The 144,179-nt window shown below is 36.8% G+C and overlaps 5 protein-coding genes and 2 long non-coding RNA genes across 10 annotated transcripts; 5 read left to right on the top strand and 2 right to left on the bottom strand.

Annotated features, from left to right (window-relative positions):
• The first annotated feature begins 26,491 nt into the window (after nucleotides 1–26,491).
• LOC113332812 lies at nucleotides 26,492–31,514 on the top strand. The gene is made up of 5 exons (XM_026579319.1): nucleotides 26,492–26,739; nucleotides 27,043–27,470; nucleotides 27,647–27,843; nucleotides 31,119–31,265; nucleotides 31,404–31,514. The coding sequence occupies exons 1-5, from the start codon at nucleotides 26,492–26,494 to the stop codon at nucleotides 31,512–31,514; spliced, it is 1,131 nt and encodes a 376-aa protein (XP_026435104.1).
• Nucleotides 31,515–71,542: 40,028 nt separating this feature from the next.
• On the bottom strand, nucleotides 71,543–73,564 carry LOC113332603. 2 transcript variants are annotated; one of them, XR_003351613.1, is made up of 4 exons: nucleotides 73,190–73,564; nucleotides 72,974–73,053; nucleotides 72,413–72,870; nucleotides 71,543–71,630 (listed from the first exon to the last, which is right to left on the bottom strand). It is a non-coding gene; the product is annotated as an uncharacterized LOC113332603 (long non-coding RNA). The 2 variants fall into 2 exon arrangements; XR_003351612.1 differs by having other exon boundaries at nucleotides 72,413–73,053.
• A 5,889-nt stretch (nucleotides 73,565–79,453) lies between these two features.
• Nucleotides 79,454–82,313, top strand: LOC113333328 (nitronate monooxygenase-like). The gene is made up of 5 exons (XM_026579836.1): nucleotides 79,454–79,653; nucleotides 79,753–79,965; nucleotides 80,282–80,377; nucleotides 80,570–80,941; nucleotides 81,165–82,313. The coding sequence occupies exons 1-5, from the start codon at nucleotides 79,522–79,524 to the stop codon at nucleotides 81,444–81,446; spliced, it is 1,095 nt and encodes a 364-aa protein (XP_026435621.1). The 5' UTR covers nucleotides 79,454–79,521; the 3' UTR covers nucleotides 81,447–82,313.
• A 5,815-nt stretch (nucleotides 82,314–88,128) lies between these two features.
• Nucleotides 88,129–95,867, top strand: LOC113332960 (nitronate monooxygenase-like). 2 transcript variants are annotated; one of them, XM_026579453.1, is made up of 6 exons: nucleotides 88,129–88,446; nucleotides 88,553–88,765; nucleotides 90,237–90,332; nucleotides 91,800–91,945; nucleotides 92,037–92,262; nucleotides 95,324–95,867. In XM_026579453.1, exons 1-6 carry the CDS (start codon nucleotides 88,315–88,317, stop codon nucleotides 95,639–95,641), a joined length of 1,131 nt encoding a protein of 376 aa, XP_026435238.1. In that variant the 5' UTR covers nucleotides 88,129–88,314; the 3' UTR covers nucleotides 95,642–95,867. The 2 variants fall into 2 exon arrangements, with proteins under 2 accessions (XP_026435238.1, XP_026435239.1); XM_026579454.1 differs by lacking the exon at nucleotides 90,237–90,332.
• A 309-nt stretch (nucleotides 95,868–96,176) lies between these two features.
• Nucleotides 96,177–101,152, bottom strand: LOC113333380. Of its 2 annotated transcripts, none has more exons than XM_026579892.1 (9): nucleotides 100,905–101,152; nucleotides 100,537–100,684; nucleotides 100,025–100,126; nucleotides 99,877–99,939; nucleotides 99,558–99,723; nucleotides 99,349–99,476; nucleotides 98,648–98,891; nucleotides 97,265–97,358; nucleotides 96,177–96,418 (listed from the first exon to the last, which is right to left on the bottom strand). In XM_026579892.1, the coding sequence occupies exons 6-9, from the start codon at nucleotides 99,374–99,376 to the stop codon at nucleotides 96,305–96,307; spliced, it is 480 nt and encodes a 159-aa protein (XP_026435677.1). In that variant the 5' UTR covers nucleotides 99,377–99,476; nucleotides 99,558–99,723; nucleotides 99,877–99,939; nucleotides 100,025–100,126; nucleotides 100,537–100,684; nucleotides 100,905–101,152; the 3' UTR covers nucleotides 96,177–96,304. The 2 variants fall into 2 exon arrangements, with proteins under 2 accessions (XP_026435677.1, XP_026435678.1); XM_026579893.1 differs by having other exon boundaries at nucleotides 100,079–100,126.
• A 9,350-nt stretch (nucleotides 101,153–110,502) lies between these two features.
• On the top strand, nucleotides 110,503–112,520 carry LOC113332962. Its single transcript, XR_003351734.1, has 2 exons — nucleotides 110,503–111,483; nucleotides 112,196–112,520. It is a non-coding gene; the product is annotated as an uncharacterized LOC113332962 (long non-coding RNA).
• A 5,396-nt stretch (nucleotides 112,521–117,916) lies between these two features.
• LOC113332811 (nitronate monooxygenase-like) lies at nucleotides 117,917–122,277 on the top strand. Its single transcript, XM_026579318.1, has 5 exons — nucleotides 117,917–118,048; nucleotides 120,742–121,054; nucleotides 121,213–121,357; nucleotides 121,741–121,966; nucleotides 122,050–122,277. The coding sequence occupies exons 1-5, from the start codon at nucleotides 117,917–117,919 to the stop codon at nucleotides 122,275–122,277; spliced, it is 1,044 nt and encodes a 347-aa protein (XP_026435103.1).
• The last annotated feature ends 21,902 nt before the right edge of the window (nucleotides 122,278–144,179 follow it).

Here is a 144,179-nt window from a genome sequence, read left to right as displayed (position 1 = left end):
TTTGATGCTCTCATGATCAGTTTTGATGGTGAAATGATGTCCTTGAAGATAGTTTCTCCATTTGGTAACAACTGATCCTACTACCATTAGCTCCTTCTCATAGGTAGATAGTCCCATAGCCTTTGGGCCTAATGGTTTGCTATGAAAAGCAATTGGTCTTCCTTCTTGCATAAGTACTGCACCTATACCAGCATCACTAGCATCTGTCTCCAAGATGAACTTTTTTGAGAAATCTGGGAGTGCTAAGACATGTGTAGTAGTCATTTCCACCCTGAGTTGATTGAAAGCATTAGTAGCAGCTTCAGACCATAAGAAAGCATTTTTCTTCAATAACTCAGTCAATGGTTTACTGATACTCCAATATCCTTTAACAAATTTTCTATAATAGCCCGTGAGGCTTAGAAATCCTCTCAGCTCCTTAATAGACTTAGGAATTGTCCAAGAAGTCATACTATGTATATTGTTTGGATCATCTACCACTCCTTAAGCTGTGATGATGTGTCCCAGATACTCTAGTTCAGATTGAGCAAAGTAGCACTTAGAGAGTTTAACATGTAACTGATGTTGTTGCAAGATAGAAAAGACTTGCTGAAGGTGTTGCAGATGAGTTTCCATGTCGGGACTATAAACAAGAATGTCATCAAAGAAGACCAACACAAATTTCCTCAAAAATGGCTTGAAAATATCATTCATCAGGGCTTGAAAAGTGGCAGGTGCATCGGTGAGGCCAAATGGCATGACCAGAAATTCATAGTGACCTTGATGAGACCTAAATGTTGTCATGTGAATGTCAGGAGGAAATAGTCTGATTTGATGGTATCCAGACCTGAGATCAATCTTAGTAAAAACTGCAGCACCATGTATCTCATCCAAGAGTTCATCAATGATGGGAATGAGAAATTTGTCCTTGATTGTGATATCATTTAATCTTCTATAGTCTACACAAAATCTCCAGTTGTTATCTTTTTTCTTGACCAGTCTAATGGGAGAGGAAAATGGGCTATGACTTGGCTGGATTATGCCTTGAGAGAGCATCTGTTGAATCAAATCTTCAATGACATACTTTTGAACATAAGGGCACTTATAATGTCTTTGGTTAACTGGAGTGGAATTGGGTTTGAGTGGCATAGTATGGTCTAGGATTCTATAAGGTGGCAGGGTGGAGGGTTCCTAAAAAACCTCATGAAAATCCTGCAACAAGGTAGTAATTTCTGGAGAGGGTGGAATAGGTGGTTGTGTGGCAGAGATGGAGCATAATTGGGCACACAAACCATGTGGGTTTTTCTGAAAGAATTTCTGTGCCTCTTTGTTACTGATTGGTTTAAGAAAATTAGAGTTTGACATGCAAGTAAGACTAATTTCAATGCCCTGGTATATGAAGGAGATTGTTAAAGTAGTAAAGTTGAAAAGCACATTACTCAGCTATCTGATCCAATCAACACTCTGCACCATATCACAACCACCAAGAGGGAGCAGTCTAAGATCTGCAGAGAATGAATGACCCTGCATAGACCAACTTAAGGATTTGCAAATGCCAGAACTAGTTGTTTTCTCACCATTTGCTACTGTTACAGGCAACTGAGGAGTAGGCTGTACATTGCAATGCAGCTGGTGAGCTAGAGATGAATCAATAAAACTGTTGGTACTGCTTGTGTCAATGAGTGTAGAAATAGATTGATTGTTAAGAAGCCCAGGTATTCTAATTGTTTCCCCACAATGAGTACCAGTTAAGGCATGAACAGAAATTTCAACATCACTATCTTATGGAGAATCATTCTTAGTTTCCTATACCAATTCCTCTTCAATAGGAAACTCAGTAGTTCCCTCATCTACAACTATCCAGAATAACTGTTGTTTTTTTACATATATGACCCTGTCTATAGACTTCATCACAGTTGTAGCACAACCCTTTTGCTTTTCTGAGTTTGAGTTGTTCAGGAGTGAGCCTTTTAATGGGAGGGTGGGTGGGTGTTGTTTTAGGAAGTAGTGGTGGTGGTGGAAGTCCCAATGGCTTTTGTTGGAAATTAGACTGGTAGGTTGGTTTTCCCATGGAAAAGGAGTTGGAAAAAAAAATTGTGGTGGGTTTTGAAAGCTTATGTTGGTGAAGTAATGATTGTTCTTACAACCTTACTAGAGTAAAGGCTCTCATGAGGGTGGTAGGGCGAAACATTAGAACATTATGTTGAATTTCCTCCTTGAGAGCTCCAATGAAACTCATAGTATAATAACTCTCAGGAAACTCAGGATGAATGCTCATCATTAAGGATCTAGCAACCTCAAATTCATAAAAAAACTCATCTACTGTAGTTGTGTGAGCTAATTTATTAAACATACCCACAATATTATCATTTGATGGGTTTTCAAAACGAAAACAAGCTTATTCAGCTAATTCAAACCAGCACATAATAGATCTATAAGTTTGTAAGTTAGAAATCCACCTCTCAGCTTTGCCATCCATGTGCATCGCTGCCATCTGCACTTTTTGAGTTTCCTCTCTGATATTGTGGAGAAGAAAGAATCTGTCGCACTTATGAATCCACCCTCTTGGGTTAGTTCCATCGAATCTAGGAAAATCTAGCTTTGGAAATCGATTGTAGTGATTGAAACCCCGATTATCATTGAGCTGATTAACCATTGGTTGATACTTCCTTCCTCCGGAACAACGCTCGATTCTCTATTCCCACTTTCCTTGTTGTTGAGATTCTTTAATTGAAGAAGCACTTGATTGAGTTGCTCTTTCATTTCTGATACATCTTGATTTACTTTATCCAACTGAGATTGTTGCTTCCTCTGTGTATCATGTAAATCTTTAGTAGCTTGAGCTCCATGTCCTCCCATGGTGGCAGAATCGAACGACTCTGATGCCAATTGTTCTATAATGAACAAATTGAAATAAAAAAAGACCGGAAATAATAACTCTGATTCGAAAATCAGCCTGAGAACCTAAGTTCTTTTGAATAATAATCTCTGGATAAACAAAACGGCCGCCTTCTTACACCATTAATAGGCTAACCTCTAATCAGGAAGGGGCAATCCAAACTCAACACGTGGTTGGATCCTAGCGGCTAAAATAAAGAGAAGATAGAAATTATAAAGGCACCCAAAGTTTAACTAAATACACCCCTTCTACAAGGCAACCACATGAAAATATTTTGTGAAATAACCTTTCTCCAATTTGGAACATCAGATCTTGTCTTCGTATTTGCAAAGTTATCTCTTTATCTATAGTAGGGTCTTTTATGAGATGTCCTTGACGAGCGATGGGCAAAACTTGAACTATCATTATAATAATTCTTTTGCCTAAACTTTGGACAATAACGATCCGAGTTCCTTTGGGGAGCAATCTTAGACAATTCGTTTGATACAAAAGAAAGTGCATCTTGCATCTTACAAACTTTGCATACCCATTGCAAATGCCCTTTATTACCACAATAATAACAATGTTTAGTAACATACGAAGACTGAGTTTTAATGTTACCTTTTTGTGGATCCTTTTGTATTGGAGCTCGATGAGTTTTGTTCTTCTTCTCTTTGTTCAACGTTGTTGCTTTCTTGACATTAACAGAAATACCTTCTTTGATTACTGTTGGTTGAACACTATTCTTAGGCTTGACAGGCTTTTCTTCTCTACAAGAAATAAGAGCATCTTTGTCATCAGTGGAATCCTCTGGTTGAGAAGAATTTGTAGCTTTAACAAATTTTATCTCATTGTTATCGTTGGAAGCATGTGTTCTTTATATCCTAATCCTCGTGTATCACCATGATATCTTCATGCTTCTAACAATGAGGATAAATTGTTTGTGCTATCATTGGATTTTTTCAAGTACAAATTTTCTTCTTCCAACATCTTGATTTTATCAAGAGCACCAGCTAGATCAGCCTCAAGATGTTTTTCTCGTGAGAGATATACACCTTCTTTCTCTTCAAAATTCTTTTGTTGAGAGTTAATCCTTGCATCAAATTCAACAAGTTTCTCTTCCAACAAGTGGATTTTTTCAAGAGAAACATCACACTCTTTCTCTAACAATTTTGTTTGAGAGAGACTAGCACTGGCTTTTTCTTCAAGACCCTGTATTTGTCGAGAATTAAACATTGCTTCCGATTCAACACGTTTCTTTTCCGAAAAAAATAGAGTTCTTCGAAGATTTTCACATTCTAATTTCTTAGAATTTAGATTGTTTGTACGATCTTTAAGAAGATATTCAGCGGTGCGAGAACCACAATATTGTCCTTGAAAAACTTTTCTCAACTTCTTGTTTAGTCGACATAGAGGAGTTAAGAGATCAATGACATCAGAAGTTTTGAGTTTACTCTTTCCCAAAGGCTTCAGTATCTTAGAGTATTTTGAGATATCATCATCCACATCTCGATCAATATCTGAGTCACCATCATCGGATATTTCATCCAACTGATTTTCTAGGCATGATTCCCAGTTATCACTAGTTTCTACATCATTAGCAAGATGAACTTGTCTAGTAGTTTCCCTTTCATGTAGGTATTCATATATTGAATCGTATATTCCATCATCAAGTGTTAATTCAAAACTCTTGATGTCTTGCTTTTCGTTAACTGAATCATTATCAGGTTCTATAAAAACCATTTCTAGATTCCAGTCTTATAGGTTGGATCGCACCAAACACAGATTGTTAGATCTTTTCGTGTTTCCCTGCTCTGATACCAATTGAAAAGACGATGGTACCCAAAAATACCTCAATCTAAAACTTTTCCACCTATAAGTCCTTTCTCCAAAAGTGATTGTCTATGGACTGAGTCGAGACAGTACAACTAATCGGTTCACACTTCGTGTGATCACTATTCATACGAGATCGAGACAATACGACAACAAGATAACTTGTGTGATTGACTATGGATTCAAGATCGAGACAATACAACAACGAAGTATGGTTACTTGATAATAGGTTCGGACTTAACCAAACACAATAGGATTGCTATCAAGTAAATAGGAATTAACGTTTGTGTATTTTACTTCTAATTATAATAAAACAATTATAATTGCGGAAATAGAAAAGTAAAAGACACAGCAAGATTTTGTTAACGAGGAAACCACAAATGCAAAAAAAACCTGGGACCTTGTCCAGAATTGAATACTCTCAACATTAAGCCGCTATACAAAATCTAAACCAACTTCATATATTTGAGACCAAGCAACTAAACCTATAGTTCACCTAGTTCCGTCTATATCCCTGCGCCTCCAACTTGTAATAAGTCACGCACTTGGAACAATTTCTTTGGTTCGTATTCCAAACAGTAAAGGAACAACAAATATGTTCGGTAACAACTCTTTTCAAACAAGTGATATGAGTTTGACAAAAGGCTCTTCTGTTTATCCCAATAAACTCCTTTGTCAGGTTCTTGGACTATCTCAATACAACTACCAAAGTAATTGTCTGGATTTTGTAATCAATACTTCTTAGTCACAAAGACAATATATTGATGCCGATCTACTCAAATAATCAATCAAGATTATCACAAAGATAAACCGATTATACTTGGTCCCCAGCGATCAAGTTTTGTGCACACCAAAGATTATGAACTCAAACAAGCAATCTTCTTTGTCTTCAAATATTCTTAGATCTTCAATAAACACCTGCACACAATCAAAGTGAATCTCTTGTGATCAATCACACACAAACGGAGTCTGTTAACAATGGATTATCACAAGACGTCTTTTAGATCTATAAACAGTCTAAAGATCCCCGTCGAAACTTCGATCTAGTTTGAGTGAATCTTATATCATAAGAGAAGATTCTCAAGCATAAACAAACTAGGTGCAGTCAAAGTTCAACCACCATTAGTCAATCAAATCAATCGAAAACTAATAATAAACTGCAATTATCTCGTTTCCCACCAACGATACTCTTAGAGATTCCCAATCCCAAAGAAGTCTTTAAAACGAGCGGTCATAAGAGATTTCGCCTTATTAGGGTACTTTCCTCTCCGAATAGACGGCTCCAACAGTAAATGCACAACTAGGTAGCTTTGCTGGCTCTGAGGATTAGTTTGATTAAAATGCAAACTTCAATATTTATAGACCAAGGAAGTTTGGACGCCAAGGAATTTCCAAAACCGAAAATATTCTCAAGATATGCAATATATTTCCAAATTCGGTTTTCAGAATTCCTGGAAATGCTCTGTCCAAATATTGACCGAGATCTCAGTAGAAAATCTCCAATTAGTAAATGCACATTACCAATTTTTATTTTCTAAAGATATGCATTTTAATTGCTGGAAATTAAAAACATATAAAACTAAAAACCTTAATTAAAAGATTCTCAATTTATTTCGATCCGGGATTATTTCCTTTAGCTATTAAGTAATATCTTTGAACAATAAAAGATAAGAGTTACTGCACATGTTCAAAGTATGTCGACATCTTTACTTTGTAAATTCTTTTTCATATTTACAATCTTGGAACCGATTTTCCACACTTACAAACGAGTTTAGAATTGGTTCATTTGATTTCTAAGAACTATGTGCTTGATCAAAAACATTCAATCACCATTCATGGGTTTAACGGTTCTACCAAAACAAGTTTCGGTTCTACCTCCATGTGCGTACTAGGATCGGTCACACTAGTTACCAAAAGTTGGTTGACTAGGTACTAGGATCGGTTACCACATATATATGGTATAAACTTGTATTCGGTTGCACAATTTATAGGATTGGTCACACCAATTACTAAAACTTGTTAACCTACTACAAGGATCGATTACACATCTTGTGATTAGTCCCAACCAAGTTCTAGGATCGGTCACCCAATGACTAGGAATGGTCACACCAATTACAAATATTGATCATACCATTTCAGGTGATTACTTAAGATCGGTTTCACTAATAAAAGTCATACCAATACAAAAGTCAGGCATTGTGAATAGTTTTACCAAGATACATAAACAAGTTATGATCGGTTATACTAAACACACATATTGGTAATCCAAAGATTTGGAATTAATAACAATACCAATAAGCCTAGCGATTTCTCTTTCGATTCATAAAACAAGTTTATGAATTGTACTTCCTTTAAGCGAATGTAAAACATTGTTTCCTAGGACGAAATCTTCACCCATACCCATACACATAATCACAATAGCATTCATACGATTATGTCGATGTCTTATTTACGAAGTTCAAAAGATAGACGTTATACTTCGTATTGTAACTCCTTAATACCATGTCTAACTAGAGTAGAATCATTCACAGCTTCGCAGTTATGTTTTCAATATGCACGACTTGAAAGATACGTTAGGAATGAAACAGTTCAAGTCAAATATTACTAACCTCAAGTGGAAGGATGATGTCGTCGTTGTAGCTCTTTACTTCTTCACATTCTTCAAGTCTCACGTAATACTTGTAAGTCTCATATCCTAGTAAATTTCTAGCTAACCTATACGAGGTTGACTCTAGTAATTAATCAAGCGACTCTTTTGTGAGGGTAAATTACCCGATGGGCACGTGTCAACATCTCAAGGGATGGTTCCATGATAAGATGATAAGATAAAAGCATCGAATCATATTCTAAAAAGGTGATTTCATCTGAATCGAGACGCCTGATACAACTTTACATGAATGACGCGTGTAAGGAGTGGTTTAATCGACTCAGAAGGTCAAGTCTAAAAAGAAGGAACGTATTTAATGAAGGATCAGAAGAGGCGTGGACGACTCTACATCGTATTAGAAGACTCGGGTGATCTGTACTATAACCCAAGGATGATGCAGCACGAGGTTCCCCAAGGAAGAGCAACACGATGACGTTTGGAACTAGATGACTCGGAAGGAGAACCAGGAAGGCCATCACGAGGGATAGTATAGAGTTCGTCCGAAGTAATGAGTAGATGTACGATAACTCCAACATCTCGGCGAGACCAGGCCTTCACGAGTATAATTTGCCTATAAATACCAGTCCATGTAGAAGGAAATGGACATGTAATTTTAGATGGTCTTTCTACAGAGAATTCCTGAGATAAATCTAGATAAAGATAGAGTGAGAAATCTAAGCGATATTTGCAGCTCTTTCAAGGGTAAGACCTTAATCAATAAAGAAAACATCTTTTTTCCCGTAGACGTAGGTCTTCATGGACGAACCACGTTATATGCTTGTGTCAATCTTTACTTTTCATGTTCTTTACATCTTATTTATCTTTAAATCTTGAATGTTAAGTAGTTTATAGTCTTTAGATCTACTTGTATGTAGTTATCAGAAAAGATGCAACTACATTTTGGCGCTAGAAACAGGGAGGTATGAAGATCTAATCTACCTCCCTAGTAACAACTCTATATTGTTTTCATAATCTCTTTGAGAGAAGTGGATTTCACATCACTATGTAGAATTCTGTCAATGTTCATGAGTAGATCTCGGACACAGCACGATCCACAAGATTAGTGAAGTCCTGAAGAGCCTCAGAATCATCAGATCTACATGTTTTTTGCTGATTTTCTTTAAGATTTTTGTTCTTTTAAGATTTCTTGTATATTCCTCAAGACGCTCAGGAGAGTTGAGGATCAGAGTGAAAATGAAGTTTCAAACACTTCAAAACAACACTCAAACGATCTCCTCCATGAAAGAGCTGGGAAGAAGTGTAAGTCAGTAAACTTCATAAGAGAAAATATCATCCTATGAAAGTTGAAAAGACAAATTACTCATGATGTTCTTCATCTTTTAAGAAACTCAAAATAATCCATAGTCTTCTTCTTAGAAATCTAACTCTAAGTCAAGGGGAAGGGTTAATGAGTACATAATCATTCATCAAACTCAAAGTTTGTTCAAAATCAAGAGTTTAAAGATGATGAGAAATATTACCTAAAATGGGAAAATATGCTCAATCGTCATAACTTGGTTTTTCCCAGTAAACGTATGACGTGTAGAAGGAGTTATTTTTCTCGAAAAAAGAGACAAACAAAATGTCTTTTTCCTATCACTAAAACTTTATGAAAGTAGGGAATGTTTTGACATCTTCACATGTCTCCAAAATTTATTGCAAAGTCTTCCTGTACTAAACTGTCCAGTCTGAATTATGACTTAGTAATTGCACGTGACCTACAAATTTAGGGTCCCACTTTTCTAGAAGAAAAAACAAATTAAGTATTATTGCATATATCGCAGGTAAGGCGATGGTGATGAGACGATCCGCTCGCACGAGTCAAGGTGAAATTGGTGGAGCCCAACCCGAAGGACTAGACGAGATGGAGCTCGGCGTATTGATAGCTAAGGAATTAAACCTAAAACTATGGTTATATTTACACCTGCAAGTGCACAGGATCTAAAGTAGAAAGTGAATAAGCAGGGGTTTGTCCACAGGGACTTGGAGGGAGCTATTGTTGTTTTCTAAGTAAAATCTACCTAAACAGGGAATTGGGGAAAACTAGGATATTGAATCCACCTAAATCCTCAGCTATATCATGTCCAGTGCAAGTCTTGTTTTTGGCCTTAGTAAACAAGGTGAAGGTTCAGGCCTTCCTTGTGTTCTGGGCTTTCACCTAGGATAAGCTATTCACCTAGTTCACTAATGCATCCCTAGCATTGATGGTCTTCTTACAGCACCATCAATCACAGATGGACTTGATCACTAATTGACTAACTATCCTATATCTAAAGATAATTGCTCACCTAGTTAATCCTGTTCACCCCTAGTATTGGTGGTCTTCTTACAGCACCACCAATCACAGGTTACTATCATCACTGAGTAATCAATTCTCCATGGTTCTAATTCAAGCTCATCAAGAACAAAACTAAATCATTTACTTCACTGTGGCATAGAGGCTTCATCTGCTTCCTAGTGATGAACTAAAACATGGTAAACAGAAAGAGTAATTGAAATTGAAATAGAAATTGAAATTGAAATTAAAATTAAATCTACTCAGACCCAAATTGGGGGTTAACTTGGATAGCCGAAGAACACCTTTTACATTCCCTGCAACTTGCCTTTTATAGCTTTTCAAAAAGCCCTAATTTTGTGAAACCCTAAAATTCGAAAACCTAAATTTTTAATTGAAAAAATTCCTTACTGTTCTCGCGATTTTGATGTCGACCCATGCTTTATCTTCTCTTCCTCCTGCTCCTGCTACGTTTCTAGCTTCATAGCCATCAACCTAGTTCGTCACTTTCACACGCCAACAGTGAGAAGAGGGGCGTGAAATCGACGAACTCGACTGATAGCTAGTAGGGGAGGTCAGTGGTGATGATGGGTTTTAGTTGTTAGGGTTGTAGGGTGGCTGTGGTGGCTGGTAAGGGCGGAGAAGGTGGTGGCAGGGAGTAGGTGGATCTGTTGCAGAGGGATGGGGGAGAAGATGGAGAAGAAGGTGGTCGATGGAAAATTGGGTAAGGTCTGTTTGGCTGACGGGTATAGGTGTTAGGTGCTCGGGTGTTGGGCGGCTGTAGCAAATTGGATGAACAGCGAGGATGAGCCGTGGGATGTGGAGATGATGGATCGATCTAACGACGAGATGGAAGGAAGCGAGGAGCGACCGTTGGATGCGGAAGTACAACGAAACTGACGGCTCAAGATGGAGTTAGGTGCTATAGTGTTTTTCAGGATCTTCAGATTTTGATGCACTATGATGAAGCGACCGTACGATGATGAGATGATCCAATCCGACGGCTGAATATGAAGGCGGGTATGGATATTGGAAATGGGTTTGGGTGAGGGTTTTGGGCCTTGGGTATGCCAAGCTCATATCTTCTTTAAGAACAATTCTTCCTCTTCAAGCCCATTTCTAGCCTTTTGGTCTTGCGCACAACATTCTTCGCGGCTTCCTTGTGTGATTCCTCTTGGCTTCCACCACTTTTCTGCTCTTTTTGCTCCGCTATTCATCCAAACTTTATTTATTACCTAAAAATGCAAAATTAGTTAATAAAAATATTTATTCTTGAAAACAAAGAAAATACAGAATATGGGATAAAATGTAGAATTAATGCACAAAAGATGAGTTAAATGCCAACAAAAAGATATAGAAATATGCACTTTTTAGGACTCATCAAATACCCCCAAACCTGAATTTTACTTGTCCTCAAGTAAAACAAAACTAAGGAAATCCTACCTATACCACTGTCGCTGGTCTCTCGAATGCATTTAGCATATGCACTAAGCCTTTTAAACCACTAAGTGTCCCTAGTGGACGAGTGAAGTCTCGTGAAGGTTTGCTTAGAACGTACCTACAAAGTTCTAGGTCAAAATATAAGCTCATATTCCATCAAATGTGACATGTGGAAGACAGTTTAAGCTCACAGCAAAATGGAGATGTCAATCTAGCTATCAAAGGCACAATCCTAGCACTGATAACAAAAAAAAGACATGTGATAAGAGTGTAAAGTGTATCTACACATGTGTAAAGAAAGATCTGAAGTTATGACTACTAATCACCATGAGATAGTTTCTCAGGCTAAGAACCAAGGTCGAAATCTAGCTAGCTGTCCGGACTTTACGAGAATTGTGAATGAGTTGGAGGTATTTCACAATTACTCGCGTTGTACATCAATGGCATACACCCTTCCTTGCTTATTACAATAAAACAAAAGATGACTCTTTACATGACTCTTATTTACATTGATTACTCTCTTTTATTTTTGGATAAGAGAGAACTATTTTCTTTACATGACATAAATGGAATTTGAATACTTGATATTTTTTTTTTTTTTTTGTACTTTTTTTTGATTTTTTTTTTTTTTTTTTTTTTTTTTTTTGAACAGTTAACACTTTTGATACAAATACAAAAGGAAACAAAAGATTACATGACACTTTGCAAGAGGTAGCCCTTTTTGATGCACCCAGTTAAATTCGATGGTTGTCTTTCTTAATGTAACCTCCACCTTCTATCCCAACCAACCAAAGAACAAGCTAGTCAAGTTTCGTTCAGTATTCTAAAGTGATTGGAAATCGTGACTTCCTATCAAACACCTTGAAGATCGAGGCTATACATGTATTGGTAGATCGTGCGCGTGCAAATTTCTTATCACTATGTGAATTGTGCTAGAATCAGGGTGCCTAAATATCTAGACTAAGACTCCTAATAATTACATATTTGCACAAGAGTCAACATTTCAAGGTAAATGAGCTCCATTTTTATGTTTTTTTTTATTTTCATTTTTTTCATTTTTCATTTTTTTCAAAAAGAAGGAGTTCTTGTTTTCAATTATGGCATATTATCAAAGTATCTACTTTTCACCCCAAACCTAAACTAAACATTGTCCTCAATGTTTCAAAATATGAACAAAATTATAATACAACATATGAAGAGGATCATGTTGAGTAGAGAAAAAGGAAAGAGAATACCCGATTTCGGCGAAAGCAAGATTAGAACTCCGTTATTCAAGGAAAAAAAAATCCAACATATTTCAGCCGAGCAAAATATACAAAAGGAACAAAAAGGTTTTTAAGAAATTTTATCTACTGGATTATATACAAAAAATTCACCATACACTAACAATCTAAAGAGTTGAGGATCAACCCAAAAGACAAAGTGTAGAAACATAGAAAGTTTCAAAACACTAAAATTGGACTTAAATGGGAGTGAGAGTGAAAAACCGAATGAATCACCCCTAAACCTAAATTGTTCAACAGATTTACTTTTAAGCACAAAATCTTTTAATTTTAGGGGTTCAGGATTCAAAAGGTCTAACTCATAATGGACTGTTTTCGGGATGGACAAAGAAATGCATTCCAACTGTGGCTCTTTAAAAGTGTTATATTTTGAAGCAAAATAGTCCAAGAGGACTTGGGAGGCACACAGTTCCAATCCTAGATTGGGAATTTTCAGAAAAGTTGGTTTAAAATTTTTGTTGCAAACCAAATCTAGGTTGGGTGGAATAATCTCGATTTGAGATTTAGGTAAGAAAGTGGGTACATCTAAATTATTTTCATGGGTACGATCAATAGTACCAACACATACTTTTCCTAAATCAGAAACAGGTAAAACATGCTCACATTCATCGAACAAAACATCAAGACCTAAATCAGTATCATGATTGTTCGAAGTACTCAAATCATCACCGGAAGAAATAACATTTTGTGACTTAGGCAAGGAATCAGACACATCAAATTCGTCCTCATGCATAATAAAATTAGTGTCTACAGAAGATTCAACTATTCCTATGTCATGTTCATCTTCACAGAAGAATTGTACAAGCCCCATATTAGAATCAAAATCATATGAATTACAATGAGTATCAGAAGAAACAACATTCATGAAGGTTGAGGCTGAGAAGCCATATGTTATTGAACCAAAAGGTTCCACAATATTTTCAGCAAAAACATGTTCTTCTAACATATCATTATCATCATAATCATCATCATGGTAACATGCATATTGATCCTCATTAAAAGTGGTGGTGTCCTTAGTCGATTCATGTTCTCTAAATCAGGTTCATATTCAATATCATTTAGATGAATGGGACTGGACACTTCATTAGGGACAACATGCATTTCCTCATGAATTTCCTCCTTTTGTAGTTGAAGCAAAATCTGATCTAACTTCGCCTGAATGCGTGACATAGTTCTATCAGAATTTTGCTCACCGAGTCTGAGAGCTTCTACGGTGGAGTCTAAATTCATGGGAGTACAAAATTCTTCATGTTCAAATTGTGGTGAATGGTACATGTGTGCATGGTCATTAGGGTTTACAAAATATTGATCACAACCTTCGAAAGGTTGATTATGGTCCCAATGACTACCAGCCTCACAATTTGTGGGCATTTCATAATTTGGATTTTCATGGTATCCCCTAGATTTCCTAAATTCATGCAAAACATAGCAATATTCATCAGGGTGGTCTAAACCACCACAAAAGGTACAAACATGCATATTAGGTTGGCTAGGTTGATACATGGGTGAATAGTTATACGGGTTTGCATATTGAGGCTCATGACCTTGAAAAGGTCCATAATTATAATCCCTATAACTATTGACATCATGGTCTGTGGGAGGCTCATAAGGTGAATCTTGCCCGTAAGCATCTCTAAGATTTATTCCCAGAGGCAGACCAAAATCCAGACATGTCTTTGTTTTATGAAATAATCACACAAATCACAAAAAAGTAAGGCCCAAGGGAGATGATAAAAATTTGGTTTAATTTGGGAGCAATTTTGGTTTTTGAAATTAGGAGCAAGCCCACATTGGTGGGAGAAATTGCTTTGTCAAGGGAAGGTGAACTAAGCCTACAATGTGTATGCAAACTGAAGCCCAATGTAGCTTTTGAAATAGCCTAACTGTTGCTTGTTTGGTCGGAGGCCCAGTTGGGCTTTCAAAAGTTCAGTTTTTCTAATTTAAAACTACAGGCCCAAATCAGTCTAACATCACAAGCCCACAAGCAATTAAACAAACAAGCCCACAAGTAATTAAGATTACAAGCCCAACAGAAAAATGGAAAAAATTATTACAAGCCCACAAATGAAAAATGGAAGCCCACAGGTTGGGTTCTCTTAATGGGTTTAGGCTTACTTGCTTAAGCACAGCCCAGCTGTTCAGTTTGGTTGCAAAAGCCCAGTTGGGCTTTGGATCATCCTAAGCTTTGGCTTCAACACTCAAGGCCCAGTTGGGCTTGGTTCAATTTCCTCTCCTTCTGCAGCTTACAGCCCAGTTGGGCTTGGTTCAATTTCCTCTTCTTCTGCAGCTTACAGCCCAGTTGGGCTTTATCTTACACCAGCTTCAGCAGGCAGCAACAGCAGGGAACAGCAACAGGAGCACAGCACAGCAGCTCAACAGCAACAGCAACAGGAGCACAGCAGCAATAGCAGCAGCACCACAGGTACCTGGTGACTCAAAGAAGAGAATGAGTTCTCAAAAATTTGGAATTGAGACAGTTTCAAACAATATTGATACCAGTAAGCAACTAAGAGTAATTTACTGCATGGCAATGAGTTATTTGGACTGACAAAGGGGTTGACACAATATGCAGTTATGGATAAAGTGCAAAAGAGAAGTGACCTAGCAAAACAAGACACACAACAAAATACTTACAACTACTAGAACAGAAAAAGGGAAATGATGGATATGAACTTCAGTTACACTACAATAAAAAAAAAAAAAAAAAAAAAACAGGACAAGATGTATGAATTGATGCAGCTACTATAAGATACAGCTACAGGATGGCAGTCAAGACAGTAAGAGAACAATGGCTTCACAACTTTTAACACTACTAAGAAAACAATGTGTTACAGGACATGGAAACTCAGGGTTACAACATGAGATATCTTACAGGATATGTTACAGGACAATGGCTTCATTAAAATCTACAGCATGAGATGCAAGATGAAAGAAAACACAAGAAAAATTAACAGATATGCTAAAGATACTCACATGACTTATGATGCAGGTGACTTAAACTAAATGTGAGATAAAACAATGATGCAATTGACTGAAAAGCTAAAACTACAACTAACAGTACAGCTAACACATATATACAAGTAGTATGAAAATGATGCAGAACTACACAGTTGCAGTAGTATGCTACAAAATAAATTAAACAATGAAAACTATGTGATATGGCAGGTGGTACTAATATGCAAATGGCAGAAGTTACACTAAGTCACAAAGTGCAGAAACTACAAATCAAAAATTACAGCTAAAGATACAAAAGTAAGTTACACTAAGTTACACTAGCAATGACTGAAAAGAAAAAACTAAATAAAATATGTACAGGGTAAAGTAAAGAAAAAGAAAGCAACAATGGAACCGCTACCGAGTCCCCGGCAGCGGCGCCAAAAACTTGATAGCTAAGGAATTAAACCTAAAACTATGGTTATATTTACACCTGCAAGTGCACAGGATCTAAAGTAGAAAGTGAATAAGCAGGGGTTTGTCCACAGGGACTTGGAGGGAGCTATTGTTGTTTTCTAAGTAAAATCTACCTAAACAGGGAATTGGGGAAAACTAGGATATTGAATCCACCTAAATCCTCAGCTATATCATGTCCAGTGCAAGTCTTGTTTTTGGCCTTAGTAAACAAGGTGAAGGTTCAGGCCTGCCTTGTGTTCTGGGCTTTCATCTAGGATAAGCTATTCACCTAGTTCACTAATGCATCCCTAGCATTGATGGTCTTCTTACAGCACCATCAATCACAGATGGACTTGATCACTAATTGACTAACTATCCTATATCTAAAGAAAATTGCTCACCTAGTTAATCCTGTTCACCCCTAGTATTGGTGGTCTTCTTACAGCACCACCAATCACAGGTTACTATCATCACTGAGTAATCAATTCTCCATGGTTCTAATTCAAGCTCATCAAGAACAAAACTAAATCATTTACTTCACTGTGGCATAGAGGCTTCATCTGCTTCCTAGTGATGAACTAAAACATGGTAAACAGAAAGAGTAATTGAAATTGAAATAGAAATTGAAATTGAAATTAAAATTAAATCTACTCAGACCCAAATTGGGGGTTAACTTGGCTAGCCCAAGAACACCTTTTACATTCCCTGCAACTTGCCTTTTATAGCTTTTCAAAAAGCCCTAAGTTTGTGAAACCCTAAAATTTGAAAACCTAAATTTTTAATTGAAAAAATTCCTTACTGTTCTCGCGATTTTGATGTCGACCCATGCTTTATCTTCTCTTCCTCCTGCTCCTGCTACGTTTCTAGCTTCATAGCCATCAACCTAGTTCGTCACTTTCACACGCCAACAGTGAGAAGAGGGGCGTGAAATCGACGAACTCGATTGATAGCTAGTAGGGGAGGTCAGTGGTGATGATGGGTTTTAGTTGTTAGGGTTGTAGGGTGGCTGTGGTGGCTGGTAAGGGCGGAGAAGGTGGTGGCAGGGAGTAGGTGGATCTGTTGCAGAGGGATGGGGGAGAAGATGGAGAAGAAGGTGGTCGACGGAAAATTGGGTAAGGTCTGTTTGGCTGACGGGTATAGGTGTTAGGTGCTCGGGTGTTGGGCGGTTGTAGCAAATTGGATGAACAGCGAGGATGAGCCGTGGGATGTGGAGATGATGGATCGATCTAACGACGAGATGGAAGGAAGCGAGGAGCGACCGTTGGATGCGGAAGTACAACGAAACTGACGGCTCAAGATGGAGTTAGGTGCTATAGTGTTTTTCAGGATCTTCAGATTTTGATGCACTATGATGAAGCGACCGTACGATGCTGAGATGATCCAATCCGACGGCTGAATATGAAGCGGGTATGGATATTGGAAATGGGTTTGGGTGAGGGTTTTGGGCCTTGGGTATGCCAAGCTCATATCTTCTTTAAGAACAATTCTTCCTCTTCAAGCCCATTTCTAGCCTTTTGGTCTTGCGCACAACATTCTTCGCGGCTTCCTTGTGTGATTCCTCTTGGCTTCCACCACTTTTCTGCTCTTTTTGCTCCGCTATTCATCCAAACTTTATTTATTACCTAAAAATGCAAAATTAGTTAATAAAAATATTTATTCTTGAAAACAAAGAAAATACAGAATATGGGATAAAATGTAGAATTAATGCACAAAAGATGAGTTAAATGCCAACAAAAAGATATAGAAATATGCACTTTTTAGGACTCATCATGTATGCACAACCGTGTACTCCTAGGAGAGGGACAGCCCGATAACCAATATCAGGAGGGATTAACAGATAACTCTAGCTCTGACGAAGAGGGGAACCCCTTCGAAGGCCAGTGCGATATCTATCTAACTTACCTAGGAGGGTTGAATCGCTTGCCGAGACAAATAGTAAACAATGAGGCAAAGAAGGATGACCCTTCTACCCTCGGTGACACCACTGCTACTATCGCATCCATCCTGAAAGCACAAGATGCGCATGATGAGAGAATGAAAAAGTTGGAAAGACGTATGATAAGCACGAAAATGCGACGCATTTTCACCCATAAATATATTAGCTGGGACTCATTTTATCACTAATAAACTTGTTTTAAGTCTTTTCAAGGAAATAAGCTCTTTTGGAAAAATAGATCGAAAAAAGTGTTAAAAGCAGCCATAAGAACTAATAAAGGCACCCATCATTTCAGATACGGTCACCCAACTTGTTAAAGACACCCAACAAATGAACAAATGGATAGAAGCACCCTCTTCTTCTTCATTTGAAACAGATTCACATAATTTATGGGAGATCTCAAAGATTTAAGGCAAAAATATCTTGTTGCCTATTATACAAGAAGTTTTCATATCTTGAAGTTAAATGAGATAATATATTGATGAGTTTGTTTTTATTGAAAAGGAGAAAGAAAATATGTGGTTTTATTTATAAATAAAAAAAATAATAATATCCCCAGGATTTTATTCTAGCAAATAGAGGAAGATGTGTGATAATGGAGAAAGAAATTATTCCTGAGATATCTTTCATCAAAGAGAATATCTGGTGGAGTTATGGAAGAATATTTTGAAAAGATGTTTGAGTAATGGGTTGTTGTGTAAAATAAGGTGCTAATAGGACCAAACAGGAGGAAAAGAGGGGGGAGTTTTGGTAGAGCAAAATTGTTGCGTTTAATTTTTCTTCATTTTCACCATTGTAAACACCATTTGAGCTATTAATTATATTTTTTGAGTGTGTTTTCATCATGAGAAGCTAAACCCCAACATTGGGTCGACGGAGGAAGCCGAACTTCACACATGAGTGAATTTGTATTATTTTCTGTATGACTTTTGCACTTATTTTAAATTGATATATGATTCGAATTAATTAGTTATCATTTTATTAGATGGGTCATGCTTGCTTAGATGTTTGATGTCCCATGCTTACGATTTATAACTAATGTTTTGAGGATCTACTTTGGCAAAAGAAGAGTCGATGTTTTACTAATTTATTGAACTTTAATTGTTGAGAATAAATAAATTGAACCATGTGTTATGAATTCGGTGGAATCCTAGTCCCAATAGATCTCTCTTTTATTTATTATTTTACTTAAACCTTTAAATTTAGTCTTCACAAGTCTTAGAGTTTGAATCCTTAAAAAACATTATCATTTTGGCGCCGCTGACACAGATTTGTTTTTAGATTAATTTTTTAAGTTTATTTATTTTTATTTTGTACAGTATTTTCATTTCATTTTAGATTTTTTTTTCTTTTTTATGCGTTTCTTTTTGTATTTCTTTTCAGGGACTTTTTGAGAATGATGACTTCTTCTGAGGAGACGTCACCTACGAGGACGCTGGCGGAATATATGCGTAGAAAGTCAAATTATCAGGAAACCTCATCTGAGATGACGCTTGCTGAATATATGCGTAGGAAATGGTATGGAGTTTCTATTCTACATGAGGTAAGTGAAGAATCTCCTCTAAAGATATATGAGAAGTATTACAAACACACACCGCCTAGTTTGGAACAAAGATTAAGAGTTCTTGAATGTCAAAGATTATTTGATGATGATGATGAATCTGGTAGTGACTCTCTGTTCCAAACATAACATATAGATGACCCTGTGGATGATTATGTGGATGATTTGCCTAATTCTATAGATGAATCTACCTCACAAGATCATTCACCCGACTTAGAGGTTGTTTCTAGACCCCTAGACTTCCAAAAGTTTCCTAATTTAGGGTTAGAATTGTGTGCTTCTAAAGTATTGTTGGATTACTTTGCATCTAAGTACCCATAGGACTTGCCTATTCCTGATATCGTGCATGAATCAATTGATATTTCCCCAGTCTCAATAGAATCCCCATATTTTGTTCTTTACGCACTTTCTTGTGCAGTAAAAACTTGATTTAGGGGTAAATCTTGGTTTTTGACAGTTTCAATGTCACCATATTTTCATAGCATAATTTTGAAGTTGTCGTTTCTAAATACTGTATTTTGGGTTGATCCCCAAATTTTCAGACTGTTAATTTTTGGGGATCCTTTTTGTATATTCCAGTAGGTGTACTTTTATCTTATTTATTTTTATATTTTGTTTACTTTTCCATTATGAATTTCCCATCTTAAGTTTTGCGTTGGATGACTCAATTACGTTGAGGACAATGTAATATTTAAGTATGGGGGAGTGGTTAACTTTTTACTTTAGTGTTTCAGGAGTTTCATTGCAAATCATGATCAGCTGTTGAGAAGGTCTATTGAAGGTTTGTAGGTAGTTTATGACCAGCTGTTGAGCGGGTATAAAAATAAAAAATAATAAAAAAAAAAATTGTAGTTGTTAGGGTTATGACCAGCTGTGTAGCGGGTCTTTTCTTTTTTCTTGCACATTATGACCAGCTGTGTAGCGGGCCTCTTTCTCTCTATCTTATTATATGACCAGTCTTGTAGCGGGTCTTTCCATTTTTTCTTACATGTTATGGCCAGCTGTGTAGCGGGTCTTTAAAATATATATATATATATATATATATATATGACCAGCTGTGTAGCGGGTCTCTCTCTCTATCTTATTATATGACCAGCTGTGTAGCGGGTCAATTTTTCTGTTTTGCTCGAGGACTAGCAAAATGGAAGTGTGGGGGAATTTGATAAGCATGAAAGTGCGACGCATTTTCACCCATAAATACATTAGCTGGGACTCATTTTATCACTAATAAACTTGTTTTAAGTCTATTCAAGAAAATAAGCTCTTTTGGAAAAATAGATCGAAAATAGTGTTAAAAGCAGCCAGAGGAACTGATAAAGGCACCCATCATTTCAGATACGGTCACCCAACTTGTTAAAGATACCCAACAAATGAACAAATGGATAGAGGCACCCTCTTCTTCTTCATTTGAAACAGATTAACATAATTTACGGGAGATCTCAAAGATTTAAGGCAAAGATATCTTGTTGCCTATTATACAAGAAGTTTTCATATCTTGAAGTTAAAAGAGATAATATATTGATGAGTTTGTTTTTATTGAAAAGGAGAAAGAAAATCTGTGGTTTTATTTATAAATAAAAAAAAATATTCGCAGGATTTTATTCTAGCAAATAGAGGAAGATGTGTGATAATGGAGAAAGAAATTATTCCTGAGATATCTTTCGTCAAAGAGAAGATCTGGTGGAGTTATGGAAGAATATTTTGAAAAGATGTTTGAGTAATGGGTTGTTGTGTATAAATAGGGTACTAATAAGACCAAATAGGAGGAAAAGAGGGGGGAGTTTTGGTAGAGCAAAATTTTTGCGTTTAATTTTTCTTCATTTTTTCACCATTGTAAACACCATTTGAGCTATTAATTATATTTTTTGAGTGTGTTTTCATCATGAGAAGCTAAACCCCAACATTGGGTCGATGGAGGAAGCCTAACTTCACACATGGGTGAATTTGTATTATTTTCTGTATGACTTTTGCACTTATTTTAAATTGATTTACGATTCGAATTAATTGGTTATCATTTTATTAGATGGGTCATGCTTGCTTAGATGTTTGATGTCCCATGCTTACGATTTATAACTAATGTTTTGAGGATCTACTTTGGCAAAAGAAGAGTTGATGTTTTACTAATTTATTGAACTTTAATTGTTGAGAATAAATAAATTGAACCATGTGTTATGAATTCGGTGGAATCCTAGTCCCAATAGATCTCTCTTTTATTTCTTATTTTATTTAAACCTTTAAATTTAGTCTTCACAAGTCTTGGAGTTTGAATCCTTATTACAACAACGACAATCAAAAACATTATCATTTTGGCGCCGCTGACACAGATTTGTTTTTAGATTAATTTTTTAGGTTTATTTATTTTTATTTTGTACAGTATTTTCATTTCATTTTAGATTTTTTTTCCTTTTTATGCGTTTCTTTTTGTATTTCTTTTCAGGGACTTTTTGAGAATGATGACTTCTTCTGAGGAAACGTCACCTACGATGACGCTGGCGGAATATATGCGTAGAAAGTCAAATTATCAGGAAACCTCATCTGAGATGACGCTTGCTGAATATATGCGTAGGCAATGGTATGGAGTTTCTACTCTACATGAGGTAAGTGAAGAATCTACTCTAGAGATATATGAGAAGTATTACAAACACACACCGCCTAGTTTGGAAAATAGAAAATTACCCACCCATGGAACAGAGGACAACAGCTCGAGCACGCTAAGAACAAAACAAATTTCTGTGAATTCCACCAGTTCCATAGCCACGCGACAAACTCGTGCAGAGATATGAAGAAAATGGTGCAAGACATGATTGATGAAGTAAAACTCTAGGAGTACATTGATAGGTGTCTAAAACACCTTGATATTTATCTATTGTTTATACTTTCTTTGCGAATTTTCATGTAAATTATGTATCTTATGTTTACTTTTGAGTTTTTAGGTACTTTGGAGTCATTCCGAGCAAAAGAAGAAGAAATGGCGGCTTATGGCATCAATTGGCAACATTGGATATTTGCGGACTCGAAGCTAGCAAGCACACAACTCTCCAAGGCGTCAAGAACAAGAATTATGCAGGAAATTGTATTGTCAGTCTTCTAAGACTGACAGTTGGAAGTAGAATCAGACAGCAGAGGTGGCCCTTATCCACTGTGGGTGTCAATGACCATCACATGTTATTACAGGCAGTCAAGCCCTAAAATTAAGAGAAATTGAATTCTCTCAATCATTTGTTCGAACTCAGACTCAGAGGAGTAGGAAAACGGCTGTTGCTATTGCCGAGAGAGTTCGAGAAGGAATCTGCGATGGGTTATGAGAGAATTAGGCGAAGTTGCTTCCAATTGGAGTAATGGAGGATTTGTTACTGAACTTAAGATAGTGAAGAACATATTCAGGCCCAGGGGTTGATGGATGATGATTCTGAAGCTGAGAAAAGAACAGAAGACGCTGAACAATTGGTAGTCTGATCTTGGGTACGATGGTGGTTTGAGATCGATTAGGGTTTGAAAAGAAGAGAGTCTCTACTTCTTTTGGGGATCTGAGATTTGAAATCGAGTTAGGGTTTTCTGAGATGCAGATAAAGAAAACAGATGTTCATGGGTTTTGAGATGAATTAGAAACATGGGCATGTCTCAGATTCAAGTTTACATCAAGGTAAAAGTGTTGTTGCTGTCGACTGAAGCTAAGAATGAAGGATTTGCTGTTGATCGAGAATTGGCCAGGGTTTTGGTTTGATTACAGAAGGTACTGGATGATTTGGTAAAGTAGATAAATCTGTTGCTGCTGGTGACGAGATGAAGGAGGATATGAAGAACTTGTTGTTAAGAAGATGTTAATGGAATTGTTGGCAGTGTTGATGGAGTCTGGTTTGATTCAGTGGTGGTAGTTTGTTTGAGAAATTAAGCGACAGGGATTGTGAATGAGAGTTAAAGTGCAGTAATGGATTGCAGGTTGGCTTGAGTTGTGAACTGGTTGGCATTGCAGCTGCAGGAAATGGGTTTGCTGTCATGTTGGCATTATAAGGAAGAAGTTGCAGCTGAAGTTGCATTGATGAGTAACTGCATGAAGGTTCAGTGTGTTGCCATGGATGAGATTGAAGTGATTTTAGTGGTGCTGCTGAAGTGCCTAGATGTATGTTAGGGTCAAAAAGCTACAGATGATTTTATTGAGTTGCTGCTGAAGGTTGATGTTGTTATTGCAGTGTTGCTGAAATGGTCAGCTGAGAGACGATGGTAAACTGGATTGTGGTGTGTTATGAGGACTCAATGGAAGCAACTGCAGTCGAGGGCTGAAGCTGTTGGTGGTGCTTGCTGCTATGGAGGTTATCATGAAGTTATGAATTATTGCAGAATGCAGTGGATGGGTTGTTTGTATGAATGGTTGAGCTTAGATGGATGTTAGTATTGCAGCTGCTACAGGATTGAGCTTGGGATACTGATTTACCATCATGGCTGGAGGTTTGATATTTGATTGAAACTACAACAGGGATTTGGTAGGATGGTGATGCTGCAATGGACTGGTAAATGAAGAACACATAATTGAGATTACAGCTGGGTTAGAAGGCTGTGAATATTTTGCAGCTGAAATGGCTAGGAGATTGCAGGTCTTGGTGCTTTGTGTTGGTGGTTTGCAAGAAGTAGCAAATGGGAGTATGTTGTTGTCGTGTTTGGCCAGGAGCTACTGAGAATGCAGTTGAAGAATGGGCTTGACTGAGAAGAAGTTGATTGAAATGCCCTGTGGTAGAATAATGAGCAGCTGCTGTAAAAGGTTATGCAAGAGTTGCAGTTCAAGCTGGTTTGTGGTTGCAATGGACCGATGATGTTGAGTGCAGCTGTATGAATGTGTTATAGAATGGAGTTGAAGCTGCAATGAGGGAGAATTGAGTGGTCTGAGCTGTTATTGCAGGTGAATGTAACATGGGAACTGATGGATTTCATCTGAGATATGAGTTGGTCATACTAGCAAGAGAAAGAATGTAGCTGGAGGGAAATGTCTGTGACAGAACTGCAGGTTGAGCTGGTGTTAGAATTACAGACAAGGCATTGGCAGTTTTGGCTGGTTGCAGCTTTGTGGATGGCCAAGTGATGCTTGGATGAAGCGCCATCCTGGTGCTAATTTGATTATGGCCTGTGCAAAATGAGCTACAGCCGTGCGCTGGCTTTGGCCTAGACCAAATCAGCTGAGTTAGCTTCTGACTCAAATCTGACTAGATTCAGCTGACATCACTGAGTTGACTCGATGACTCATCCTGACTCGGTCTGGCATTGACTGAGTTGACCGTCGTTGTCCGGTGACCGTGCGGACTTTGCCGTTCACCTGAGCTACTTGCCGGCGACTTCTCCGGCCAATTTCCGACAATTTTACCAGTTTTCCGGCAACCACTTTTGGAGCATATTTTCTACATGGGTATTTTCACATATGGGCTTGGTGGACCACATTGACTTTGAAGACTTGACCTAGTTTTGGAAAGCAAAGGAACTACAAAAGGAAAGATTTTTACAACTTTGGATCACGTATTTTCTACTTGGAGTTTTGGAGAGCGGCGATTAGGGTTTGCTTTTGTTTATTTTTCATCTTCTTCATTTCATTTTTGATTATGATGAACTCAAAAGCTATGAGTAGCTAAATACTATTATTGGTTATTGGATAAAGTGGATTTCACAAATGATATTTGATTCAATGAATTAGTTTTGTCTCAACTTTATTGCTTATGATTCATTGCTTATAATGTTTTATGATTTGAATGCTAGTTTGGTTGAGTCTGGAATCAATTAGATTAGTCTTCATCTCTGTTGCTAGATTAGGGTTATTATACGAAAAAGTGATAAATTCCTGATTACAAGTAGCATAAATGTGAGTAGTGCTTGTAGTGATATATTCTACTAGTCGCATATGAATCATAACCTTGGTTAAATCGAATTAGTGCTTTTACACGTTTGGTTGCCTTGTTTAGTCTTATTTCATAGAACTTATTGCTCTTAGGGAGTTAAACTTAATTGTGCTTTTACACTTTAGGTTGCTTTCTAGGTAGATTTCACAATAACATCTTTTAATGTTGTTTGTGATAAAATCGGAAAATAAACGGTATACTCTTGCGATCAAGATATCCTAGGACTTTTAATAAATGAGAGATTAAAATATCAATTCTAGTCATTGATGAAAATACATGTTTGTGAATGATATTATCCCGTGACCAATATCTTCTTCTATTGATTATTTAAATTATTTTATCGCTTTCAACTACTTTTATTGCTTTCCTAAAACAAAAATCCCCCTTGGTTACTAAGAAACTGAAATTTCATAACAATAAAAGCCTCTCTATGGGAACAATCCTTTCTTACCCTTGCTATATTATATATTGTAAGTTGTGAGAAAGTAATATTATTTTTGACGCATACGACAACGATCAAATTTTGGCGCGGCTGTCGGGGAGGCATACAGCTTGTTATTAAGTTTTTAGTTTCTTATCATCATTTCTGATTTCATATTTGCTTTTTGTTTCTTGTCTTGTTTCTCACTTGTTTTTGAGAATTGTGTTTCAGGGTACCTTACTGAAATACAAATTGAGAGAAGCAATGGGTGATGCAAATCGCACACTCAAGGAGCTAGCTTCTCAGAAGTTGGATCAACAACAATGGTGTATTGAAGCAACTTCCACTTTTGATATCAAGTCAGGGTTGATCAGTCAAATACCAAAGTTTCATGGATGTGTATGGGAAGATCCGAACAAGCATCTTATGGATTTTCAATGGTTGATGGCAAACATGATACATAATGGAGCTAATGCAGATGAAGAAATGTTGCGTGCTTTTCCTTTCTATTTACTCGATGCAGCTAAAGAATGGTTATATTACTTACCGCCTGGTAGTATTAAAACATGGAATGGGTTGAAGAGACTTTTGTTGCAGAGATATTTTCCTGCGTCGAAAGCGACTCAAATTCTCAAGGAGATTTGTGGGATGAAACAAAGTGTGGGGGAATCGTTGTATGAATGTTGGGAACGGTACAAGAGATTGATAGCAAGATGCCCTCACCACCAATTTAGTGACGCAATGATTATCCAATACTTCTATGAAGGTCTCCAAGCAAGTGATAGGAATCTTATTGACGCTGCAAGTGGTGGTGCACTTATGAACAAGACGATGATCCAAGCTAGAGAGTTGATTGAGAGTATGGAAGCAAATTCTCAACAATTTTCAAGTCGTGGATCAGAACCACCTACCAAGGGAGTTAATCAAGTTGACGAGATTATTGAATTACGTCAACAAATGAGAAATATGATGGCAATGATGCAACAAATTGCAGCAGTGGTTGTAAAACCATCACGCCCAGCTTATGAGAACGTAGAGCATGTCAATGCTATATCCTCAACTCAGCCATACGGTATTTACTCCAACACTTATGAGCAAGTTGCAAGTACAATTTCTGTTTACAACCATCCGAGTGAGTTCCAACAACAAGTGCAACAACCGCAACAAGCCCAAAATCAAGAATTGGCAAAGATGGTTACTTTGGTGGAGGCTCTAATGTCCGTGGTACAACAAAATCAACAACTAGCGAACATAAATCAGCAGAAAACGGATAATGCAATTAAGGAGTTGCAATCACAAGTTGGCCAACCACAACAACAACAACCTCAAAATCAAGGGTCCAATACGGAAGAGTTGCTGAAATCTTTTATGCAAAGAACGGAGGGTGCAGTCAAGGACTTGCAAACACAAGTTGGTTCGATGGTCGAGGAAATTAATCAGTTGCATGCACAAAATGGTGAGAAACTCCCTTCCCAACCTCTTAACCTAATAGAGGGTGTCAATGCTATTACGTTGAGAAGTGGTACACAACTTGTGCAACCTGAAATTACTGATTCGGGTGAAGAAGAAACCCCAAAGGAACCAGTTTTGGAGGAAAAGGATGTTGATTTCCCTCAAATTCCCGAGGTAACTAAATCCAACTCTAAACCTCTTGTTTCTACTTACGTTCCTCCTTTACCTTTTCCTGGCAGGTTCGTTAAATCTAATAGGAAGGTGGAACAAGATAGAGATGTTTGGGATGTTTTTAAGAAGGTCCAAGTCAATATTCCACTCATTGAAGTAATTCAGCAATCTCCTCGCTATGCAAAGTGTGTAAAGGAATTGGGCACTAAAAAGCTAACCGGTAATGCGGTAACGAGTGTGGAGGAAAACGCTTTGGCGTATCTTAAAAAGAAACTCCCACCTAAATTGAAAGATCCCGGTAGTTTCACTATTCCATGCACTATTGGTAAAACAAGGTTTACAAAAGCTATGTTAGATTTAGGAGCTTCTGTTAATGTTATGCCTACTTCTATTTGTGATGCTTTAAACCTTGGTCCTCTTAAGAAAACCGTCATAGTTATTCAACTTGCCGATAGATCTAATATTTACCCGAAAGGGATTGTTGAGGATGTTTTGGAGCAGGTAAAAGGACTATATTTTCAGTGGATTTCTACGTTTTAGACATGAGTGATGTGAATTCATCCTCGTTTACACCTTTACTGTTGGGTAGACCATTTTTGAGTACCGATAGAATGAAGATTGATGTCCACAATGGCACCTTGTCTATGGAGTTTGATGAAGAAGTCATACACTTCAACATCTTTGGGGTGAGGAAACACGTAAGTACCATTCAATCAGATTTCCATAATGTGTTGGAAGCTGGCTAAGGCGCAGAAAGCAAGGAGATAGTCGGGCTGACGACTTTAAACTAAGCGCTAAATGGGAGGCAACCCATCGGATGAGTATTTCTTGTCTCATTTTATTTATTTCTTGTCTTGTTTTGTTTTTATTTTTTCTGATTTCTTGTCACTTGTCATGTTAGAATTTCCCACCTTGACTTACTTTGGATGACTCAATTTACATTGAGGACAATGTAAAGTTTAAGTGTGGGGGAGTGGTTAAGCATTTGCATTTTAAATGTTTCAAATTTTTTCAACTTTTGTGTCAATTAGTGAATGAAAAACTCCAACTTGTAGTTAGTTTAGAGTCACATAGTATACATGTCGCTAAGATTACATCGAGATTCTCATAAGAGTGACTGAAGTTAGAGATGACAGAGAACATGATCGGGTTTCTTACTTGTATGAGAGTTAAAGTTGGATTTAACCATCTCAGTGGAAAATGAGGTGTAGACTGAATTCAGTATTAGATTAGTGGTCCCCTATAGTGGAGACTACCCATGTTACATCATGAGAGGCACCGACCTTCACTTCTTTGTACCTGTCTAAATATGTGCTTTTAGAGTGTGTGTCACCGTACGTAAACTCCGGGTAGAATGGTGAGCTACCCAACCTCCCACCAATAGAAGCACTATTTTGATCTCTTGAGTGCTATTTTATCAATCATGATGGTGACATCGAATTGCTAACTTACATACCACTTGTAATCTTCTTCGCAGTTAGCATCATCCACTTTATCTCTCTCTACACCAACAGATCCATAGAAACATCATCATCATCAACAAGAGGAGCATCACAAATTCGAAGGAAAGTTGAAGACGTTCAAGGTTTACAAGCAACAGTACAGAAATGAGCAGATTTCAGATTCAAGTATAGCAACAAGACAAGGAGCTTAATCTTTACAAGTTGAAGACTATTGTACCAAGAGCGAATATTATCAAGATGAGAATTCAAGAAGTTTATGATATCGAGACATACAAGTTGTAAAAAATCGAGCGGTAAAGTACTTACACCATGGCCTTTGTACTTGCATTTTTATTTTATGTTTATTTTCATTTATTAATTTGTATTTTATTTTCTCTTGTCTCAAAAAAAAAAATGGGACATGGTCATAATTATGCTAGGTCCCTTGTTAAAAAAGAAAAGAAAAGAGAGAGACAAGAGAAAAGTATATTTGGTCCATCATTAGTTTTAATATTTTGTTTGTTTTTGTATTTACTTTATTTATCTTGCATGTTAAAAAAAAAAAATTGGGACATGGTCATCATTATGCTAGGTCTCATGTTAAAAAAGAAAAGAAAAAAATATATTCATCGCATCATATTTGGTTTGTTTAGTTCGTTTTTGGTTTTGTATTCATTCAATAAAGCCAATGGAAAAAGAAATATTTATAATGGAGTTTCAAGCAACAAGGAATTAGAGGAAAGAATCACATTGTCAAGATTCTACGAAGTTCAAGAGTTATCATCACTAGTTGAAGACCGAAGACGAAGACAAGGATTGAAGACCAAAGACGTTTCTATTGATGCTGTGAGAGTGGTGCTAACTGCACGTCGAACGGATAACGAGGTAAGTAATCATATTCCCACCTTCGTTAAGTGGTTGATTTACTTTCTTAGAGATCATCAGAAAAAAGGGTTTTCAAAATGAACAAAAGATGTGGGTTTTCAAAACAATTCGGAGGGTTTTTGCCTTCCTACCATTCGACGTGTCACAAGATTCTCTCTTCATTCCTACCTGGACACATGTGTGACCCATAAAAAGTTGTTTATTATTGAGAGCAATATCATAAAACCCTTTCTTGTGAGGCAGAGTCGAGACTTTTGATCACTCCGAACCCGAATTTCTTTCGATAAGGGATGGTTATTTCTCTCTCATTTTTTAAGGATGAGATTGTGTTCATATATTTGTCTAACTTCTTATGACTAGTGTGCAGAATCTCTATGTCTTCTTAGCGCGTTGGATGTTATCATTACGGAGAACTAGTAAACCCTCATGGGAGTTGTATGTATCTTTTAGAATAAGTTTCGTTTGATTTGCTTGAGGACTAGCAAAGTATAGGTGTGGGGAAATTTGATAGGTGTCTAAAACACCTTGATATTTATCTATTGTTTATACTTTCTTTGCGAATTTTCATGTAAATTATGTATCTTATGTTTACTTTTGAGTTTTTAGGTACTTTGGAGTCATTCCGAGCAAAAGAAGAAGAAATGGCGGCTTATGGCATCAATTGGCAACATTGGATATTTGCGGACTCGAAGCTAGCAAGCACACAACTCTCCAAGGCGTTAAGAACAAGAATTATGCAGGAAATTGTATTGTCAGTCTTCTAAGACTGACAGTTGGAAGTAGAATCAGACAGCAGAGGTGGCCCTTATCCACTGTGGGTGTCAATGACCATCACATGTTATTACAGGCAGTCAAGACCTAAAATTAAGAGAAATTGAATTCTCTCAATCATTTGTTCGAACTCAGACTCAGAGGAGTAGGAAAACGACAGCTGTTAATGCCGAGAGAGTTCGAGAAGGAATCTGCGATGGGTTATGAGAGAATTAGGCGAAGTTGCTTCCAATTGGAGTAATGGAGGATTTGTTACTGAACTCAAGATAGTGAAGAACATATTCAGGCCCAGGGGTTGATGGATGATGATTCTGAAGCTGAGAAAAGAAGAGAAGATGCTGAACAATTGGTAGTCTGATCTTGGGTATGATGGTGGCTTGAGATCGATTAGGGTTTGAAAAGAAGAGAGTCTCTACTTCTATTGGGGATCTGAGATTTGAAATCGAGTTAGGGTTTTCTGAGATGCAGATAAAGAAAATAGATGTTCATGGGTTTTGAGATGAATTAGAAACATGGGGATGTCTTAGATTCAAGTTTACATCAAGGTAAAAGTGTTGTTGTTGTCGACTGAAGCTAAGAATGAAGGATTTGTTGTTGATCGAGAATTGGCCAAGGTTTTGGTTTGATTACAGAAGGTACTGGATGATTTGGTAAAGGAGATAAATCTGTTGCTGCTGGTGACGAGATGAAGGAGGATATGAAGAACTTATTGTTAAGAAGATGCTAATGGAATTTTTGGCAGTGTTGATGGAGTCTGGTTTGATTCAGTGGTGGTAGTTTGTTTGAGAACTGAAGCGACAGGGATTGTGAATGAGAGTTAAAGTGCAGTAATGGATTGCAGGTTGGCTTGAGTTGTGAACTGGTTGGCATTGCAGTTGCAGGAAATGGGTTTGCTGTCATGTTTGCATTATAAGGAAGAAGTTGCAGCTGAAGTTGCATTGATGAGTAACTGCATGAAGGTTCAGTGTGTTTCCATGGATGAGATTGAAGTGATTCTGGTGGTGCTGCTGAAGTGCCTAGATGTATGTTAGGGTCAAAAAGCTACAAATGATTTTATTGAGTTGTTGCTGAAGGTTGATGTTGTTATTGTAGTGTTGCTGAAATGTTCATCTGAAAGACGATGGTAAACTGGATTGTGGTGTGTTATGAGGACTCAATAGAAGCAACTGCAGTCGAGGGCTGAAGCTGTTGGTGGTGCTTGCTGCTATGGAGGTTATCATGAAGTTATGAATTATTGCAGAATGCAGTGGATGGGTTGTTTGTATGAATGATTGAGCTTAGATGGATGTTAGTATTGCAGCTGCTACAAGATTGAGCTTGGGATACTGATTTACCATCATGGCTGGAGGTTTGATATTTGATTGAAACTACAACAGGGATTTGGTAGGATGGTGATGCTGCAATGGACTGGTAAATAAAGAACACAGAATTGAGATTACAGCTGGGTTAGAAGGCTGTGAATATTTTGCAGCTGAAATGGCTAGGAGATTGCAGGTCTTGGTGCTTTGTGTTGGTGGTTTGCAAGAAGTAGCAAATGGGAGTATGTTGTTGTCGTGTTTGGCCAGAAGCTACTGAGAATGCAGTTGAAGAATGTGCTTGACTGAGAAGAAGTTGATTGAAATGCCCCGTGGTTGAATAATGAGCAGCTGTTGTAGAAGGTTATGCAAGAGTTGTAGTTCAAGCTGGTTTGCGGTTGCAATGGACCGATGATGTTGAGTAAAGCTGTATGAATGTGCTATGAAATGGAGTTGAAGCTGCAATGACGGAGAATTGAGTGGTCTGAGCTGATATTGCAGGTGAATGTAACATGGGAACTAGAGCTGGCAAACGGGCGGGCAGAGGCTGGCTTTTTATGGGTTACACGGATTCGGGTTAACACGGTCCAAAACCTGCGGGTTGATATTCTTCACGGGTGGTCATTTCCTCAACCCGCACCCGTAATGGGTTATGCTTGCGGGCTTACGGGTTACCCGACTTGTTTAATTAAAAATAAAATTTAAATTTAATTAACTTGATTTGTGACAAATTACAAGATGTAAAATAATTACAAAGATTAATTTAAAACATATATGGAGAATAAAACCCATTTCTCCACTTGAGTTCTTCAACGTCTCCAGACTCACCACCATGGTCCATGATAAACCAAATGCTATGTCTGCTACCACTCGAAAAACTCAACTGCTTCCATCTTCTTCTATCAAACAATAACCAAGCTCAACCATTTCCTCCTATTTACTGCCATCAACCATCTCTAACCATCAGTGCCATTGATCTCAAAAGCTCCACTTCTCGCCTAGCCATAGGGGGCTATACTTTTCTGATGTGAACTCTTGAAACAACATGTAGAACATGGTAATTCAGGCAATTTGTCAAACACCTGTAGTGTATATTATTGTTATTGCAGACTGGTAATGGATGGAGCTTCCTTGCACCTTGGGTATTTGATTTCTTCCATATTTGTTCTCCTCCCCTGCAGACAATTCACACATAACAAATCATTCAATCATTCATAACCACCATCATCTCTACATTAGATTTTTCATTTTCTAGCTCAATTTACATCCAAAGCGAACAAAAACATCAAATTTCCCTTAGAAACACAACATAACAGATATGAAACCAGCAAAAGTAGAACAAACAAGAGCCCTAGAATTTCATAATTCTGACAACAAACAAATGATAAAAATCCAAACCTGGAAATGAAACCAGCAAAAATTAAATTGGGGGAAAGTGAAAATTACCAGTTACGATCTGAAGAGTCATGAGAACCAAGATCAAAACAGACTTGCAAACATATAATAATTCGTATAAAAGTTGCATGCATATTAACCAATTGAGAAACATCTAACAGATGTTAGTGTTACCAAAACCCCAAATCCAATTCTACCACAGACTCATTATCCCAGATTCAGTATCAACATCTTCTCTTGTTTGAGATCCACGGCAGCATCATCTCTTCCCTAAATCTTAGAATACCCATCTCAGATTCAGCCATAACGTCTTCTCCGACAAATCAAAAACACAAATTGATTTGAGTAAACCCTAAAAAAATCAAAAACATAAATCGATTTTAATGAAAATAAGAAAAAAGAAAAGAAGAACACGAAGAAGAAGAAGTTAATGGTGTGGAGAAGAAAAAAAAAAGAAGAAGAAGAAGAAGAAGAAAGGTTGTTGTTGCTGTGCTGTCGCAACCGAGAGGTGGAGATACTGAAGAAAAAAGAAAAACTAGGGTTAAGAAATCATAAATCTGTATATATATATGATATTTAGACGAGTAACGGGTTGCACCCGCGGTTTTACGGGTCGGGACGGGTTAACCCGTTTACTCACAAGCCGGCATTTCTCCAACCCTAACCCGGCTTGTTTAGACACCAGCCGAGCCGGGTGCGGGTTTTTTACGGGCCGGTCCGGGAAAACCCACGAGTTTTGGCTTGTTTTCCAGCTCTAATGGGAACTGATGGATTTCATCTGAGATGTGAGTTGGTCATACTAGAAAGAGAAAGAATGTAGTTGGAGGGAAATGTCTGTGACAGAACTGCAGGTTGAGCTGGTGTTAGAATTACAGACAAGGCATTGAAAGTGTTGGCTGGTTGCAGCTTTGTGGATGGCTAAATGATGCTTGGATGAAGCGCCATCCTGGTGCTAATTTGATTATGGCCTGTGCAAAATGAGCTACAGCCGTGCGCTGGCTTTGGCCTAGACCAAATCAGCTGAGTTAGCTTTTGACTCAAATCTGACTAGATTCAGCTGACATCACTGAGTTGACTCGACGACTCATCCTGACTCGGTATGGCATTGACTGAGTTGACCGGTGACCGGGTGGAATTTTCCGGTCACCTGAGCTACTTGCCGGTGACTTCTCCGGCCAATTTCCGACCATTTTACCAGTTTTCCGGCAACCACTTTTGGAGCATATTTTCTACATAGGTATTTTCACATATGGGCTTGGTGGACCACATTGACTTTGAAGACTTGACCTAGTTTTGGAAAGCAAAGGAACTACAAAAGGAAAGATTTTTACAACTTTGGATCACGTATTTTCTACTTGGAGTTTTGGAGAGCGACGACTAGGGTTTGCTTTCGTTTATTTTTCATCTTCTTCATTTCATTTTTGATTATGATTATGATGAACTCAAAAGCTATGAGTAGCTAAATACTATTATTGGTTATGGGATAAAGTGGATTTCACAAATTATATTTGATTCAATGAATTAGTTTTGTCTCAACTTTACTGCTTATGATTCATTGCTTATAATGTTTTATGATTTGAATGCTAGTTTGGTGGAGTCCGGAATCAATTAGATTAGTCTTCATCTCTATTGCTAGATTAGGGTTATTATATGAAAAAGTGATAAATTCCTGATTACAAGTAGCATAAATGTGAGTAGTGCTTGTAGTGATATATCCTACTGGTCACATATGAATCATAACCTTGGTTAAATCGAATTAGTGCTTTTACACGTTTGGTTGCCTTGTTTAGTCTTATTTCATAGAACTTATTGCTCTTAGGGAGTTAAACTTAATTGTGCTTTTACACTTTAGGTAGCTTTCTAGGTAGATTTCACAATAGCATCTTTTAATGTTGTTTGTGATAAAATCGGGAAATAAACGGAATACTCTTGCGATCAAGATATCCTAAGACTTTTAATAAATGAGAGATTAAAATATCAATTCTAGTCATTGATGAAAATAGATGTTTGTGAATGATACTATCCCGTGACCAATATCTTCTTCTATTGATTATTTAAATTATTTTATTGCTTTCAATTACTTTTATTGTTTTGCTAAAACAAAAATCCCCCCTTGGTTACTAAGAAACTGTAATTTTATAACAACAAAAGCCTCTTTGTGGGAACGATCCTTTCTTACCCTTGCTATATTATATATTTTAAGTTATGAGAAAGTAATATTATTTTTGACGCATACGACAACTTTCATACATCGTGCAGCCAGCGATCCAACCAACCACGGGGGCACCCGTACATCTTGTGGAAATACCACGCGAGGCACAATACTTAGGATGTAATACGATATCGCACTCATCTATCACTACTCCTACACCTGAAGGAAGTATTACAGGACGAATCCATAAGCGAAACTTCGAAGGCTACGAATTCTTCAGCGTAGCAAAGGAGTCCCCCTTGGAGGGGTGGATGAAAATACCTATCAGTTTTTCAGCCTCTGAGGCACCTGATGGAGGACGAAACCACAACGACCCACTAGTGGTCACGATGGCTATCGCTCCCCCTGAACACGAGGGCGAGGAAGAAAAGCCTAAGGTATTGCGATGGGCCATGCCTAAGATACTGATAGACGGAGGAAGTTCCGTCGAAATATTATTTTACGAAACGTTCAAACAAATGGGTCTTAGAGACGAATTCCTAATACCATCTAACTATAATATATTTGGCTTAAATGGCTCGTCGACCCTCCCAAGGGGCGAGGTTACCCTAGAAATTCGTGTAGGAAAAATCCTCACCCTAACCACTTTCTGCGTAGTAGATGTACTTTCACCCTACACAGCTATTGTCGGGCAATCCTGGGTCCATGGGATCAAAGGAGTTGCCTCTACCTATCATCATAGCCTAAGGTTCCCAACACCCGATGGGATCGCAGAGATCATAGGAGACTCGGGAGAAGCTAAATACTGTTACAACATGGACGTGCAAAATGGCGAGAACAGAGTAAACTCCTCAAAAGCAAAGAAGAAGAGGGCCAAAAACGCAAAAAACCAGGCTGAAATCGACTATTACATAGCAGTAACAAACGAAGCGAGGTGCTCGGACAATGCACCAACCTCTGACTCACCCATGGAGCCCATACAGAACCTCTCCGATGTTGGAGAACTTAAGTCAAATTTCTCGGCCTTGGAACCTACAAAGGAAGTAAATATTAGAACAACCGAAAATCCGGGTATGGTTAAAATTGGAACTCTCCTCGACAAAGAGGAAGAAGAAAAACTAGTACGAGTACTAAGAGAATATTCTGATGTCTTTTCATGGCGCATGGAAGATATGCCTGGGATAGACCCAGAAGTCTGTTGTCACCACTTGAAAATTAATCCAAAGCACAAGCTCGTGAGGCAAAAGATGTGAAAGGTGGCATCGGAGTATCACGAAGCAATTCAAAAAGAATTAAAAAAGATGGAGGCATCAGGAGTCATCCGAGAAGTACAGTATCCAATATGGATATCTAACATGGTGATAATACCGAAGAAAAATGGAGGTGTGCGAATCTGTATTGATTTCATCGATCTTAATAAAGCCTTTCCAAAGGACAACTTTCCACTCCCCAATATCGATCAGCTCGTAGAAGCAACATATGGGTACGGACTATTGTCCCTCATGGATGGATATTCCGGTTATAACCAAATCCCACTCGCCGAGGAAGACCAAGAGCATACTTCCTTCTTCACTCCCCGAGGTCTATAATGTTATACTAAGATGCCATTCAGACTAAAAAGCGCAGGCGCGACTTACCAGAGAATGGTCGAAAAGATGTTTGACAGTTGGATACACAAAACCCTAGAGGTACATGTGGACGACATGCTCTTCAAGAGAAAACTTCCACAAGACCATGCGAACGATCTCAAAGAAATTTTCGAACAAATGAGGAAATTTAGTATGAATATTAACCCGGAAAAATGTGCTTTTGGGGTAACCTCAGGAAAATTCTTGGGATACTTGGTCACCAAACGACGCATCGAGGTCCACCCGGATAAGGTGCAAGCCATACTCGAGATGCCCTCACCTTCCACGGTCAAAGATGTGCAGAGATTAAATGGTCGACTAGCAGCCCTGGGAAGGTTTATAGCTAGATCGTCCGATAAATGTAAAGACTTCTTCAATACCTTGAAGAAAGGGGAAAAGTTCTCATAGAGCGCCGAGTGAGAAGAAGCTTTTCAAAAGATCAAGAGGCCCGACCCAGAAGCCCGACCCACTTTTCCAATCCTCCAGAAGCCCGACCTAGGCGAAAATCTTTACATCTACCTATCGACAACTAACACTTCGATTAGTGCGGTGCTAACCCGTATAGATAAAGAAGTAGAAAAGACTATTTACTTCATAAGTAAAACTCTGACATCTGTAGAGAAGAACTACTCTAAAATTTAAAAGATCGTACTTTCCTTGGTTTACGCGACACAAAAGTTGCGAACGTATTTCCATGCCCACAAAGTGACAGTCATTACAAAAGCTTCAATAGAATCTATTTTAGACCATGCCGACAGGGCAGGAAGAATCTCCAAATCGGGAGTGAAAATGAGGGGGTATAACAACCTCACCCAATATTTCGATTAGAAATATGTATGGACTAACTCTAATATACTTTTAAGAGAATCAACTAGACAGTCAGACTCAATCTTTATAAAAAGTATATCAAGGAGTTAATATCTCTATCTCTCGATTTGATCTATACTCAAACAAATAGAAATTTGTGAGTCTTTATCAAATACATGAGATATAAACTTGGATGGTACCAAAGACCAATATCCAAGGATCAATCAATTTCCAATCAACAACCAAAGGTTGGATTTCACAATTGATAGATACAATGCACAACCTGTGATATTTCAATTATATAACAAAATATAATGCGAAATAGAAATAACACAGACACCAGAAGTTTTGTTAACGAGGAATCCACAAATGCAGAAAGACCCCGGGAACTAGTCCAGATTGAACACCACACTGTATTAAGCCGCTACAGACACTAGCCTACTACAAACTAACTTCGGTCTGGACTGTATTTGAACCCTAATCAATCTCACACTGATTCAAGGTACAGTTGCACTTCTTACATCTATGATCCCAGCAGGATACTATGCACTTGATTCCCTTAGCTGATCTCGCCCACAACTAAGAGTTGTTATGACCCAAAGTCGAAGACTTTAATAAAAAAATCTGTATCACACATAAAAGTCTACGATAATAGATAAATCTGTCTCCCACAGATAAACCTAAGAGTTTGTTCCGTCTTTTGATAGAAATCAAGGTGAACAGGAACTAATTGATAACCCAGACTTATATTCCCGAAGAACAACCTAGTATTATCAATCACCACACAATAATCATAATCGTATGGTAGCGAAACAAGATATTGTGGAATCACAAATGATGAGACGAAGATGTTTATGATTTCTTTTTATCTTGCCCTATCGGAGATATAATCTCAAGTCAATTATTCAATTGAACTCGTACGATAGAAAATGGCAAGATCAGATCGCTCAACTAAAAGAGAAGTAGTTTCGACTGGTTTCACAATCCCAATGAAGTCTTTAAGTCGTTAACCTACAGGGTGTCGAGAAGAAACCTAAGGTTAAAGGAGAATCGACTCTAGCTAAACCAACTAGTATCACACAATAGGTGTGGGGATTAGTTTTTGCAGTTGCTAGAGTTCTCCCTTATATAGTTTTCAAATCAGGGTTTGCAATCTATGTTAGCTTAGTAACAAAGCATTCAATATTCACCGTTAATTAGCTTGTCACACACTTAGCTTGTCACACACAAATGAAATGTATTTCATTTAGGTTTGAGTAACTGTACCTAAACGTGTACACTTAGTTGGTTCACAAATAGTTAACCAATGGTTAGCCATATGAGAACTTCCATATAAACCGTATTCATCTTTCTCATAACTAGTTCAAATGACTCATAAGAACTAGTTGAAGAGTTGTTCAATTGCTTAGCTCTTTATTCATAGACACAATTGAAACAAAATCGGTTTGATTCATTTGAATCAATTCATGAACAATATAGCCATGGTTTGCAAAGATTGCATTCCTTATAATTTATTGTTTTAAGTTCATGAACTACCGATTTGAGAAATAACCAGCTTGGGTACGCGTATGGGTATGCGTACCTTAGCTACCAGATTTGAGTTGGTTTTGGTTTCCAAAGTCAGCAGAATTTTTTTGGTAGAAAGGTTCCGCCAATACGCGTATGGGTACGCGTACCTAAGGTGACTGGTTTATGAGTTCGTAAACTCCAAACTCAGCAGAATTTTCCGGGAGGAAAAGTTCCGCCAGTATGCGTACGGGTAAGCGTACCCAATCTGTCTCCTTTACCAATATCGTATGCACACACTTGGTTTCCGGTACATGGATTTATACACTAATGTGCGAACACACTATATATGCGTATATTCATAGATGGTAATCTCAAATCTACATTTCAATCATTGAAACATTCTTCTATAATTTTATAATAGTCGTTATTCACAACTATTGTCATCAAAGCCGTTCTCAAGATTGAAACGTCATCATGACTTTTGTCATGGGTAAATATGAAAAATGGTTAAATCGAAAGCTTACCAACACATATTTCGAGAAAAAGATAGGCGATTAAACTCGGCTCGAAATAGAAAATGTGTATGTATGAAAACTATCATACTTATATGACTTTTGTCTCAAGAATAGGAGATAGAGTAGATAGACTTTTGAGTGATAGATAAGTTCAAGTCTCCACATACCTTTTAGTCGGATGAAGTTCCACTGGTTCCTTGAGTAGTTCTTCGTGTTCGTAAGATGATCGCCATGGAGTCTGTAGCTCAACTACACTTAACTATCATAGTCCGAGAGTTAGCTAAAAGTAGAATAGAAATCAAGACACATAGTTTTGACAACTAAATTTGACAAATAAGCTTGAGATAGCAACGCTTGCGAGTTCGACCGAGCAATGCTCTAACAATCTCCCCCATTGTCAATTTTAGTCACAAAACTATCAATACATATGGAATACAAAATAGATAAAACTTTGTAGCTTCTCGTCCACATGCTTGATCTCCTTGGTGCTTCAACATTACTCGAAAACTTCGTTTTCCCAAGTACTCCCATGATTCCATAGATGTTCAGTTCAGCATCATATTTGTTGAAGATCCGTAGCCATAACAATGAGAAAACAAAAGCTCTCGATCATTGTTATACAGTGTCATAGTATTATTACACAGTATCAAAGTTCAATTGTATCACAACTTTGACAACAATAATATGGTGATATGTATCACTCCCCTTTAGTCAATACTTTCATATCAACATGAAAACCACTCCCCCTTACACAATGATCCGAAAACCATATGTATTTGTAGTGTGAACTACATATTAATTCTCCCCCTTTTTGTCAATAAAATTGGCAAAGGTACGAAAACGGGATCCTAATGAAATTTTCATGGAGACGCTTCAAGGCCGAAGAAAAGTACATATCAACTTTTTTTAGATGCAATCATAAAGCCGAAGCTAAATGCATTCATCATGAAGTTTATAAAGATACAAGATAACTCCTCAAATATTCCACAACTGCACTCCCCACAAAGATATGGAAATTAAGCACAAGTTCAAAAGAACTCTCCCCCATTTGATGTCATTCCCGAAGGAACAACAAGAGCGACCTTACTTTTATGAGAAAAGAAGGATTTCAAGATGGTACTAAGATACTTAGAGGATACATCTACGTAGAAAAAAAAGTGGAAAATAACCTTACACTTCAAGAAGTTCCAAACTCAATTGCCCAAAGGATCTAGATAAGAGCAGGGACAAGAGTTATGGATGACTAATTAACCAGAACGACACCAATAGATTGTCGTAAGTGTTGAAACGTAGCAGTATCTAGTGGTTTGGTGAGAATATCAGCCAATTGTTGTTCCGAGGGAACAAAATCCATATTAATGATACCATTTTCATAAAGATCTCGGATAAAATGATACCTTATGTCCATGTGCTTAGTCCTAGAGTGCTCAACTGGATTTTCTGTTATGCGAATTGCACAGGTGTTGTCGCATAAAATTCTCATTATTCCAGTGTTGATTCCATAATCATCAAGCATTTGTTTCATCCATAGAAGTTGAGTACAACATGAGCCTGCAGCAATGTATTCTGCTTCACATGTTGAGAGGGATTGTGAATTTTGTTTCTTGATATGCCAAGCTACAAGATTCATTCCTACATAGTAGAAACCCCCTAACGTATTTTTTCTATCCTCCACACATCCTGCGCAATCTGCATCTGAATAGGCAGTACGATCAGTGATAGTATCAAAAGTGTAAGATAGACCATACCCTGCAGTGTGATTAATGTAGCGTATAATTCTTTTTGCAGCTGCAAGATGAGATTCTTTTGGATTTTCCTAAAACCTAGCACATCAACCAATACTAAAAGCAATATCAGGTCGAGTAGTTGTAAGATATAAAAGGCTTCCAATGATGGATCGATAAAGTTTTTGATCCACATTCACACCTTTATTATCTTGATGAAGTTTACCAGTGGTAGGCATCTGAGTTAGTTTAGGAGTGGACTTATCAAGGCCAAATCTTGAGACAAGATCATTAACATGTTTTTCTTGAGATAAGTAGATTACATCCCTGTGTTGTTGAATTTGTAAACCCAAAAAGAATTTTAATTAACCAACATTGCTCATTTCAAACTCCTTTCCAAGAGACACTTGAAAATATTGTGCAAGTTTCTCCGATGTTGATCCATAGATGATATCATCTACATAAACTTGAGCAATCACAACATGTTTTCCACTCCACTTGGTAAACAGTGTTTTATCAGCTCCTCATCTCGGAAAACCTTTCCCAAGAAGAGATGAGGTCAGTTTTCCAAACCAGGCACGAGGTGCTTGTTTCAACCCATATAGCGCCTTATTAAGTTTAAGGACGTGATCTGGGAAGTCAGGGTTTTCAAATCCCTTAGGTTGAGCTACATAGACTTCTTCCTTTAAGGTTCCATTTAAAAAGGCGGATTTGATGTCCATTTGAAATAGCTTTACCTTAAGAAAACAAGCATGAGCTAATAACAATCTAATGGACTCAAGGCGTGCCACAGTATAGATGGTGGATTTTCGACAAGGGCTAAAATCGTAAACTCATAATTATAGGAAGCTCTGATCCAGCAATCAGACGTGAGTATTGAGACACGGGTCTCTCATCAAATTCTCAATGGAGAGTACTTTCTCTCAGAGTACATGTAGATATGTAGTCGTACGACTGGACAACGGCATATCTCCTGAATACTGAATACTTTCAGTGATTATTTCTATATAGTATCACGAGATGGACGGCTCCTAGACAGCTTGCTCTGCTAGTATAGAGCGATAACGTCTTCAGGAACAAACAATGAGTTTACCCTGACTATGTAAAGGATATGACTTACCGACAAGCTCATATCGGGATAATTAATGCTCCTAGACAGCTTGCTCTGCTAGTATAGAGCCACAAAGTTAATTACTCTTAATAACAATTGCTCCTATTCCATGGCCGAATCCACGACTGGTCCCATGGAATAGCAATAACAATTGCTCACATTCCATGGTCGAATCCACGACTGGTCCCATGGAATGGCAATAACAATTGCTCCTATTCCATGGTCGAATCCACGACTGTTCCCATGGAATGGCAATAACAATTGTTCTGATTCTATGATCGAATCCACGACTTGATCTCATAGAATAGCAATAAATATATTATCTCATTACTCCGATTTCATGATCGAATCCACAACTGGTCTCATAAATGGTAATAGATAAATCTTAATTACTCCGATTCTATGGTCGAATGTACGATCTCATGGAATGGTAATGCTCACTTTATTATTCTGAATTCATAGTCGAATCCTCAGTTGATCCTATGAATTAATAATAAACATCTTATTACCCAGTTTTACGAATTATTCTTCATTGAATTCCACAATTAGTAATAAATAATCAACAACCGGGCGTATGAGCTACCTCTAAGTAAGCCCCAATTCAAATGGTGAAAGTGTATTCAACGACGATACACTAATAGTTACCGTACGAACGAGTATTTCAAAATACAACGAAACGATGAACCTATGCAAAATAGGGAAGAAAATAATAAATAATTAAAAATATTGACCAATGTGATGGGAACACGGACACACGACCTACCGACCGTGGCGTGGTCAGTTCCATGCCAGTTTTATATTTTTAATACATTTTTATTATTTTCCGTGATTTGATGAAAATTCTCTCATCTGATCAAATTTCCTTCGTCTCGAGGAAACTCCTCGGTTTCATGGTACTTCCATAAATCCATAAAAAAATAATATAAAATTAAGGAAATGAGTGTGGGGCGTGACCATTGGCCAACCGGCCATGCCTTGGTCCCAGCCGGCCCCACACCTCACGGTTCCTTATTATTATTATTATTATTATTATTATTTCTTTAATTTCCTGAAAAACTCCTTGATTTCATGGTATTTTTTGCACAAATCATCATATAATAATAAAATAAAATAAAATTATGAAAACTTGTGGGACCGGGCCACTAGTCGGCCGGCCATGCCCTAGCCGGTCCCACACATCCTTTGATTTATTATTTTATTATTATTTATCCTATTTTTCCTTGAATTCATCAAATTCCTTGATTTTATGGTATTTCTCTCAAATTAGGAAAAATTCCCTCAAATCATCAAAAATACCTAAAAAATATTAAAAAATTATGAAAAACTCGTGGGACCGGGCCATAGCTGGCCGACCATGCCTCCATGGTCCCACACGCCCGTGTTTTTATTATTTCAATATTTTGCTTCCATGAACTCATGAAAACTCCTTCAATTCATGGAAACTCCCTAAATTCATCAAATTTCTCAAAATTCATGAATTTTTCATAAAATCATCAAAATATTATAAAATTAAGTAAAAGGCACCACGGGACCGTGGTCATGATAGGTCGACCATTCCTTGACCACGGCGGTCCCATGCCTCCTCATTCCTTATTTTATAATTATTTTTCATCATCTCATGGTGTTTTCCTCAGTTTTGTCGAAACCCTAATTTTGGCATATTTTCTCGAATGGATGCTCAATTGCACGCCAGAAAATATCAAAATTCTCAGGACTGAGACGCGGACGCCTTGGGGACACGAGCAAGCTATCTTGACCTACCAAGATTGTCTCTTTGGCTCACGAAAGCCGGTCCCATCAATTTTCACAGTTTTGACCTAATTTGCACAATTGCTCGTATTAGGTCCAAAACTCTTCCAAACACTTTGGATTTTCATGAAGTGATCGTCAGGAGGTCACGTGACTACCCAGGGCCGGTTTCATGACCCCATGGTCGGTCCCTCACTCCGTCATAATTAATTAGGTTTTCTCACCTAAGGCTCAGACGAGCATTTTCGAATAAATGATTAAACCAGCATTTAATCATTCTTTCACCAACAAATCGTCAACTCTTCAGGAGTTCTTTGTATTTGCTCACGTGAGCATATGGACACTACATGGTTGATCCACGGTCCCATGTAGTCGCTCCCTCCTTCGTCCCATGGTTAAAATTCTGACGAACCATGAATTGATCATCAATTGATCAAATTAGGGTTTCTGAATCCAAGGATCATCATTCCAGATTCCAACCTTAATAATTTTACGACGACCTCATGGTCATTAATCGTATTAATTATTCTCGGTTCAACAATCAGTACTTTAATTAATATTTTGGTCACGCTGCCAATAATCCATCAGATGAGCAACACTTGCTCAGACGATTAAATATTCAACAATTCCTCACATGAGAAACACTTGCTCAGATGATGAATATTTGCTCAAACCAAGAAATATTGGTTCAACAATCAATATTCAACGATCCATCAAATGAGCAATACTTGCTCACTTCATCGTAAGAACTATACCTCTGTCTCATGACATGTTCAATTCATGAGTTTCAGAACATCATGTTCAACTCAGCAACTACATGGACTCATCGTCCCATCAAACCACGAAGTCATCAATTGATTAACAAACCACGAGACGTCAATCGTGTCACTTTGGGGGATATCACTTAGGGTTTTGGTCTGGCGGTCTACGACACGTGTGTTCAAATACATGATGGAATGTGAGCAAGTTGTGCAATCAGTTGAAGGAATTCACGAGGTAGTGGGTGGAAAATCGACCAAGTCTCCACACGTTGAGAAACTGGTTTCAAACACGATCTCCACTTCCCCACTCCTTGATTCCATCAACTGTCACACTTCATGGGATCATGGTGTCTACAATTCCAACAATATAAATAAGTCTCTGAATCATGATTGAATCAGCATCATCAGTATCATCAATCTCACGTCAAACTGACAACACGAGATCATCAATTCATCAATTGAGCAACTATTCTCAATTGAGCAATTTCAATCATTCAGAGCTTATCATATTCATAATTCACACACCCACAATCTTTGATTACCATTGATTGCACGCATTTCTCAGCTTCCCTCCTACAGATCAACCCATCCTCTCTTGTGACCGAATTTACTCTGGAACGGTCATTGTCTTGATTTAGGCCGGAGTACTACAGATTGATCTCTCGAATCTAAAGCACCCCCTTTGCAGCGGTGCATCTGTGTGAGGTTTAACATTTCGCTCGGTTTGAGGAGTATCCTCCATACGGTTGTCTCCTCAATTCCTTAAAAACCAGCAAATCGTTTTTTCCCATCTACCCATAGGAGCAAAGGTTTCGTTAAAGTCGATTTCTTCGATTTGTGAGTATCCTTGAGCGACAAGTCTTGCTTTTTTTCTAACAATTGTGCCAAACTCATCAGACTTATTCTTAAATATGCATTTGGTGCCAACTATATTGGCATTTGGAGGACAAGGTACAAGCTTCCATACGTCTTGTCTTTGAAATTGATTTAAATCTTCATGCATTGTATTCACCCATAAGGGATCGCTAAGAGCTTCATCAATATTTCTTGGTTCTACATGTGAAAGATAACAACCAAAATTGAAAAAAATTTGAAGTTGTCCTCTAGTCTTTGCAGTAGAATCTCTTCCTCCAATGATACTGTTGGGATCATGGTTTCTTTGAACCAAGAGATGTTGTTGAGAGACACGTTCTTGTTCAACATTAACATTCTGATCAGTGTTTTTCTCCTTGTCACTAGAAAGATCGGGATCAGTGACCGTAGGTATAACTTCAACTGAATCCGGAACTTCTTTGACTTTCTCAGTTGTCTCGGTTGGAGGCATTTCAACAGGAGAAAAATCATGATGAAAGTCGCTAATATCATCAATGGTAACGTTAGCAGATTCCATCATCACTTGGGTTCTGAGATTAAATACTCGAAAACCACGACTATCATATGCATAGCCCAAAAAGATACCTTCATCACTTTTAGTATCAAATTTTCCTCTCTGTTCTCGATCTTTTAGGATGTAGCACTTACTTCCGAACACTATAAGATAGTGTAAGTTGGGTTTTCTACCATACCATAACTCATATGGAGTGTTTAGGGTTTTAGATCGTAGATAGACACAGTTGATCAAGTAACATGCTGTGAAAACAGTTTCTCCCAAAAATATTAGAGGCAAGTTTTTATTATGGAGCATTACCCTGGCCATTTCCTGAATATTCCTATTATTTCTTTCAACAAATCCATTGGCTTGAGGAGTAATGGGTGGTGAGTATTGTTGAATAATCCCCAGCTTGTCATAGAATTCAAATACTTTGGTGTCCTTGAATTCAGTGCCACAGTCGCTTCTAATTTTCTTTAGTTTGCGACCTTGTTCATTCTGGATCCTATTAACAACAATCTTAAATTCACCAAGGGTTTCATTCTTATGAGCTAGGAAAGCTACCCAAGTGAATCTGGTGTAGTCATCTACCATAACTAAAGCATACTTCTTTCCTCCAACAGTATATTGTTGAATTGGTCCGAAGAGATTCATATGAATTAAATCAAGTGGAGCTTTAGTGAGAATATCTCGGGATGACTTATGGTGAACTTTCGTTTGTTTACCCTTTTGATAGGCACCACATACACCGTCGATCTTTGCATTGATTTTGGAAACGCCTTGATAGACACATTTTTGTGTCTAAATTGTCCTCAATTTTTTCTATGTTGGTACTCGATTTTGTACTTATTTTGGTGTTTTGTGTGTTTGTAGGTATTTTTGGAAAATAAACGTTTTTGGAAGAATCGGCTCGAAAAACTGCTAAAGACACCCCCGGAGGACATTTGCTAAGCGGACCTCAGATTTGGCTAAGGGAACCCGCGGTTATGTGCATCCCAAATTTGTTCTCAACACCCAAATTACGATCGGCACCCCAACAGAAGGATAAGAGGCACCCTTCATCTTCAACATTCAAAAAGAATATTTGCGGGAAATTTGGTTCCACCAGTAAAGGATTTATTATTTTTAAGATAAGAATATCTTCTTGCCTTATAAACAGGAAGAATTTGAAGAAAAAGGAAGTTATCTTGTATTAAACAAGAGAGATATCCTTGGAAGATTTTATCTTGGATTTTATTCTGCGAATTAAAGAAGATATGAGTTTAGTAAAGAAATATGGAGAATAAAGAGAAGGAAAAATTCCTGAAGATATTTTTAACTAAAAAGAAGAAGATTTTGGAGTTATGGAAGAATATATTTGAGTAATGTGTATTTGTGTGTACAAAAAGAAAGCTAGAGAGCACATTTGATGGGGAGAGTTGGGGAGAGAAAATAAAATCATTGCGTTAATAATTTTCTCCCATTTTCATTATTTATAAACACTTTGAGCAATGTCATTATATTTCGAGCGTGTTTCCAACCTAATGAGCTAAACCCAACATTGGGATGACGGAGGAAGCTGGATTTCATCAATGTGGTAATTTGATTAATTCTTTTATTTACTTTTTGCACTGATTTTAAATGATTTATGATTTCTATTAATCAGTTGTCATCTTGTTAGATAGTGTATGCTTAGTCTTAGGTGCTTTAGATACACTATGCTTGTAATTTACAATTGATGTTTTACGAAATCTATCCTTGGCAAAATATTAGAGTTAATATTTCTTTTGTTTGAGCGATAAATGTCTAGGATTAATTTTTGAACCACTTGAATATGAAAGCAGTGAAATCCTGAGTCCCAGTGAATTCTTCATCCCGTGACATATTTTATATATAATTTCTTATTTTTAATATTTTTATATTTAAGCCTGGAATCAATTTCAACAAGTCCGAGTGAACGACAACCTTATTTACCACTATCAAAATTCCAACAAATTTTGGCGCCGCTGCCGGGGATTTGTTTATAAATTTGTTTTTAGGTTTTATTTTATTTGTTCTTTTTTACGCGTTTTGGTATTTTTGTTTGCTTTCAGATTTGGAGCTAAGCTAAAGAAAAGGGTGAGGGGTTCGAACAGAGGCTGAGGATTGGGAGTTGCAGAGCTTGTCTCTGCTGCTGCCATTGAAGAAGAAGAAGAAGAACACGAAACAGCAGTTAAAAGCAGTCGCAGAAAACTGTTACCTATAGTTTCAAATTCAATATCTTTGTAACAGTTTTTGTAACAACTATTTCGAATTCGCAACAGTATGTTAAGTGTTTCTCTGTAACAGTTGGTTCTGTAACAATTATAATTGTTACAAACACACTGCTTTGTACCTTTTCTCCTTGCAAACACCTTTTTGAGCAATGAAAGATTTCTTTGGGCGTATTTTCACCATGAGGAGCTAGAACCCATCACTGGGACGACGGAGGAAGTTGTTTTTCACCCATGTGGTAATTCTATTTAATTCCTTTATGACTATTTGCACTATTATAATTGATTTATGATTTTTCTTGATTATTTGTGATTTTGTTAGATGTCGCATGCTTAGTCTTAGGTACTTTAGATGCGTCATGCTTGTGATTTACATATAATTCTTTATAAAATCTACCTTGACAAAGATTTAGAGTCGATGTTTGTTATTTTATGAGCTTTAATTGTCTGGAATTAATAGTTGAATCGCATGAATGTGAGAATTGGTGGAATCCCGAGTCCCAGTCATTTCTTCATCCCGTCACAAAATTTGTATATATATATCCTTATTTTTGAGTACGTTTTATATTTAAGCCTAAAATCAATCCAACAAATTCCGAGTGAACGAAAACTCTATTTACCACTATCTAAAATTCGATCACGCCTCTAACAAGTTCTTTATTAATGATCTTAGTTAAGAGAAGATAATTGATGTGACCAAAACGCTCATGCCAAAGATGTGTAGATTCCACCTTAGTCAAATTGCAACAATTGCTAAACTGAGTATCAAGAAGATAACAGTTATTTTTACCACGAGTTCCTTGAAAAATTACTTTTCCAGTTTTGTCTACAATGTCACATCCGTTTGCATTGAAGACAACTCTATGGTCTTTGTCACAGATTTGACTGATAGATAGAAGATTTGCAGTCATACCTTTGACATATACTACATCATGGATTTCCGGAACACCGGAAAGCTTGATCGTACCCTTCTTGCTAATGTAGCAACAACTCCCATCTATGAAAGTAACTGGTCCTCCTTCAAAGTCGCTTGTGGAGACAACCCACGAAAGGTCACCAGTCATATGTCAGCTACAACCACTGTCAAGAAACCATTGGAAGGGTGATGTTGATTTTAAGGCAAAAGCTCACATACTAACACTACTTTCCCGTTTAGAATTTCTTGTCAGTATTCTACACCTTTTTAGATAAGCAAACAGTTGTTCATCTTTCTTGTGGAGATTGCTCGCAACTTTTATACTTTTCTGAAAACGTGCACACGTATGTTGATTGTGATTGTGAGACTCACAAAACATACAAGGTCCAACATCAGTAATCTTATTTGAGAATTTCTTCCTTCTATCAAGTTTCTTAAAGCATATACTTTGTTTAATACTTGACTTACTATGATCCTTTAGGGAGGAATCAAATGAGTTATTCATCATCACTGAACACTTTTTGACATACTTCAAATCCTTATGCTTTACAATTACTGCAGCAAGATCATGGCTGATCCGGATTTGTTCATCCAACTTCCTTTGAAGAATAACAAGGTTTTTAGAACATTCTCTAAGATTGTGGTTTATTCCTGGTGAAGCGTTTATAGAGACTTTACTGTCCATCTAGTCAGATCACCACAAACACAGACTTTCGAGGTCTTGAACGTGTTTGCCTGCTTTGATACCAATTGAAAATGCGGGGGTCTAACTACCTCACCCAATATTTCGATTAGAAATCTGTATGGAAAAACTTTAATACCCTATTAAGAGAATCAAATAGACAGTCAGACTCAATCTTAATAAAAAGTATATCAAGGATTTAATATCTCTATCTCTTAATTTGATCTATACTCAAACAAACAGAAATCTGTGAGTCTTTATCAAATACAAGAGATATAAACTTGCATGGTACCAAATACCAATATCCAAGGATCAATCAATTTCCAATCAACAACCAAAGGTTGGATTTTACAATTGATCGATACACCGCACAACCTGTGATATTTCAATTATATAACAAAATATAATGCGGAATAGAAATAACACAGACACCAGAAGTTTTGTTAACGAGGAAACCGCAAATGTAGAAAAACCCTGGGACCTAGTCCAGATTGAACACCACACTGTATTAAGCCGCTACAGACACTAGCCTACTACAAACTAACTTCGGTCTGGATTGTAGTTGAACCCTAATCAATCTCACACTGATTCAAGGTACAGTTGCGCTCCTTACGTCTCTGATCCCAACAGGATACTACACACTTGATTCCCTTAGCTGATCTCGCCCACAACCAAGAGTTGCTATGACCCAAAGTCGAATACTTTATTAAACAAATCTGTATCACACAGAAAAGTCTATGATAATAGATAAATCTGTCTTCCATAGATAAACCTAAGAGTTTGTTCCGTCTTTTGATAGAAATCAAGGTGAAAAGGAACTAATTGATAACCCGGACATATATTCCCGAAGAATAGCCTAGTATTGTCAATCACCTCACAATAATCTTAATTGTATGGTAGCGAAACAAGATATTGTGGAATCACAAACGATGAGACGAAGATGTTTGTGATTTCTTTTTATGTTTCCCTATCGGAGATATAATCTCAAGTCAATTATTCAATTGAACTCGTACGATAGAAAATGGCAAGATCACATCGCTCAACTACAAGAGAAGTAGTTTCGTCTGGTTTCACAATCCCAATGAAGTCTTTAAGTCGTTAACCTACAGGGTGTCGAGAAGAAACCTAAGTTTAAAGGAGAATCGACTCTAGCTAAACCAACTAGTATCACACAAGAGGTGTGGGGATTAGTTTTTCCAGTTGCTACAGTTCTCCCTTATATAGTTTTCAAATCAGGGTTTGCAATCTATGTTAGCTTAGTAACAAAGAATTCAATATTCACCGTTAAATGAAAAACCTGATTCAACCAAGCTAATATCTTTCAACCGTTAGATCGAAACTTAGCTTGTCATACACAAATGAAATGTATTTCATTTAGGTTTGAGTAACTGTACCTAAACGTGTACACTAGTTGAAGAGTTGTTCAATTGCTTAGGTCTTTATTCATAGACACAATTGAAACAAAATCGGTTTGATTCATTTGAATCAATTCATGAACAATATAGCCACGGTTTACAAAGATTGCATTCCTTATAATTTATTGTTTTAAGTTCATGAACTACCGGTTTGAGAAATAACCATCTTGGGTACGCGTACGGGTATGCGTACCTTAGATACCGGATTTGAGTTGGTTTTGGTTTCCAAACTCAGCAGAATTTTTCGGGTAGAAAAGTTCCGCCAGTACGCGTACGGGTATGCGTACCTAAGGTGACTGGTTTATGAGTTCGTAAACTCCAAACTCAGAAGAATTTTCCGGGAGGAAAAGTTCCGCCAGTACGTGTACGGGTACGCGTACCCAACTGTTTCCTTTACCAATATCGTATGCACACACTTGGTTTCCGGTACATGGATTTATACAATAATGTGCGAACACACTATATATGCTTATATCCATAGATGTTGATCTCAACTCTACATTTCAATCATTGAAACATTCTTCTATAATGTTATAATAGTCGTTATTCACAACTATCGTCATTAAACCCATTTTCAAGATTGAAAAGTCATCATGACTTTTGTCACGGCTAAAGATGAAAAATGGTTAAATTGAAAGCTTACCAACACATATTTCGAGAAAAAGATAGGCGAGTAAACTCGGCTTGAAATAGTAAATGTGTCTGTATGAAAACTATCATACTTATACGACGTTTGTCTCAAGAGTAGGAGATAGAGTAGATAGACTTTTGAGTGATAGATAAGCTCAAGTCTCCACATACCTTTTAGTCGGATGAAGTTCCACTGGTCCCTTGAGTAATTCTTCGTCTTCGTAAGATGATCGCCATGGAGTCTGGAGCTCAATTACACTTAACTATCCTAGTCCGAGACTTAGCTATAAGTAGACTAGAAATCAAGACACATAGTTTTGACAACTAAAATTTAACAACAAGCTTGAGATAGAAACGCTTGCGAGTTCGACCGAGCAATGCTCTAACAGGGATCCCAAATCAAATAATTTGGGTTGAAATATCAAGACCAAACAGCAATAAAAACCCAAGTTGTTGCGGATTTCTTAGCTGACTTCTCTCTAGATGTTACCGATGAAATCGAAGAAATCGAGGAATGGAGGACGAGCTAGAAGATCCACCCGAGCTGCTTCGCTCGGAGAATCCCAGACGATGGGAAGTATTCGTAGACGGGTCATGTAATTCAGAAGGATCTGGCATCAGAATGGTCTTTACGACTCCGACAGTACGCAAGATCGTTTATAACCTTAGGCTAGAATTCCCCGCTACTAATAACATAACCGAGTACGAGGCAGTCATACATGCCCTACGAGTGATAATTGCACTTGGCATCAATGAAGTGAGACTCACGAGTGACTCACAGCTTATCGTCTGACAGATAGATGGAATATATCAAGCTTCCGATGCGTGTTTACAAAGATATCTTCAACTCGCCAAAAATTATATCGAACAGATACCTAACATCACTTTCCGACACCTAAACAGGAACAAAAATAGGCACGCCGATGCCTTAGATTTCATTGCCTCCATGACGACAGATCCGGAGGCCACAAATGTAAGAGTCGAGAGAGTACTACTTCCCTCCATGCCCATAGAAGGAGATATGAAAATCCTCAATATGGACACAATAAGCCAAAAGGAGGCTTTGCCCGAGGACGATTGGAGAACCCCAATCATAAAATACCTAGCCAACGGCGATCTCCCAAGCGACCAAAAGATCGCACACAAAGTGATATCCCGATCGGGAAACTATTGATAGACGCATTTATGTGTCTAATATATCTCATTTGTATATACTGTTAGTGCCCATTTTTATACTTATTATGGTGTTTTATTTATTTATAGGTGTTTTTGGAAAAATAATCTTTTGAGGCGAAATTGGTTTAAAATGCGGCGTTTGGAGCTCCATTGATAGCGCACCGGAAGTACCCCAGAAGTGCACCAGAAACATCCCAGAAATGTCCTGGAAGAACCCAGAAAAATTACTATTTCCACCCAAAATTACTATTTCATCCCAAATTGCTAAAGGGACACCCAGACTGGATTAGGGGGACACCATCTTCAACATTTCAAATATTTGAATTTTGGAGGGAAAATGGGTGAATAGTGCTGTCAAATTAGGGTTAGGATTTTGGAGGTCTTATAGTGAGACTAAACAGCTAAAAATCATTGGGTATCTTCCATTGAGCTAAACAGAGGTAGTGGTATGATCGAATTCAGTTAGAATTGGCTGGATAATCACCAATTGATCAAAACATCAAGAACAATTTTGGCGGGAAACAAAAAATTCAAATAATGGTTTTGGCGGGAAAATATATTCTCTCTCTGGCAGATTTTCAAATTGTTTTCGATGGATTTGTGGAGAGACTAAATGGCTGGAATTAATTGGGTCATATCTATTGAGTATAACAAGATTATTCTGAGCGTTGGAATGAGTTAAATTTGGCTAGAATCCGCTAACTTTCAATCGTGAGTTAAACAGGGGAGATACGCTCGAGTTCTCTATGAGAGGAATTTTTGGGAAGTTTTGTGGACTAAATGGGGAAGATATCTGATTTTTTTAAGTGTTTATGCAACTATGGAAGTATTACAACTCATATGCTCAGGCAGAGGGGATGGAGAAGATCATATCTCGGCTGACAGTGAAGAAAATGGAAAAAAATATTTTCCGAGTAATGGAGATGTGGAGTTATTGCGAGTGATTCGTTGCGCCTGTTGGGTATAAAAGGGACCCTTGGGAGCTGATAGAGGGTTATCAAGAGTTTGGGGAAGTTTTGGAGCAGAGAGAAGCGAAGGGGAGAAATCTCTCCTGCTACTGCTGCTGCGCTCGAGGAGGAGGAAGAAGATGAAGAACTGACGCTCCAGAAGCGTCGTTCTTCAACAGTACCCGCAGCAGTTCACTTGTGTCGTTGTTTACAACACTAAGGTTGTATCGTTCTTTACTACACTTCAGTTTTGTTTTATACAGCGCAATTGTAACGCTTATAACTGTTGCGAATCTTTGTTTTAGCATTTTCTCATCTTTTAATCAACTTTTTGAGCTATAAAAATGTATTTTGAGAACATGATTAATATGAGTAGCTAAACCCCAATACTGGGATGATAGAGGAAGCCATATTTCACGCATATGATAATTATATTTAATTCTTTTTGACTATTTGCACTTTTTATTATTCGTTTTATGATTTTTCTTAATTGATTGTCATTTCATTTGATGGTTTATGCTTGGTCATACTGCTTTTGATATGCCATGCTTTCGATTTACAGTTAATCTTCTAAAAATCTACCTTGGCAAGAATGAGAGTCCTTATTATTTGAGCTATAACTATTTGGAATAAATATATGAATCCTGTGAATGATTAATGGTGGAATCCTGAGTCCCAGTGTCTCTTGATCCTGTGACAAATTTTGTATATATTTTTGTTTTAAAAATCTTTTCAAGTCCGAGCAACGAATTCTTATTTACCGCAAAATTAATACTACAACAAAAAATGGCGCCGCCGACGCGGACTTGTATATAGATTTATTTTTATTTTTTTTAGGATTATTTTTATTTTTGTTCTTCTTTACGTTTTTGGGTTTTTGTCTTTTTCTTTCAGATTTTGGAAGTTGGAGCGAAAGAAAATTTTGCCAAAGTTTTTGGTGAATACTTAAAGACTGGAGTAAAAGGCAAAGCGAAAGGGGCGAAAGAAGAAGATTTTTTATTTTTTTTATTTTGATAAAAAAAATAGAGAAAAAAAAGAGAGAGATTTGTATTTTATTTTTTTTAGACTTTTTATTTTTCTTAGACTTTATTTTTTCTTTTGCACTTTTTTTTATGGACTTTGGAATTTAAATTTTGGGACATTATTTTTCATACCCTACGGAAGGGTATTATTAATTAAAAAAAAAATTATATATAAATTGTGTGCAGGGAAGGACGACGATTACTATATCGTCTCGGCCCCTCGGGTTCGTACATGACATAGGAGTCGTGGACCGAGTCGACTTCAACGGTTCATCCCCCTTCTGGTACGGGAGGTAAGTCCATCGAAACACTCGCGAATATCCTGTAAGCGAGTTATTGTATTTCTTAAGGTGATTCATTGATTGAGGACGAATTTGGACTGTTTTTAAATTCCTAGTAAAGGGCAAGGCCTGGCCAATACAAGATAAGGGTTCGGATTTCATCACCGCTCCCTTCTTGCCCGCCTTAGGTAAACGAAACCTAACGCGAACCCGAGCTTAAAATTTGATTATAACGAGACCGATAGGGTAACGATCTTGGTAGGAAAATCTTTCGAAAAATATTGGTTACTCTTTTAAGCATACTTCAAAGTTCTTGATGGTTTCTGTAAGTTGAATGCGTGACTGCGCCGCCATGTAATACCGGTGAGGCTTTGGGTATCAAAGCTCCACTGAGCTTCCCTCGCCTCGATTCAACTTACATTAGCTCGTATTGATTCCAAAGGGGTGTGCTCAAATTGTAACGAATTCCTTTTCGAAGGAATAGAAGCTGGTGTAGAAAACAATCTAAATGGAGCCATCATGCTTTTTGTTTGCTAGATTCTATAGGTTTGATTTGGTCGAGTCAGCCTTGTTTGTGATTGTGTAGAATTCCCTTGCAATTAAGAATGTCGAACTGGTATGATAGAAGCCAATACAATGAGTATCGACCTGAATATGAATATGGACATCATCCTTTTTATGACCATGTTGGGAATAGTGGTTGGGAACGCCATCCTTTGGAAGGATATGGGTCATACCTTGGTGAGCCCAATTACTATCTACACATGCATCAGTCTTACGAGAAAGAAGATTATAGTACTAGTTCTTCGTCTCTAGAGGATACAATCAAACTTTTGAAAAGTGGTCCTTTTTATGATCCCTCTGTTCCTATTCCTCCTTTAGAAGAGTCCCTCAGGAAGTTAGCTGAGTCGACGCGTAAGTTAGCTGAGATGAATAGTATAATTATAGACGAAAGAACTACAATAATGAGTGAACCTTCTTTAGAAGACCACCTCAAGCGGATAGCTGAGACGAACGAACGAATTGCTCGAAATTACTTGAATTGCCAATATAGTGTATCCAATAATACCCTTGAGAATGAAGATAATCATTTACATAATCAATATAACAAGGTTAGAATTGGTAGCACTACTTGTTTTGATGAGGTTCGATCTTTTTCATGTTATTATGATGAGGATAGTGTTGATGGAGAATCATACTTATGTAGGAATAGTGATCAGGAAATGGATACTCCAATTGAGCTTTACAATGATAATATTATTTCTATTTCAAATCCAAATAATTTTAATAATTATTCACCTATTCAAAAGGACGAGGATTTGACTAGAGATACCCTCGACGATGTAGTATTTCCTGTCTACGAAGCCGATGATAGTTTTGAGGAACGAGTTTATTCGGAGAATATTGTTTTAGAGTCTAGAAATTTAGAAACATTAGACTTAGAAAAAGAAGAGTGAGGATGAACCCGACTTAGAAGAATCAATTGACCATTTTCAGGAATCCGATGACCTAGAAATTAGGGAAGTTGTAACCAGTATTTCTAGAGACACAGAAAACTCTAAGTTTGGGGGTGATTATCAGTCTCCAGGTGCTTTAACTCTTAGAAAGTTCCCTCGTGTAGGACTTGACATTTGTGCCTCAACCATCTTACAAGATTATCTTCGTGCACTTTTACCTGAACCTAATGATGTCCAGAGAGAAGCTCAGTTGTTAGTAACCCATCCTCTGGTTGATGTGGTTAACCCAGGCTATGATACCAAGATTGACTTTGTTTTCCCACCAAATACTTTTCTTCCAATTGTGGGAACATATGAGTTTAAAATGTGTCAATTTTTAAGTTTTGAGACTAAACCTAATTATCTTAGGAGATTAGGGTCGACACATCTGTTTAAGGAAGACTATCACTCTCTGGCTTGTGGCAGTCTCCTTTTGTCAGCTCTTTTTGGTTTGAAGACCCACAGTTATTCCGATTATTGTTATACGGTTCGAGTTGACTAAACCTTTCCTAAGTCTGGATAAGGACTTTAAACTTAGCACTTCTTGGGAGGTAACCCAATCTCATGCAACCCGGTAATATCCTTCCTTAACTCTTTTACTTCAAATGGTAACAGTTTCTCCTTGTTCATGTTTTTAATTTTATCTTTAGAACATTGAGGACAATGTTAGATTTAAGTTTGGGGGTATTGGGAGAAACTTTTTAGTTGCATAATAAATAAACTCCAGAGCCTAAAAATTTATGCTTATTTAGGATGGCACTAACCAATCTAAGTGGATGGAAGCATTTTGGTTTTAGGAGTTGAGGGACCAATTTGACTAGATGGAAACATCTAAAGAGTCTATTCATAAAAGCACAAAGCTCAGGTATTAGAAATAACATGATAGTTTCGCCATATTTTGTTGATTCCTTTTCATTTCTGTTTCTATTTTATTTTATTTTTAAACTATGTTTCTCTAGGTGATTAGGTGGGGCTTACGATTCAAGTTGTTACCACTGCTAGGGTAAAATAGAGTGACTGAGAATGAAAAAAAAAATTATAAAAAATAAAAAATAATATTTAGACCAGACCATTTGACCAAACGGAATAAAATTCAACAAAGTCGACCACTGGAACCCTTGTATATGCCAGTTGTGTTGACCTAGAGTTAGGATTATCTTACACTGGTTTCCTTGTATATGCCAGTGATTTGATACTAGTCAGACTATCTCAGTCATTTAGGATAGGATTATTTTGGCAGTGGCCTTCAGACAGATATGAGAAACACCGTTCACTTAGTCAACATCAAAACCATCTATATTTTTCTATATCCATCTCTTAATCTATCCATATGATTAGTCTGACTCCGAGTATGATGTCCATTGTGAAACTATCTTAGTAGAGCTCTGTCACTTATATGAATTTTAGTATGCTTGAGTGAAAACTCGTGTACAACAATTGGAATTTCGCATCAGGGTACTTCCTCCTGTAATTAATAAGTATGCCAACCAAGGAGGTTCTTTAGTGCTTTCTAAGATTTTGCCTAAATATCTAGGGTCTGGAGTAATGATATTGTGGGTGTATCTCTGGTAAGCCCTCCCGAGACTATAACTCGGCCGCTAGGGCCACCTAGGGGTTTAAAGACTTATTGCATATGCTAAATGCAATCGACGATGCCTGCGAAAGTGAGTTAGGATTTTATTTTGTAATTTTGATTTGCTCGGGACTAGCAAATAATAAGTTTGGGGGTATTTGATAGACGCATTTATGTGTCTAGTATATCTCATTTGTATATACTGTTAGTGCCCATTTTTATACTTATTATGGTGTTTTATTTATTTATAGGTGTTTTTGGAAAAATAATCTTGAGGCGAAATTGGTTTAAAATGCGGCGTTTGAAGCTCCGTTGATAGCGCACCGGAAGTACCCCAGAAGTGCACCGGAAACATCCCAGAAATGTCCTGGAAGAACCCAGAAAAATTACTATTTCCACCCAAAATTACTATTTCATCCCAAATTGCTAAAGGGACACCCAGACTGGATTAGGTCCCCCTAATGTTGAAGATGGTGTCCCCTTAATCCAGTCTGGGTGTCCCTTTAGCAATTTCGGCTGAACTAGTAATTTTGGGTAGAAATAGTAATTTTTCTGGGTTCTTCCAGGACATTTCTGGGATGTTTTCGGTGCACTTCTGGGGTACTTTCGGTGCGCTATCAACGGAGCTCCAAACGCCGCATTTTAAACCAATTTCGCCTCAAAAGATTATTTTTCCAAAAACACCTATAAATAAATAAAACACCATAATAAGTATAAAAATGGGCACTAACAGTATATACAAATGAGATATATTAGACACATAAATGCGTCTATCAAATACCCCCAAACTTATTATTTGCTAGTGCCGAGCAAATCAAAACTACAAAATAAAATCCTAACTCACTTTCGCAGGCATCGTCGATTGCATTTAGCATACGCAATAAGTCTTTAAACCCCTAGGTGGCCCTAGCGGCCGAGTTATAGTCTCGGGAGGGCTTACCAGAGATATACCCACAAAATCATTATTCCAGACCCTAGATATTTAGGCAAAATCTTAGAAAGCACTAAAGAACCTCCTTGGTTGGCATACTTATTAATTACAGGAGGAAGTACCCTGATGCGAAATTCCAATTGTTGTACACGAGTTTCCACTCAAGCATACTAAAATTCATATAAGTGACAGAGCTCTACTAAGATAGTTTCACGATGGAAATCATACTCGGAGTCAGACTAATCATATGGATATATTAAGAGATGGATATAGAAAAATATAGATGGTTTTGATGTTGACTAAGTGAACGGTGTTTCTCATATCTGTCTGAAGGCCACTGCCAAAATAATCCTATCCTAAATGACTGAGATAGTCTGACTAGTATCAAATCACTGGCATATACAAGGGAACCAGTGTAAGATAATCCTAACTCTTGGTCAACACAACTAGCATATACAAGGGTTCCAGTAGTCGACTTTATTGAATTTTATTCCGTTTGGTCAAATGGTCTGGTCTAAATATTATTATTTTTTTCAATAACTTTTTTTTTGTCGCTCTATTTTACCCTAACTGTGGTAACAACTTGAATCGTAAGCCCCACCTAATCACCTTGAGAAACATAGTTTAAAAATAAAATAGAAACAAAAATGAAAAGGACTCAACAAAATATGGCGAAACTATCATGTTATTTCTAACACCTGAGCTTTATGCTTTTATGAATAAACTCTTTAGATGTTTCCATCTAGTCAGATTGGTCCCTTAACTCCTAAAACCAAAATGCTTCCATCCACTTAGATTGGTTAGTGCCATCCTAAATAAGCATAAATTTTTTGGCTCTGGAGTTTATTTATTATGCAACTAAAAAGTTTCTCCCAACTATCAACTCAGAGATGGCGTACTATACAGACAGTCATATCTGGGACCCTTGTTTAGATGTCTTTCCTTTCCTGAGGGCCAGGAAATATTGAAAGAAATACATTATGGTTATGCCGGAAACCATACCGGGGGAAGATCCCTAGCTCATAAAGCCAGATTACAAGGATATTTTTGGCCTCGCATGAATGAGGACTCGAAACAAATGGCGACATTATGTTTAGAGTGCCAAAATTTTGTAAAAGAAGACATGCACCATCGATGGATTTAAAATTAGTACTCAGCCCTTAGTCATTCGCCAAATGGGGGGTCGACATCGTTGGACCCCCTACAAGCTGGCACAGGGCAACGAAAATACCTAATCCTAGCTACAGATTACTTTACCAAATGGGTAGAAGCCTCAGCCCTCAGGCACATCCGAGACCACGATGTCTTTAAATTTCTCTTTGAACACATCATATGTCGCTTCGGTATCCCAGCCGCCATCATGTCAAATGGGGCCCAACTCCGAGGGAAAAACATTGATCTCCTCTTTAACTGTTTTAAGATAAGGAAGAACAAATCCACTCCCATCTACCCCAAGAGTAATGGCCAGGCAGAGCCAACTAACAAAACCATCGCCGACATGCTCAAAAAGAAGCTAGATGGACACGGTTCTAGATGGTGTGAGCAATTACACAATTTCTATGGGCCTTTCGGACCACTAGAAGAGAAGCAACATGGATGAATCCCTTCGCTCTCACCTATGGCACAGAAGCGATCATACCAACCGAAGCAATGATCCCGACGACCAAGACCGAGGCTTGGGAAAAGAACCTAACCTCGGACATGATACTCGCTAAGCTAGACGATCTCGAGGAAAACCGAGAAATAGATCTTCAGAGAATAGAAAATTACCACCGGAGGTTGGCCCGAGAATACAACAAACGTGTTCATCAGGGGCAATTTAGCTTGGGCGATAAAGTCTGGCGAGAAATCCCGCCATACCAGCGCGAGTCAGTAAAATTTTCTCCCACATGGGAAAGCCCACTTACAGTCATTTCCAAAGCAGGCGATGGAGCATACATATTGCTAAAACCTAACGAGGAAGAACTACACATCCCCTGGAATATCAAATACCTCAAGCAATACAATGTTTAAACAACTCATCGCTTAGAAGGATAAAATATGAAAATAGGTTTCGAACCTCTACTGGTAAAAGGTCATGAAACCTCACTCTAACATACTAAGGTTTTATAAACCCTCTTTTGAGAATAATAAAATTACTCCTTTTGCACACTTATTTTTCCATTTGTTTTCATTATTTCCTGTATTTGTGTTTATTTATTTGTCTCTTTTACTTGTTTGCTTGCAATTTTTTGCTTTAATTTTTTTCCTTAATTTTCCTTGCATTTGCATATAAAATAATCATGCCATATTTGCATTATAACAAAAGACCATCAAGATTATGGTACAACGCTAGCCACACCTTCTGTTCTACAAGGAATGATGTGGGTACAATACCTAAGCTTCCCGAGACGGACACAGACCTAAGGCAATGCCATCTAGCTAAATGAAGCAAGATGAAGCGGGGAACATCCTAAGCTACCTAAGACGGAAACATACCTAAGGTAATGCCATCACGATCACGAAATCGGATGATGTCCTGCGATAACATGAGATATCCAAAATCAAGGTACTCTCCTTTGGCCAAGGAAAGAATCACTTGACCGAGATATTGCCCTACAAGCAACGGTTAATAAACAAATGACTCAAATAACTGATCACTTAACCCAGGGACAAGTGTAACCTAACCTGGACACTATTAAAGAATCAGGCCCATGAAGGCATAAGACTAAGGAGAGAAGGGAAATGTGTTATACTCGAAGTCCAACACCGTAAGAGATGCCCTATCTGATTAAGGAATTGATCACTCCTGGCTTTGTCACCCATGGTTGGACCAACAGTATACATAAATACCCCTCAAAGCCATTCACATAAAAATATAATGCAGAAATATTTCAGCAAGAAAAAACTATCATATCAACAAGTACTTCAATTACAAGTATTATTTACCTCCAACATTTGAGGACTTTTCGAAACAAAAAAGTCAGCATAATAATGCCTCGGAAGGAGCACGAGGACTTACTTCCGACAATCTTACATCACCTCGGACATAACAGGAGGACATATTAACCAAAAGGACCAAAAGAGTTCTTAAATATAAAAATAGAACAAAAGAGCATCACAATTATGCCTCGCCAGGAGCATCCCACTCGATGTCCACCTTATTCTCGCCCTCGACAGCATCAGGAGTAGTTATATCGCCCGATTGGAGCATCTACGATCCCAATCTCAGATCAGCAGCACCATCACGAGCAGGAGCAGCCTCGTGCAATACCTCATCATCCCCAAAGTCACCAAAACAACGCGGAAACAACAAATCCGAACACATTCAACGGCTTAGAACCATCAGCAACCTTCCCTCACTACACGACACACATGGCATCAGATGCTCAGATATAAAACAGGGGCAAGGTATATATACCTTAAAATATTAAGACAATATTTTATACCTCAGCATCCTCAGCAGCTCGGGCGATCGTCTAGAAAGAACAGTAATAATTTACACAAATCATGGATCTTCGAAGGACACGAATCATCTAGCACCAGCTAAAAACACAAGAACTTCTGTCATCTGATTTAAAGATAATCCACGCAGCAGCAGAAAGTGTTTCTAATCTAAAATAGCATGCAGAAACACACAATAGAAGGTGTTTCCAAGATAAATAGTGTTTAAAACCACATAGTGTGAAGTGTTTCTAAGTTAAGAGATACAACGGCGAATGGAGATCTTCCAGCAAAAAGACCAATCCACTAGCAGACAAATCAATTTCCCTAAACCATAAATGGGTTAAAGACGATATGTGAACAGATAGGTCTTTCCGACAAAACATCGGTGATGATCTAGAGATTAGATCAATAAGAACCGACGAATCAAACAAATGAGAGGGCATACCATCATGTTCAAGAAAACATGAATAAACACCCCGCCGCCATAGAGGACGAGGAGCAAAACGTTCACCAGGCATAAAAAAAACTTTTATGAAAAAGGCTCTGAACTTTACAGAAGGGAAAAAGAGAATGAAAATCAATTCTCCACCCTAGGAGGACCACACTACTTAGTAACTATCCATATAAGTTGTTTAGCGATCTTCCAACTTATTACAAGTTATTTTCCAAGTCTCATATTTGGTCGTTTAAAACATAGCCGACTGCCTACCCTCTACCATATCGAGTGGCTGACTCTTTATCCAACTGATTAATAATAGGTTTCGAACTCTAAGATGGAGTCGGCCATAACCTAAGAAACCACATGTCACATCCAGTTTTTCTCACAAACTTGTAGTATACCAAAGTTTAGGAGATAGATTACAGTGTTGGACAAGGTCTATCGCATGATAGCTTTGCCCAACACTAGCTCTGACTGCTAAATTCACTCATCAAATCCCAGTCGTAGACAAAATCGACTTTAGCCGATGATTTCGGCCTATTCGTCTATTTGAGGTCTTTTTATAGTGTATTCGCGCACCTTTTTTAATTTTTCAGCAGAACGTTAGTTATCTTTAGAAGATGTTCTTGAAAATCTTACAGTTTACACGTTTCGTAACCTAATTGATTCTCCCTCACAAGATTACCTATAAATGATCTAGAGATATGTTGATCCATCAAGTCTAGGATTTATAAAAATCACCTAGATACAGGTTCCATAACTATCAAAGAAGATATCTTGCCTATATTTTACGATCCCAAAGTAAAATATTTAACATATCACTCTTGTTTATGAAGAACAAAGATTTGGAAAACAACCTTTTACAACTCACGCACAATTTTTCAAGGGATGGTTTGTGTAGTTACATGAAACCTCTATTTATAGTGAATGATCAAGGCTAGATTTCTTAACTACAAATATACCTTGTCTAGGAAAGGAAACACCAAGTACTTGAATAAGCCTTTAGTCACGTATTTACGGTTTCAGTTCGCTAAAAGTTCGTGTACAATATCCTATTCTCGAAATCAACCTTTATCCACACATTTTTTCAGTATTAATAAATCACTCATAACTACTTCGTTATAACTCGAAATTGAGTGATTCTTGACTCGTTGATTTCATCTTTGTGTTCACTATAACATGAACACATTTCGAAGGTTAATGGTTATTCTCAATAAAGTATTAGGATCAAAACTCCTCGATTATATTCACAAAAGTATATTTACCATCATATGAATTGTTCCAAAGAGTGACCACTTTGTTTCAATAGATAGAGAGGTAGAACAAACAAGAGAATGAAGTATATGTTACTGACCTTTAATGAAGTTCTCCATTGGTGTTTTCGTGAGTCTTCAATCTTCAGTACTCAAGGATAGCTTTGATTTCGTACTCTACTTTTTAAACCTAATCTAGTTTGAAACTGATTTTAGAAGGCTAATTAAATCAAGAATGCATTTTGGCATATAAATTTGAAAACTGCCTTGACATACCAACCCAACAGGTTCAACCGGGTAATGCTATAAAAATCCTTCCCTATATAAGTCTTACCAACATTTCTAAATTATAAGAATATTGAGCAATATGACATGAAAAATCCCCAAGGCCTCTAACGCCACATAATTGTCAAATTGATGCATCATAACCCAAACAAGCGCATTATAATTCCAAGATGATGCACCATAACCCAAACTGATGCATCATAATGCCTAGATGGTGCCCCAATTTTCCAGAGTATGCATCATATGTTCAAGATGATATATACATTGTGACCAATGACGTATCATAAGGTCCACGCCATTTCCAAATGATGTATTTGCGTCAAAATATATCACCCGTGCTAAGTATGTATCACCAGTTCGAGATTGTGCATTATTGTAGTCAATGGTGCATCCCAAGTTTGCATCACAGATTTGAGATGACGCTTCTATGACTCATCCTAGAGTATGTATAGTAGGAAAAACACAGGGTGCTACAATTATTATTGCAAAATTTCAACCAAGAAAGACTAGAAAGAAAAAAGAACGATTATGAGAAGATTCGCGATAGATCTGAATGATTGAAGTTCCTAAGAACTAATCGAGTATAAAATAAAACCACAAAAGAATCAGTAAATTAGGAATAACTTTGTCGTTCTTTCGAGTAACAAAGTTCCAATTTTCTTTTTTCCCCATTGTATACTCAGAGAAAAGTAAAGGAAATTGATTAAAATTGAAATAACAAGGGTAAACAAAATTAAAGATTCCATTTATAGAGGTATGTTTAAGTAAAACTTATATTACAATTCATTGATCAGTTATGTATAGTTTTGAGATTAAGGATCTTAAGATGTTTCATAATATCTAGAACCTTACAGAAAATATTTTTCTGAAGATTTTTTTTCCAGTTATTTCTTATCCAGAATTGATGGCAGTCACCTTCGTTGGTGATAAATATACAATTCTTCATGATATATTTTAAAATTAATATCCTAAGTTTCTAATTAATTAAAATCCAGCTTGTGTACTTTCTAATTAAAAGTAGTAATCTAAATTTATATTCTCTTTGGTAATTTCTTCAAACATTCCGATTGCATCTTTAAATCTTCTCTATGATCTTAGTTCCCTTATACATCCCAGTATAACCGTCTGAAGGCATAATCAACATTCAAACCATGGGTTCCCTTTCCATATATTCATATAAATTCACAGCAATAAAGCTAATCACTAGATTACTATTTGAACCCACCTCTTGTTTGAACATACTCAGTTTTTCTCTCTTCTTACACTAGAAGAAGCAACATGTATATAGATCACGAAAAATGTCTGACCTTATAATATATTAATCTCTTATCAACCATATAACACCAATATGCATATCACCTTTTAAATAAGTAAAAAGTAATTAAGCAAGGGAAAAATATGTAAATGATGTTATTCTTAACCAAGGGAAAAATAGTCATTTATGACTAGAAGCGAAACGGTCATTCTATAAACCTTCTAGTTAGCCAAAGATAGGTTGGTTGGATGAGGTACACTCAAGCCTTATGGGTGCGGCTCAACCTCCAAGCTAAACGAGCTTCATTTCCTTATTGAGCCTCATTACCTTGTTAAGCGCCTCGCATATTTTCATTACCTTGCAGAGCTTCGTTACCCTTGTTGAGGTTTATTGCGCATACAAATCCACGTTACCTTAGTAAGCCTCACTTGATTTTCGAGCCTCATCTACATAATGATTTTTACTGCATGATGCCATATTGACGGTACTACTACTAGGTATCATTAACCAAGATCAAGGCTCTACACCCTTACACATCCAAAAATCCCAAAACATTAAGTTCATGACATTTGAGATTCCTTCAAACTTTGCAAGCATGTTCCTAGGTATTTCATCCCTCGAAGCTCACCAACTTGACTAGGAGTACATTCATTTGGAATTAGGGTTGCTCTCTTCCAAGATAGATATTCAGTCTTCGTTCATCCATAGAAGAACAACCGTATTATCCAGCCTCTGCTCTTTGCTCGATGAGAGATCATGCTAGGTTGATTCTCTACCTTAGACCCTTACTTGCTCCTATCATTGCACAAGATATTTCCTTGCTCCTATGATTGGACAAGCAATATTAGGCTTTAGCCTCTACACAAATTCGGTCATGCCTCTACTCCTTGTCACTGCTTGAACTCTACTAAGCCTTAGCCTCTCTATAGAATCAGTTATACCTTGCTTTTCTCATAAGAAAACGCCTATATCTAGGTCATACTTGGCCTCATACAAGATTATGCTCTCCTAATGACACACGCGGCTATAAAAAAAACTCATTGAGCTCTTCATATGACTCAGGCTTTCCGGCGCATGCAAACATGAGTACTCCTATATCAAAGTTACGAAAACCTCGGAGAATACTACCACGTCATATGACACATCATACATAAAGCCTGATTACGTTACAAATGGGGTTTGGGGGTAGACTTAGAGTTTTGTTCAAGCGGTATACGAGAAGTGCTAGTATCAACCTACTTGCACAAGAAGAGGATAATTAGTCCCAAGTGATTAGGTACGGAGGATAAACTCAACCCTTGCTCTATCCCTTTATGTTATTAAGAATAAAAGGGAGGTGCTTATATTACTCCTCATCCTTATCTCACCGTCTAGACAAGTTAACAACAACAATAAGAATATAACAAGTTCTTTGCAACTTTCTCTCTCTTAGAGCTTTTTCTCCTGCAACTCTCTTCGATTAAGAACTCTAGTATCACCTCTCTCAGCTTTCTTCCCTAGACCAACCTTACCTCTTCATTATATGACTGAAGCATCCCCTGAATGACCATCTTCTTGGTTTAGAAAAGATATGTTCATTCCACACTAATACAAATCCAAACCGTTTTTACGTCACTTAACCTTTCATGATTTTCATTATCTATATCAACAAAAATTGTACTCTGATAATCTTTAGTCATACCAATTGAGATAAGTTGAAAGACCAAAGATGATACAAATTAATGCTATTTTGGATTAAATTTCATTTGAAAACTTGAGGGAATTGAAAGAGTAAAGTAAAAATGCTTCCATTACACGGTTTTCTCCTAGCCATTTTCCTTTAAAACACGTCTCTCATTCTTTAGTATTTACTTACAGAATCACCCTTGCACCAAACTCTAACGACTTTTATATATCCGAAAGAGGATGCGTCTTTGGAAGTCATGTGGCCTTTTTTTATAACTTTGGACTCGATTCGTCAAAAGGTGTCTCCAACCAAATTATTATTTTGTAATATTTTTTGAATAATTTCAATTTCAACTCTATTTCAATGATGAAATTTCAAACGCCAACAAACACTTCTCCTCGGCATATATATAAGCATCTTTCTCTCTCAAAACCTTCACAAATTCTCTAAATTTCTTTATCAACTAAAACTTTTCATAATGAGTGACTCAAATAAAGAAAGAAACAGAAAGCGAAATCATCAAGTACCCCGTTGAGAGGAAGAAACTGGACTTGGGATTAATGTGAGGAGTTACGAAATGTTAAACAAATAGCTGGCCCTGGTGTACTCCTTCAACATATCTAGCCATCAAGGACGAAATCAATTTACCAAACTAAGAAGTTGGTGGTCTGACGATAAGATTGTTTCTCTCTAATTCCATTTTTGGATTTATCTTTTTATTTTATCTGCAAAATTTACATTACCTTAGGAATATGAAAAATTTAGGATATGCAAACTTTGGATTATGCAAAACTTAGGATGTGCAAACTTTGAATTATGGAAAATTTTACATGTTTCAAATTTAAATTATGCAAAATACAAAATGCAAAATTTTAATTATGAACATATGTTTATAGGAGTTACACCATGAGATATGTATACATTTACGGGAATATATGACGGAGATTTGCTTCCATTTGACCTGTCATGTTCAAGAGTCTTCTCAACACAATGCCATCTCATCATATGAGTGTTTCTAAGATACCAGATGTTATTATAAAAGAAATGGACAAAGCTCAAACGTACTTTTTGGTGGGGTAAAGAGGATGGTAAGGGGTTCTATTTTATCTCTTGGTCGTCTTTTAGTAAAAAAAAAACACAAGGTGGTATGGGTTTTCGAGATTTGTCTTGTTTTAACAAGGCTTTACTTGCCAAAACAGCTTAGAGATTATGTAATCAAAAGGATCAACTTTGGTTAAATGCACTGAAGCTGTGTTGTTTCCAAACACTAATACACTTCATGCAAAAAACAAAAGAAATTCTACTTGGCCCTGGCAGAGTGTCTACAACATGATTGATTTTGTTCAAAAGTTCAGCTTCTGGATCATTGGTGATGGAAGCAAAGTTTGTATCTGAGATGATATCTGGCTACCGGGTAAAGGTGCACCACTAGCCTCAATTGTTTCATTGGAAGAGGCTTCAAACTACATATTTTTGTCAGAGTTAATCGACCAGAATACAAGATCATAAAAAGTACAACTGGTCCAACATCTTTTCAGTCAAGAAGATGCAAATTTAATTCAGAGTATACGTATTCCATGGATAACAGAGGACATGCTGGTTTGGACATTAACCAGAGATGGTCAATTCTCTATTAAATCGACATATTGTAAGCTTATGGACATTAAGCACAACAGTGATGCTCCATATGATGCAGAAACATCTAAATTCTGGAAGCAGTTGTGGGGAATACATACATTGCCTAAAGTGAAACATTACCTTTGGAAATGTGTAATTTGTATTGTACCTTCCAACGAGAGTATGGCTAGAGTAATGAATTATAGAGGAAGTGACTGCAAAATCTGCAATCAAGGGACAAAAACTACACGTTACATCCTTATAAAGTGCAGTTTTTCAAGAGTTGTATGGCTTACAGTTCCAGGTGCTTGTCACAACATACAAAGTAATGGTAGAAGTATCGCAACTTGGATTTTACAGATGAAATAAATGCTTTAGTTGAAGACTGGATAGTTAGAATGGCAAATACAACATGAGAAATTTGGAGAGCTCGTTGCAACCACACTTTTCAAGATATAAGGCCTAATCCAGTTGGTGTTGTTAAGTGTGCACAACTGTTAAATATAGGGACACAAAAAACTATGAGGTTGAAATACAAGAAAGTAGCCATTGCCAACAGGGCATGGGACACATATCTCATTGGAATCTTCCTGCAGCTCCATATTTCTCAATCTGGTGTGATGCTTCATACAAAAAACAGAATAATATTCATAATACAGACATTGGAATGGTGCGTAATTTTGCAGGTCCATACGAACATGAGAGATGCATTTATGCAAATGAATACATAAATGCAGAACAAGCTGAATGTGGGGGTCTGTTGCTAGATATGGAATGGGAAAAAGAGGCAGGCATGCACCATGCGTGTTTTGAACTCGATGCACAGGCAGTAACAGAAGCAGTCAATGAAATCACCACAAAGTTGTGTGGGAAAATCAATCACTTATTTTAGATATCAAATTTATGTTTAGCAGTAACCTTCTATGGTCCTGCAAGTTTATCAGTAGAGAGTGTAATAAGCCAGCCGATAAGATGGCTAGGCATACTAGAGTCTTTATAACTTCAAGTATCTGGATGATAAATCCACCAAACTTCATTGCAATTGCATTAGAGGAGGATATAATCTCTGTAACTCAATCCTATCTGTAATAAAAAAATTCTTTAATATCAAAAGAAAAAAGTTGAAAATATTTACAGTGTTATCATTAGAAAGTGCAAGCGAACAACTTATTTGTAAACCCTGGCCATTATGATGAGCTCGAAAGAGTGTTTATATTATGGATACTAGGACAATGTCTTTTTCCAAATGTTATCCCAATAAAACAAAATGGATTCCTAAAAGCGCTAGAAGATTTGCTGGTAGCGACAATAAAATATGAATAGGATCAGTCAATCTGTACATATACATAGGCCCGATGAATGCTCGGGATCCAAATCAAAGTTGAGTGATTATCGAGAAATATTGAAGGCAAAAACCACAATTCGGTTATATAATTTATATTTATGTACAGTATATTTTATTTTTTGAAATGGTAATGTACCAAAATGACAATGTTGTCATTTCTGGTATCGTGTTGGTGAACCTGATCTTCTCGTGAACCACCAGTCAAAAAGAAGTATCAAATTAATAATTGGACGGCCAATCAGGTTGATGATGGCCAACACTCTAGCTTGAACTGCCATCTTATCGGGATTTTTTTAGTTGGGAACATTATTCATATGTCCTTATTTTTGACACTCAATAAATATATCCTTATACAACAATAAATATGTCTTTATTTTTTAATAACCTTATCCATTTAAAATTAGATTACATTAATACCCTCACCACCAACATTCAACTACCATTCCATCACCAATCTTCAACGACCACCACCTACCAACCGCCACCACCACTAATATTCCACTACCACTCCACCACCATTGCACCACCACCACCAGTCCGCCACCACCCCACCACCATTGCACCACCACCTCCAGTCCGCCACCACCACCACATGTCCGCCACCACCACTGACGCCACCACTGCTGGTCCACCGCCGTCACCACCACTATTGCACCACCACCACCACTGACGCCACCACCGCCGCCACCACCACTACTCCATCGCCGCCGCCGCCACCACCACCACTAATCCACTGACGCTGCCATCAGTCCGCTACTGCCATCACCTCTGACGCCGCCACCACCACTGGTTTTAGATATTTTGTATCAGCAGCAGAAGTTGATCCAAAAAGAAAAAAGGATCAATAGTAGAAGTTGATCCAAATTAGGGGATCAACGACAGTAGTTGATCCAAAAAAAAAATGGATAGACACTAGAAGTTGATCCAATTTAGGGGATCAACAGTGGTAGTTGATCCACTAAATTGGATCAACAATGAAAGTTGATCCTTGTAAATGGAGTGAACTTGGCGTGAGTCGAACACGCATCATCTGACATGGAGTCGGTCATGCTACCATTGCACCACAAGTTCAACATTGGAAGAAAATTACATGATTTAAACTACAAGCATGATTATACTTATCCAAAGGAAATATTGTAAACAACAGGAGTTGAAAGGATCAACAACAATAGTTGATCCCATAAAAAATTGGGTCAACAACAGTAATTGATCCAATAAATGGGATCAACAACAACAGTTGATCCAATAAAAAATTGGGTCAACAACAGGAGTTGATCCAATAAATAGGATCAACAACAATAATTGATCCCATAATAATGAGCAACAAACTGGCATGTACATGAATCAGTTCTAAAATATATAAACATAGAAACAACCAATTAAATTTGATATAAAGAAGAAATGTAACATATAGAAGGAATGTATCAGTGGAAAATGCAAAAATGTGTGCAACACCAAAAACATGCTCCCACGTGTTTCTGAGCTTGGGTGTGTTCATTAACATTTCATACGAAAACAAAGTATTCCTTAGAAACCATTGTAAGATAGTGAGATTGTGATTTACTTACAAGAACCCTGACCTCCAAGAGCTAAAGCTTTGAATACACCAGTTCCACGTCGAATTCCCCATCAATAAGAACAACAATTCTTCCTCCAACAGCTTGCAGAACACGCAATTTAAAAGTTTGATAAAATTACAATGTTCGAAAGGATAACCAAGATAGTCGATTGCCCCGTACATTTCAATTTAAAAAGAATCAAGCGTTTGAAAGGCGAAAAACTTCAACATTCTACCCATTTTCCTGCAAAACAAATAAGAAGAATTGTACTGTGATGGAATGATAAGCGACAATCTAAATATGATACTTCCAGAATATATTGGCTACACAGTTCTTAGCATTCCCATGAAATCCACATCTATAATACCCAAAATACGACTACATGACCATTAACTCGCATATAATACTATATGAAATTGGCAGAAAACCCCTGCATAAGCTGAAGACACCATCGCGATCAATGATACCTGTTGGCAATAATACTGAGATTAATCACCATTAAGTCAGCACTGCAGTTTCCAACAATGATTACAACAACAAAAAAAAAATCTTCGGAAAGGGTTAGCTCACAGGTAGAAATGCAGAAGTTCACTGCAATTTAAGGCGCTACTAATCCAATAAGAGAAGGTTCAATCCAACGACCACCACATCTATCATCATCAACAACAGCAAAAACTGACGGAGCAGAAATTTGTCTTCTATAGAAAATCTTTTGAATTTCAAATTAATAAGCAGAAATTAAATAGGGCATCAAATAGGCATGGTACGCAGCTAGCTAATGCTTACCAGTATAAATCGAGCGGAAATCACCATACCCACCAATATTTGTATACCTTTGTTGTTTCATAGCGAGAAGAAAAACTAGTTACACCACCGCCATACGGCACCAGCAGAAACTTAATAAACAAGGGAACGAAGCTAAACGATGCGATCTCTTTTATCTCCATCAACCAATTGAGAAAATGAATGAATTTGAATTTGGATCTGTAAGTGAATAGATCGAAAGAACAAATCCAGAAAAGAAAAAGGAAAAGAAGATAATTAATCATACTTCTCAATCTGTTTGTTCATAATTTGGAGGCGGCGACTTCGACGATGATGGTGGAATTTGTAAAACAATAATGGATTGTTGATGGTGATGGTGGGAGCGACGGAGGCATTGGAGATTTATCTCCTGGGTTATTAGATAGAAATAAAGAAAGAAGAAGACGTACAAGGTTAAATACGGAACTACAAATATTAAATTTTTAATTAAAATTTTGATTGTGCCATTAGGGATATTTGTAAAGTCTGTTATGAATATTTATGAAGGTCCATTAGAAGGAGGGATAACAATTCAATTTTCACTTTTTTTTTTAGTATCACAGTTAAGGGTGCACAGGAACCGAGCCGGACCGATGGAACGACCCGGAACCGGTGGAACCGTACCTGGTTTTGGACCGAACCGAGGTACAAGGTACAGGTACCGGTCCAAAAAATAGGAACCGGGGTCTGGGGGTACAGGTACACGGTCCTGTACAAGTACCGTGCCGTACCGGACCGAATGTCCCGAATGATTAGAGCCGTTAGATTTAGGGGATAAGGGATCAGTATTAGCCGTTAGATTAGAGGGGGTATATAAGCGAACATTATAGGGTTTCTGTTTCTCTTCTCATTTTCTTCTTCTTCTTTTTTCCGTCTCCTCTCTGTCTGAGAAGGGACGAGCGGCAATCTTCTCCATTACAAATGTTGATTAACAGAGACGAGCGACAATCTTCTCTTCTCCATTACAAGTGTTGATTCAAAGGGTAAGCGTTGATTCAAACGGTAAGTAATTAAGATTTGTAAGCCAACTGAACCTACTTTGAATCTCAAGTGTTGATTCAAAGGGTAAGCGAACTGAACCTAGGGTTTTGTAATTGAGATTTGTAATAATTCTGAATCTTCTGAGAATCTGAATCTAATAATTCTACCTTTAATCTTTTGATTTTTCAGATTTGTAATTGAGACTTGTTCATCAGATTTGCAAGAGTTGATTGATTTGGCTTGGATTTGGTAAGAATTCTATCTTCTTAACATTTTCTTTTGATTTTTCATTACTTTTGTTAATGAAATTAGGGTGTTAAATAAAATCTGGGTTTTGCTTTAGTTTTGTTGTTTAATGTTTGAAAGATTGAGATCTTATCTAATTGATGTGTGTTTCATTGAATTGTGATGCTATGCTCTGTTTTATGTTACTGAATTTGTGATTTTAGGGTTAGGGTTTTGTTTTTGGATTTGTTTGGATGAGAATTGATCAATTGAATGATGTTGAGAAGATCCAGATGTTATCTTGATTTTGAGTATGAGCTGCAAAATCTTTGGATTGAAAGTTTAGCTGAATTGCTAATAACAAGCTAGTACTTGTCTTAATTCAGGGTTCATGTTTTGTTATTGATCTGGTAATGTGTATCTTGATGTGTGTAGTTAATTTGAGAAATTAAGGTGTTAATTTGTTTTGGTGGTGGTTTTGTAGTTCTCATCTTAATTATGAATTAAAGTTTGGTCTTCTGGATGTTGATCATTCTAGGATGTTTAGCTGATTAATGAATTGAGTAATGAAGAGTTGTTATGTATGTTGATGGGTTAAATGTGTTGTGATGCAAGCTGAGATGATATTGAGTTACTAACTGCTATTATTTGTTTGGCAGCGTTACTTGGTCCTATCAACACTGATGACACCACAAGTGCTGCTGATATGGATTAGAAGATCAAGATTCAAGACTACTGCATCACTAGTTGCACTGCTAGTTGTTCTTTTTTCAGATTTTCTCATTTTCAAGACTTAGTGTGTGTGTCTGTGGCTACTGCCTACTGCTAATTGTTGTTTTTTCGGATTTCCCAGACTTTAGTGTGTGTGACTGTGAGATTGTCAGTTTGTGTGCTACACTGCTATTGCCTACTGCTACTCAGGTTTTCAAGACTTTGTTTGTTTGGTTTGCTAGTAATATAGCTACTTATTAATTGTTGCTTTGTTCTAAGTATGAGTTATTACTTAATATATTGAAAAACAGGTAAAAAACATGTACTTAGATTATCAGAGAAAAAGACATATTTCTGTCTGGAAAAGAACTGATTGGAACCGGTACCGTACCTGGTACCGAATGGAATCGGAACCGAGGTACAAGGTGCAGGTATCGGTCTAAAATTTTGGAATCGAGACTAGGGAGATACAGGTACTCGGTCTCGTCAAGAACCAAGCCGAACCGTACCGTGTGCACCCTTAATCACGGTGATGGAGCGAAGAGGACGCAAGCTTAAGGCGGTCTGTTCTATTTATGGAAAAGGTGTTCAATGCTTCCGCAAAATACACCTTCTCTGGCCAGCACTTTCAAGCAGAGAGATTTAATTTCTGATGAGAATTTCGTACAGTTGCTAAACAATGACTAACCTTGGGAAGGTACCGAAAAATTTGTCGATGAGGTTCTCCTCACTCCTAGCTCCTACCGAAAGCGCTGCCAACGAGATTGCGTCCACGCCTTTTTGATGACTTGGCAGACACAGATTCTTTATTTAATATACTGATACTGACGTCAAACGTATATAGTTAGGTTTTATCGAAAAAAATGAAAGGCGCCCAGGACTGTCTTTGCCGATCGAGAGGATGTGAATACGAGTCGAGAAAGATCAACTTTAGTATTGGTGCGTTATCACTCTCTTTCATTTTCATTTCAGATAGGGTGAATAGACAGTTCAAATACTTGAGGTCATAGCTGGTTACTCCATGATACCTTTCTGTGGGACCTCCTTGTTTTACCAAACTCACAACAATCAATGATATAGCTTAACATCCAGTACCTTTGTTTTACCAAACTCCCAATACGTTTGTGGTTGTGATCAATCGAATCCTTGGTACAAACCTATGTAGTCGATTCCGGTCATTTCGGCCGAAATTTCGGCGAAATTCCGGATTTCGGTTCAAGAAGACACGATTTTGTTAATTTCGGTCGGACGAAATCTTTGCGAAAATTTCGGCCGAAAACGCGTTTTTCGGTCGGAATTGATTTGTCTTGGCCGGATTTTTTTTTTCTTTTTAAATTGAGTGGACTAGTCTCACATACAAAAATTAAAAAGATTAATTCACTCACTAGTATTATTGCTTGTTGCTGTGTTTGAATTTCTTGGGCTAAAATTATTATTTGGTGTTGATGATGAGGAAGGTGGACAACCAGATTTACTAATACTATGTTTCTTTTAAGTGATTATCGATACGAGGATATAAAATATGAAACCGAGATTTTAAAACGGAATTTCCCCGAGACAAAGTTGTACCAGTATCTCGGTGTCGACCAAGACAATCCGAAATCCGAAATTGACTACCTTGGTACAAACATTCGTCATCCACTGGAAAGATGATGTTCACAGTCTACATCAAAATACTCGCTGTTCATATTGTGATGATTTGTCTTATCTCGTCTGGGTGGTGACTTTTGTGTATACTGGCGTTACTGGTAGCTTTATCTGGCTTTTTCACGTGTCACTTTACTAACCTGGCTTAATTGGATATACGCATATTAATTGGGTATACCTAATGAGACAAAATCCAAGACATTATGAAGTAAAAGAAGACACCCCTTAATCTTGTATTTTCTAAATGGCTAATATGTCCTTGTTTAATTAACACTAAAAATTCTGATTAGGTTAATTAATTGGGTTTATATTAAAATTTTGAAATTATGAATTTAGTAGATTAAACCTTTAATCCGTCTTATGAGTTCGATTTCGATCAAAAAATTTAGTTTTGAAAATGTGAATGGTCGGCAAGATCGACGTTTGAATAAGGTGCCGGCGATGTTTCACCGGCATGGTCGACGTTTGAATAACATGCCGACCAAATACACCCGGCATGGTCCTTGGATGAAGAAAATGCCGGTCCTTTTTAGGCCGGAATGGTCTTTGAATGAAGAATACGCCGACAATCTTGGGCCAGCAATCTTACGGTCGGCATGTAAATATTTCCTACAACGATAGCCGACATGCACATAATTTATAACACTGCCGGCTGACCTATAGTCGGCATGCTAAGGATTTATAACCTTGCCGACATGTACTTATACCAAACAGAAAACAGAATATAAGAAGATGTAATTCACTTTATTCATGCAATTTTGGTTACTACATTGATTGAAACATAAAATACAACTCTTTGTCGACGGAAAACGAATGCACTTAGCATGTGTATCAAGCCTTTGAACCCCTAGGCGACCCTAGTGGACGAGTTATAGTCTCGTGAGGGTTTACATAGAGATCTACCCACAAAACCTACACTAAAACCATCAATCTTCGTTGGAGGAATCCCATTCATCTTCGGGCTGCATGAAGTCCGGGGAATACTCCGGGATTTTGGAGACCATGAATTCATAGCTTGCATCGAATGCGAATGCGAATGCTTCCCCATTTTCCTCCAAGTAGCGCGCTTTCACGGCTTCATGCTACAAAACAAAGCACAAATTTAATTTGTTAGTGGTGTTTAGTAGGAAGATCAAACAACATGGATCACGTAAAATAAACCACAAAAACATTTACAAATTGTTCAATGGACAAGTTGAAGTTGGTAGCGTTGAAAATCCAGGGTTGGAGAGCTAAAAAAGCAAGTATCGCATTTTCAATGACTAAGTGCCTATCATGCACTTGTTGCACACTTCTTCCATTCGGATTCCCAAACTCTTGTCTAAATTTTTTGTGTACCCTAGCCCAAAAGGTTACGGCATCCACCCTTATGGAGGACTCATGTCTAACTCGAGTTTCCGCGTACCACGCTTTGGTGATTGTCAAATCTTCGTTTGAATCAAATGAAGCCATTGTTGTATGTAGAGAGCTATTAGGTGAGTTAAATGGAGTGTATGATGATATGAGCTTTTGAGAGTATATGCAAATAGTTGTGTGTTGTTTTGTAGAGATACGTAGTGTATTTATAGGATGGTGGCCAAATTTGACCGTTATAGTGCCCAAGTACAAGTCAATCAATGAAATTGTACTTGCAAAAAAAGTTGAATTTTGAATTCGCCGGCGAGGTTTGTTTTCCCCAGTTTGCCGACTAAGTCCGGCCGGCAGGGTCGGAATTTTGTTACCACGCCGGCCTTATGATGATTTTAGGCATCAGGAGAACATTTTCTTCTCACTACACCAGATTTAGTGATTAGCAACGGTAACTGGCAGTTGCAAAGTGGGGTTGCAACAGTTCCATTCTATTACGAAATTCGATGTTGTAATTTTTCGCAACGGCCACATTGTCGTTGCAAATTTTCAGTCACAACAGTTTGTAACTGTTGCGACGTCAAAAAGTCGCAACTATTTGAAACTGTTGCGAAATTAGATTGTCGCAACAGTTGGAAACAGTTTACGTGGTGGAAAATTAATTGGAGTTTTCGAATCGACGATTTCGATGAATTAATCGACGAGTTTCGAGTTTTGATGGAGAAGAAAAAGAGAGCCGGTATGGTTGTGGAGGAGAAGAAGAAGAGAAGAAGGAAGATGAAATGAAAATAATAAAACTGATTTAGGGTAATAGGATTATAAAGAGTAAGGGTATTTTTATAACTTACCCATTAGGACTCCCCCTAAAATCTTTAGGAAAAGTCCACTTAAAGTTGGGTATATTCCAATTAATCTGGGTATACCCCAATCAAGCGAGGTTTATTAATGATTCAACCGGCTTAGAAAATAACTTAAAATCAGCCACCAGGAGTTGGAGACTTCCCTGACCCTCTCTCTATATGCGAGAATTCAGATGGAAGGCGTGTTTGACCAATTTGGATCCTTCCCTCTCATGGGCACTAAAAAGTCAAGTCTTCGAGAACATGAACAACTCTGAAATGTGCTTCGTGTAGACATTACAAAGAAACTGCTATAGAGGTTATTAAGCTAATCACGTAATTATATTCGTGCTGATTGTTTTTGTTTCTTTCAATTATCGATATGCACCAAATTGTTGGTTGAGCTGGCTTTAATTATTGCCTAGCTCGTTAATGAACAGTACATATAAATGGATTCCCTATTTAAAGCACAAACAAGAGAGATGTGTTCTCTAAAAAAGCGAGATTGGGGTTCCGCCTAAAGTACTTCCTAGAGAGAGGCAGAAGATACAGCAGCTAAAGAAGATGAAATTCGGAGGAATTCTTGGATTTGACAATGGAATTATATTAGCACCTATGGGTGCTGATGTCTCTGGACCTCAACTCGTAGCTGCTGTTGCTAATGCTGGTGGTATCGGACTCATTGCCAGCCCTGTTGTATGATCTCTCTAACTCTCTATGTATCACCACCATCACTATTCTATGTATGGGTTGTTTCTTCTAAATCGATTTCATTCTTATTCATTTGAACTGCAGAATAAGTACGAGTTGATGGTGAAAGCAATACGGCAAACAAGGAACCTAACAAAGAAACCATTTGGAGCAGGAATATTGTTGGAATTCGATCAAGAGAAAACAATCAACGCAATATTTGATGAGAAACTGGCATGCATGGAAGTATATTGGGGTGATTTTCCAAAAGAAATGGTCGATGAAGCTCATAAACATGGCGTCAAAGTCATCCATCAGGTATTCATTTATCTTTTTCTCTATTTGATATAACTATCGTGGGTTTAGGAGACCTCGCTCAACCTAACAAAGCTGAAAAAACAAAATTAACAAACACCCCAACTCTTATGTGACAATTCTGTCTGTGTGCCTGGCCGATTTATCGTCTGCAAGAAATACTTTGGGAGTTGGAAATAATTGCCTAAATGAGGCTTAAGATCACTACAAGTGCAAGTAAGCTACAGTACAGACAGTAACAGAGACATAGAATCCAAGCAGGTGATATTTGTAGGTTTTCATTAATAACTAAAAGTACCGTTTCATTAAAATTTGTTAGGTAGGATCAGTCAAGGCAGCTAAGAGAGCACTAGCAGCTGGAGTGGATTGTGTTATAGCCCAAGGTGTTGAGGCTGGTGGTCATATTGCTGGTACAGTTAAGTAACAACCAACAAAAATTTACATCTACTTATTTACTCTCCAATTTTTACATTTTCACTATTTTTATTTAACTCTATAGATAATTTCCGTAGTAGTTAGAGGATGACGTTGGTACCAAAATATTGACGTCCTATGAATTCTGATTGTTCAGTTCTACGGCGAGTTTTAATATTGAATACATAAACAGGTTTCCTTGACGGCGTTGGTACCAAGAGTAGTTGATGTTGCTAAAGATTGGGGAATTCCAGTGGTTGCAGCTGGAGCGATCAGTGATGCACGGGGATACGTTGCCGCCCTTGCGCTTGCTGCCAAAGGAATATGTGTGGGTACAAGGTTCATAGCTACACATGAGGCGTATGCGAATGACTACTACAAACAACAATTACTAAACTACAAGGAAAATCAAACAGACCGTACTGATTTGTATGAACGTCTCACTTGGAGAGCTTATGTTCGTTGTCTCAACACACCATTTCAACAGAAGTGGCATGACGCACCTGATACAGTTCAAAACGACGACTCTCAACCTATCATCGGAAAGTCCATCATATACTCCAATGTACGTTTCGCAACTTCGGAAATTATTATAGCTGTGATTCTAAATACAAAGGAAACTGAGACATTTCATGGGAAACAGATATTTCTATTCCACAAACATAACAAGCATTTAAATTGGGAAAAGTGACCTTAAGGGCCCATAAGTTTTTAAGAAATGGCCCAAAACAAGGTCATACTTGACAAGAACTTTGTTTAATTTTCTGTTAAATTTGTGACAAATGCAGGAAACAATTCTTCGGAGATTTTCAGGTCAAGTTGCAAATCCTACTACTACCGGAAAACTAGAGGATATGGTGATGTATGCCGGCCAAGGTGTAGGGCTAGTGAATGATATTGTTTCGGCACGCGAAGTAATTAGGAGATACATAGACGGGGCAAAAGCCATAATACAAGAAATGGGTCAAATATATCTGACTGAAAATAATCATAAAGGACATGGAGCTAGCATTGAAGAAGAAGATGATGAAGCAGACCTTATAGTGGAAGATGGCTGGGCTTGGGTTTAAAACAAGTGTGATTTGTGGCACATTGGACCCTACTATTTAGGGGTGCACATACCCTACCCATATCCGCCAATCCTACCCTACCCGCCAGTGTTTTAACCATATCCTATCCTACCCACTATTTGGCGGGTAGGGTAACGGGTAAAGATTTTTTTAACCGCCGTTAGATGGGTAGGGTGATGGGTAAAGTTCGAAATTATCCTACCCTACCCGCCTATTTATCTAACAGCCGTTTGTAGCCGATGATCTTTCTATTATTGATCATCTTTGCCGTTGGTTTTTTATTAATCAACTCAACCTAAAAACTAAATTCATTTTCGTTTCATCTCTTCATACTTCTCCTCCCTAACGAAGGGCCAGTACTGTTGCATCTCCGCCACCTCCACCTCCACCATCTTCTCAACTTGAGGTCAGAGAAAGTAAGAAGCGGAAGAGGACATCTTGGGTATGGGGGCATTTTACGACGAGTTTTGATGAAGATGGTATTAAATGGGGGAAGTGTAACCATTGTGAAGGCATGATGCTTTTGTTTGTTCATTTTTTCCTAGTTAGATTGGCAGTACCATTGGGTACATATTTAGATAGGATGGCTCTTATTTGTTGTGTTGTTGCAAGATTTCATTTTTGTTTTTGGGAAACATTTTTTGTATACACAGTCAAGGTAGTAACTAGTAACCAGAAAATCCAGAATATAGAAAATTAAAAAAGAAAAGAAATAAAAAACGGTTATACCTGCCACCCTATCCTACCCGACCCGCCAATTAATGAGTCGGGTAGGACCTTATCCGTTTAGTGGCGGGTAAAAAATTTCTTACCCACCAGTCAGCGGGTAGGGTGGCGAAATAGGCCATATCCTACCCACCCTACCCGTTGTGCAGCCCTACTATTATTGATCACTGGAGCTTTCCTTCGATTAGAAAATTTAATTAATTCAATTGATTGGTTATCCTTCGATTTCATTTGATTGTGTATCCTATATGTACACATATTCGCGTACCTAATGTATGTACGTATGCACCTCTCATTTATTTATTTTTCTGATGAAAAGGTTAAAATATTAATTAAGTAATATAATGCCCTAAATTTATAAAAAAAAAAAAAAATTATCAAGAAAACATTAGATATAATGTTTGATTTTCAAACTCGTTGGTAGAAGTGAGTTGACATCGTAGAAGTGAGTTGACATCTGTTAAAGATTTTGATCGTGGCTTCTTTTTTAATCGAGTGCGTCGCTCTATTGTGATCTCTGTTTATATATTGAGTTTATGTTTATGGAAGTTTTTCTCAAAAAGAAATCATTTTTTCGACAATATTTGACTGGATATACCCGTTCCTTTATTGTTGACTGTATTCATTAGGAGTTTACAGTCTGTTACTACGGAGACACTTGAAAATAGATTTTCTTCTAGGCATTTTATAACCTTCAATAGCCTGTAGGGTCGAAGAAGCCCGTTCGGAGCTAGCTGAAATATGCATAAATATTTCTTGATCCACTGAGTACAGATAGAAAGCACATCTCATGCATCAATGAAAATCCAATCTGACTTAATATTGGACCATGAAGGTTTAGTTTTCTTTTCTCCTTAGACACAACGAATTATGACATTTTCTTTATTATTTGAAGATTAAATAAAAAAATTATTTGGTATATTAAATTTGTTGGATCTGGAATAATTCTTTCGAATACTACCGTCGATCTATGTTTCCATATGAACCAGCGCAGATGGTTGCAATCTTTTCATTAAATTGCAAAAAACTTGAGTCTGATATCCATTTTTCTACCCAGGTGCTAATGAAATCTGCATATATGAGAATTTAATATGCCCAACGGGCATTCAAATCATATGGATCTAGCAAAAGGACATATTTTGAAGAGATGTTGTTCCGTTTTCGTATCTTGTGTATCACACATCGGTGACTCTAGCGAAATCTCCTAATCATGTATTGTTAGTCTACTTGTAGTAGATAGGGCCTTCTGAGATAATTTCCAAATAAACATTCTAATTCTTGGAATTACTTGCATCTTTCATAACATTCTCCGATGAAACTCATTATTGTTCCCGTTTACTGGATTTTGGTGAATAAGAAAGTTAGAAATGTTTTTGGCCGAGAAAGCTCATGAATGGTGATATTTTCCATCTAATTCTGTATGTATTATCACTATTTGAGGATACTGGGAGAATACTTTGCTTTGCTTCTTAAAGTTTTACCCATAATTGATTTGTATGGTAATACTTTGCTTTGCTTCTTAAAGTTTTACCCATAATTGATCTTTTTATGATATTAACCGACTAGCCAGCTTTGTCAAAAGTGCTAGGTTGAAGATACACGTGCCCTTTTCGATTTTGGTTTACATATGTTGATCCACGCCTTTATATAACCTCCTTTTCCTTTTGAATTATCTTTATTCCACCAAAAATGTCTTTCAATTTTATCTAGCTGGTCCATAGTTTCTTAATTTGGGTACGTTGGATAGGTCTATATAATGGACTATATTAGGACTGTCCTACCCGTTTGAGATAACAGTTTTGCTTTCCAACCTTGTAAAGTTGTATAATGTTTTTGGAGAATAGGCTCGAAGTTTTCTTTCATGTTTTCATCAAAAATGAGAGGTGTGCCGAATTATCAATCATTTTTTGTCATCAGGGATAATTTTAAAAAAATTGCTATTATTTTTCCATGTTTGGGATGAATTATAGGGCTAAAATAGATTCAAGATTTTTGGAGGTTCACAAGTTCACCCGTGATTTCCCCAAATATAGATAAAAATATCTAATAAATTTTTTGCTTCACCTATCCTCTTTAGTGAAAAGGAAACAATCACCGACGGAGAAAAGGTGGAAGGTAATTGGGGCGTGTTTATTTATTCTAAGTCCTGAGATTTTTCTATCCTTCATGGATTTTTCAAGGAGACGTGAGAGAATCTCCATGCAAATAAGAAAAAGGTATGAGGAGAGCGGACCACCATGTCTACTTTCGTTTTACAAAAAAAAATTGGGCATGTGGAACCGTTTAATAGAATAGAAAAAGAGGTAGTGGAGATGCATTGAATAACGAGATTAACCTAGGTATAACTAAAACCAAACAAAATTAAGGTCTATTTAATAAAAGGCCATTCAACCATGTCAAAGGATTTGGAAAGATCTATCTTTAGAGCCAAATAACTTTTTTTTTTGACATTGGAAGTCTTCATCGAGTAGAGGAGTTCATGGGAGATGATAATGTTCTCGGTAATTTGTCTCCCTAGAAGGAAGGCGGGTTGATTATGAGATACGATTCTATTTAATATATGTTTTAGACTATTGGTTAGGATTTTAGAATATATGTTTTAGACTATTGGTTAGGATTTTAGAAGTAAGTTTATAGATGGTATTGCTAAGACTAATGGATCTAAAAAAACATTGGTTAGGATTTTAGAAGTAAGTTTATAGATGGTATTGATAAGACTAATGGATCTAAAATCAGCAAGCGTTCGAGGAGTGGTGATTTTTGGGATAAGAACAATATATGAATGGTTGAACTCTTGAATCATAATCCCTGTTCTAAAAAATCTTGGATATAATGAAAAATATCCCCAATTAACTTTCAAAAAACTCGGTTGGAAGTTTTCCGGACCTGGAACTCCCCATGGGTTCATGTTAGAAAGAGTGAACCATATTTCTTCTTTAGATGAAATTTTAATTAGGGAAGAGTTTTCCGAGTCTGATATACACAGTTTAATTATTTCTAAGAAATCAATATTGCAGTTACTAATTTGAGAAGAACCAATCTGGGTGAAATGATTAATAAGAAATGAGTTGATTTGATCTCGATCCGTAAGCAAAGACCTGAAGGTTCCTAAGGGTATGAACTACATTTTTTTCTACTTGAGGATGAAGCATGGAAATATATTTTTTTCATATCATATTCTTCAAAGAATTTATCGTGGGAAAGTTGATGGTAGTAATCATTTCTAATTTCATATTATTTCCCAAATTCGGCTTGAAGATTTTTTAGGTTATTTAGCTTGAATGAGAAATTTCTAGACTTATGATTTTTTTTCTATTTTATTATTTAGTCTTGTAATATTCATATGGATACCAACTTATCTTCGCATTTCATCTTGTCCTCTTCCCTCTTCTCCTCTACCATACCGACCAAAATTGATCCCCATTCATTAAAACCGATTGAAAACTCCTCTACATAAACTATTAAAAATGACGTGATTGAGAAAGTAAGTGATTATATAAACTCACCCCAGTACTTCAATTTTATGTTTGCATGTCAAATTAATTAGGTCAGAAAAATCGAATGTGTGAATCTACAGTTAAGAAGTCGTCGGGGTTTCTGGTACACTACCTTGCCGAATTTTCATGTTTAGGAGTAGTCGTTGTCTTCCTAGTTGAATAACATGTCGACTTTTCATTTCTGGAAAGAGAAAAATATCGTTTGGTCCTTTTTCAGGTGGTCCCAAGTCAATTTGGTCATTTGGGAAAACGCCTTTACTGTTTGGTCCATAATTATTTAAAAATATTAAATGGACAAAAATATCCTTCCGTGTTAATTTTTACTTATTTTTTTTGTAGCAGTTCATTCTTAAAAATGAACTCCTGTTAATTTCTACTTATTTTTTCAGAAATCACCTATATAAATCAGAGTTCATTCCAGAAAATGAACTCCATATAAAGACCTAAAAAAACAGAGTTCATTCCAGAAATGAACTCCATATAAAAACCTAAAAAAACAGAGTTCATTCCAGAAATGAACTCCATATAAAAACCTAAAAAACCAGAGTTCATTCCAGAAATGAACTCCATATTAAAACCTAAAAAATCAGAGTTCATTCCAGAAATGAACTCCATATAAAAAACCTAAAAAAACAGAGTTCATTCCAGAAATGAACTCCATATAAAAAACCTAAAAAAACAGAGTTCATTTATGGAATGAACTGCATCATCATCATCTTCGTCGTCTTCAACAGCAGCAGAAATAAATCCTTCGTCATCTTCAACAACAGCGGCAGTAATGAACTTCATCAAAATTCATCGTCGTCATTCATCTTCAACAACAACAGCAACAAAAACGACGAAAAAACACACAAATCTTCATCTTCTTCATCATCTTCATCGATTTCAACAACAGCAGCAACATCAATCGTCATCAAAACAGCAGTAACAACATCAAATCGTCTTCTCCATCTTCGTTTCAATCTTCATCTTCTTTGACAGCAACAGAAAAAGTTAAAATCAAATCTTGAAATCAATCTTTGTAAATCTTTGTAATCAAATCAATTTTCAGATTCGTCTTTGTAATCTTTGTAAATTAGCCGACGACATCATTATAAATTAATCTTCAAATCTCTGTAAAACAATTGCAACAACAAAAGAAAAAAAAACCCTAAAAAAATTGTTCTAGCAAGGAGAAAAAGAGAGAGACCGAGAGGAGAGAGAAAGCAGATCTGAGAAATGATTTCTTCTCTCTTACCTTTTGACTATATATATATGGTCCTAATCTAAAAGGGTATTTCTGCCACTACAAGATGACAATTACATCATCCATGACGTCACCCTAGGACCAAACCATAATTTCTAAGATCAAACTATAATATATTTTTCCAAAAAGGACCAAACAAACAGTTGACTGAGTCAACTAGACCAAACTCTCTCTAATATATTATTTCTAGGACCATATGGTATTTCCTACTTCTGGAAATGACACTTATAGGGTCGTCAAGGTATTCAACCTAAAACTTTGCCGACTACATCATAAGTCGTTTGGGTTTATGTGCCGATTAATGTTGTGGAAATCTTGTTTTTCTAGTGAACCGCTATGTTAATAGTCGGCATCATTTTAGAATGGTACTTTGCCGACTAATAACCACCAACTCCCACCCCAACCCCCCAAACTTGGTTTTTCCTGTGTTGGTATTGGTCATTAGTCGTTACTCTTTTTTCTCTAAGGTGCCGACTTGTTATTAGCCGTCATTTTTGAGAATTTTCGACCTTGACGATTATGTTTTGGTCGTCATTAATATTATTATCGTCCTTGGCATCTAAGCATATTGTGATTGGTGGTCGTTATCTTTCAGTTTTGTCGATCCTACCGACTTTTCATACTTTTATTTCTCAAAATGTGAATTTCCTCTGTAATTTGGAGTATGAAATCACTCAGCGCCTTTGCTTGTTTGGGTAATGAGTTTCATTTTCGTTACAAAAAAGAATCCCAAAACAATTTATTTTTTTTCTCAAAAAATTTCCCACACAATCCGTGATTTCAATCTAAATAAACCATATTTTCAGAATTTTAAGCAATTAACTCAATCAATTAACCTATACAAATTTATTAATGTTAATTAAACGAGAATAGATTAACCATTTTCAAAAATAAGTGGCCAACGGGTTTTGAGTTTCACTTTCCAATGACACTATTTTATCCTACAGGGTATACCCCCAATTAATCTGGGTATACCCAATCTAGCCAAGTATATTAGTTCCCCCGTGTTGCCCTCTAAGAGGATAAAAAAAATGCGGTCGGAGTAAGCAAATTTGGCCATTCCTAGAACAGTTTTCTTGTCGGAGGCACATCACTTCCTTTTGGGTAAGCACTAAATCACGTGGTATAAGAAGCCACTGCCCACGTGCTCGTCGTACCCGCCACCTTACAAGAGTCTCACTTCAAATGACCTTTTCTTAAGATCTGACTTTTCCAAGAAGAGAACTAAAACAAACTAATTTCAGACACATAAAAAGAAACTGTCTCCTTTCGCGACAGAAGATCTTTAATGATATCCACTGATCAAAGAAAGAAGATAGCTAGAGAGAAATCTTACTAGGAAAGTGAGAAATCTTCTTGTTAATCATAGCTAGAGAGAAAATAGAAGAATCTTGAGAGGATGAAATTTGGAGGGATTCTTGGGTTTGAAAATGGAATCATCTTAGCACCCATGGGTGCGGACGTCTCCGGACCTGAGCTCGTAGCTGCTGTTGCCAACGCTGGGGGGATCGGTCTCATCGCTAGCCCTGTTGTAGGATGAAATTCAACTATCTTTCTCTATTTCTATCATCTAAACATATATTAAAAATTGGATTAGATGAGGTTTCTTACTTTGATTCTTTTTTGTTGCTGTGTAGAATGGGTATGAGATGATGGTGAAAGCAATAAAAGATACTAGAAAGATGACAAAGAAGCCATTTGGAGCAGGAATATTATTGGAATTCAATCAAGTGAGAACAATCAAAGCAATATTCGATGAGAAGTTGGCATGCATGGAAGTATATTGGGGTGATTTTCCAAAAGAAATGGTTGATGAAGCTCATAAACATGGTGTCAAAGTCATCCACCAGGTATCATTACTCATTTAACACATGCTTTGTTTTTTATTTTTATTTTACTAATTTAACCATTTCTATCGATAAATTAGAGACTAATTCATACGAAATCTTTTTTTTTTTGCGTCCATGTTTAGTGTACTTTAGTTGGTAGCATTGAAAATGTTTAATTAAATTCTTCTGGTAACCTCTGTTTTACGAATTCAATTCTAAAGGTTTAAGATTGAGTTTGTTTAAGAGTTAATTAGTGTTTGGGCCGTAGTTTTTGGTATGCCTTTGAGTTTGGGTCCTAAGTTTATCCATTTTAGTATTTGGGTCGTTGATCCGTTAGTCAACTGGTCAATCCGTTATAATATTAACGTCTAGAAGTGAAATTAAATTTATCCGTTAAAAAAAAGCACCACGGCTTTAATCATCATTTTTCTTTTTAATCAAAGTTAGTTGCGGATCGGTGCTACACAATCTGAAAACTCAAAGTTAAATTGTTAGTTAGCTTTGCGATTTTGGTTTTAACAAATTGATTACTGCTCTCAAACTCGATTTGGGGGTCTTCTCGAACTGAGATGATGGCGGCTGTGATGATGAGATATTGGTAATGGAGTTGACGGTGGTGGCAGCGACGAAGGAGGAGTAGCTCTGTAATGGGTATTTTAAGATTCACAAATGGAACCCTTTCCACCATCATCTGAATTTAGGGAATTATATGAAAATGATTTGAAAGTTTATAATGGTTCTGATGAAGAATTTTTCTGTTCTTGCGCAAAGTAGGTTGATGGTTTTGGTGCAGAGAATTGGGGGATATCATTAGGTGAGATTGCGGTTAAATCAGGGCACTCTTTTCCTTTATACTTTTCATTTGCTTGATGGTGTTAGTGACGATATTGATGAATCAGTGGTAGGGTTGTTGTGAGTGTTGGATTCAATTTGATTTTTTATTTTATTTTAGAATCGAGTATCGAAGATAAGACCGGGATTCAGCTTGATTTTTATTCCTCACTGAAATTGTACCTTTCCCATTTTCACAACGCCATTGAAGACCACTATTACCTATATCATTAGTTTTAATTCTTTCTGGATTAGTATTTCAAACACGTTCAACTCCAACTCTTCGCCAATCCTCTGCTCTGCCTAATTAGTGATTTGATTTTGATGACGACCCCTAAGTGTTATTGATTGTGAATGGATTTGTCATTTGTGCTGATGAAAAAAAATAGATCATCTAGTAGTCTTCTCTCTTTTTTTTTTCCAGCTGGATAAATTTAATTTTAACGACGGATGTTAATTAACCTAACGCCTTGCCCAATCCACCTAGTTGACTAACGGGTCAACGACCCAAATACTAAAACGGACAAACTTAGGACCCAAACACAAAGACATACCAAAATCTACAACCCAATTACTAATTAACTCTTTAAGATTTCGTTTCGGAAAATAATACTTAAAAATAATTAAGTAATTAATGTACTTGGTTAATAATCAATTTTAGGTGGGATCTGTGAAGGCAGCAGAAAGAGCAATAGCTGCTGGAGTTGATTGTATTATAGCTCAAGGCGTCGAGGCTGGTGGCCATATTGCTGGTACAGTTAAGTAACAAAACCACAGCCCCCTGTGGATTAATTGCAGGGTGCTTTTTTTTATTAACTGCATAAGTGGATGCTTCTCTATGCAAGAGTGCTAGCAGTAGAACTTAGAAAAATATCCTAGACATGATGATAAATCAAATCGGAAATGCTAGATTTATCAAGATATTTGTCCCCAACAAAAAAAAACTATGAGACATAGGGTGGGACTCACTTAGAATCAAGGTTTGAAAAACACCCGTCTTTTCTGAAAAACGGCCGTTATAACAGTCACATTCATATACCGTGACTGTGAGGGTTCCCGAACTCGTGCCTATATAAAACCGATAAATAGGAAATAACGATAGTTTTTTAGGACTGATTTTCCGTTTTCATCTAAAATTGAATTTTACGTTTTTTTGCTTCTAAATAACATTTTAAAGTAAGTTTTTTAGATCATTTTTTCCGTTTTCACGTCAGTTATAACCGTTTTTATAGAAAAAGAATTTAAGTTTTCTTTTTTACAATTTTTCTTTTTTAAATTAAAAAATAAAAAATTACAATAATTTTTTTGAAAATAAAAGAATAAAGTAACAATATATAAAAAATGTCATAACAGCGTCATTAGACCCGTTATAACTGTTTTCACGCATGTTATAACTATTAGATAGGAATTTCAAATCATAATTCTTTTTTATAAAAAATATTTAACTGTTATAACGTCCGTTATTTTAAAATAACATATAAAAAACGCGCTTTTTTTCCTGAATAACATGTTTTTTCCCGAAACGTGTTCACATCCAACAGAGCATGGTATAACAGTCACACCCAATCTCCGTGACCTAAGGTGTGACCCGTTTTTCAAACCTTGCTTAGAATCTCTCATCACAATGTTAAGGTCATTTGCATGTCCACCATTGGATCTCACGCGGAATATTTGACGGATAAATGTCAGTCTAGCACCACCCATAGGTCCTACCCCACATACATGGATAAGATACCGGACTGCCGTCTGCTACTTAGAAGATTCAAAGAACAAGTAACTGTAGTTCTCAATGAACCGTGGAAAAAATAACGAAAAAAATCGCCCCGTCACATTCATGTTGGGACTCGTGTTTTTTGGGATTAGCAGGGGACCACCAATTGAATGAATGTGAGGAGACGGTCTTTTTTTTGTAGTTTTTTCCTCGGCTCCTTTAGAATTTTTGAACAAATAATCATATTCTCGATCAATGATTCTGCACATACCCTGTTTAATCCGTGAAATATCTCAGAGAGGAAATCAAAGGCAGTTACACAGCTATTTACCATTAAGAATTTAAGATTGAGAATATGTAAAGTGAGTCCTATTCTCTCTTCTAGTCGAGATATATTTTGAGATTTTTTCCCGGTAGATAGATCATTTTCGATTCTTGATCTTTTCCTTACTTGATTTGAGATCATCATCCGATTGATTTTAACAACTCAAATTTGATTGCATATCCATGCAGGTTTCACTGGTGGCATTGGTACCGAGAATAATTGATGTTGTCGGGGATAGAAGAATTCCTGTGGTTGCAGCCGGTTCGATTAGCGATGCTCGGGGTTACGTTGCTGCTCTAGCACTCGGTGCGCAGGGTATTTGTGTGGGTACAAGGTATGTGTGGCCAGTATCTAACATCCTCAACAGACTTTTCCAACGCTTGTGTACAACTATTAAGGGTTTATTTGTTGCATTATATTCTAAGGTTCATAGCTACACACGAGGCATATGCAAATGAATACTACAAACAACAGTTACTACATTATAATGAAGATCAAACAGACCGCACTGATTTGTATGGACGTTTTACTTGGAGAGCACATGTAAGATGTTTGAATACACCCTTTCATCAAAAATGGCGTAACTCAGCAGATTCAATTGAGAACGATGAATCTCAACCTATCATCGGAAAATCAATTATATATTCTGAAGTAAGTTTTTGAATCTCAACCTATCATCGGAAAATCAATTATATAATCTGAAGTAAGATTTTCTTGCCGATTTATGATTCTGCTCAATTTAGTATTGTCAGAATTTTAAATATGATTTCAAATTTTGTTAGCAGAAAATTTATTATACGAAATCTCTTTAAACAAGGTGGAACTTTCAAGTTTGTCATCGTCCCTACAAATAACTGTAGGCAGAGTTAAGCAGACCCATTCGTTTTGGCAACTAAATATTTAGAGCAAAGACTATGGGGTTGATGATTCTCATTTAAAATGAAAGAGTAGCAAAATAGACAATTTGGTGTTACTGTATATTGGTAGAGTGAAGATGCCTTTCCCCTGGAACTCAACCAAACACTTGCTCATTTGAATGAATGTGCCAAAAGGAAGACTATTCGGCAAGTTAGCTGCCTCGTGGTAGGTTTCTAGAACGGAAAAAAAATAGATCCATGTCGAACCCAACACTAAACTACAAAATAAATAAATAAGTAAAACGGATTCAAACTAAATTAATCAACCAAAAACCTATGCATAAAGAGGGAGGATTCATGGACAATCTTATATGGACACTATTCATACAAGATTAAACCAATTTTTCTTTAGAGTCCAATTAATAATGAATTTGAACCCAATATTTTGATGATAGTTCTTTTTGTTAAACTCTTTATTCCTACAAATAATGAGCACAATCCGATATACCAAACCTCGCCATCTGCCAATTTTAATTTCGACTGTTACTTTTTAAAGTGACAGATAGATAGTGGTGTCATATTTCTCGGATTGTGCTCATTTTCGGTAGAAATCTACTCCCTCCGTACCACTTATATAGGCGGAGAGGGACAATTCTCTTTAGATTAAGAAAATTGCTTTGGATTCATAACATTTCATACCTTTTCTTATTTTACCCTTTGTCCTGTTCCCATTACAGTTTTCCATGCACAATAAATAAGGTTATATGGGAGAAAATTCATCTTAGAAATAGGTTCCGTCTATCTAGTGGGACAAATAAAAATCAAAATTCCGCCTATATAATAGGTACGGAGGGATAGGTACGGAAGGAGTAGAGTTTAATAAAATGAACATATCATCAAAATATTTGGTTCAAATTTATTGTTATTTGGACTCTAAAGAAAAACTAGTTTAATCTTGTATGGATAGTGTCCATATGAGATTGTCCATATGGATAGTGCTTTTATTTTATTTAATTTTGGAATTGGAAATATATTAGATTACATTATGTTTTTCAATTTTTTAAGGGTAGCTTAGTAACTTACTTTCTCTAAGATAATCCATACTTACCATCCTAGATAGTTGAATCCAAAAGTTGTACACAAAAGTTTTCAGTAAACCCTCAAACAGAGTTCTAGATAAAGCACACTCACATACCAGAATTGGATAGGAATGGCTAAAAGTGAACACTATCCAAGTTTGTTCCTAACCACTTCACGCAGATGATCCAAGATCGGTAATCGGTAAGAGCATATTTCCAATGTTATGGTTAAACATACGGAAAATGGGTTGTTTGTTCAAATATTTGTAAAACATGGTTATAATGGACGAGTAAAAATTAGTATGGATGAAATGGACACCAAAAAATAGCAAGAATGAACTGGATTCATCCTGGCTTAAACTTAACAAAGAGCGAGGATGAAACTAGGTGCATCCTGGTGTAATTAAAAATAAGAAAAAGTATTTGAAAATGGGTAGGATGAAACTGTTTACATACGGCTATTTTTACATTCTCGTCCATTTAAACAGTATCAAATTTTACATGTCTTTTTCACTCAGAAATTGTTGATTTTAATCTTTTTAACCAATTTTGTGTTAAACATATTCTAGCCAGATTTTTATGTGTAAATTTTTTAACCAAACTAATGTCACAATCATCTTTTGGATAACAAAGATATGGTAACGTGTCACTAAAATAATTGTCAATATAATGTAATCCTATGGTAAGTGGTAACGATAAAATAAGAATTTTGCCAAGCCCTTCATAAGAATTTTAACATAATAGATGGACAAACTGGTTTTCTATTATGTTAACATCAAATTTTAGAACTTTGGCACGCAACTAATTAAGGTATTGAAGCCTCACACTTTTAATTTCACTTAAAAAACAAAAAGGTAATAACATATATAGAAAATGTATTATCAAAAAAATTGATTAGCGTAGAACTCAAAGTAGTGATGTAGGGTTTTTCTTTTCGGCATTGTGTTTTGTCTCTCTCGGTAAGTTTAGAAAAGATATTAAAAAAAAAAAACTGGACTCAATTTTGTTAAAAAACAGTGTTTATTTTAAAACAACTTTTGAATATATTTCTTGAAATTAATAATCATGTTTAATTTAATACATAAATCATTAGAGCATCTCCAATAGGGGTCGAAAAAATCATATGTGGAGGTCATTGTTAGACCTCCATTTATGGGAGGTTTTCATACTTCGGTCCAAATAAGACCTTTGTCTTAAGACTATCTCCAGTAGTTAAGGTTATACCTTCCATTTAAATAAAATTAATGACGCGGAGGTGCATTTAAAGGTGTAGTTAAGACTTTCTTTAACGCCTCCATATTTAATATTTCATCCCTCCTAATTTTTAGGACCTAACTATTGGAGTTGGGTTTTGTTAAATGGGGGTCTAAAATTCTATGTGTCAATAAAAAATAAAATTTTCATCCTTTATTGAAAATGCTCTTATGAGCAGCCATAATGGAATATGGACCGATAATTCATTTTAATAATAATTACAAACTGCCCATAATATAAAATGAGATAAAGTAGGGAAAAAAACTAATGAGCCACAAAATATTAATCTTGCGAGCAAGAATTTATCGCCCGATAAATGTTGTGTTTCGATTTCAAATCCATAAATTTATTAATCTGACTGTATTTTGGTGATTTGTCCATCCCATAGTGGGGGAAATAGATAAATATAATAATACCAGTTCTAAAAAAAGAGATTAAAAAGTACATAAATTAAAAAAAAAAAGAAAAAAAAAAGTAAAAAAGTGGATGTTAATTGGTGTACTGGTTAATGTTGTGATACAGGAAATAATTCTTCGGCGATTTGCGGGTCAAGTTGCAAATCCTACTACAGTCGGTAAGCTAGCCGATATGGTGATGTTAGCAGGACAAGGTGTAGGTCTAGTGAAAGACATTGTCTCAGCCGGAGAAGTAATTAGAAGATATGTAGATGGTGCAAAAATCATTATACAAGAACTAAATAAAAATTATGTACCTGATGCGGATGTCAGCATACAAACTTCTTACGATGACTATCACTTCGTTGAGAAAGTAGATGACCACCCAGAAGAAGAAGAAGAAAGAGTAGAAGGTTGGGCTTGGGTTAAGATGTTGTGTTTCTGAGTTGCTCCTCCCCATGAACAGGTTCGAACGTATACTCAAATATACCGAAGAACAACCGCCCATTATATATTGGTTCCTATATTTCATAAAGATAAATAAAGAGTAGTTATTTTTTTTTCCATGTGTACAGTGATTGTGTGTTGATTTACCTGATAAAAATGATACTCATTGTATTTGTTCGGGTTTGTGAGGTAATTTGTATTTGTTCGGGTTTGTGAGGTAATTATTTAGAATAGGAAAAATTAGGCTAAGGCCCAAACCATGGATAACCCATAATATGAGGCCCTTAATTAAAAGAAGCTTAAATCTAGGTCTGAGTTATTAAAAGACATTCATGCCCTTTTATATATTGTCAAGCCCCAAATTAAATAAAATTTAAATTTAAGCCCAAAATTATTAAATTTAGGCCCAAAATTATTAAAGTATAGTGTGAATGTGTAAAAAGAAGTTACACATGCATATGCCATGTGTATCCAGAAGTTACACATCTGTATGGCATGTGTAATTAGAAGTTACACATTAAAAAAAATAGACATAAAAAATAATGCATACAAAAAAGGCATGTATTACTTTAACACTCATTTACAATAATTTCTTAGTATGTGTAACTAGAAGTTACACATGCATCTGTCTAGTGTAATTGAGAATTACATATGCATCTATCTAGTGTAACCGAGAGTTACACATGCATTTGACTTGTGTATTTAGCGTCAACTCCAATTCCAGCGAGACCGGTACCACAAATAAGCAATCAACTTTTATGAAGTTTTCGGAAACCTGAAATATAACAACAAACAAACATGAACCAGTGTCAAAAGAAAAAATGTGAAAGAATATTGTTCAATATTTAGGAGAACAACAAAAAATAGTCCATAAGAATGCTTAATGTCAGACATATGAACCAATGCCAACACGAAAATGCAAACAAATATTGTTCAATATTAGGAGAAAAACAAATATTGCTTAATGTTGATAGAAATGAACTAGCAGTTACACATGCATTTTGTTAGTGTAACTAACAGTTACACATGAAATGACTAGTGTAGTTGAAAGTCACACATTCAAAGTTCCATACCATATGAATCTAAAAGCAAATTTTCAGGCTGAAAAAATCCATGAATACGTATACCAAATAAATTCACTAGCAACACAACATAAGCAACAAAAATGTTCTAAAACTCCAAACATTGAAACTGAAGGGAAATTGGTGGAACCTTCAAATCTCGGTGACTATAAAAATATATGTGTATGCAATAGTTACACATACAATATGCATGTGTAATCAGCAGTTACACATCCATAAAGTTTGTGTATATCGCAGTTACACATGCATATGACATGTATATCAGAGCAAAAGAAGTGGAATCTGTATATCAGAGCAAAAGAAGAAAGTGCCCTAGTCTGATGGAAAATAAAAACCAGTTAAATCAGATAGATTTTTGAGATTTGCAACAATCTCAAATAATGAAGGAAATTGCTTTTAACAAAGCGAGCACATTAACTTCGTCTCAAAGAATTAAAAGGTAAACAGGTAAAGGATCATTTCCATGACCACTTGATACCTAAAAAGTAATCAAAAACAGAATCTTGGAAGTTTCTTAGCCAATGCCTATCTAGCCTTACCTCATGATCACATGAGCAGCGTGCAGTTGAGCGTTCCAGGTCCCACATAATGAGTTTCTGATCAAGGCCACTGGCTGCATCCAACGGGTGGTGGCTACAAACAAAAGATAAATAATGAGGATTTCTACAGGATAAGATATTAAGAAACTTGACTTTTAGCAGACAGTTTTTGTTTGTTCGTTAAATAGATCTAGACTCGCTTGAACATGTTTCACAAAGCTCATCACTTTATCAACAGTTTTATAATACTCTTACGGTTTACAACTAATTGCAGATTATAAAAAACAGTTAGCTTAAGCAACCATTTCATATCAGATTAGTGGTTCAAAGTTTAAACTCGATATGAAGTGAACTCTGGTTTAGGGAAATACAGTTATCACAGTTCGAAAAATGATCTGAAAAAAATTGAATATGATAGCTAACAAAATATAACTGAGAAATTGGCACAACTAACGCTGATGCACCTCCATGGACTTGCATGTTTATTCCTAGTGAAGAAGCATTTATGGATTTTCAGTTTCAGTGCAGGTAATCGAGATAATAATAATACATGGGGGGAAGACCAATGCAATCAACCGAGTCAGAGTGAGATGACAGAGAATTTATCATCTGAGGAAATAAAAATTGATTCTAATTATGCATGTGTAACTAGCAGTTACACATACAAAAAGTATGTGTAATCATTAGTTACACACCCAATAAACATGTGTAACTAGAAGCTACATGTACATGTAGCATGTGAAACAAAAGCGTAGCCAAATTAACCAGTATGGAACTATCATATTACTTAAGTTATGCAAGAAACCTATGAAATAATATGGCAGGGAGTTAAACAAACCTATCATATGATAAGTTAGTATTGAAAGATATGCAGACAACAACCAAAAACTTTAATTTGTGAGAAATTAAGCAGATAATATGAGATCTGGTAGTTGATTAGTGTTCCTAGAAAATAACCTGCTAAATCAAGAATTTCATTTGTCGAAACCACTGTAAGTTGCAACTAGTTCAGGCCTATATGCAATTAATAAACTGAATTATGTATCATTTCGGGTTTACTTAAACTTTTACACATATAATTAGCACATGTAACTAGCAGTTACACATTCAATTAGCATGTGTAACTCGCAGTTACACATCCAATTGGAATGTGTAACTAGTAGTTACACGACTTCAGAATCTGGTCTTGGAGCTAATCTACTATATGTAATTAGCTTGCGTGCCCGTAAAGTATGAAGGCAGTCAAACTTCAAAAGCTAACAGTTCCTACAAAGGTTGTCCATACACTACTTCCACTATGGACTTGCTATGGACTTAAACTGGTTAACATAGTTCCACTAGTTAGTCCTACATTTACTTAAACAAACCATTTCCTTTACTTACCTATAGGTTGTTCCGTTCTGCTCCGACTCAATTACATTCTCACCATTCTCCTGAGACTTGCGCTTCTCTTTTTTCTTTTTCTTCTTCTCAGTCCCCATATCTTCCTCTGAAGCATCTTCATTAGTTACTTTAGCAGCTGATTTGTCCTCTTCCATAGGCTCTACATCGCCTTTTGACTTCTTTTTCTTGCTGCTCTTCTTTGCGGAAGCTCCATCTTCTACATCCATATCACTTTTCTCATCATCTGTGAATTCATTAATGTAGAGTGAGAAACAAACTAGACCAATAGAGACCAGTAGGACAGTGGCCATTCTATAGTTCAGCAGAAACTCACTACATATGTTTCCACTTCTACATTCTAGATAACAGATGACGGACTATATCTTTGAGCAAACTCCAATTACTAATTATAAAGAAAAATAAAATAAAGTACAGCTGATCGAACAAGATAATTGTTATAAAGCTTATTATCAAGCTGAACGAAGAGAACTGTAAGGATGAACGATAATTATCATAAAGCTGAATGGAGACCATATTAATGTGATTACTATAAAGCTGAATGAAGGGTGTTTTAAAGAATGAATAATTGCACTGTAGAAGCGTGCAACAAAACATTAGATGCAAAATAAGCAAGAATCAAGCAAAACACAAAGAACAATTTTAGGCCAAAAATTAGCCTTCTTGAATTCTTTCATTCTCACCTTTATTACTTTCAATGGCATCTTTCATCGTGTCAACATTCTTGCGAGGTGCAATACCCTTGTCATAGAAATCCAGTCTCTCTTCGACTTTCTCACGGAGCTTGTCCCGAATATAGTGGTGTTTCTCTCTTTTATTAGTGGTAATGATGAGTCAGGAAAATTACAATGACAAAACAAGCTAGTAGCATTCAGCAACACAATGAACTTACCCGAAAAGCAGTCAATGCGAGAAGCAATAGAACAGTTGTTGGCAAGATAACGATCCATACGGCCTTTGTTCTTTGCATATGCTCGTCCAATGAAAGATGAGTGGAAGATGAGACCATATTTTGGAGTGTTCCACGATTTCATCCATGTTTATTCTTCTTCTGCAACCTACAAATCAAATTTGAGTTACTAATCGATTGTGGATCTGGTTTGATTGAAATTTCTTTGAAGAATTTCTCTGAAAAGTGCAATTGAGGTTAGATTATAACAGATCTAACTCACAAAAAGCTGGAATATTAATAAATCTCGAAGTACACAAACCTCTAATTTTTTTTGAGGGGTCAACATAGATATCCGATTCGCACGTAGCTCCAAGAATACAACCTACCATTCATGCATACATATTAGTTGAGTACCAATTTTGAAGAGCAAGTCAACAAAGTAAAACATTTGAATGCAGGCATCTAACCTGCTAATGATCCATCCATCAAACAAGTGTTTGTGAGTTTCAAGGGAGAAGCACCTGCGGTTTCAAGTGACTGATGATAGCTTGCACTTTTTCGCGGGATTCCTGAGAACAAAAGAAAAACAAATGGCCATCTCTCATCAGTAGGCACTCTATCTCACTTTTTCTCTTCATTTATATACTCTAGTCTTCTTTTTCCATATCATTTGATTTAGTAAACCCATTCCTGTACTACCAATCTTGCATACAAAATTTCTGACTTAAAAAGAATATTTCTGACTTGAAAAGAATCAATATGAAATTTTCACAAAATCAACTTACCAGAACAACATAGTCACATTGACACAGACAAAAAATTTGATCACATTAAAACTAAACGAATATGCATTTCGCAAGTCATATTGAATTCAGTAAAAAACCTCACAATTTGAGTCCAAAATTCAAAAGTTTTATTGACAATATGAAACCATAACAATGACCAAAAATTTAACCTAGAGTAATTGAATATAATTCACCTGAGAAACGTGAGCAGTTCCAACCAAATGAGTCTTGCAAGAACCACCTTCAGCGGAAGATTCACATTCCAAAACAACAACGTTCTTTGAAAGTGCCTCAGGTCAAATGACACCAACAGTTCACCGAAATCAAGTTCAAGACTAAAATCTAAATTAAAATTGCATCATGTATTAGCAATTGAAATTCAGAAAGTTGATTCATAAAATAGACATTATAAGATAATATTATGTAGATTATGACTCAACTGACTTAGAAAATGATATTCAAGAAAAATCAGGTTGTTATTCTTCTCAGATATGAATAGAATCAATAAAAAAAAATCAAAACCTAATTGAACTAAGCAAAGTAAGAATGACGGAAATCTAACCTGATGCAGCTTCGAATCAGCTTCAAATCGATTCAAATTCTTCAGAAAACAAACCAGTTGAACGAACGAAAACTTAACCTAATGCAGCTTAGAACCAGCTGATACCTAGATTCAAATGAAATTGATTGAATAATTGATTCAGATTTGTAGATTAACTGATTATTAGATGTAAATCTATTGAATCAAATCGATTTTCCTTCTTCTTCATCGATCTGAATTCGCTGGAGCCGAGAAAGAAAGAGAACAGATAAGAGAGAGAAAGAAAATAGAGAAATGAAAATATATTCTGATATTTCTCTGGTATAAATACAAAAGGGTATTACCGTCATTATCAAAATCCATGATAATTAATTATGGGCCAGATCTGAAGAAAATTTGATATTTTGGGCCTAGTAATATCATTTTCTGAAAGTATGGAGTTGAGAATGTATGATCCATTTTGTGGGGTTTCTATATGTTGAACCCATATAGAAGGGGGTTCTAGTATTTTTCACAAATATACTCCCCCATTCCAAATTAGATGACCTAATTCTAATTGTAGTTTACACAATTCTTAAGGCAAGGAGGAGAAAAGAGTATTTTCAAGTAATTTTTACGAATATACCCATTGATGTAGTTTTTTAAATGATAAGTAAAGTTCGTTCAACTCGGACTTGTGTGGACTCAATTTCAGACTTAAAAATAAAAACAAATAAAATATATTCACAGAATTTTCACGATAACGAGAGACACTAAGACTTCGGTTTCCACCATTAATCGCATTCAATTGGTTCATATAATGACTCATAACAATTCTAGCTCTTTTATGGACTCTATTTATTTGCCAAGGTATATTTCTAAAATATTAGATGTAAATCACAAGCATGGTATATTAAAATCTCTTACGTCTAAGCATACACCATCAAACGAAATCACAACTAATTAGTGAAAATCATAAATCAATTGAATCAAGAGCAAAAGTCAAAAAGAATCTAATATAGTTACCAAACAATTGTGAATAAGGCTTCCTCCGTCATCCCAGTGTTGGGGTTTAGCTCCTCATGTCGAAAACACACCCGAAAGATATAAACATGGCTCACAAGGTGTTTTTATTGAAAAATAATATAGTGCAGCGAGTTTGTAACAGAGATAATTGTTACAAATCCCACTGTTACAGAGAAACCCTAGCAGAAGTGTTGCGACCTCAAACTTAATTGTTACAAAACTGTTACAAAGGTATTGGATTTGAAAGATTAGGTAACGGTTTCTGCGACTTTCTTTTTCTGCGGTTTGCATTGTTCTTCTTCTTCTTCCCTGGAACAGCAGCAAGCTTCTCTGCAACTTCACCTGCAGCTACCCAATCACCTCTGTTCGGTCCCCCAACTCCCTATTCTAATCCAGGGACTCGTATCAACACTTTTATACGTAACAAGGTCCAAAATCCCGAGAAATCTTCCACTTTCCTCCTCCTCAAGCTACGTCAATATTTCCCTTTCTTGTATTCTCACGCGGCTCTGATATGGTTAAAATTCTTCTAAACAGAGAGTACAATCTCTCGAGAAGATATCCTCTATTGACTTCACACGTACCTTTCCTTTTAATGAACAAGAATTTCCGAAAATATTTGCTAACTTCCCTGTTCTATCCAACTCGAAGACATTTCCTTATTTGTCGAGTCCAATCAACATAACTTTCCCGTTTAACCAAAACAGGGTTATACCAGTCAGCAACACGAGCAGAACCCGTCCAAAACTCTCCCAAGTCAACAACAGACCCGATAATCCTTCTTCATCTCTGTTTCCTTCAAATCGACAATCAGGTTCAAGTTAATCCAATCCAAGGCCCTTACCAACCCTGTTTGGGTCTAACAAAGATATCCCAAAGAAATCAGCGATTGAATCTCTCCCTAGAAAGCCCAAACATCAAACCCTAAATTCTGCCGTTAAAACACTTCTTTTCCCGCCAATTTAGAAATTCAAAAAGGTAGGGGATGACCTCCCCTTATCCAGTTCCGGTGTGTCCTTAACAGCTGCTCCGGGGTGCCTGAATCAGAAGCGTGGGTGTCTTTAGCCGTAGGGTGCCCCTTAGCAACTGGCTGCCTCTTATCCAAAATGGGGATCCGTATAGTAATTTTCTCCCACGAGCGCAAAAACCACTTTTCGAGCAATTTTCTCCGCAAAAGCTTATATCTCCAAAAACACCTACAAAAACATAAAATAATCAAATTAATACAAAATCGAGCACTATCAATACACATAATTGAGACCAAAATAAACACATAAATGTGTCTATCAAATACCCCCAAACTTATTTATTTGCTAGTCCTCGAGCAAATCAAATCTAGAAATTAAAATCCTAACTCACTGTCGCAGGCATCGTCGATTGTATTTAGCGTATGCAATAAGCCTTTAAACCCCTAGGTGGCCCTAGTGGCCGAGTTATAGTCTCGGGAGGGCTTACAAGAGATATACCCACAAAACCTTTACACTCTAGACCCTAGCTATCTAGGCAGAACCTTGGAAGGCACTAAAGAATCTCCTTGGTTGGCATACTTATTGACTACAGGAGGAAGTACCCTGATGCGAAATTCCAATTGTTGTACACGAGTTTGCACTCAAGCATACTAAAATTCATATAAAGTGACAGAGCTCTACTCAGATAGTTTATGGACATCATAACCGGAGTCAACCAATCACATGGATAGATTAAGAAGATGGATGTAGAGAAAAACGTAGATGATGTTGACTAAGGTGAACCTATCCTAATGGACTGAGATACTGGTCTTGACTAATATCAACACACTGGCATATACAAGGGAACCAGTGGTCGATAATCCTAACTCTAGGTCAACTCAGTTGGCATATACAAGGGTACCAGTGGTCGACTTTATTGTATTTATTTCGGTTGGTTTGGTGGTCTGGTCTCATTCCTTTTTTTTTTCTTTTTTTTCAACTCTTTTTTTTTCAATTTTTTTTTTTGCATCTCAGTCACTCTATTTCACCCTAGCAACGGTAAAAAGAACAAAAAGAAGTGATCAGGATTCTTTCGATGTTTCCATCACAAGATATGGCGAAACTACCATGTTTTTTTTCCTAACACCTGAGCTCTGTGCTTTTATGAATAGACTCTTCTAGATGTTTCCATCTAATCAGATTGATTCCTCAACTCCTACAACCAAAATGCTTCCATCCACTTAGATTGGTTAGTGCTATCTTTAATAAACATAAATTTCTAGGATCTGGAGTTTATTAATGCAACTAAAGAGTTTCTCCCATACCCCCAAACTTAAATCTAACATTGTCCTCAAGGTTCTAAAGATAAAATTAAAAACATTAACAAGGAGAAACTGTTACCATTTGAAGCAAAAGAGTTAAGGAAAGATATTACCGTGTTGCATGAGATTGGGTTACCTCCCAAGAAGTGCTAAGTTTAACGTCTTCAGCCAGACTAAGAAAGGATTAGTCACCTCAAATCATATAACAATAGTCGGAACAACTGTGGGTCATCTGCATTAAAAAGTGTTATCACAGACAAAAGGAAACTGCAACAAACCAAGAATAAATATAACACGCCCTTGCTTAGTTTCATGTTTAAGACAAATACATCTAGTCGTGGTTCAGGTTCAGGTTCAACAAAGGGGTCTAAATAAAATATTTTCATGGGTTGCACCTCCTCATAAGTAAGATCCGAAATATCAGGTTGTAAAGTCTGCAAAAACTCAAATAATAATTTAGAAGCACATAATACTAACCTGAATAATTGAGGATCCTTATAGTTAATCATCTTTGACTTACACTGCTGACCACAATAAGAGTGGTGGTCTTCCTTAAACAAATGTGTCGACCCTAATTTCCTAAAGTAATTAGGTTTAGTCTCAAAACTTAATAACTGACATATTTCAAATTCAAATGTTCCCACAATTGGAAGAAAAATATTTGGTGGGAAAACAAAATCAATCTGGGTATCATAGCCTGGGTAAACCACATCAACCAGAGGATGGGTTTCTAACAACTGAACTTCCTTATGGACATCACTAGGTTCAGGAAAACGTGTATGAAGATAATCTTGTAAAATGGTTGAGGCACATATGTCAAGTACCAAGTGAGGGATATTTTTAAGAGTTAAAGCACATGGAGAATGATAATCACCCCCAAACGTAGAGTTTTCAGTGTCTCTAGAATGACTAGTTACAACTTCCCTAATTTCAAGGTCATCTGATTCCTGAAAATGTTCAATTGATTCTTCTAAGTCGGGTTCATCCTCACTCATCTCTATGAGTTCATTTTCTTTGTCTAAGACAAATGTTTCTAAATCGCTAGACTCTAAAACAATATTCTCAGAAGAAACTCGTTCCTCTAAACCATTATCGGCTTCGTAATCAAAAGGAAATACCACATCATCTAAAGAAATGGTATCTCTAGTCAAATCCTCGTCCTTTTGAATAGGTGGATAATCATTAAAATTATCGGGAGTTGAACCAGAAATAACACTATCATCATAAAGTTCATTTGGAGTAATAAATTCCTGATCACTAATGTCGAATTCTTCATCAACACCATCCTCATCATAATCATCATTATAATAACATGAAAATGGTTGAACCTCATCTAAACATGTAGTGTTACCAATTTTAACCTCGTCATTATGCAAATAACTATCCTCATTTTCAAGGGTATTATTGGAAATACTAAGATTATTTCGAGCAGTACCGTTATGAGCCTCTAACAAAAGCTTTTGAATCGACTCACATGACTTCCTTATGGTATCGTGACTTGACTCACATGACTTCCTTATGGTATCGTGTATAGAAGGTTCACTCATGGGTGCATTTTGTTTATTCATTTCTAACACAAACCTATTTGTATTCTCAGTTAATTGTTTGAGAGACTCTTCCAGAGGAATTATAGGTTCAGAAGGATCATAATAGGGACTAGTTTTCAACATTTTCATTATATTGTCCAAAGACGAGGAACTAGAACTATAATACTCTGTATTCTCTTGCTCGTATGATCGGTGCATGTGTGGATAGTAATTAGGCTCACCATGGTATGAGCCATAAGTTTGATATTCCCAACCACTATTCACACTACGGTCAAAGTAATATCCATTTTGATAATCAGTCGGATATTCGTTGTATTGGCTATTGTAATACCAGTTCGACATTTTTCTGTGCACGGGTGTGAGTTGTCACACAAAATTAAAACCCACTGACAGGGGATTCGTGGATGGATAAAGTCTTACCTCCCGTACCAGACGGGCGATGAACCGTTGAAGTCGACTCAGGCCACCAACTCCGATGTCAGTGTACGAACCCGAGGGGCCGAGACAGTATCGTAAATGTCGTCCTTCCCTGCAAACAGTTGATATTTAATTTTGACCCTTCCTTAGGATTTAAAGATAATGTCCAAGAATGTCCAAAAAGTCCAAAAATAAAAATGTCCAAAAAGAAAAAGAAAAATTACAAAAATAACACCTTATTTACAGTTTCTAAAAATAAAACAAAATAACTATATACAAAATCTTCTTCTTCACTCCTTTCGGATTCCTCTTTTCTTTCCTTCTTTGGCGATGCTTTCCTTTCATAACACTTTTTCTTCCCTTGTAGCTTCGCTCCAAACCTGAAAAGAATCGAAAAATACCAAAACGCGTAAAAAAGAACAAAAAATAATAAAAAGAAAAAGAAACCTAAAACAAATCTAAATACAAGTCACCGTCGGCGGCGCCAAAAATTGATGTAGTTTTTTAAATGATAAGTAATGTTCGTTCAACTCGGACTTGTGTAGACTCAATTTCAGACTTAAAAATAAAAACAAATAAAATATATTCACAGAATTGTCACGATAACGAGAGACACTAAGACTTCGTATTCCACCATTAATCACATTCAATTGGTTCATATAATGACTCACAACAGTTCTAGCTCTTTTATGGACTCTATTTATTTGCCAAGGTAGATTTCTAAAATATTATATGTAAATCACAATCATGGTATATCAAAATCTCTTACGTCTAAGCATATACCATCAAACGAAATCACAACTAATTAGTGAAAATCATAAATCAATTGAATCAAGTGCAAAAGTCAAAAAGAATCTAATATAATTACCAAACAATTGTGAATAAGGCTTCCTCCGTCATCTCAGTATTGGGATTTAGCTCCTCATGTCCAAAACACACCCGAAAGATATAAACATGGCTCACTAGGTGTTTTAATTGAAAAATAATATAGTGCAGCGAGTTTGTAACAGAGATAATTGTTACAAATCCCACTGTTACAGAGAAACCCTAGCATAAGTGTTGCGAACTCAACCTTAATTGTTACAAAACTGTTACAAAGGTATTGGATTTGAAAGATTAGGTAACGGTTTCTGCGACTTTCTTTTTCTGCGGTTTGCACTGTTCTTCTTCTTCTTCCCTGGAACAGCAGCAAGCTTCTCTGCAACTTCACCTGCAGCTACCCAATCACCTTCATTCGGTCCCCCAACTCCCGATTCCAATCCTGGGACTCGTATCAACAATTTTTATACGTAACAGGGTCCAAAATCCCGAGAAATCTTCCACTTTCCTCCTCCTCAAGCTACGTCAATATTTTCCTTTCTTGTATTCTCACGCGGATCTGATATGGTTAAAACTCTTCTAAACGGAGAGTACAATCTCTCGAGAAGATATCCTCTATTAACTTCACACGTACCTTCCATTTTAATGAACAAGAATTTCCGAAAATATTTGCTAACTTCCCTGTTCTATCCAACTCGAAGATATTTCCTTATTTGTCGAGTCCAATCAACATAGCTTGCCTGTTTAACCAAAACAGGGTTATACCAGTCATAGACACGAGCAGAACCCGTCCAAAACTCTCCCAAGTCAACAACAGACCCGATAATCCTTCTTCACCCTTGTTTCCTTCAAATCGACAATCAGGTTCAAGTTAATCCAATCCAAGGCCCTTACCAACCCTGTTTGGGTCTAACAAAGCTATCCCAAAGAAATCAGCGATTGAATCTCTCCCTAGAATGGCCAAACATCAAACCCTAAATTCTGCCGTTAAAACACTTCTTTTCCCGCCAATTTAGAAATTCAAAAAGGTAGGGGATGACCTCCCCTTATCCAGTTCCGGTGTGTCCTTAATAGCTGCTCTGGGGTGCCTGAAGCAGAAGCGTGGGTGTCTTTAGCCGTAGGGTACCCCTTAGCAACTGGTTGCCCCTTATCCAAAATGGGGATCCGTATAGCAATTTTCTCTCACGAGCGCAAAAACCACTTTTCGAGCAATTTTCTCTGCAAAAGCTTATATCTCCAAAAACACCTACAAAAACATAAAATAATCAAATTAATACAAAATCGAGCACTATCAATACAAATAATTGAGACCAAAATAAACACATAAATGTGTCTATCACCCATATGCATAATAATTAGTAAAATTTGAAAATAATTTATCTCTTAGACTATACAACAGATATTCGTAAATTTTATACCATTGGAAAATATTTTAAAACACATGTGTAACGAATATAAACATGACTATCAAATTATACATATTTCTTATACTAATAATAATCAATTAAAATGATAGTTTTAGAAATATCCCTTTGTTTGGTCATCTATTTTGGGACAAAATTTAAAACTAATTAGGTCATCTAATTTAGGATGGAGGGAGTACTTAGTTGGGATATTTTGCGTTTCCTCCCCTTCCAAGATCGCTAATTAGCGTTTCCTCCCCAAAAAGATTAAAATTAGTGTTTCCTCCCATCGTTAGGTTTTCCATCCATTGCGCGGTTAGCTGAGTCAACGAGAATATACGCGTGGCAAAATTATACACGTGTCGCGCAACGTTACCAATATAGCCTCATTTGTCTCCATAAATTAAACCAATGCCGCCATCTCGTTCCTATGAAATCGATTTTGGTCGATTGATTTGTGAGTAGCAGATATAGAAAAACCCCAAAAAATATTAGTATGAAATCTTGGTTTGATCGATGGGAAATGTCGATCAAAAGGAAGGAAGATTCGAGTTCTTCATAATTGTCTCTTCCATTGTCAACATAATTGTCAACAGCCACCCAAATCATATGACCCTAATTAGGTCGAAGAAATTCTCGCTAAATCCGTTAAGGTACGATCTATTTCTCAATCTATATCTCTATTACAAATAAATAGGTGTTTCAGTTTTACACAAATCTTACCTGAAAACCTTGAGTTTCTCCTGTTTCATCTCTGGATTTTGACCTTGTCTGGCTTTTTTTCACCTTAACAATGGAAACTTTAATCAAACTATCAGGATTTATTGCAATTTTTATTTTGGATTTATGAAATTTCGTGAAAATGTCATACTATTGCTGTCAATCCATCAATGGATAAATTGGGTAAAGGGTTATCTCAATTCAGGATGTTAATTTTGTGAGCTTTATGGTGACAAGACCAATTTAAAGATTTTTGAAAAGGAATAAAGTATTTGGGAAGAATGATTTCTGAAATTGGGAGAAAATTTTGTTAAATTGAGTCGATACATGAATCTGCTTCTACATCTGTAGCATGGGTTTTCGTCGATGGTGTGGTGGTGCTTTTGATTGAATGATGGTGCTGGTAGGTTTTTTGTGTTTGAAGATGGTGCTGATAGGTTTTTGGGTTTTCCAATTTTGGAACTAGGGTTCTTCAATTTAGGGAAGAACATGATTTTAGTTTTTCTTACTGAAGTTTTTTTTTTTTTTTGCAGATTTTGGTTTATCAATTTCATACCCTCTTTCAAATCTTCGTCTATAGAGAAAGGTCGGAAAACACAATGGCGTACTGGTGCCGGAGAAGGAGGAGAATAAGTGGTACTCGTAGAGGGTATTTAGGGAAGATTATGAAACACGTGTACAATCTACGCCACGTATGCACAGGTGCTGACTCAACTAACCGAACAATAAATGGAAAAACTAACGATGAGAGGAAACACTAATTTTAATCTTTTTGGGGAGGAAACGCTAATTAGCGATCTTGGCAGGGGAGGAAACGCAAAATAGCCCTACTTAGTTTGTAAGAGACCATTAATGAAAAGGACAATATATATCTTATTATATTATATTATACTCCCTCCGTCTCACTAATGAGTGACCTAGTTACTTTGAGATTTTGTCCCACCATTAAGTGACCTATATCACTAAACAAGGAGATATTGCTAAAATTATCCTTTTAATTGATTATAAGGAATATAAGAAATATGCATAATTTGATAGTCATGTTTATATTCGTTATGTAGGTCACTAGGTGTTTTAAAATGCTTTTCAATGGTACGAAGTTTGCGAACATCCGTGGTGTAGTTTGAGAGATAAATCATTTCAAAATTTCACTATTTATTATCCATAAGGGTATAATTGTAAAAAGTGTCTAAAAATACTTTTTCCCTTACTTGCGTTAAGAATTGTGCAAACTTGAACTAGGTCACTTAACAGTGGGACGGAGGGAGCACTAATATAAAGAAAAGAGACCTTTTTGGTACGACCTCGTGATTTCCGTGTGTACTTTCGATCTGGTTCGTCGGATTAGATGACCTTAAAAACACGGAATGTGATGTAGGCCGTCCATCTGATAAGGTATGTTTTCTTTCATCTGCCTCCAACAAAAACCAGCAATCACGATGAAAAAAAATGAAACGAATGAAAATGAAAACCTGCGACACCATCTTCTGACCTGCAAAAATTTATACCCCACCATCACCACCCTTCATCTTCGACTATTACCACGCCCTCCTCCTCCTCCCCACCACCTTAATTTCTTCAAACCTTTGCCGACAATCTGAGCTTTCTTTTTTAATTTTATCTGATTTTGAAATTTTGATGTATCAATTTCAATTTTAAATCAAGATATTTCACAAAGAAGGGGTTCTGCTTTAAATTTTATTATACAAAACTTAATTTACTGATTAGAGTAGGTTTAGATGATTTGGATTCACAACTCTGGGGTTTTAAAACATCAAACTTTTCCCCAATATTCCAAATAGGTAAGTTCGATCGTCAATGTATGTTAAGATCTACCTAATTTTAATTATTCTGATGCATGTTAGATGTTTGCTTCAATTTGAACCTCAACTGTTTGATAAAATACCTGAATGAAAATTATCATTTTGGTTACGTGGGAGTCTCATTTGCCACCACTAAATACGCTAATTTTCAACCTGGCATCCAGTTTAACTTTTTTTTAAAGTTGACTATGCTTATATTATTCAATGTTCTTTGTTGGGACTGATATTCTCTGAATTTTGTAATGACATAAATTAAATTGCATACTTTGTTGTTAAGTTGATCACTGATGGAGGTAAATCAGGCCTCCAGCTCAACCATATCATAAAGTTAGCGTAGGGTTCATCCTAAGAAGAGTCCATGTACCAGTGTGTATGAGTTTTAATCTCCCTTCGCAAGTTCAAATTATCGTATTATTTCGTATTCCAGTTCTCATTATGGACTTGGAACTTGGAACAAACAATTTTTTGTCAGAAATGGATGTCCCCCTTTCGATTCAAACTACAGGCGCATCGCACGTACGAATTCACCAGAGAGAAAATGTTTGGAGCATATTTAGCACATTGGGTTTTGGCGCATTTCTTTGTTTTACCTCCAAGGTACGTATTTCTTTTTCTTTATGTTTGGAGCATGTTTAGCACATTGGGTTCTAAAAGAAAATGTTTTTTCTTTTGTTTGTTTTACCTCTTGAAGTGTGTTAACTTGAATTAAGCTATTGAAATTATGTTAAGTCATCTGTCGGCCAAGGATTGTAAAATTTGTGTATGCGTATTACAGGGTTCATTGCCAAAACCCCCCTTATTCCCCTGAATTTTTATTATTGGGGTGTCCTCTTCTTCTGTCATTGCTACTGTTAATGGGTTGCCTAGAGAGAAAATGTTTGGATGATGTGCTTTGTATTTGTAACTTATCATATTTACTTCAAAAACAAAGGTGGTTTCGTTAATCAAATTGGTGAACTGACAAAGAAAGGTATTTCGGAGTTACAGTAGATAGCTTTCATTCAATTGTTATTAGTCTTACTCTAAACATAAGTGGGAGAAAACAGATCATTGTAGGGTCACCAAGGCATGAACATCCAGTAATTTCCCTACAACTTTCACTGACAGTGTGTAGTAGACATCACATGTTAGAAATATAAGGTTGCTTTGAATTTGCTTCTGAGAAACATCACTACACATGTTCTCTTATAGGATGCTCAACCTGTGATATATCCTCTGTGAGCTCAGATGATGAATGCCACCTGGTTGTCACATTCTCTTTTAAAAAACACATCTTATTTTTCGTAGTTTGGTTCATATGGCGTTGCAGGCAGGGATAAATCAGAGACATGGAAACTACTGGAACTCGCTATGTTCATCAGAGACAAAACATGACTGAAAAGCAGCTGGCTTTTCAACGGGCAATGAACTGTGATCGACAAAGCATCCGTAGGCAAAACATGACGGAGGAGCAGAGGTCTATTGGACGCGAGCGTGATCGTATTCGACATAGAGCCACCAAGGAAAAGCTGAACCTTCCTTCAACATTTACAGGCAACAATGCCGGACGCCTGTTTGAACGTGTTACACAACAACATGTGCAGACAGAAGTTGAAGGCCATATGGAATTAGGCCCTCAACACCTAGACTATACACGAAAAATACAAAATTACGGAACGAACAGAACCGCAGTCGCATCGCGCGTGCGTGTTATACTAGTGCTAAAGAAAAAAAGGTAGTCACTTTTTTGGATTCAAATAGGGGCCCTCCAATTAGAGTCCCACGAGCATCATGTTCTCGATATATTTGTTGGTCGAGAAGTATTCCCCTACATCTCATTCCCATCCGTCCACTAATTTTATGAAGCACCTTATCATCTGTTTGGTTTAAGGAAGTCCTTTCAAAAAGACTAGATTTGTGCCCATGCTATATGCCCGACATATTTTTTCTTTTAGCTTGGTGTGCGTGAGGTTTTGTCCTGCCCTGTGGCAATGCATTTTTGATATGATACGCGCGGGGCTTCGTCCCGCCCTGTGGCGATGCATTTTTGATTTGGTGTGCGCGAGGCTTTGCCCCGTCCCGTGGTGATGTATTTTTGATTTGGTGTGGCGCGGCAAACACATTAAATAGGTGGAGAATATGTGGAGATTTTATTTATTTATTTCTTTTAACTTGGTGTGCGCGGGGCTCCCCAGCAATGCTTTTTGGATTTGGTGTGCATCGGACTTCGCCCCACCCCATGGCGATGCATTTTTGATTTGGTGCGGCGGGGCAAATACATTAAATATGTGCATATTTTATTTATTTTTTCCTTTTATTTCGTAAAAAATATGTGGATTTTTTTCCATTTATATATTAGTTTGGGAAAAATAGTCCTAATATAGTAGTTACCCGATTTCCAAATTGAATTTGAACTTCCATAAAATTCCAAACACGGTAAGTTAGGTTTTCCTTTTAAGTTTGTAATTTTTAAACCAATCATATGTTGCCAAGTGTCCTCACCTAAATATTATCACGTCATGAATTCCAAACTGAATTTGGTTTCCTTGTTTTAATCTTTTCCTTTCTTTTTAAACCAATCATACGTCGCCAAGTGTCCTCACCAAAACGCTTGTTTCACAAAACTCAAAAAAGACCTATTTCGACCAATAGGAAGCGAGGGTTTCTTCACCGTTCAACGTATGAACTTTATTTGTCTAGGCCTTTAAGTCTTTAGATAATAATGAAAGTGAAAATGCAAGGATACCAAAATACACCACCAACTTGTCTTAGGCAATATGTATGGACAAACTCAATACAACGTCCGAGAGTTAAACTCAATCAAGGAATAATATCTAGAGTTTCTCTCTCTCTCTCTCTCTCTCGCGATTAGAACATTTACTCAATCAAACCTGTGAACCTAATCACAAAGAGATTACTTGGACGGGTACCAAAGACCAATGTCCAAGAATCAATCAAGTATCCAACAAACTAGGTCGGATGTATCTACTATGATTGATTAACGTACACCCTGTGGTATTTCAATAATAAAGATAAACAGTATAATACGGAAAAAGAAATAACACAGACACCAGAAGTTTTATTAATGAGGAAACCGCAAATGCAGAAAAACCCCGGGACCTAATCCAGATTGAACACTAAACTGTATTAAGACGCTACAGACACTAGCCCACTACCAATTAACTTCGGACTGGAATGTAGTTGAGCCCTAAAAGATATCCCACCGATTAAGGTACAGTCGCGCTCCTTACGCCTCTTGAATCCCAACAGGACTCCGCGCAATTGATTTCCTTAGTTGACGTTACAACAACTAAGAGTCGCTTCAACTCAATTGAAGACTTTGAACCAATCTGCCTCCCACAAATTAATCCTATATATGATTTCCTTTACGATCAAAAAGATTTGGATCAAGGGGATATGGAAATTGATAGCAATAGACAAATTCTAGCTAACCTCAAAATCTTGACTTATGCAACCAGAAGTGCAGCCTAGATTATTACTCACCTCACAAGTATAAAACTTGTGGAATCAACAAAGTTTGAGAGGAAGAGAACTTTGATGATTTCTATCTATCTTGATCGAGTGAGCATCTCAACAATCGATCAAGATCAGGATACTCGAGTTATCAAGGAAAGATAACTGGACCTGGCTTCACAAATCCATATGAAGTCTTCGTAGTCGCTAAAACCTAAAAGGGTTAGGAAGAGGACGACTCTAGTTACAACTAGGACACACCAAAGTAGTGTCCGGATTCAAAGTTCCCAGTTGCTTGAAGTTCCCCTTTTATAGACATTCAAAGCATAGGTTGCTTTAGGTTTAAGCTAAGATAGCTTTGGAACCAAGCAATCAATATCCACCGTTAGATGAATCTTTGAATCTGATTTACATAAACAAGATATACACTCTGTTAAGTGAAATCGTAACCGAACTGTGTATAAAGACTATGTTCAAGGTGGTCAGCCGAAACTATCCGATTTGAACTTAAAAGCTTAGCATTCATTTTCATGTACACTTAAGACATTAACCTTGAGTCACAATCATGTGATCAAATAAGTCTAGTGTTTTTAGAGAATTTATCAAATGTTAATTATCTCGTAGAAATAATTTAATCGCACTTGAAAATAATCGACATGGTTAGTAGGTGTACAAAGTACAAATACCATTTCCGTTCATGAGTCGGTTCAGTCACAGTAGTGTACCGGTTTGTAAGCTAATGAGGCAAACCAAGTTCCGGAGTTAACAAAACTATTCAGGTATGCGTACCGGTATGGATACCTTAAGACTATGACTGGTTCCGGAGTCCACATAACTATTTTGGTAGTGTACCGGTTTGGATACACAATCGAGTTCGGGTACACGAAACTATTTTGGTACGTGTACCGGTTTGGATACTAACCCGGTTCCATGAACACAGTTCCTAAATGGTTTGCATACGAGTATGCTTACCGATCTGGTTCACGAGTTGAACAGATTTTTACATGGTGTGCATAATATGCTTACCACAAATCTGCAGGTCGATATATAGCTACTCCGCTACGTGCACGAGTACATGTAATACGGCTTCATACTTATAAAAGTTTTCCCAGTTTTTAAGACTAATAACACTGTTTTTTATCCGAATCTATAGTAGTTATATATTTCCCTCTAAATCGATTCGAAACATTCCCAAATAACATCAATGACACATATCACTGTTCCAGGCTATTTTCGAATGATAAAACTTGAATCATGATTTTGATTCCGAACAATAAATTGTCCTTAACCGAAATTCATCAAGTATGAAAAATGTTCATTAAGCTTAGTCATATTTCGAGAAGTTCCACAATGATGACTATCGTGATCCACTGTCGTAATTCAAATTTAGTTGTCAAAACTATATCTTGTTTTCTAGTCTACAACTAAATTTGACAACAAGCTTGAGATGGCAACACTTGTGAGTTCGACCGAGCAATGCTCTAACAGAAAGACTGACTAGAAAGTAACCCGTGCAACACATCAGGTAATTATCTTTTTACTTTACTATTTTACTTTGCCGGTGTTTTTTTAATATAAAATTGATATATATACCTTGGGGCCTCTCCTGCGGGTTATAATCCTCCAGATTCGACCCTCGGTTAATGTAGCATTCCTCTTTTAATGTGTTCCAATGTGTTATCCTCCGAATACACACATATTGCTATCTTTGAAGTTTATTTTCTTTAAATAATCGGTTTAAATAAATAAAAATAATAAAATAATGGCCTTGACCTCAATTACTGTACTTCATCCCAGCGACGATAATCAAGGCGATACTAGTGCTCCACCAAATCACTTAAAGCCACATAAATTTTGCGAATATAAAAACAAAAAGTGACATGGTGACGATTCCGAGTACGGTGACAACTACCATGTTATTTCTAACACCTGAGCTATGTTCTTTTATGAATATACTCTTTAGTTAGGTCCTTCAACTCCTACAACTAACATGTTTCCATCCACTTAGATTGGTTAGTGTTATCCTAAATTGGAACAAGTTTCTAGACACAAGAGTTTCAAAATGCAACTAAAAGTTTCTTCCTACCCCCAAACTTAAATCTAACAATGTCTTCAGTGTTCTAAAGATGAAACTAAAAGCATGAACAAGGAGAAACTATTACCACTTGAAGGAAAGAAAATAAGGAAGGATATTACTGTGTCTCATGAGTATGGATTACCTCTCAGGAAGTGCTAAGTTTTAAGTCTTTATCTAGACATCAAATACCAAAAAATGGTTGTCACCTTCCAAAATCATATACCAATAACTGAAACAACTGCGGGTCATCAAAACCAAATAGAGATGACATAAATATGAGACTACTTTATTGGATAAGAAAAATGAATGGACAAAGCACATTCTTATCTAAGGTTTCTTTCAAGATAACTGGGTTAATCTTAGGCACCAAGTCGGGTTTCATATAAGTGTCTTTATAAACTTATTCATCCGAACTACGGGTCTCTAATACTTGAATTTCCTCTTGGAAACTATTAGGAGGATCGGGTTGTGGAGTCTAAAAAGACTCAGATAATACCTTAGACGCACAAAGCTCGAGTCCTAAGTTAGGGACTTCAAATAGGGATACATGACAATCACAGGAACCATCACTACCCCCAGACCTAAGGTAATCATTATTCTCAGAAAGATCTAAAACCATTGCTTGAATTCCAGGGTCCTTAAAGACTGAGAAATACTCGAGAGCATCTTATAGAGTCTAGTTACACATCTAATTTAAGAGAATAATATCATCAAATTCATCTAAGAAATCACCAAACAAAGTTCGTGCCAATGATCCTGAACTAAAGTGATAACTATATTTACTTTTTCTAAATCATCGATCTCAGAAGGTTGTCTAGTAACATTAAAGACATTTAGTTCAGTAGTCATATGACCCAAGGATATGTTCATAAGTCCGGTTCTACAATTGATGATGACATTAGATGTGGCTAAAAATGGGCGACCTAAAATCGCCGGTATCTGAGCACTTTGAACCTGAACAACTAGGTATCCAGGACAACGAAATCCATTGTATAAATAAACATATCAATGTTAATCAGAACATCATGTATGACTCCACGTGGGACTTTGACACGCTTATCAGCATGCAGTGTCATATGATTAGGGAACTGTTCAAAAATGTATAAGTTTGCCAGTTGTAGTTGGGTTGGAAAAGCTAACCTAAAACTAATTAGACGGTCAGGATAGTCATCCAACGGCAGAGAAGCTGCTAGCTTAGGGAGAAGTCTTGTGCGGCCGCGCGGGACAACACGGCTCAAACCCATTTGCACTGACACTCGTTGACATGATATCCTTGAATATCCTGTACTTACGTGTTTCTCACACTTATCATTTTAAACTAATTATAAGCTGGCATGGTGTCTGCAGTTCATATGACAGTGCTATAAATAGTGAGAAAATCAGTAAATCACCTCCATCCTGCTCTCAGTAGCTAGCTGGTTATCGTTTCATCCTTGTTTCATATCGGCTAGCAACTAAACATTCATAGATCTAAATTTAATTTGAGATAAATATTTCGAGATGGGTTTCTCTAGTGCTCTAGGATGGGACAATGGTATCGGATTGTCCCCAATTGGAGCCGATATTGCTAGTCCAAAACTTATTGCACTTGTGGCCAATGCTGGAGGCCTTGGTTTATTGGTTAGCCCAGTTGTATGGAATAACTTGTTACTGTTATGTGAAGATTGATTGTGATACTTAAAAGTTGGAATTTCTTTTTCTTTTTAAATCCGTTAAAGTTGGAAGAAACGAAAATGAAGAGATCAGAGTATTTTAACCACATATTGAAACAGATATCGAAAAGTTTCTTTTTGTTTTTCTACCTTATTGGATGGATGCAAATTGCCAAAAAAATAAATATTCTTCAAAAAGTGGGGGTCTAACAACCTCACCCAATATTTCGTTTAGGCAATCTGTATGGACAAACTCCAATATAATTCCAAGAGAATCAACTAGACAGTCAGACTCAATAAATGGAAATATATCCAAGAGTTGTATCTTTGTTTCACAATGTAATCAGCAAATCAAACAGATAGAAATCCGCGAGCCTGATTATTATGTGAAACAACTTGAATGGTACCAAAGACCAATGTTCAAGTTTCAATAAATTTATATCAACAATCAAAGGTTGGATTATCTAATTGATTGAACTACGCACAACTTGTGATATTTCAATTATATATAAAATATAATGCGGAAAATAAATAACACAAACACCAGAAATTTTGTTAACGAGGAAACCGCAAATGCAGAAAACCCCCGGGACCTAGTCCAGATTTGAACACCACAATGTATTAAGCCGCTATAGACACTAGCTACTCCAAGTTAACTTCAGAATGGAATGTAGTTGAGCTGTGACCAATCTCACACTGATTAAGGTACAGTCGCGTTCCTTACGCCTCTGAATCCCAGCAGGACTCTGCGCACTTGATTCCCTTAGCTGATCTCACTCACAACTAAGAGTTGTTACGACCCAAAGTCGAAGACTTGATAAACCAATCTGTCTCACATAAAAAATTCTATTAAATAGATAGATCTGTCTCCCACAGAAATACCTATGAGTTTTGTTCCGTCTTTTGATAAATCAAGATGAACAAGAACCAACTGATACACCATACTTATATTCCCGAAGAACATCCTAGTAATATCAATCACCTCACAATAATCTTAATCGTATGGTAACGAAACAAGATATTGTGGAATCACAAATGATGAGATGAAGATGTTTGTGACTACTTTTTATCTTGCCTATCGGAGATTAAATCTCGAGCAATTCTTAAAGAAAATAGTACTCAATACGATAGAAAATAGCAAGATCAAAACAAACAACAACGGAGAAAATAGTTGGGTCTGGCTTCAGAATCCCAATGAAGTCTTTAAGTCGTTAACCTATAATGGTTTTAGAAAAACCTAGGTTAAAGGAGAATCGACTCTAGTCGCAACTAGTATCACACAGGAGGTGTGGGGATTATGTTTCCCAGTTGCTAGAGTTCTCCCTTATATAGTCTTCAAATCAGGATTTGCAGTCAATGTTACCTTGGTAACAAAGCATTCAATATTCATCGTTAGACGAAAATATGATTTAAGATTCAAGCTAATATCTCTCCATCGTTAGATGATAATATCTTGTTACACACAAATGAAATATACCTTCATTTAAATATAGGTAATCGTACCTTAACGTGTATATTGAGTTGGCTCAATAATAGTTAACCGAAGTTAGCCATATGAACACTTTCATATCAACCTTGTTCATCTTAACACACCTAGTTCAAATGACTCAAATGAAACTAGTTATAGAGTTGTTTAATTTTTTATATTCTCATAGAAGTATACAAGACACAATTGAAGCAAAATCGATTTTGATTCACTCGAATCAATTCATGAACATTATATCTACGGTTTGCAAAAGATTGCATTTCTTATTATATAAATATATATTAGTTCATGAACAAACCGATTTTAGAACATCACCTACTCAAGTATGCAAACGGGTACGCACACCTAAGTGGCCGGACTTAGTTTGGGTTCGCCAGTATGCGAACGTGTACGCATACCTTCCAAACTCAGTTGAATTTCTGGACATGAAATTACGCATACGGGTATGCATACTATGGTTCCCGGACTTGGAATAACTTGCAACGATTAGCATACAAGTACACATACTGTGCTATATCCAATCATGGTTAATTGTTCTAAACTCCCATTTCAATCATTGGAACATTCTTGGAAGACGATAATAGCTGTCTCACACAAATTATTAGCTTCAAAGCAATTTTCAAGTGATCGATAGATCAATACGGAACATTCCGAGTCTACATCAAATGACCATCTCACACAAATCATGTAAGATGTTACCAGGCGATTTCCACATGATCATCTTTTGACTTTCGTCAAGAATATATGATGAACTTGGTTAAAGCGAAAGATTACCAACACATATTTCGATAAATATGTAAGCGGGTTAAACTCAGCTCGAAATATCAAATGTGTATAATCGAAGTCTACATAGTTGTACGACTTTTGTCTCGACTTTTGAGTGACATATGAGTTCAAGTCTCCACATATCTTTTGTTGATGAAGTTCCACAAGCTCCCCTTAGTAGTTATTCGTCTTCAGTCGATGAATGCCGTGAAGTCTAAAGCTCAACTACACTTTATATCCCAATCCGAGACTTAGCTATAAGTAGACTAGAAATCAAGACTTATAGTTTTGGCAACTAAACTTGACCAAAGTTTAAAATGGATTAAAGATTTGGAAAAATCGAAGAAGCTAAGTGGCAAATGATTATGCTTTCAAAATGTACCGGTATTAATTAGACTAACAATTGATCATCTTAATTGCAGAATATGTATGATGCGACACTGAAGGCGATAAGGGATACTAAGAAGCTCACAAGTAAACCATTTGGAGATGGTACTTTGTTGGAATTTGATCAAACCAATACTGTCAGGAAAATTTTCGAAGAAAAACTCGCATGCATGCAAGTTTTCTGGGGAGGCTATCCCAAAGAGATGGTAGATGAAGCACATAAAAATGGGGTCAAGATCTTGCACCAGGTTGGTTCAGTGGCCGATGCAGAAAAAGCAATTGTTGCAGCTGTTGATTGCATCATCACACAGAGCGTAGAAGCCGGAGGGCATGTCATTGGGACTGTATGTATAAAAAAAATGTTTATATCTGATTTCATTCCCATACGGATGAACAGTTGTTCTGTTTTTGAAATGGGGATTATACGGATGAAAATATGTCTATAAGGGTATCAACTTATTAATCGCAGGTTCATTATGTTTCGTCTAGGTATGTGTATATACAAGTTCGTTTGAATTCTTTTCTTCCCAGAATAGTGGATTTAGTTGGTGACAGGAATATAACAGTTATTGTTGTTGGAGCCATCGCAGACCCCCGTGGTTTTTACGCTGCCCTATCACTTGGAGCTAAAGGAATCTGTATGGGAACAAGGTAACTAAGTAACAACTTTTTAACTGGTGAAGTATTTTCCTGTAAAGAGGCCAGTTTCACTGGTCATATGAGTGGGTTGTCTAATTTCATTAGATGTGGGTTATTATTTGTAAGTGGGCTCTTACATTTATTTGTGAGTTGCATTTCTTCTTCGGGGTTTGTACCTTGTACTTACAATTTCATTAATATAAAAATCTCTTTACCAAGCAATATTTTTTTTAAGTAACAACCACAAGTATATGAAGGAGTATTTTTTTTTTTATATGTTTTGTATTTAGAAAATTAAGATGTAACGGAGAAGCTTAAATATGCATAATACAATAGATCATATATATGAAACTTAATTGCACATCAATCGTAATTGAGAAGTTAATATGGTTTAGGTTCATAGCTACCAAGGAATCGTATGCACATGACTACTACAAGCAACGGCTGCTTCAGTACACCGGAGCCGATACCGAGTACACATACCTATACAGTCGTGCCAGTTGGAGGGAAACAACTCGTGTTCTTAACACCCCTTTCCACCAAAAATGGAAACCAGTTCCAAAGGATATTGAAAATAATGAAGATCAACCAATTATTGGCTACTCAATCATTTATGGAGGAGTACAAATAAATCTTATTAAAGCTAATTTCATCGATTTATTAATCACGAATGCAACTATATTTATATGTATGTGTGTTTGCAGGAAACAATTTTACGTCGCTTTGCAGGACAAGTAGCGAATCAAACCACAGTCGAGGAAGTTGAAAATACGGTCATGTACACTGGACAGGGTGTTGGACATGTGAACGATGCTCCTCCTGCCGGTGACATTGTTAAGAATTTCATTGAGGGTGCTGAAAAGATCATCAAGGGACTTGGTAGCAAGTTTGAAACACCCGCTGGTGGAGTTGCTGTTATTTCACTTGCATAACTGCAATTTTTAGTTTTGATTTGAGCTAATAAGCTTAACTTTTTAGTGTCTTTTGAAATCCTTCAAAGTTGAAAGTAAATGCAGAAATGTATTAAATTGAGACATGTCTCAATGAGAACAGTTTTTGCACTTCAAATTTTTATTCGAATAATAATAATGAAAAATTAATATGGCTATAATACGGTCTAAAATACTTTTCCCTCCATTTCTGAAAAAGTAATCTCTTTTTTAGAAACAAAGGTAGTATTTAATATTATAAGAATGGACTAAGTTACGGGGCCATTTTCTCAGAATGCATGTGTTGTCAGCAGCTAAGCACCATCGCACCATGATGATAAATGATTATTGTAGATTTTGTTGCAGTACATCTTGGGAAATGCTTCTAACAGTGAAACTGTTGTTACGTGAGTAACAAACAATTATTTCTTGAGTATTAAGTTTTGATGTTTTTTAAGCATGTCCTGCATGTCCTAAGTTAGGTGATCGATAGTCTTGTAAACCAAGACAATAAAGTTCTAGAATCTTCTTTTATTATATATATATATAGATGATCATTCACACGGTCTGTGTGTGGAAGATTATTTGGTAATCAATCAATAAGAAGTCACTATATTATCTTTGTTTCCACATGGTATCAGAGCTAACTATCGACTCATAAGTCGAATCAAGGCCTTTAAGAACATAGTGAAGAAATTTTGTGTCCGATATCTCATGACCACTAGCAGCAAGCGCATCCAAAATGTTACGAATTGATTGTATATAATCGGATATAGGTAAATTTCCCTTGGTGGCAGTCTGTAAAGATGGTTTGAGGTGAATAAGAGTTGCATCGATGGAAACGTTCTTCAAGTTTGTCCATATAGCACTGGAGGTCTCTCAAGTCTTAACCTTGCCAGAATTGGTGAAGATAGAGGGGACATGATCCATCCAAGTAGAAGCTTGTCGGTGCGACGCCAAAAAAGAAAAAGTTGATTAGAGGTACCATCTATATTTTTAGTTGATGGACACTTGTTAGAGCCATCAACAAAACCCTCAATATCATAACCTTATAAATATGGGAGAAATTAAGCTTTTCACAAAAGATAATTATACGTTGTTAGTTTCTCACTATAATAGCACCGTGCAATCTAGCAAAAGGAGCCTCTGCGCATGTTGGAGGGGTAGAATTATAAGATAAAAAAGACCCAGACAGTGTTGATGAAGAAGAAGACTCCGTGGATGACATAATAAAAGAAGAGATCTCTGGAAAAAAAAATAGAAATTTATGAAAAAGAAAATAATAATAATATCTGAATGGGTGAATAAAGTTCTAGGATGTACCAAGGTGATACCAGTTTCAAATGGATTTTTTTGTCCCAACGACGTTATATTGAGATCTTCTTGCTCGATCCAATATGCAGGTTGCTAAGCCGTTAACACTCCTTTAAGTACATCCATGAATCTACATCCAGTTCGAAATCCTTCGTTGTCAGATGTAACTATGTACCGTAGTTTGGTTGGAGGTCTTCAATATTTGTCTATGACCCGTCATGATATAGCTTTTGCTTTCAACAAAATGTGCTAATTTATGCACAACCCAACAGAGGCACATTTACTCATTTTCCAGCGTATTCTTCGTTATCTTCGGCATACTTCTACTTATGGAATTCTTCTCTAACCTGCTCCTTCATTTCACATAAATTTCCCGACCTACACCGATGTTGATTGGGCTAGAGTAGTGATCCTATCGATCATCGCTCTACAAGTGGTTATTGCGTTTTTCTAGGTCCTAATATCATTTCTTGGAGCTCAAGTAAGCAAAGAACTGTCTCTAAGTCAAGTACGGAGGCTGAATATCGTGGATTAGCGATTGCTACGTCTTAATTAGTATGGTTTGAGTCTCTTCTTCGTGACTTCAAGACCCTGTTCATTTTCCACCAACCTTGGGGTGCGACAACTTGGGGGTGGGATGTAGTCCCATATCGCCTAGATTCCCTGGATTTGTGAAGTGTATATGCATTGGGCAACCCTAACCTTGCAAGTAGGTTTTCGATGTTAGTTAGGCCCATAGACTTTAACAGTAAAATCCTCGCGACATTTTCAGAAATTCAAGTATAAGAGTATTTTAGCATTATAACCATCATTTTTTCAATAGAGTCACTTTTTTTTGTTACAAGGTTCTATTAGAACCTAGGTTTGATTATTTTTTTTTAAAACTTCATTTTCTTCTCCTTCTCTCTCAAAATATGTAATAAATCCATTCTTATGATTTAGTGCCACTAATTTAATATTACAAGTAGAAATTTATTAACTAAACTAATAAAGTACCGATATGAACCGGTTTTCACCTTATCAAATATACTACTAATATAGTTGTTAATCAAATAAACTACTAATTTTCAAGTTCACTTCAAAATGATTATATTCTTTCTTATTTGCATCAGGGGTGAGCATGTGGCGGTATGAACTGGTTTTCACCTCATCCATATCGGATTTCAAATTTGACATCCTCATCCAATCCAGTGGACGCAAGGATGAACATATTGGATGCAGATAATCCAGTGGATTTGTTTTAGGATCATCTTATGGGTTATGCTATAAATGTTTATTGGTTTTTATGTTTATTGAACGAACATCTAGGTATCATGGGCAGTAAGTGAGAAATCATTGACCGAAGCTTTCTCTTCTTTTGGAAATGTTAAGGTAAATAAAAGAAGCTATTATTCATCTACATATGTCCTTGAGACAATATTAGAATGAGCTTTATCAACATTTTAATGCATAAAAAGCAGCACTTCATCTACCTCAAACTTCTATGATAAAACTGTAAATAATCATTTTCTATAGATTTTTAACTATTTTTTTTGATGGATGTCAATCTATCTCAATTAAGTGTGTCCCAATATCCAATAGATTTTCATGGTTGCACCTGGCCCGAAGAAATAACGGACCCCACCCTCCACCCTCAGAAGTAAGTACAGTTGGTCGGGTCAAAACCGCAGATTTCCGACCAAATGAAAAAATTTGCATAGTCCCACAAAAAAAATTTGTTATTTCTTCAAGTGGGTGAAGATCAAAGCCTATTTATAAGAAAGACCATCCTTCTCCTGGCCCATAACAATCGCGTCATAGGGTTGGAGTTGCAGATATTTTCACCGGCACATCACTTCTTGACCTCTAAAATGCCATCAAAAAGCGTTTTTGAACTACAGAAAAGCGGCAGAATAATTCTGTATCTTTAGACAAAAATTCCAGTAAAGAATTTGATGATCCTCATGAGACAATGTGTACACCACTTCTTGAAACCATAGAGAATGAAAGAAATGAGAAATCGCATAAAGTTGATCAGGGATTGTAGATAAGGGCAGGGTGGATGGGTATGTATCATTGAATATATATCGCTCTTCTTTCTTGCTTTTGTTGTTTTGTTGATTAATAGTTTAACAACTCCTTTGCCAAGCTGCCTTTTGGTTAGAAATTACTAATAATTATCCATTTTAAACGAGGGTTAGCCAGAGTGCAAATTTGTGCACCCCTCTAAAACCGCGGTGCACATTACCGCTCTCTCTATTGGACAGATTTGTTGGATGAAACCGCTATTCTAGATATTTTTTCCAGAAAATGCGAAATTATCTTTCCACTTTCTTCTCTGCCCTCTTCCACTTGTTCTTCTAATGTTCTTATTTTCCAATATCATCAGTTAATTTTTCATGATAAAGAAATACAACCTAAGAATTCTGATGGTATTGATGAAAAATTTAACAATGTTTAGGGGAATTCTAGTTACCCAATATCAAGTTCAAATTAATCTGGACACAAAGTCTTTACTTCTTTTTATAAATCTTTATCCCCAAAATTAAACCCTAAAATTTCTACTCACGGATCCAAATCCAAAAGAAAAAGAATCTAAAATATCTAAAAATGTAAACCCAAACAGAACTGGTTTATAATCTATGTTCAGAAATGAATGGATTTTGGGAGGATAGTGATAGTTGCTTATTGGTGTTCAGTGATTAACATCATGTGTATAGACAGGTGATGAAATAATCCAAATTTAAATTTAGACATAATCAGGATGATCAATTCCAGATGAATTCCACCGAATATGATGAAGATTTCGCTTCAACAAAAAGAAAAGAAAAATATGCCGATGAACCCATCCTGGTTTATTTTGGGAAAGACGAAGAATAATTGAGATAAAATACTTGATACTTTAAAACCAGTTTTGACCAACAAATTTCTTCAATAGAGAGAGCGGTAATGTGCACCCCGGTTTTAGAGGGTGCACAAATTTGCACTCGGGTTAGCCACCACTTATATTGACCAAACAATTTGTTTAACTTTTTCTGATTAAATTAGTGAAAATTATTATCAATTATAATGTAGTTACTCAACATTGACCACTGATGTTGTAAGCTAAGAAAGAGCCACTCATTTTACCTACCCTAGAAGTAAAGTCAATGGTAGTGGCATTTGCTAAAGGAATGGCATATTTTCAACTTCCTTCAAGTAGAATGTATCCATAGAATTTAAGTACATGTTTGAGAAAGCAATGGCAGCAGCGTCATCGAAGTAGTTTCAGGCTATGATGTATCAGACTTTTCGCGTCATTCTTTTTTATTTCTTTTCATTTCATAGGCCAATCTTAGGCTGACACACATCCACTCTTAGATCCTTTTGTTCATTTCGCATATAATTGGTTCACTCTTAGACCCTTTTGTTCATTTTGCATATTATTGAACATTGCCAGAAACATTGAACATTACCAGAACCTATAGAAAGAGCTAGAAAGGAGACCATTGATGACGCCCAAATATCATTTCATGACAAGTTGGAAAATAGAAGCATATTTTCTTTTCTCCTTTTTTATCTCCTTTTCTTTTTTTTTGATTAAAAGAGAAGATTTATTAGATTAAAAATATGCATAATTACTATTCGAGAGGTAGATAAAGAGAAAAGAAAAGGCTACAGATAAGATTACAAAAAAATTGACTCACAATTATCGAGGATTGAACCCGCAAAGTTTAAATGTACTCATCTATCAGCTTCACTAGAGATTAAGGATTTGACCTCATTACCCAGGTCCGAGTGAATTCTCTACAAAGACTTGACGGTTCTTTCCGTCCAAAGTGTATACACAACTGTAGCAGGAAATAGAAGCATATTTGGAAGGAGAAAAAAAAACAAATTCTTTCATGATTAGAAATTGATTATAATAAATTTCTTCGCTATTAGAGCGATTTTATCTTCGCTATTAGGGCGATTTTATTTTTCGCTGTTAGGGCGATTCTATTTACATTTTCATAGTATTTCTTTTCTTAGATTTGTTCGTGATTCGTTATCGAGATACAAGTGCATCGGCGATTTAACGCGGCCAAGATCAAGTTTTCATCAAAAAAATAGATCTAGATTTTCCGAGTTATTCGCTACACATGAAGATTTTTTGGGCAAATTACTCCTTTCTCACAGGAGCACCTCTTTACAAAGAAGAAAACAAATCAAAATGGTTGAATTATAATTTCGAATATCATTCCTTATCTAGTCTCTATATACAAGAATTGGGTGTTGTCGTTGTTGTAAATCGCTCTTTCTCTTCGTGATTTATTTGCGCGTTGCATCTTACTTGTATTGTTTTATTGTTTTTAATGTACTTATCTGTCTTGAAAACCATCATGTAAATGTTTCTTTTATAGAATGAAATATTTGTGGTTTGATTATCAAAATAAAATAAAATTATGAGGGATCATACGTGATTGAGATCTTTAATGATAACATAATAAGAGTTGAACAATCAAGGCCATTTGCGATTTGGCCAAGCCAGGGATGGAGCCAGAACTTTATTTCAGGGGGAAGAACTGAAATTGGTTTTAAAGTTCGGTTAGCCGCTCGTTTTTTTATTTATTTCGTAATAGAAAGTTAATGCTAATTTAGTAGAAAACAAACTAGCACGAGTTCAGTGGCATGATGTCGGAAGTTATTTTAATAACCAATGTGAGATATGATGGGTGGACTTTGGAGCCACTAAGCATGTTTGTTGAAACAGAGACCTGTTCACCTCCTATTAGAGGATATGGGATGTCGAGAAACTTTATATGAGTAACTCATATGCGACAGAGGTTGCATAAAAGGGAAAGGTCGAGCAGAAGCTCATTGAATAAAGTTTTCATGTTCCGGGCATATGCAAGAATCTTGTATCTTGTTCTGTTGTAGATGGTAAAAGATTGAAGATCTTAATTAAATTTGGAAAACTTGTTATAACTAAGGGAAATGATTTTTCAGGCATCGGTTATATGACTTGGGGTTTATATAAGCTTAAAGGAAAATTCATGAAGTGAACATTTCTAATTTTTTTGTGTGTGTTTGAATGTTTTGCATGGTAGACTTAGATTAAATTACAAGTCAATGCATAAACTAGCTAATGTAGGCTGCATACCCAAATTGAGTTTGGAAAAAGAACACAAATGTGAAATTTGCATAAAATCAAAATATGCTAGAAAAACCTTTTTATCAAAAATGTTCATAGAAATTCTAAACCCTTAGAATTAATTCACTCGGACCTAGTTGACTTGAAATCCGTTCAAACTAGAGGTGGTAAGAAATGACTTGTTACTTTTATAGACGATTGTACGAGGTATTGTCATTTATATTTGCTTAGAGATAGGGATGATGCCTTAGAATCCTTTAAGATATATAAACTAGAAGTTGAAAACTATTAAATGATACCATTAAAACAGTTAGGTTTGACCGTGGTGGTAAGTATAAAATTCTTATAAGAGATATAAACTGGCTTAATACACGAAGTTACCCCTCCTTATTTCACCTCAGTCTAATGGTGTAGCTGAACGTAAGAACCGTACCATTACGGAGATGATGAATACCATGTTAATTAGTTCAGGATTACCTTCGAACTTGTGGGGGGAAGCTGTCCTCTCATCCTGCTATATCCTGAATAGAATACCCTTTAAAGGATCAGATAAAACTCCATATGAATTGTGGAAAGGTAGACAACCTTCTTTTGCATACTTCAAAGTGTGGGGGTGTTTGGCTAAGGTTCAGATCCCTAAACCTAAAGCAACCAAGGTAGGACTCAAAACTGTTGATTGTGTCTTCATAGGGTATCCTGAGCATACTCCTGCATATAGATTTATGGTTGTGAGTTTTGAAATTTCTGAAATTGGTGTGAATACTATTATGGAGTCTAGGGATGTTGTGTTTTTTGAAACTGTTTTTCCTTTGAAAACTGACTCTCGTAAGAGAGGTTTTGATCCCCTAGATGTCCCTTCAACCAGTCAGACTTTACCTTTAGAGGAAGATGAAGTAAAAACTTATCCTAGGAGAAGTAAAAGGGCTAGAACCAAAACCTCCTTTGGACCTGACTTCGTAACACTAGAAGAGTCTGATCCTCAGACTTATAGAGAAGCCATGACTTCACCGGAAGCTCCATGGTGGAAAGAGTCCAGTATTAGTGAAATGGAATCCATTAAAGAGAATGATACGTGGGATATAATAGATTTACCTCCAGGGTGCAAGGCCATAGGATGTGAATGGATATTCAGGAGGAAACGTAAATTAGATGGAACTATTCTAAAATACAAGGCTAGGTTAGTAGTTAAAGGCTACAAACAAAATGAAGGTGTAGATTTCTTTGATACTTACTCACCCGTTACGAGAATTACTTCCATTAGGATGTTAATTGCTATAGATGCGGTTCATAACCTAGAGATACATCAAATGGATGTAAAAACAGCTTTTCTACATGGTGAATTAGATGAAGACATTTACATGGAACAACCTGAGGGCTTTGTAGTGAAAGGTTGTGAAAACAAAGTTTGTAAACTGAAAAAATCTTTGTATGGATTGAAACAAGCACCTAAACAATGGCATGAAAAATTTGATCATGTAATGTTTTCTAGTGGTTTTAAAATCAATGAATCTGACAAGTGTGTCTATACTAAACTTGTGAATGATGCATGTGTAATTGTATGCTTGTATGTTAATGATATGTTTATACTTGGTACAAACATGAAAGTAATTAATTCCACTAAGAGCATGCTAAATGAGAACTTTGACATGAAAGACTTAGGCCCCGCAGATGTAATCTTAGGGATGAAAATTAGAAGAACTTCTAACGGTTATAGTCTTAGTCAATCTCATTACATTGAATCTGCGCTTAGAAAGTTCAATCATTTTGATTGCAAACCTGCTCATACTCCATATGATCCTTGTTGTAGAATCACAAAGAATAAGGGGAATGGAGTGTCACAACTTGAATACTCACGAGTTATAGGAAGTTTAATGTATTTGATGAACTGTACTAGGCCAGACATTGCTTATGCTGAGAGTAGGTTAAGTAGGTATACTTGTAATCCAGGGCAGGAACATTGGAATGCGCTTTTTAGAGTGTTGAGGTATTTGAAATACAGTTTGACCTTTTGTTTGAATTATGAAGGGTACTGGTAGGCTTCTAAAAGGTCCTACAAATTATAACCGCAAGTGCACGGTCGTCAGTTGTAGCTCGTGCAAGTACGGGTCGATCCACAGAGATCGGGTGTGTTTTGGAAATGTGTTTTAGCTAATTGGGTTCCTAAATTTGCTTTGGGCTTAGAAGCCCTTTGGAAGTGTTGGGCTCAATGTGCTAATGGGTTTGTTCTTAATAAAATGAACTGAGCTTGGGCTCAGTTTGTTCTTTGAAGTGCAAATGGGCTTAGGCCTTAAACTTAGGCTTTTGATTAAGCCCACAGTTGATTGGATTGGGCTTTTAACCTTAACCTAAACTGGGCTTTGAGCCTTAATGAAATGGGCCTTGGTGGACTGAACTTGAGCTTTGATTTAGCTAGGCCTTTGGGTCTTAACCTGAGCTGTGGTTTCAGTTTGATGGACCTTTGCTTGGCTGCAGGAAGCAGCAGCAACAACAGCAGCAGCAGCACAAGTGCTGCACTGCAGCAGCAGCAGCTTGGCAGAGGAAGAGAGCAATGCAGCAGGAACTGCAGGAAGGCAACAGCAACAGCAGCTGCAGGAGAAAGAAGCAGCACCAGGTAGCAGGCCTAGCAGCAGCAATAGCAACAGCAGCTGCTTGGCAGCAGCAACAGCAGCAGCACAAGTGACAGAGAAGGCAATGTAGCACAAGTAACAGAATGTACAAGCAATGGAAAGGAAAGCAAAACAAGAGAGTTGCAACAGGGCAGATAGTGATGCAGCAGGAACTGCAGGAAGGCAGCAGCAGCTGCAGGAAAAACTGCACAGCAGTGCAGCAGTAACAGAATTGCAGCAGCCACAACAGCACAGGGCAAGGAACAAAGCAATAGCAAAATAACAGCCTAACAGTAGCAAATGAAAATTACAGTGAACAAAACAATGCAAAAGCAACAGAAAATAAGATGAACCAAGGCCTAAGGCCAAGGGCAGGGGTGATAAAGAAACTGAAATGAAGCAAGGCTAGGCAGAATACAGGCAAACTAAAAGAATGGGAGGAAAATTAGCTTGCTCATTGTCACTAGTGAGCACTAATTTCCCCCAATGCACAATCAGCACATTGCATACAAGCATACACAGGGAATGGCAAGAAAATCAGCTTGCTTTAAGCACTGATTTCTTCCATTACACAATCAGTTCATTGCTTCAAATGTATCTAGCCTAACATTCCTTCAAATGACAGTGAATTAAACATGACACAACAATGAGGATAAACATATAAACAAACATGAACATAAGCACAACTAACAGGAGCAGAACTGAAACTAACAAGAATTAATTTAACCTAACATGATACTTAACACATTAACAGTGAATAACACAACATCACAAACATAACAAGAGCACAGCAATTAACAAGAAACAATATTGAGAACAACATGAACTGAAATGAGCTTGTAAATTGAAAATTGAAAATTAACAGTTAACAGGACATGAGAGTCCTGGATGTGGGCTAATCCCAACATAGTTTTTACACACATCCCTCACCACATATTTATACCCAATTACATCATTAGGGCTTTCCCCCAATTTTCCCCCAAAATCAGTGAAATTAGGTTTTGCCCAAAAATCCAAAATTCACTCACCTAACACACTGATAACACCCCTAATACGTGACCCATGCTTCTAATTAGAAGTACCATCAATTTCCCCCAAAAATCCCCAATTTATGGAATTAGGGTTCATATAAAAATTTCTATTAAAGTTTACCTAATCACTGATGACACTGGTAGATGTCGACCCATGCCTCCAATTCCTCTCCTGATGCTCTAGCTACGTCCAATTGTCCATCTAAATCAACCTAATTTACCAATTTTCACACGTTAGGGTTTTGGAAGAAAAACGTGTATCAAAATGGGAAATTAGGTGGCTAGATAGGTGGTAATGATGGTAGTGGAGATGGGTTATAGTGGTTGAGTGATTTGAGAGTTGGTAGAGGTGGTTGTGGTGGTGGTTGAGCGGGAACAGGGAGATGGTGGTGGTTCTGCACAGGGTGGGTGGTGATGGTGGAGATGGGTCGATAGAATGAGATTAGGTGATGTTTGGTTTGGGGTATAGTGTTCGGTCACTAAGGTGTGTAGTGGGATCATCGAGTTTGATGTTTGGCGAATCTCGACCGTGGGATGCGATGATGATTGGTAGATCGGACGGTGATGCGGAGGCAAGCGATGAGCGACCGTTGGATTATATGATACAACAAAATCAACGATGCCAGATGGAGTTAGGTGTTGTAGTGTTAGGCGGAGATATCAATCTTCGATGCACAGCAAGGGAGCGACCGTTGGATTCAACTACCATCTAATCTGAAGGCTTGGAATTTCAGCTCTGTGGTGCTCGGCAGAGACATCAGATTTCGATGATCTATGAGGGAGCGACCGTCGGATGCTTCTGAGAAATGATCTGATGGTGAGAACGGAGGCGCTTTTGTGTGTAGAAAATGAGGTTGTGCGCACCATTCTTCGCGGCTTCCTTGCGTAATTTCTTCCGGCTTTTCACTACTTTTCTGCTCTTTTCGCTCCGCGACTCATCCGAACTTTATTTATTACCTAAAAATGCAAAATTAATTAATAAAAATATTTATTCTTGAAAACAATGAAAATACAGAATATGGGATAAAATGTAGAATTAATGCATAAAAGATGAGTTAAAATGCCAACAAAAGGGATAAATATATACAATATTTGGCACTCATCAAATACCCCCAAACCTGAATTTTACTTGTCCTCAAGTAAAACAAAACTAAGGAAATCCTAACTATACCACTGTCGCTGGTCTCTCGAATGCATTTAGCGTATGCACTAAGCCTTTTAAACCACTAAGTGTCCCTAGTGGACGAGTTGAAGTCTCGTGAAGGTTTACCAGAGGTGTGCCTACAAAACCTAAGGACAAAATATAAGCTCAGATTCCATCAAACGTGACATGTGCAAAACAGTTTAAGCTCACAGCAAAATGGAGATGTCAATCTAGCTATCGAAGGCACAATCCTAGCACTGATAACAAAAAAACATGTGATAAGAGTGTAAAGTGTATCTACACATGTGTAAAGAAAGATCTGAAGTCATGACTACTAATCACCAAGAGATAGTTTCTCAGGCTAAGAACTGAGGTCGAAATCTAGCTAGCTGTCCGGACTTTACGAGAATTGTGAATGAGTTGGAGGTATTTCACAATTTCTCGCGTTGTACATCAATGGCATACACCCTCCTTGCTTATTACAAAGAAACAACAAAAGATGACAAATTACATGACTCTTATTTACATTTACTATTCTCTTTTATTTTTGGAACAAGAGATGATGGAATTGATAAATACTTGATTTTTTTTTTTTTTTTTTTTTTTTTTTTGTATTTTTGTATTTTTTCTCTTTTTTCTGAATATATACATCGTTTTTTTTTTTTTTTTTTTTTTTTTTTTTTTTTTTTTTTTTTGAGGAAACACTTTTGATACATATACAAAAGGAAACAAAAGATTACATGACACTTTGCAAGAGGTAGCCCTTTTTGATGCACCCAGTTAAATTCGATGGTTGTCTTTCTTAATGTAACCTCCACCTTCTATCCCAACCAACCAAAGAACAAGCTAGTCAAGTTTCGTTCAGTATTCTAAAGTGATTGGCAATCGTAACTTCCTATCCAACACCTTGAAGATCGAGGCCATACATGTATTGGTAGATCGTGCGCGTGCAAATTTCTTATCACTATGTGAATTGTGCTAGAATCAGGTGCCTAAATATCTAGACTAAGACTCCTAATAAAAATACATATTTGCACAAGAGTCAACATTTCAAGGTAAATGAGCTCCATTTTTATGATTTTTTTTTCAATTTTTTTTTAATTTTTTTAGAATTTTGATTTTTCAATTTTTTTTTGGAATTTTTCAATTTTTTTCAAAAAGAAGGAGTTCGTTTTCAATTATGGCAAATTATCATGGTATCTACTCTATACCCCCAAACCTAAACTAAACATTGTCCTCAATGTTTCAAAATATGGAAAGAATTAAAATGCAACATATGGAAAGGGACATGCTGAGTAGAGTAAAAGGAGAGAGAATACCCGATTTCGGCGAAAGCAGAATTAAAACTCCGTTATTCAAGGCAAAAATCCAACATATTTTAGCCGAGATCAATTGGATTAGCAAAATATATACAAAAGGAACAAAAGGTTTTTTTTTTTTTTTTTTTTTTTTTTTTTTTTTTTTTTTATAAAAAACGGGAAAAAAGTAAAGTAATTTTTTTTTTTTTTTTTTTTTTTTAAATAAAATAAAATTTGGTTTTTGTATGGGAGCAAGCCCACTGTGCAAGCCTCTAATGAAATGGATGGAAGGCTGCGGCCCACGAAACACTAAGTTTTAATTTTGAAAGTTTAATTTGGCCCAGTTGGTTAAGGCCCGACGTTTGTTTTAAAACTTTGGTTTCGAGGTCCACTTTCGAGTGGAATACAAGTCCAATTGATGCTTACAAGCTCAGCTGGGTTTAAACCCAGAGTTCAAAATACAAGTCCAATGAAAGAATTTAAACAAGCCCACAAAAAATAAATACAAGCCCACAAATAAATTATTACAAACCCAAAATAGAAAAATAAAAAGCCCAAAAAATTGGGTTAATTATTACAAGCCCACAAATAAAAATTGGAAGCCCACAGGTTGGGTTCTCTCAAATGAATGGGTTTAGGCTTACCTTTTTAGCACAGCCCAGCTGCTCTGATATTGTTGCAAAAACCCAGTTGGGTTTTGGTTCTTTTCCTTGGTGGCGTCCCAGCAGAGGAAAAACAGGTTCAGAATCAGCAGGTCCAACAGCAAATGAAATGAAGCAGATGCAGATGCAAATGCTATGAAATGGAATGCAAAATAGCTAAGAAAAACACAGATAAAACACAGCACCAATCCCCGGCAACGGCGCCAAAAACTTGGCAGGCCTCGAAAGGTATTATATTTAAATGCAAAAAGATCCCCGGCAGCGGCGCCAAAAACTTGGTAGGCTTCTAAAAGGTCCTAGAAATTATCCCCGGCAACGGCGCCAAAAACTTGGTAGGCTTCTAAAAGGGTATAGAAATTAAGCGTGATAAAAACGGGGGCCTACAGTAATACCGCAAGTGCACGGTCGTCGGTTGTAGCTCGTGCAAGTACGGGTCGATCCACAGAGATCGGGTGTGTTTTGGAAATGTGTTTTAGCTAATTGGGTTCCTAAATTTGCTTTGGGCTTAGAAGCCCTTTGGAAGTGTTGGGCTCAATGTGCTAATGGGTTTGTTCTTAATAAAATGAACTGAGCTTGGGCTCAGTTTGTTCTTTGAAGTGCAAATGGGCTTAGGCCTTAAACTTAGGCTTTTGATTAAGCCCACAGTTGATTGGATTGGGCTTTTAACCTTAACCTAAACTGGGCTTTGAGCCTTAATGAAATGGGCCTTGGTGGACTGAACTTGAGCTTTGATTTAGCTAGGCCTTTGGGTCTTAACCTGAGCTGTGGTTTCAGTTTGATGGACCTTTGCTTGGCTGCAGGAAGCAGCAGCAACAACACAGCAGCAGCAGCACAAGTGCTGCACTGCAGCAGCAGCAGCTTGGCAGAGGAAGAGAGCAATGCAGCAGGAACTGCAGGAAGGCAACAGCAACAGCAGCTGCAGGAGAAAGAAGCAGCACCAGGTAGCAGGCCTAGCAGCAGCAATAGCAACAGCAGCTGCTTGGCAGCAGCAACAGCAGCAGCACAAGTGACAGAGAAGGCAATGTAGCACAAGTAACAGAATGTACAAGCAATGGAAAGGAAAGCAAAACAAGAGAGTTGCAACAGGGCAGATAGTGATGCAGCAGGAACTGCAGGAAGGCAGCAGCAGCTGCAGGAAAAACTGCACAGCAGTGCAGCAGTAACAGAATTGCAGCAGCCACAACAGCACAGGGCAAGGAACAAAGCAATAGCAAAATAACAGCCTAACAGTAGCAAATGAAAATTACAGTGAACAAAACAATGCAAAAGCAACAGAAAATAAGATGAACCAAGGCCTAAGGCCAAGGGCAGGGGTGATAAAGAAACTGAAATGAAGCAAGGCTAGGCAGAATACAGGCAAACTAAAAGAATGGGAGGAAAATTAGCTTGCTCATTGTCACTAGTGAGCACTAATTTCCCCCAATGCACAATCAGCACATTGCATACAAGCATACACAGGGAATGGCAAGAAAATCAGCTTGCTTTAAGCACTGATTTCTTCCATTACACAATCAGTTCATTGCTTCAAATGTATCTAGCCTAACATTCCTTCAAATGACAGTGAATTAAACATGACACAACAATGAGGATAAACATATAAACAAACATGAACATAAGCACAACTAACAGGAGCAGAACTGAAATACTAACAAGAATTAATTTAACCTAACATGATACTTAACACATTAACAGTGAATAACACAACATCACAAACATAACAAGAGCACAGCAATTAACAAGAAACAATATTGAGAACAACATGAACTGAAATGAGCTTGTAAATTGAAAATTGAAAATTAACAGTTAACAGGACATGAGAGTCCTGGATGTGGGCTAATCCCAACATAGTTTTTACACACATCCCTCACCACATATTTATACCCAATTACATCATTAGGGCTTTCCCCCAATTTTCCCCCAAAATCAGTGAAATTAGGTTTTGCCCAAAAATCCAAAATTCACTCACCTAACACACTGATAACACCCCTAATACGTGACCCATGCTTCTAATTAGAAGTACCATCAATTTCCCCCAAAAATCCCCAATTTATGGAATTAGGGTTCATATAAAAATTTCTATTAAAGTTTACCTAATCACTGATGACACTGGTAGATGTCGACCCATGCCTCCAATTCCTCTCCTGATGCTCTAGCTACGTCCAATTGTCCATCTAAATCAACCTAATTTACCAATTTTCACACGTTAGGGTTTTGGAAGAAAAACGTGTATCAAAATGGGAAATTAGGTGGCTAGATAGGTGGTAATGATGGTAGTGGAGATGGGTTATAGTGGTTGAGTGATTTGAGAGTTGGTAGAGGTGGTTGTGGTGGTGGTTGAGCGGGAACAGGGAGATGGTGGTGGTTCACAGGGTGGTGGTGATGGTGGAGATGGGTCGATAGAATGAGATTAGGTGATGTTTGGTTTGGGGTATAGTGTTCGGTCATAGGTGTGTAGTGGGATCATCGAGTTTGATGTTTGGCGAATCTCGACCGTGGGATGCGATGATGATTGGTAGATCGGACGGTGATGCGGAGGCAAGCGATGAGCGACCGTTGGATTATATGATACAACAAAATCAACGATGCCAGATGGAGTTAGGTGTTGTAGTGTTAGGCGGAGATATCAATCTTCGATGCACAGCAAGGGAGCGACCGTTGGATTCAACTACCATCTAATCTGAAGGCTTGGAATTTCATCTCTGTGGTGCTCGGCAGAGACATCAGATTTCGATGATCTATGAGGGAGCGACCGTCGGATGCTTCTGAGAAATGATCTGATGGTTGAGAACGGAGGCGCTTTTGTGTGTAGAAAATGAGGTTGTGCGCACCATTCTTCGCGGCTTCCTTGCGTAATTTCTTCCGGCTTTTCACTACTTTTCTGCTCTTTTCGCTCCGCGACTCATCCGAACTTTATTTATTACCTAAAAATGCAAAATTAATTAATAAAAATATTTATTCTTGAAAACAATGAAAATACAGAATATGGGATAAAATGTAGAATTAATGCATAAAAGATGAGTTAAAATGCCAACAAAAGGGATAAATATATACAATATTTGGCACTCATCAGGTACCCTGCCGTCCTTGAGGGATTTTTGATGCAAACTGGATATCGGGCTCAGAGGAGTCCAATTCTACGAGTGGATATATTTTCACTCTAGTTTGAGGGTATGTTTTTGGAAGATTTCCAAACAGACATGTTTTGCTCAAATTCACTATGGAATTTGAGAGTATTACGTTAGATAAAGCACGAGAGGGGTCCGAGTGACTAAGATGCTTTTTAGAAGACATTCCTCTCTGGCATAGGCCTGTGCCAGCTATATCTATACTTTGTGTTAGCCAACCTGTAATAGCTAAAGCTAAGAATAACTAATCTCAATTGGCGTTATTTACATTGATTGGATTATGTCCAAGGAGAATATCGCAGACCCTTTGACGAAAGGTTTTTCCAAAGAGATAGTTAATTATGCATCAAAGGGGATGGGGCTTAAGCTCATTAAATAAACTTTCCATGAAGGATACTCAATCTTGCTGACTGGAGATCCCAAGATAAAGGTTTTGAATGAGACAACTAATTTGTGGTGGGTCTAGGTAAACACTATCAGAGAATTTCATTCTATGTCCCTTCCCTATGGTGTAGACGTGATAGTGTGACTGCATGTGAAGGATGACTTTCAATTAAGTTTTAATGAGCTTTGTAGTTTCAATTTAAGATTGAAGTGGGTGTAGTAGTAAACACTCTTGATGGAACTCACCTATCTGAATGTGGAAGTGGGTCGCTTCCTATGAGAATAGAGCTGATTCTCTAGAGCATTCTGAGAAACGAGATTTTTCCAGGGCCAAAATGGACACAACGACACGAATTTGACAGCACCTAGAGAGATATCACGTGTGGTCACTATCGCGGATTACACCAAACGATGGCAGTTCAAGACATCGCGTTCACTATCCATCAAGTAGTTCCGACAATTTCTCACTAAGCAAAGGTTCAAGACCTCATGGACACCTCTTGCCTAAGTGGTATTTCTCGCTTTCCGTTTTCTGATTTCTATTGATATTTCATTAATGTGGGGGATTGTTGGAGAAAATAAGTTTTATCGTTCCGGTTTTGTAGTCTTGGTGGGAATGGAACTTAGGACCTTTGAGTCTCTAAGGGAACTTTCTCATTTTCTTATGAGTGAATGAAATATGACCTTTAGTTCTACATAGGGTATAACTAAAGAGGAGCTCCACTATTAACTATTCCATTATGGATAGTTAGACAAACAATGTGGGTGGAACGGGTGGGATAAACAATATTTGTTTCCACTAAGGCTTGAGTTTTGGACTCGGGCTCGTTCTTGCGCCGTGGATATAGGTTAACAAGACTTACCTTTTTGGACAAAATTCTTTTGAAATATTTCTTTAAATATTTTAATATCAAAATAAATTTTGTATTTAATGTGGGGGGCGTATGACTTGGGGAGGATTTATTTATTTTCGTTTTTATTTTTAGGTCGACATAATGTGAAATTAATTGCGTAACTGTTTTTACCATTTTGGAAAATCTTGAATTAATGAAAATTTATTTTGGTTTTATTACAAAATTATATTCTCTTTAATTCACTCTTAATGTACATTATTATCGATTATCTCTCTTCTCCACTATATAAACCTTCTGGTTTCTTCATTCTAATTTGTGTCCAGAAGAGCTACTATCCTCTTGTTTTCGTCTCTCTCCCTTTGTGTGGTATTTTTCATTTCTTCTGTGCCATTGCTGTTGAGTTCGTATGAGTGGGCAAGTATTGTAGTGCTAACAATACTTGCAACGAGCAGTTTTATCCTGGATACAACTTGACCACAGGGTATAGGCATCATTCATGCTTGAGGCGTACCGGTCAACTATTGTGTTAAGGACAGCGTGTTGAACACGTGACTCTGTCCTCTGTTTACTATCAATTGAGTGTTTATTTACCTTTTAGAAATTTTATTTCTAACTTCTTCACATCTTATTTTAGTGTTTTATTGTTACAGTTGCAACATATTATTCTAATGAGTTTCCCATTTGAGGGAATGATATTTTTTACACACTTATATATAAAGAGTTTAACTCTAGATATATCATTTATTTCCCAGATTCTTCTCTAGATATTACTTGTGGCGGAATTATATGTGAGACCTGACCATTATGATACTTCATGTTGTATAAAGCATGATACACAAATTTTATGGTAAATCATCTTATTTTTGTCAGCATCCATATCAGCTATTCTCACTATTGAGTGAGATTCTCATATTCATGATCTTCTGTGCAATATCATGATCAAACAAGTTGTTAACCAGCTTTTGTTTCCAACAATTCCTTTATTCATCAATTAGCTCTGAAATATAAGTGTAAGAACTAGGATTGCTAGTAGTGCAAGACGAAGAAGGAAGGCTTTTGTTATGTAGTATCCACTTATCTCTCCAGGTTAGTATTTTCCTACCGTTACCCACCGACCAGAAACTGAACTTCTTTATGAATCCAAACTTCGAACTACTACTCTTCCAAGACCAAGTAGAGTCTGCCTTTTCAACGACATAAAGAAGATTATGTTTTTTAAAGTAGAGTCATGTAGTATCCACTTATCTTTCCGCCCACATACTGACTTTAACAATACAAAGTCTCCATGCCTACTTTACGAGATTTTTTTTTTTGATCAGTTACTTTACGAGAATACATGGGTGAAACATCTTAAATCTCTAAAATTTAATCCATCATCTTCAGTTGACTTACACACACTAGACCATGAAGTGAGATATGGCCCTTTTACATCAGAATCAAATTGGAATAGAGTTCACCTTATTCATTGTATCTTCAGGGAGTTTAAATGAGGTCATCTGATGTAGCGATATGGTATTTAACACATTCTTCCCCATGATAGATCTGCCGACTTGGGACTGAGTTTTTCCCCTCAACTTAGAAAGTTTTGTCACCATATTATTGATAAGATTAGTGAAAGAAATCTTATTTTACTTGTTTCATAAGAGGGGGATACCTAGATATTTATCTTCGAGATTCATTGTTTTCACATGAAGCATGCAAATAATATCAGTAGCAGCAGAAGGGCTGAGATTGCGACTGAAGGATACATACTAAACTTTTGATAGTTCAGCGGCTTGACCAGAACATAAACCGGAGTCTTTTAGAATGATTTCTAGACATCTAATATTGTCGAGATTGGCCTTGAAAAAAATCAAGCAGTCGTCCGCAAAAAGTAAGCGGCTTATTCGGGGTGCTCTTCTAGCAATTTTGATACCACTGATAGATTTAAAATTCTCAGCTGCATCCATTTCCCTAGATAAATCCTCCATATCAATAATGAAGATATACAGAGAAATATGATCGTCTTGACGTATTCTGCTCGTAGGTTTAAATGGCGTGCATGATGAACCGTTGAGGAGTACAAAAATTTCTGTAGTAAAAATATACTGATAGATGAGTGAACAAAAACCATTCTTTCATTACCTCAATAATAAAACTCCATTCAACCCTATCAAAGGCTTTCGACATATCCAACTTTATATCTAGGTATCTATCACCTTTCATTTTTCTCTTTAAAGTGTATTATTTCGTGTGCAAGAGAGATGTTATCTGATATGAGTCTGCCTGGACGTAAGCTGATTGATGAGGAGATGTAACTTTGTTGAGTAGAGTGTTCATTCTCCGAGCCATAAGATTTGAAATAAGCTTACATGAGGTGTTGCATAATGTTATAGGTCTATTATCTACCAGTGAGCTAGCTTAAGATTTTCACTTTAGGCATCAGTCTAGTTTGATTCATTTTATTGTTATAAAGACACTTATAAAAAAATCTTGAACCCATCCCTACTATGTCCACTCTGATGATACCCCACTGAGTCAAATAAAATTCCGGTGGAACTCCTTCTGGTCCCGGTGGCTTCCACGGATCCATGCTCTTCAAAGTTTCGAGAACTTATGTCTCTGTAGGAATATATATGAGCCTTTCATTATCTTGTGGAGTGATGACAATACTTATATGCTGCAAAATTTTCTCATTTAAGTGAGGTAATTAATGATGTGGTGCTGATCTCTCAGAAATGATGAAATTTGGTATTGTGATTAACTTCTTTAAAGAAATTTTCGTTGTTTTTCTGCATCCAAAATTCTTTTTTTATTTCCTCTCATCTATTTCTCTACTACAATGATATCACAAGTAAGTGAATGGAAACTGTCGCTGAAAGTAAAGCTTCTTTATATTTATGTTTATATTCCCAAAGGTATCCCAGTTCCAGAGAGCAAGAGTTTTCTTAGCAACAGAAAGTTTCTGATTTATATTGTAGGTTGCACTGCCTTGAACGTTATCACTTCATGCTTTGATGAATTGATCCTCGCAAAAGATGCCTTTTAACCAACATGCAAAACACTTCCAATTTTTACTCATATGATTATCAGATTTATAGAGGTACAAAAAAAAGGTGTATGATTTGAACCTAGATGAGTCAGGCGAGATAAATTTGTATCAGGGAAATGTATGATCCAATTATCATTAACTAAAACCCTATCCAATCTTGATTTAATTCTGCTAGTACCATGTTATTGCTTGTCCAAGTATAAGGTTTGCCATTATAGCTCAGGCTAATAAGACCAGTCTCATGAATACACTGAATTGTAGATAGGGATATTGAAATGGAAGTAGTATTTCCACTAAATTTGTCACTAGGGTCAATAATAACATTAAGGTCACCAATTACAATCCAAGGTTGAGTCACCTTTAAGTCTCTAATGAAACCTCATTGAGATTTCTTGTCTTGAGGCTTACAAGAGCCATAGACACAAGAGACACGCTTAGATGGGTTATGTCTATCTAGACAGTGAAACATATTTCTAGAAAAATAAACTATTTCAAAATCAGAACTATCTTTCCATAAGAGTAGGATGCCACCAGATAGATACTAAAGAAGGTTCATAAGCAGAATTGGGGTAATCTAAGCTTTTGGATAATCTGAGGACCTTTTATGAAGTAATTTTGAATTCTTGTAAAAAGATAATGTCTTGGTTGTGAATTCTGGCTAGTATACTGTAATGTTTACAAATAACTTATATCTATGTTTATAATCTCCGAAATCTAATTTCTTATATTTATGTTTATAATCTCCCACTAGACTTTTCGTGCCTCCGCACCTGGGCTAAGCATGTCGATTTTCTCATACCAAGCCTTAAAATCATAGTAATTTCATCGATGTTCACCTAAGTCCAAGGAAATTGTCTTTCTTTCCTTTTTTCGTTTCGGTAAAAAGGTTAAATTCATTTATAAGAATAAAAAAATGTTACACATTACAACCATTACACACAAACCGTATTAGTTTTTCTTATTGGATTACAACAAAAAAAATGTCTTGTATTTTATGGAGATGATATTCATAACTCTAGGCACTCAGTGCTAAATGTCACAGCGGTACTCAGGGCCGGTCCTGAATTTTTTTTTGCCCCGAAGCGGATAATATTTCTTTTGCCCCTACAAGCATTTTTGTATAGTGTAGGTTATTAGGTTTACTTAGTTCTAACATTAAAATTTTTGAATTCTTCTTTCTATTTTGAGATCGTGATGCTTGTATTTTGTTTAAATGAAGGCATATCTACAATAAACAAGAATTCAGATTAGTGGAACAAATAGAATTTTTCATTTCTCAACTATAATTTGAAATTGAATTACTAGTAATTTATGAAGTAAACAAGACTAATGACGTTTGGTTTAGTTTCCGCGATGGTAATTTC

Source organism: Papaver somniferum, unplaced genomic scaffold (assembly GCF_003573695.1).
Source record: "Papaver somniferum cultivar HN1 unplaced genomic scaffold, ASM357369v1 unplaced-scaffold_132, whole genome shotgun sequence".
Taxonomy (NCBI): domain Eukaryota; kingdom Viridiplantae; phylum Streptophyta; class Magnoliopsida; order Ranunculales; family Papaveraceae; genus Papaver; species Papaver somniferum.
This window is presented reverse-complemented; position numbering and strand designations above follow the sequence as displayed.

Bases quoted from the DNA above. Each gene is read 5' to 3' on its own strand.
- LOC113333328 (XM_026579836.1), top strand. From the start codon at position 79,522: ATGAAATTCGGAGGAATTCTTGGATTTGACAATGGAATTATATTAGCA. The intron at 79,966-80,281 runs GTATTCATTTAT...AAAATTTGTTAG, and splicing joins GCGTCAAAGTCATCCATCAG to GTAGGATCAGTCAAGGCAGC. The intron at 80,942-81,164 runs GTACGTTTCGCA...TGACAAATGCAG, and splicing joins AGTCCATCATATACTCCAAT to GAAACAATTCTTCGGAGATT.
- LOC113332812 (XM_026579319.1), top strand. From the start codon at position 26,492: ATGGCAATGATGCAACAAATTGCAGCAGTGGTTGTAAAACCATCACGC. The intron at 27,844-31,118 runs GTAAGTACCATT...TTGGCATTGCAG, and splicing joins TCTTTGGGGTGAGGAAACAC to TTGCAGGAAATGGGTTTGCT. The intron at 31,266-31,403 runs GTATGTTAGGGT...AGGACTCAATAG, and splicing joins TGCTGCTGAAGTGCCTAGAT to AAGCAACTGCAGTCGAGGGC.
- LOC113332811 (XM_026579318.1), top strand. From the start codon at position 117,917: ATGGGTTTCTCTAGTGCTCTAGGATGGGACAATGGTATCGGATTGTCC. The intron at 118,049-120,741 runs GTATGGAATAAC...TCTTAATTGCAG, and splicing joins GTTTATTGGTTAGCCCAGTT to AATATGTATGATGCGACACT. The intron at 121,967-122,049 runs GTACAAATAAAT...GTGTGTTTGCAG, and splicing joins ACTCAATCATTTATGGAGGA to GAAACAATTTTACGTCGCTT.
- LOC113332960 (XM_026579453.1), top strand. From the start codon at position 88,315: ATGAAATTTGGAGGGATTCTTGGGTTTGAAAATGGAATCATCTTAGCA. The intron at 88,766-90,236 runs GTATCATTACTC...AATCAATTTTAG, and splicing joins GTGTCAAAGTCATCCACCAG to GTGGGATCTGTGAAGGCAGC. The intron at 90,333-91,799 runs GTTAAGTAACAA...ATATCCATGCAG, and splicing joins GTGGCCATATTGCTGGTACA to GTTTCACTGGTGGCATTGGT.
- LOC113333380 (XM_026579892.1), bottom strand. From the start codon at position 99,376: ATGAAAGATGCCATTGAAAGTAATAAAG. The intron at 98,892-99,348 runs GTGAGAATGAAA...ATGAATTCACAG, and splicing joins TGCCATTGAAAGTAATAAAG to ATGATGAGAAAAGTGATATG. The intron at 97,359-98,647 runs GTAAGTAAAGGA...TTTTGTTTGTAG, and splicing joins CAGAACGGAACAACCTATAG to CCACCACCCGTTGGATGCAG.